This window comes from Hakea prostrata, chromosome 4 (assembly GCF_041222555.1).
Source record: "Hakea prostrata isolate BN-2017 chromosome 4, UWA_Hpros_2, whole genome shotgun sequence".
Lineage (NCBI taxonomy): Eukaryota > Viridiplantae > Streptophyta > Magnoliopsida > Proteales > Proteaceae > Hakea > Hakea prostrata.
In genome coordinates, this window is record NC_142603.1 from 48,501,336 (window position 1) to 48,644,262 (window position 142,927).

At 38.5% G+C, this 142,927-nt stretch overlaps 9 protein-coding genes and 3 non-coding genes across 18 annotated transcripts; 6 read left to right on the plus strand and 6 right to left on the minus strand.

Annotated features, from left to right (window-relative positions):
• Window positions 1-6,082: 6,082 nt before the first annotated feature.
• LOC149019271 (BTB/POZ domain-containing protein At1g03010-like) lies at window positions 6,083-9,606 on the plus strand. Its single transcript, XM_089153307.1, has 4 exons — window positions 6,083-6,497; window positions 7,408-7,474; window positions 7,686-8,882; window positions 8,980-9,606. The coding sequence occupies exons 1-4, from the start codon at window positions 6,406-6,408 to the stop codon at window positions 9,517-9,519; spliced, it is 1,896 nt and encodes a 631-aa protein (XP_089009433.1). The 5' UTR covers window positions 6,083-6,405; the 3' UTR covers window positions 9,520-9,606.
• Window positions 9,607-10,339: 733 nt separating this feature from the next.
• On the minus strand, window positions 10,340-18,576 carry LOC149019272 (zinc finger (Ran-binding) family protein). Its single transcript, XM_089153306.1, has 5 exons — window positions 17,839-18,576; window positions 17,303-17,420; window positions 13,305-13,657; window positions 12,628-12,726; window positions 10,340-12,245 (listed from the first exon to the last, which is right to left on the minus strand). Exons 1-5 carry the CDS (start codon window positions 18,474-18,476, stop codon window positions 10,988-10,990), a joined length of 2,466 nt encoding a protein of 821 aa, XP_089009432.1. The 5' UTR covers window positions 18,477-18,576; the 3' UTR covers window positions 10,340-10,987.
• A 99-nt stretch (window positions 18,577-18,675) lies between these two features.
• Window positions 18,676-18,747, minus strand: TRNAQ-CUG (transfer RNA glutamine (anticodon CUG)). The gene has a single exon. It is a non-coding gene; the product is annotated as a tRNA-Gln (tRNA).
• Window positions 18,748-18,840: 93 nt separating this feature from the next.
• Window positions 18,841-18,914, minus strand: TRNAN-GUU (transfer RNA asparagine (anticodon GUU)). The gene has a single exon. It is a non-coding gene; the product is annotated as a tRNA-Asn (tRNA).
• Window positions 18,915-22,564: 3,650 nt separating this feature from the next.
• On the plus strand, window positions 22,565-36,498 carry LOC149019275 (uncharacterized). Of its 6 annotated transcripts, none has more exons than XM_089153309.1 (7): window positions 22,565-22,628; window positions 22,802-23,034; window positions 23,285-23,333; window positions 27,928-28,342; window positions 33,878-34,449; window positions 34,556-34,619; window positions 34,964-36,498. In XM_089153309.1, the coding sequence occupies exons 4-7, from the start codon at window positions 27,976-27,978 to the stop codon at window positions 35,428-35,430; spliced, it is 1,470 nt and encodes a 489-aa protein (XP_089009435.1). In that variant the 5' UTR covers window positions 22,565-22,628; window positions 22,802-23,034; window positions 23,285-23,333; window positions 27,928-27,975; the 3' UTR covers window positions 35,431-36,498. The 6 variants fall into 6 exon arrangements, with proteins under 6 accessions (XP_089009435.1, XP_089009437.1, XP_089009438.1 ...); XM_089153311.1 differs by having other exon boundaries at window positions 22,802-23,026; XM_089153313.1 differs by having other exon boundaries at window positions 22,588-22,648.
• Window positions 36,499-39,660: 3,162 nt separating this feature from the next.
• Window positions 39,661-44,185, minus strand: LOC149019276 (putative serine/threonine-protein kinase PBL28). Its single transcript, XM_089153304.1, has 7 exons — window positions 42,361-44,185; window positions 42,032-42,267; window positions 41,306-41,432; window positions 41,158-41,229; window positions 40,874-41,060; window positions 40,655-40,784; window positions 39,661-40,415 (listed from the first exon to the last, which is right to left on the minus strand). Exons 1-7 carry the CDS (start codon window positions 42,509-42,511, stop codon window positions 40,170-40,172), a joined length of 1,149 nt encoding a protein of 382 aa, XP_089009430.1. The 5' UTR covers window positions 42,512-44,185; the 3' UTR covers window positions 39,661-40,169.
• A 4,402-nt stretch (window positions 44,186-48,587) lies between these two features.
• Window positions 48,588-81,246, minus strand: REV3 (recovery protein 3). Its single transcript, XM_089153305.1, has 24 exons — window positions 80,912-81,246; window positions 80,695-80,777; window positions 80,265-80,322; window positions 79,731-79,780; window positions 79,499-79,611; window positions 78,750-78,792; window positions 76,594-76,662; window positions 75,689-75,841; window positions 75,398-75,563; window positions 75,215-75,306; window positions 74,675-75,115; window positions 71,834-72,769; window positions 71,063-71,513; window positions 59,886-60,119; window positions 59,339-59,805; window positions 58,727-58,872; window positions 57,607-58,198; window positions 56,523-56,669; window positions 54,532-54,807; window positions 53,882-53,989; window positions 53,236-53,441; window positions 52,818-53,121; window positions 49,051-49,659; window positions 48,588-48,842 (listed from the first exon to the last, which is right to left on the minus strand). The coding sequence occupies exons 1-24, from the start codon at window positions 81,021-81,023 to the stop codon at window positions 48,669-48,671; spliced, it is 6,030 nt and encodes a 2,009-aa protein (XP_089009431.1). The 5' UTR covers window positions 81,024-81,246; the 3' UTR covers window positions 48,588-48,668.
• A 2,834-nt stretch (window positions 81,247-84,080) lies between these two features.
• LOC149019278 (putative serine/threonine-protein phosphatase 2A regulatory subunit B'' subunit TON2) lies at window positions 84,081-113,010 on the plus strand. Its single transcript, XM_089153315.1, has 12 exons — window positions 84,081-84,198; window positions 105,742-105,833; window positions 106,736-106,798; window positions 107,104-107,202; window positions 107,452-107,610; window positions 108,592-108,663; window positions 108,791-108,923; window positions 109,261-109,325; window positions 111,250-111,325; window positions 111,430-111,531; window positions 111,853-112,045; window positions 112,481-113,010. The coding sequence occupies exons 1-12, from the start codon at window positions 84,081-84,083 to the stop codon at window positions 112,770-112,772; spliced, it is 1,464 nt and encodes a 487-aa protein (XP_089009441.1). The 3' UTR covers window positions 112,773-113,010.
• LOC149019279 (U6 spliceosomal RNA) lies at window positions 84,801-84,898 on the plus strand. The gene has a single exon (XR_016173265.1). It is a non-coding gene; the product is annotated as a U6 spliceosomal RNA (small nuclear RNA).
• Window positions 113,011-113,030: 20 nt separating the features above from the next.
• Window positions 113,031-116,465, minus strand: LOC149019280 (RING/U-box superfamily protein). 2 transcript variants are annotated; one of them, XM_089153317.1, is made up of 6 exons: window positions 115,991-116,465; window positions 115,774-115,899; window positions 115,589-115,646; window positions 114,602-114,855; window positions 114,158-114,236; window positions 113,031-114,060 (listed from the first exon to the last, which is right to left on the minus strand). In XM_089153317.1, the coding sequence occupies exons 1-5, from the start codon at window positions 116,383-116,385 to the stop codon at window positions 114,167-114,169; spliced, it is 903 nt and encodes a 300-aa protein (XP_089009443.1). In that variant the 5' UTR covers window positions 116,386-116,465; the 3' UTR covers window positions 113,031-114,060; window positions 114,158-114,166. The 2 variants fall into 2 exon arrangements, with proteins under 2 accessions (XP_089009443.1, XP_089009442.1); XM_089153316.1 differs by lacking the exons at window positions 113,031-114,060; window positions 114,158-114,236 and having other exon boundaries at window positions 114,246-114,855.
• Window positions 116,466-121,026: 4,561 nt separating this feature from the next.
• On the plus strand, window positions 121,027-134,028 carry LOC149019281 (uncharacterized). The gene is made up of 4 exons (XM_089153318.1): window positions 121,027-121,161; window positions 128,345-130,023; window positions 130,127-130,245; window positions 130,341-134,028. The coding sequence occupies exons 2-4, from the start codon at window positions 129,183-129,185 to the stop codon at window positions 130,875-130,877; spliced, it is 1,497 nt and encodes a 498-aa protein (XP_089009444.1). The 5' UTR covers window positions 121,027-121,161; window positions 128,345-129,182; the 3' UTR covers window positions 130,878-134,028.
• Window positions 134,029-136,553: 2,525 nt separating this feature from the next.
• On the plus strand, window positions 136,554-137,801 carry LOC149019282 (uncharacterized). The gene has a single exon (XM_089154077.1). The coding sequence runs from the start codon at window positions 136,554-136,556 to the stop codon at window positions 137,799-137,801; it is 1,248 nt and encodes a 415-aa protein (XP_089010203.1).
• Window positions 137,802-142,927: the final 5,126 nt, after the last annotated feature.

Genomic DNA, 142,927 nt, shown 5'->3' on the forward strand with positions numbered 1-142,927 from the left:
TATCCCTCCTGCTGCACTAGCTACCACTAGGAATTCTGTGGACCCCACTTCATTTCCACTCTCTCTTACAAGTACAACCAAGTGTTGTGTGGGCCCCACTCCGTTCCAGCTCTCTCTCTCTCTCTCTCTGGCTTTTCTTTCTTCTAATTAATCTTAAAATATATATATATATATAGATCTTAGATAAATGAGTTATTTATACCAAAAAAAAAAAAAAACAGATAAATGAGTTATTTACCTTTGCTCCTACAGTGAATCTTGCATAAGAGTTGCTCCTACAGTGAATCTTGCATAAGAGTTGAGAAGTCCTGGATGATATTTTAGCAGTTTGGGCTTTGGCTATTGGATTTTTTATACATGCTTAGTTGTCTGGTGTATTATGGTGTGGATGCCGATTTTGGGTTAGAGTATCTCTTAGCTAGTCTATAGAAAAACTTGATGAGGTAGTTAGACCTTGTCTAATATAGGTACGTGAAAGGAAATGATTTAAATGTTCAAGAATTACATCAAAATCTTTCATATTTAGCTTCACAAGTTAGGCATCTAAATCCTTTCCTTTCACTTATATTGGGCTAAGTTCAACTACCTCGTCAAGTTTCACTGTTGTGGGCCAAATAAGAGTTACACCACTAACCATCAGCACACAAACTAGTAGACCCAAAATCGGCATCCAAATGCATGCACAAATTCAAAGAAATACACCAAACATCCAAGAACCAAAGCCCAAACTGCCAAAATATTAACTTCTCAACTCTTATGCAAGATTCATAACACAAGCATAGTAAATAACCCATTTGTCTTAGATTTACACTTTTATTTTATAAAGCAAATAGAATTAGTGTGAGTTAACCACTAAGAGTGGAAAGCTGCTTCCGAAGATCAAGTCGACAGATGAAAGTAACATCTTCCGGACAACTGATGAGGGAGGATCAAGCTCTAAATTAAAAAGTTAGAAAGCAAAGAAGATAAATTGACTAGAACTTTCTAAGTGAATAAACGACATCACCTTGTTCAGTCTTCAACGTTCGATTTTTCAAGTGTTGTCTCAATCAAGGCTCATAAGAGTCCCTTTTGGAGCTATTCTCTCCTAGTTTTCCTAATGGATCACAACTTTCTACCATTGCATCTCAGATTGGAGATCCCAAGCACGATTCGTTGGGCCTTTCCTATTTTGGGCTAGGCTCTCATGCACTGAGCCTAGTTTGGTATAACATGTTTACAATAACCTAATGGTTTCAATCATTAGAGGCCAGTCTAAGACCCATACCTCTTAGTGAAGAGGTTGTGGGGTGTGAAGAGGTTGTGGGTTCGACCCCTTGTGGATGGTATATTGATATCCCCATCCCCTACTTCGAGAGAAAAAAAATTATCAAACCACGCTAGCTATGAACAGTGTTTTAAACACGAAATTGTTTGGTTCATACACATTAAATGCACATGACCGTCAAGTCGAGATTTCTCGGTCGAAATTAAATCTTGACCGTTGAATTTCAATGGTCAAGATGGAAATTTTGACTGAAATTTCGATCTGACGGCCCATAGTGTGTGGCTTGATAGTTAATGCGCAGGACCCAAGCAAGACCCTTTTAAACGACTATATTGGTCAACTAACAAAATGTACTGGTTGACCAACAATTTGAAAATACGACCGTTCTTTTTCTATTTAGTTTAAAAATGATGATGATTTTGTTCAAAATTGCAATTGTCATTATTAGGAAGTCATTAAGAATTAGCTGAGAAGAGATCAAAACCATTAGATAAGGAGCTATAGAATCAGAATAGCACTATTTGTCCAAGGCCCATTCATAACTTCATTGGGCCTGGGCCCATACAAGTGTTTTGGATGGGCTTGGACCTAAACTAGGTTTGTTTGGAAAACAGGTTCGAGATCAACAAATTAAGGTTGGGCCTTAGGTCCTTCCATCCACAAGCCTTGATGCCTCATGATTACGGATTTTGCTTCGGTTTTGCGCATTAATGGCACTAAACCAAAGGTGATTTTAGGCAGTCAGATTGTGCATCTCGATTGAAATTTCGATCTTAATTGCTTGTTTCTCAACAGTCGAGATCGAAATTTCAACCAAAATCTCGACCCGATGACCCACAATATCTCGCTAAATGGTTCAGTGCATTAATGGCACTAAACCCAAGCAAAATCACATGATTACACAGTGGAGGAGCTGTTGCCATAAATCACTGTTCAAGTTGGCTTTTTGCCACCTGTCACATTCTTCTTCTAATACCAAAAGGAATAGTGGTCCAAAAGTGCTTACAAAGATTTAGGTTCTCAAGTTCAGCCAGGATTGATCAGACCAAGAAGACCAAGAACTGGTTGGTTATGATTGAACCAAGCCAATTCAACTCTTACCGGTTGAACCCACCAAAATAAACCAGAAAAAACCATACCTTACAGCGAATCCAATTGAATCAACCAAATAAACCGGAAAATAACAGCGAACCCAAACAGAAAAACCGTACCAAACCGGAGTGAGATGTGAAATTGAACCGGACGGAAGCAACCAATTTGAAATCCTAAATGATGAACCCCACAGAGGAAAAATGATTCTCTCTCGATCACTTTTACCCTTATGTTTAAAAATGGATTAAAAAGGCAAAGATGAGGTTCCAAGTGAGATTTACAAAAGTTGCCATCATTTATGTTTTGACAAAGTGTAAAGGAGAAAAGAGGTGAAATCAAACACATAAACAAATAAAGATCAGATTAACAACTATATGACCAATTGTCCCCTGCTCATTAGTCTCAAATGAGGTCTATAAAAGTAGTTTTAGTAATAATAATCCACTAGGTCTACTTGCTAGGCTATAAAACCATGATTCATCATGGCTCACAGCATCTTTATTATCAGGTATGTGATTAATTAGATAGATCTTTTCTGATCAGATTAGTTTAGTATTTTGTTAATTAAATTATATTATTGATTTTATTCCTCCATGATATGACTGATCCAAAGGTGGTTCATGTATTGTTTATTCCCAGCCATTGTAGTGCTTTGCACCAAATGATTGCAGTTCTACTACACTAACCTCGTGTACCGCTTAGCTAAACAAGCATCAGTGATAATGAAATGCTTCTTTTGCATCAACTCTTCCCTTGATTCTCTTTTTCTCTCTCTTTTCAAGAGTGTGTTTGTCAGACAATGCATTTTGGTTGTTAATCCTTTTCATAGCATATCTTTAGTGGCAACCTCTCCCTTTCAATTTTTCACCTAGGATCCATCTCCCTAGTGCCTTGAATATTAGTGAAAATTAGATTGTAAGTCGATAGGCCTCTTTGGTCATCATCACACCAGTCAAAAAGACTAAAGGTTCGTAGGCTCAGGGCTGGGAAGGGGGGGAGATGTGGAGCGACGGAGGTTCGAATCCAAGATCTGCTTAGGCTTGCTACTTCTACATAAGAGATTGTGACGACCGAGCGAGAAGCACATCCACTATAGGCCCCTCTAGTAAGCATTGTTTAAAATTTCAAACTTTTTGAAATGATTGATACTAGTAGATCCTTAAGGGCCTTAACTATTTAGAAGACATTTCTTTTGATAAGGGTATCTTGGTGATTTTCTATGCCCAAAATTTCCTTCTATTTTGTTATAAGTAGGTGTTTTCTCATTCTGAGAGAGCAGAAAACAAACTCAGGATGGACCAATTCATGTCCATTTCTGACATTTCCTTGTAGATATGTGACATGTGTACCAACATCACATCAAATGGTTGAAATCCATTTATAAGTCACATCAATCAATTGAAGATGTTACAAATAAATTTCAACCATTTGATGTGATGTTGGGACACATGTCACACATCTACAAGGAAATTGATAGTCCATTTCTGACAAGGAAATTGATAGTCCATTTCTGACAAGGAAATGGATGATCCAGATTGAATAAATTTCCATAAACTTACTCTATTTTTCATGGCTTTTCTGTATGTTTACACCCTTAAAAAGCTTAGATGACTTCAGATACCAACTATCAAGTGGACATCTTTATACCTTGGGTATTTGCTCCTCTATGAAGAAATCTCCTAATAAGTGTCCCATAAGTTATAGAATTCAGCCACATGTAATATTTTAATCCAAGAACATATATTAGATTCATCTTAGGAGTTCGACTTTAGTGTTGTGCAATTAATGCGCAACATTGTGCTACGAACGGTCGATATCTATATCTTGACAGTCCGTTTTTCAAAAGTGTGAAAACACACTTTTTAGAAATGGACTTTCGAGATCGAAATCTCGACCAAAATCTCGATCTTGACCGTCTGTTTTTCAAGAGTTTGAAAACACACTTTTTAGAAATAGACTTTCGAGATCAAAATCTCGACCAAAATCTCGATCTCGACCAAAATCTCGATCTCGACCGTCCGTTTTTCAAGAGTGTGAAAACACACTTTTTAGAAATGGAATTTCGAGATCGAAATCTCGACCAAAATCTCGATCTTGACCGGTTACTGCAGGTGTTGTGCATTATCCAAGCTTAATGTGCAAACACCGAAGCAATTTCCTTCATCTTAGTCCTTAAACTAGAATATTATACATGATCAAATCTTATTAACTCAAAAGTACAACCCTCCAAAGAGAAGTTCCCAACCTGGAGATCCCTCTCTTTTGGCAAATAAATAAATATATGTAGTTGAAAAAGTTCTGGACCACACCAAACAGGTTGGATCACTACCCAACATATTAGGGTACACCAGATATCACACATCATCATTGTCAACAGATTTGTGAGGAGAAGAGTGAGCTCACATGTTCTCTGTAGAGGCCATGATTAAAGGAATCTAACTTTACTCACCTGCTCTAATGATTAAAAACCCATTTGCTCCTCTTTGTGAGAAATCTCCCTTGTTCCTCCCTTTTCACTGTTCTTTTTCTGCTTGCTTTCCCTTCTTTTACTTCCATTACAGTTACCTTCCAACTAATCTTCCTTGAACCATTAGTTTCTTATCTCATCTTTGACTACCAAAGCTCCTTTCCACAAAACAGAAAATGTGGCATGCTTTAAAAGAATCAACTGAAAAGCTAAACTTGCCCCTTTAACTCTGGTGGGGGATTTGTACTTGTTAGTTAAAATCTTAAGTTCAAATTTCAAAACACTTTGTTGTCTATCTGGATCAGGACTTTCAAAAGGCCAAGGCAGGAAGGAGTTGAACCAATTTCAGACCAAATAATTTAAATGATACATGGTCTGCCAATGATACTGACAGGGCCCACAATTGAGACTGAACAAGCCGGGTTGGGCCAGGAAAATAGACCATTTCCCGGTTTAAAAGGTGTGTTGCATCCTTTAAACTATACAGATAAACTAACTCTAGGCTCTAGCTTTGATACCAGAGTCAAAATACCCAAAGCAGAGGGAAATAACAATCTCAACAGGAAAAGGGCAAGATGAGGAAAAACTCACCCTATCAGCTTGGGAAGATCGTTCCTACGTCAACAAGAGGATCGTGAAAGGTAATCAATGGAGAAGGATACGATAAAGACAGCCTCGACATCCAACCAATAACATGGTTTGCCTCTTGGAAGGCATGACGGAAATTAAACACACGATTGTAGATTGATTTATTCATCCATGAAGCAGGAACCTTTGCCCAATTAGGCACACCCTTCTTAACCCTAGATATTGAGAATGATTATTTCTACCCAAAAAAAAAAAAGGGAAAAAAGATTACCCACCCAAGAAACTTCAACTGAATGGACAAATTGGCTCAAGTTTTCATCACTTTGGCTTAGGAAGTGGTGAGGGTGTTTCGTGTTGTGTGTTGCTAATATGAGTTTCTTCACAAACTAATTAACAATTGTGTAGCACTTTGTTGAGCACTTAGTTATTTCTAACAAAATCATGCAATCTTTTTTCTTTCTTTTTTTCGTCCCAAAAAAAAAAAAAAAAAAGTCATGTAATCAAGCATCCATGGTATGGTATCCACTTTAGTGAGCTTTACACACAAAGTATCGTTTTAATCTAATCTGTACTAGTGCAGCTTTTACTTGCTCATAATTACAACTTCCAAAAGCAATGCAGGCCTTCAGGATTCCTGCATACATACCCCCAAAAGAATGAAACCGTCCAATTCCATCAACTTTCACCGAAAAGCCCATGGAAAGCTCATGTTCTTGACTTTGGATTGGACAAACAAACTCATTTAAAATACCAATGTTAATCCATCTTCTCCCTTAATCCTGCATGGGTTCATGTAACTTCCAACACACTCTCCAGCCTTCGTTCCCACACAAAGGACTGTCTCTGTGCTTGTGTGTGTGTGTGTGAGTGAGAGAGAGAGAGAGAGAGAGAGAGAGAGAGAGAGAGAGAGACTCCTTCCATGAAGGGTGGTTGTTCGTGAAGCTATCCTAGCAAAGAAATCAAAGCAGAATTCCAGTGTCTTTCGACGAAGATGGGTGTTGCGACTGTTGGTGACTTGAAATCAAGTATATATGGGAAGAGATCAATCAGACCCAGCTCAAGTACAAGGCATAATGCTGAATGGTATTGTTCTTTTCGATTCCAACTGCCTGACTTTGGTCTAGTTTCCATGTCTACTTCAGTTTCTGTGCAAATCTATCATTGCTTCTCCTGGTTATGACACTAATCAGTCTCAGTTAATCAATGCTTTCTATCTCTGGGTTTAAGTGTTTATCCATCTTCAAACAGTTTCTTTAACTTGATAAAGGAGGTAATGATAAAGTTTATAATTAGAAATGGTTTCTCTCTGAAACAAGAAGTCTGAATTATACCTCAACCCCCCCCCCCTTTTTTTCCTCTCTCCCGTCTTCTCTTCCTGGTAGAGGATGTACCTTTGGCTACAGCCTACATGGATCCAAAATAGAAATGACACAGAAGCAAAAGAGATTAGAAATAAAGCAAGTGAAAAATACAGGAAATAGTAAGATGTCCTTGTGCTCCAAACAACTCTATCTGCAGTCATAGCAGAATCGGCTCTAACCTTTCTTACTACTTCTCCAATGGTTATTCGATGTCTACAACTACCTAGTTTAGCTCTGATGAACTGAATCTAATCACTCTGCCTTACTAATGCCTCTATAAGTCTCCATTGTACATGACCATACCATATGAAGCAGCCCTCAACAAGCTTATCCTAAACTGATTCTAATACAGGCATTACCATAATTTTGGGTGCGTTTATCTTTCTAATAAAATCTAAGAACCCAAATGGCTCATTCATCCCACTTCTACAAAGTCCATGTGAATTAGCTCCATGACAAGTAAGCTCAAGCAACTCCAATATCTACAACAGTTCACCTTCCCATCAATTGGTGCCTAAACTTGTTTGCAAATAAAGATGATTAATAAAGATGTAGGATAAATAGCTCTTCTTGGGATTGGGGGTAGTTGTGTTTCTTTTCTCATGGCCCGCTAACAGTATTTCTTCTTGCAGGCCAATCTCTGATGTTTCCAGTGATCTCACAGTTGAAGTAGGAGAAACAAATTTCTCACTTCACAAGGTAAAGTAGAAAATCCGAGTCATTCCTGTGCAAACAGTTCGATTTGGTAGTTTCAGGACTGTTGTATGCCCAAATTACCAAATCTTGTTTTAAGCATCTGATATCTGCTTGACTTGGAAATCTAATCTCTCTCCTAGCAGTCAGGAAAAGACAATATGGGAAAAGTAGAAAAAAATAACAGATTATTCATATGGTAATGTTTCTTTTGCAGTTCCCTCTAGGATCTCGAAGTGGCAAAATCCGGAAGCTGTTGGTGGAAGCAAAGGACACAAAAGTTTCTCGGATAAGCTTAGTCTCAGTTCCAGGTGGATCAGAGGGATTTGAACTGGCTGCAAAGTTCTGTTATTGTATAAATGTTGAGATAACACTATCAAATGTTGCAATTCTACGGTGTGTCGCTCACTACCTAGAAATGACTGAGGAATTTGCAGAAAAGAATTTGGAAAGCAGAACTGAAATCTATATAAAAGAAATGGTGCTTCCAAGTATCTCGAACTCAATATCTGTTCTTCATCGTTGTGAAACCCTCCTACCTCTAGTAGAAGACATCAATCTGGTTAACAGGATTGTCAATGGAATTGCAACCAATGCCTGTAAAGAGCAGCTCACTTCTGGCTTGTCCAAACTTGAGCCAAGCTTCCCTGTCAAACCTATGCCAAATACAGAACCAGAAACTCCATCAGATTGGTGGGGAAAGGAACTCACAGTGCTTAACCTAGATTTCTTCCAGCGGGTTGTGTCAGCAGTTAAATCAAAAGGCCTGAAACAAGACACAATCAGCAAGATTTTGATAAGCTATGCACAAAACTCTCTCCAAGGTCTTATAGTCAGAGACAATCAAGTGGTGAAAAGTAGCTTCACAGATACAGAGTTGCAGAAAAAACAGAGACTGATTGGTGAAGCGATAGTAAGTTTACTTCCAACCCAGTCGCGAAAGAGTTCAGTACCAATTGCATTTCTTTCAAGTTTGTTGAAAACTGCGATAATGGGGTCAGCCTCTGCCACTTCCAAAGCTGACCTAGAGAGAAGAATCGGTTTGCAACTTGACCAAGCTATTCTAGAAGATATCCTGATTCCTGCAAACTCACACGGAAATAATCACCATCCCATGTACGATACGGATACAATATTCCGGATATTTTCCATCTTCCTAAATTTGGATGAGGATGATGATGAGGAGAACCAATTACGGGATGAAAGTGAAATGTGTTATGACTTTGACAGCCCTGGATCTCCTAAACAGAGCTCAATTCTTAAGGCATCAAAGCTACTGGACAATTACCTTGCAGAAATCGCACTGGATTCAAACCTGATGCCATCAAAATTCATTGCCCTAGCAGAATTACTACCTGACCATGCTCGTATTTTGACTGACAGCTTATACAGAGCTGTCGATATCTTCCTCAAGGTAAGACCCAATCTTCCAGCAATTTACATATTATTGGTTCTTTTCCCAATATATCTTTCAGAATGGTCCAAAAATCAATTAGTGTTCCTGTTTACAGGTTCACCCTAATATCAAAGACTCCGAACGCTACCGACTGTGCAAAACTATAGACTGTCAGAAATTATCTCAGGAAGCCTGCAGCCATGCGGCTCAAAATGAAAGGTTACCTGTGCAAATGGCGGTCCAAGTGCTCTACTTTGAGCAGATCAGGCTTCGGAATGCAATGAATGGAGGTCACAATCAGTTCTTTTTTGGTTCAATGAATAGCCAATTTCCTCAACGCTCAAGCAGTGGAGCAGGCAGCGGAGCCATCTCTCCAAGAGACAACTATGCTTCTGTTAGAAGAGAGAATAGGGAGCTGAAGCTTGAAGTTACCAGAATGAGAATGAGGTTGACTGACTTGGAGAAAGATCACATCTCTATGAAACAGGGACTTGTTCGGTCAAATCCTGCTAATAAGATACTTAAATCTTTTACCAGGAAGCTAAGCAGGCTTAACGTCTTCTTCCGGATAAAAGAGGTCAAGCCCCTTTATGCCAAAACTAATTCAGAAGCTCAGTTTCTATTTCAGAAACAAAGGCCCCATTCTCTTTCCTGACCATATCTATGTGAGTATAAGAGTGTATAGAAAATCTAGTTTTTGTTTCTGATCTCATTTAATTGTCTTGACGTTTTATCTATGTTCAGCACTAGTCTTTTGAGTTCTGTGAAGATTTGCAAGCAGATTTGAGTTCTGTGAAAATTTGCAAGCATAGTATGATTCTAAGTATTTTAAAATTTTAAATGTATCTCTGAGGCCTGTGAAATTTGCATGACTTCATCATCTCAATGAAAGAAAACAACCGTAGCAACAGTGCCTTCACATCCACTTATCTCAGTCAACCAGCATATCTACTTAAATCTGATTATTATTGAAACTGAAATTTCATAATGGAAGAAGGAAAGTCCAAGAATACACATCCCTGAAGATATTAATAATATTATTTTTATAAAAAATTATACTTCTACATGCCCCAAGCATGCCCCAGCATAACATCAGCAGATCTGCTGTTACAACCTACCAATTGGTCAACTTTTGGAAAAAAAGGCTATCTCGCATGACTTCTGTATATGTGCTGTACGAAACCAAACGCATCACAGATTAATAAAACTGATCTAATGACTGACTGTAGATCTCCTCAAAGAACAGAAATTTAAAAGGACAACTAACAAAGTCTGCAGAAAGTTGAATAACAAAAGCTCAGATACCATACTAAGGGTTCGTATGGCAATGTTCACATTTCTGGTTTCTTCTGCTTTTTGTATTCTTAGAACAGAAACAAACCACATGTGTAACCCAGTCTGTTGTGTTTTTTTCCCCTCTCCATTTGTTAAACGAACCCACATTTTGGCACACTTTATAGCCCACTTTGAGAAACACTATTTCTCAACCCCCCCCCCCCCAAAAAAAAAGGGGCCTCTTTTGAAAAGGCAAGGGGCATTCTTGTCTTTTAGACATCAAAACATAACCTCCTATTTTGAGACACTAACAACTCAAGGTTTCTTCCCTACTTCATTTTTTTTTTGTTACAGCAACGTTTTTTCCTGTATAACCATACATGATTTCAGCACCCAAAAACAATAAGAAACAGTGCAAATGCATAAAAACAAGAAAAAACTGTTTCTTACCTAAAAACAGGGAAACAGATCAGAAACATTACCGTACAACCCCTAAATATCTCGGACAATTGGTGAAGTGTGCTTAAAATTTGCAACTCCAAGAACGTATTGTTGATAGAATTGATCATGGTCATGTAGAAAGAATGACATCAACCAATAGGCATTTTGACTTCCTTCAGATTACCATGAATTTAGTTCATTAACACATTAGCCAACTCATATTATTAAAAACCACCATAATACATGTAGAAGTCAAAGACTTATCACTGTTCCATCTTTCAGTAATGTACCCATGGACTATCATCACTAATACCGCCCGCTGGACGTGATTGACAATCAAATCATTTGGTTGTTCCTGTTGCCACCAGTACCAAAATTGCTATATTTGCCTACCAAAATTCCTCAAACTACCACCTGTCTCTCACTCTTTGACCCCCATAATCAACAGCTTGAGATCTTCGGTCCCTTCCAAAAGAACCTCGGGAAGAACTGCCAAGATTGAAATTGCCTCTTCTATTAGTATTGGATCTGAACCGTGTATCACCTGCTGAATCAAAACGGCCATATCCCCTGCTCAAATTACCACCTCTGTCTTTTACTCCTTGACCTCCATAGTCACCACCTTGAGACCTTCGGTTGTTCCCAAACGAATCTCGAAAAGAAGTGTCAAGATTGGCATTTCCTCTTCTATTAGTATTGGATCTGGACCTTGTATCACCTGCTGAATCAAAACGGTCATATCCCCTGGATCCTCTTCTATAAGGACCACCTCTATTTCCTGATGTCTTATTTTCAAAAGAACGTAGATCATCATCAGATCCTGGACCAAAGTCACCTTCAGAACTGTAACTTCCTGTACTCCTAGGATCCCATTTGTTCTTTTTACTACTATTAGCCCTGAAACTGCGATCTGCATTATCATCAGAATCAGAATCAATGTTTAGTTCATCATCTGAGCCAAAAGTGTTTCCCCTGGATGGACCATTTCTTCCTCTACCTTTATTTATATGTCTAGAATCCATAACATGACTAGATTTCCAGTTAGGATAACCAGAAGGTTCTTCGTCTGAGTCTTGCTCAAGATCCTCAATGTTGGAGAATGCGGCTCTTCCTCGCACTGGCCTTGCTGGCTTACGGTACTGACTGGGACCTTCAAAACCTTCAGACTCTGAGTATCCTTCAACCTCTGAAAAATGCTTTGAGGAACTTTCTGATATTGAATTGTTATCAGGTGTGTCTAGCTCATAAGAATCCACATCATCATCCTCTTCCTCATCAAAGTCATCAAATCCCCTCCCTGCCCTCGTCTGAGGAGGTTCAGAGTATCTGCTTCTCTCACGAGTATTTAGGACTCTGCTGGTTTCAACGGAATCATCCTCAAACTCACTCAAATTTCCTCCTTGAGCCCGACCATGTGAAGAACCTTCACTAATTCTGGGGGGATCTGCAAACTCAAAAGCAGCAACATCGGCACCATCTGATTCATTGTCATCAAAATCAAAGTTCCAGTCATTAGAAGTCCCAGGCATGCGACCAACCCTCTCCAATCCTTTTCTCTGACTAGCAGGCCTTGCCTGCATTTGGTTGTCGGTAAATTCATCAGGTGGGCGCTTGTGCTCACAATGAAAGCACGCCATATTTCGCCTGTAATTCAGAAAGTTACACCTGCAGGACATAGAAGCAACAATCATAAATACGTAGGAACTTGAAGACAAGTAGCCGAAAGTACCTGGGAAGGGGGTGACAAAGCATCTAAAATCAGAAAATCAGATCTCATGCAAGGTATTTATACGTTTTTACCACCAGATTCACTATCTTTTATTTGGTCATTATTACCCGAAGTTCCCCCACCCCCACTCCCTCCCACAGCTTCCAACAAAAAGTAATAATAATATTTCTGGACAATGATCCAGATAAACAAGCCTGCCCAAATGCTTTTGACCGTCCAACATTGTTTCAGCCACTAAGCCCTACCACACAAAAAATGAGAAAGCAAGCAGGTACACATACACAGACAATCACACAGAGAAAGAGAGAAGGAGATTACTCGGGACATTCCCATTCTCCAGGAAGCAGCTGCCTCTTTGGGCGCTTGGCATCACATTGCAAGCAATCAATGTTCTTTGCAAAATTCATGAAATCACACCTGCAATTGATATCATCAAAAGACAATTTAGAAAGAGACCCTCAAGTTACAAACATCACATATTGCATTTTGGCTGCAAACAAATTGACATTCACAGAAATCTAGTACAGGCCAAAGATATTCATGGACCAATTTTGTAAGAAAGAGAAAAAATTTAAAGAGCTCTAGGGATGGTTCACAAAACCATTATACTGGGATCACGCAGGCACAAAATGACCCACAATTCAGTACATCCTCCCAGCAAGTGATAGATTTACCACTTGGGATAAACATAACCATCAAAACTCTGAAGTCTTCTCTTTTGGATGGAAAAAAACACCAGTGTATGGTCAAGGAAAGGCACAAACCTACATATAGAAGATAACTAAGACCATCCTGCCTAGTGACTAGATCTACCTAACTAGGTTGGGGTGGATCATCTGCATCAAATACTGGGGTCTATTAGCAGCATCTTTTTTACATGTGACTTGCTCTAATTTTACAAGTCCACAGCTATACCTGATAATCATCTTCTCTTTCTCAGAATTAAAAGGAAACAGCAGGAGAAATGATAGAAATAGAAACAAAGCTAAACTTACTTGGGACAGAGCCAGTCCCCTTTTTTCATCTCAATATCATCACGACCTACTCGTCTCTTTGGAGGGGGAGGCGGTTGCTTCACTTTTGGAGGAGGTTTCTTTATTACAGGTGGTGGAAGATTCGGATCTATTGGGACTGAACTCAACTTGACAATCTCATGAAGCAGCTTACGGACAACTGTTTTCACAGATTTCAATTTTAGCAGAGATTTATTCTCAACTGTGCCCTTCACGGGTTCAAAGCCAAATGTCAATAAGATACGTATCACATCAAGAGTTCGTGCCTCATCTTCTTTGCGTGCTAGCAGATATGCTTTGTTGCAGGAGCTTCTTAGGTTACAGGAGCTACAGACCTAGAAATGTATAAACAATCATTCAAAAGAAATGAAAATTATCTGTATGGACAAATCTAAAGCAGAGCAGGAAAAAGCATAGGTAGGTCAACCAAAGCAGGAGAGCAGAGAACTATCCAGGACACACACTTGAGACATTGTCTTGGCCTTTCAAGAGCGTTGGTACAGAAGATTATAGTGGAATTGAAGGCATGACCAATTATGCAGCTGCTTTGATGTTGTTCCGATATGTATCATAAATTGCTATTATTGTTGTTCTATGTATCCCCCAAATCTCAGCAAGTTTTGCACTCTACTGATGCCTTCTTATATCAATCATGTATGGGTATCAAGACCATCTAATGGTAGAGGCCAGCATGCTGCATATGTGTTTGACAGAGAAAGAGATCCATGTCTCAAATTTGCTTAAGATATACATGATCTTGTGATGCAGTTAAATCACCTCAATCATGGGCTTATTTTAATGAAAATCAGCCTCGGGTTGGTTATGTATGTGTCAAGCCCTTGATCCCATGTGTTCACAATGTAATGTCTCACTCTTATGTGCCCAGGATATGGGATTAGTTAAGTGTCCTTATCTTTTAGTTCAATTTTTATGCAGTGTTATAGTTAGGCTGGAATAGGATTATATCATTCCAGACCTGTTTTGAGTCAGTTTAAGTTACCTAATTAGTTTAAGGATTGGATTAGGCCTTCCCTTTTTAGTACTAGAGTTTTTCTTACATCTTTCTATACAACTTTGGAAGGGGTTGAGCTTTTTACATAATTTTGATTAATGAAGCTTCATGTTTGTTGCCTATTGTTGAATGCTCCTTCCTTATGATTGACCAAGGCTTGTTGGTGCTCAATCCATCCTGACACCTCGCAATAGGGAACCTTGGTGCACTCTTCTTTCTGTTAAGGCATTACCCTTGTTCATATTTCCTTCTTGTTCACCAATGACCAAGAAAAATCTTGTCTTTTGCAAATATCATATCATATTCTGTCTGAAGATTCTATATAGAAGTGTTTTGTTACATTGATATTGACCAATAAACAGATCTGACTAGCAGATATCCTCATCTTTTGAGTTTCGCATCATACGAGAATACCTTTGATCCAGACCTGCTGCTGATCAGGATATAAATACTAGAGCAAATTGCATTGGCATCCCAAAATGGAAGCCTTAAAACACTAGCACTCCATTTTATCTTTAATAAGTGAAGACACCCCAAAGTTACATTTTCATTGGACAGATTAGTCCAATCCAACATCAACTACTGCTAACCCACTGTCTATTTTCTTTTAATTCCAAAATTACCCATCCTAATGATATGAGATTACCTAAATACCCTTATCAAATTTTGAGGGGGAAAAAAAAGACATCAACACCTTGTCTTCATGCCAATAACTTTGACCAGTGAGACGAAAATCTACTGAGATACACAAACTCATCTGGGCCTTAACCATGTATGCTCTCTCCTAAGTTACCCTGATAGATGTTTCTGTTCTCGCTTTTTCCTTCATCAACTCTCTGGTCTCCTTATCGGATGCTATTCGCATAAACAATAAATTGGCTTCGCTGTCCATGTAGAAATTGCATCCATCGCATCATCATTTTTTCTCTATTATGCTGCGCAAGGTAACTTTTTCAGGGGTAGCTATTGACTGCCTGGATCCCAAAGTTCATCTGGAAATGAGGAAAAGAGAAGGGCAGGTGGAATTTGAAGAAAGTTCACAAGGGAGGGGAGGAGAACAAAAAATCATAACTGTGAGCAAAAATCATGATGTTTAGATAATTTGTTTCTATGAAATATCAAGTTCTGTAATTATAAGTATTTCAGCTATAGCTGTGTTTATATATGTCATGGTCAATTGCTTGAGCAGGGTTGGTAATTCCAGAGGACCAGCATACACCCGCCTTGAAATGGGTCAAAGTGAGCAACTCCTCCATCATCCACATCTAAACTAGTCTCAATGAATCCTTAAGTTCATCGTGGTTTTGGTTGTCGGAGCATAGTTTTTTTGGGGGGTAAAGGTTCTAAAAGCATACTTGATTATTGCTGGGAAATATGGAATTCATGCTGATTATACAATCTATAAGCCTCTTGCTGGAGAATTGCAGAAGCTGAATGATTACTACTTTTGTGCAGAATTGGATGCTTCAAGCTTTAATAATGCAGTTTTTATGTTTCAAGACGAGATAGGGCTTGGATGAGAAAGAACTGATGAAAAGTTGTTGGGAAAATAAGTCATGGAGAAGGGTATATGCAGTCTTTTCACTCCATTATGCACAAGGGTATAATGATCTTTAATCTTTATGAATGTGCCACTAACAATTCTAACAGAAATGGCCTTGTGTGCATTTCAAATATACAGTAGGGTGCTAGTGTTTTAAGGCCTCCATTTTGGGGTGCCGGTGCAATATGTTCTAAATACTATCTTCAGATTCTGCCCTATGTTTCCAGAATTGATTTCCTTTCAATTGAAATTGCTGAAATAGAGTTCCCTACTCAGCCGTTTGTTATTGCTCATACATATTTTATCAGGGTTTGACTAATAATATAATTCAGTTTCGTCATCATTAATTGTGGTTTAACCGTTTAACTATTATATCCATCCTAGCATTACAAGGATTGATTCATAGTTTCAGATCCAACCATTAGATCAATCAGAAACTTTCAGCAAGGGATCCTTACCTCAAGAATAGAACTTGACCTGAAAATTAAATCTAATTTGACCATCTGATGTCTTTTCTCCCTAATCTGAAATTTTATTTTTTAAGATTCAATCCTGTTTCAGTAAAGTTTTAGTCCTTAAAAATAGGATTACATTATTTTATTTTTATAGATCGGTAACCGTTCTGTGGAAGAGGGAGCAAAGTTAAGAAACCCAAGACCTCCTGGTAGGGTGGTTTTTAACATCGCACATTGCTACCAACTGTGCTAAACAATTGTTCTCAGTAGTGTAATTTGTTCTATCATTCTCCTTAGTTTTAGTTTCTTTTGACTTCTTCCTAGCATTCAAGGAGTCTTGATTGTGGGGAAAAAAAGAAAAAAACAAAAGAGAAATTAGAGACTAGGGCATAGAAAACATAGATACAAAGATTTGGATCACCAAACCAATCTGCCAACATTTTATCAAGACAGAGTCAACTGAACACAAACTGCACCACATTCACTCCATTGAATCAGTTGGCGTCTGTGGAAGGCCTAACCAGAAAGGATTGGAACACCATTATACCACAGCCTTCAATCCCTCCTGACCCTGAAAAAGGTCAGAAAGCAGAACAGATCTGTGATGTCGGCATGTCGCATGATGAGCTATCAACAAAAAGCAGCTCTAAATCCATTGAAAGTAATTAGTACCTAGAACATATTTTTTGCAATATCCACTCCAAGCAAAATAATACTAATCTGCATCAAGCAGTCAAGGTTGCAGGGTAACACTAATAGCATGCACTGTCACTGCTCAAGGTAACACCACACAGCTAAATACTTTTCCAATATCTACTCCAAGAAAATTAAGATTTAAGTTTTGCATCAAGCAGTCAAGGTTTGCTAGGTATCAATTAAAGCATGCGCCATCACTGCTAAAAGTCACAACACACAGCTAGATAAACACTATTAAGGTATCCAATGGTAGTGATGCCAAAGAAATACATACATCTCCTTCATCAAGGTTGACATGCTTCCTCAACACCTTTCCAGAAAAAACAACTTTGGTGTCTGTACTAGGGCATCCATGACCAACAAGAATTTGGATGTCATTCCTTGATAGAGACCTGAAACCTTTGCCAGATTAGCAATGGAAAGATCAAGATGCTGAATAGGCAACAAAGACAGATATTTGTAGTAGGCTTTTTCTTTTCATCCCCTCATTCCTCATTTTGAGGCTGTATGTGGGCATGTATGCTTTTCCTTTGAGAGGAGAGGAAAAGGGAGAGGGTGATTGCAGTTTCATTATCGTAATCATATTTAACTGATTGAAACCTTTGTGCCATAATTCAGCCGGCTTAACAGCAATTAGGATTTACTAATCACCAAAAAAAATAGCACTAAGGAATGAATGCTTTTTGCAACAAGGTTTTGCATTGATTAATGTATGGACTCCTATTTCTCAAAAAAAGAGAAGAAAGGAAGCTTCTTCGAGTTCCTAATAGATATTTAAGGCAGTAAAGAAGCGGGGGAAGAAATACAGACCTCAAGATATCAAAACGGTCGCGACCAAAGTTAAGGCAAGCAGTACGGACGGTGATCCAATCCCTGGTGAAATCAAAACCTTCTTCTGCAAACTCAGATGGGTCAATGTTAAGACTCTCAAGAAGTCCATCCTCATCCTTTCTCCGATGATCAAAGTAGTTCTGCTTGACCAATCGCTCCATCAGTTCGATCCATTCTGGCCAAGGATGAACCAGCTGAACTTCTTTTTTGAACAAATTATCTTCCTTCTTCACTATAGGTTCCGACTCCGAATTCAAATTCGAATCCGCAGCTGATGAAACCTCGGGCCGCTGCGAAGTCCCCTCCTCTTCGTTCTTCTTTTTCTTGGTTTCTCTCCAAGCACGAATCCTCTGCAATGCTTCGTCTTTTCCACTTCTCTCTTTCTCAATGGCATCGATTTGATCAAATACGAAGCTCATGCGAGCCGAGAGGCTCGTTTTGGGGTCAGGACCATTTGGTGGCTCTGTCTCGGATTGTAGGAGAGAGGATTGAGACGTTGAGAAGGATTCGATGCTGCGGGCATGACTCAAATAGGAAGTTCGAGTCCACAAATGGATAATAGGGCTCCTCAGGGACCATTTCCGACGAATAAGAAGAGAGGAAAGCGTTGCAGCCATGAATGTTACTGGGAGGGTTACGCTTCTCTGAAACCCTCCGCCATTCGACTTGGCGAAAGGTAGACGAACGTGGAAGAAGAGCTTCTTAAACCCTTCAAATGATTCGGTAAAAGGCTTAAACCCTTCAAACTGACTAGACAGAAACCGATCCGGGTAGCGAAACAATTCTACGAAAAATTAAATAAAAAAAAAAAAAAGAAGGTCCCACCGAGACTTGAACTCGGGTTACTGGATTCAGAGTCCAATGTCCTAACCGCTAGACCATGGGACCAGATGTCTATCAATCTACAATATTATTTATGTAACCTAATTTAGTTTCAGATATTAAACGCAAAAAGTGATTTTTATATAGAAGATGAAAAACCGCTAGAGGAAGGGGTTGAACCTTCGACCTTGTGGTTAACAGCCACACGCTCTAACCAACTGAGCTACTCTAGCAGTTATTATTCTAAAAAGCATAGTAATTGTTTTATCATTCTTGCTTTCCACTTTATTTGAAAGCCATTTCCAAAAAAAGGTAAAATTCATAATGATTTTTTAATCTTAAAATTTTTTGTTGGAATTAAAGATACAATGGTTCAAAATTTGCTCTATTTTAAAAGAAGAAACTTTAGTTCAAAAATAAGAGGTTTGGTCCTAGACAATCATATATGTGAGATGGCTCAAATGAAGATCATTAAAGGCATGGAGAAAATAAAAAAAGATATGTGAAGCTAAATTAGGTTAGACCATGGGTATCGGTGCTTGGGAAGAGTCTCTGGTAAGCTAGATCCAAGTGAATCTCTTCCATAACCCAAACTAACCCAACAAGGAAGTCCATACATCGGTTAGTTTCTCTCACTTGATATTGAAACAATCAATCTGAAGCCAGCTAGTAAATACACAATATCTTCAATATACTTGAGGCATACCATGCACGTTGGCCAAAGAAGCCCTTCAATCATCTAAATTACATTTTGTGAATCACCTCTAACCTACATCTATTAGAGGCCCATCCTTCGAGCCTCTTGTAAGCCACTATGAATCCCCATCACCTTGCAAAGTACGACGTTATCCTTTCAAATACATGTCGCAATAGCAAATAGGACCTCACTAGAACTGGAAAATATATGGTTATGTTTCCAACTTCACAAATTGTAGTGTCGTCTTGCTTTGCTCTCCCCTTGTCGCCTAGACACCATGAGACATGCTTCATCTCTTCCAACTAGACTTTCGTCATATAACTAGCCAGTTTATGTTCTCTGCAATTCCAATGTCTCGCTTCACTTTATCATCATAATTGAGTATTGTTTTCATCATCATAATATGTGTGCTCCCCACATATTCCCCTGATCAACACAACAAACACTAGTTTTTAGAGGATGGCTCCCCCCTCCGACCCCTTGCCATCCTCACTCTGCTCCTTGTTTCTACATTGTTGCTTTGTTTGCTTTGTGTTTTTCCTTCTAATTTGCAGGCTAGAACCCCTCGGGGAGCATGTAGCTAAGGTGAGTCGAACACATCTCTTGATGGAGTGTTGGTAGGTGAGTACTCTGTATGCAATTATGGTGGTAAGTGTGGCCATCTCATCCACCATAACTTCTTCTTCTTTTTTTTTGTTGAAAGAAACAGATGAAATCTTACATGACAGAACTACAAATACAATTTTGTGGTGAAAGTATTTTTGTTCCTAGATCTATGCAATTGGTGCCTTGCCTTGCAAGATTCTCCGCCCATAATTGGATGTTGTGATCCTAGTAAGGTATAATTCATTCACTTTTAAGCAGGTCCAAGATGGTAATAATTGGCACAATATATTGTGAATATCGCTTCACTTCGATTGGGCAAGGGAGTATTTGGTCCATCTGTTTGACATTGCTCCAAATTGTGTGGATCTATCTTTTTCCTTATTCATTCGCCTCAATTCCCAGACCATTCCCTCTAGAGTTGCTTTAATTGTATCAACACCATCCACAGTACCCTATTCTAGAAAGGTAATCGTGCCTTTCTCGAGCCAGCCCCATATCCAACCAGGTGTTGTCTTCGAAGTAAGTCGTGCCCCTGCAGAGACTAAAATTGTGTCGTTATTGTATTGATAGTCAAGAAGAAGACTTACAAATACACAATTGTACAAACAAAATGAATATCAGATGAAAAAAATAGAGTAAACTCTTATCAACCGTGCCATTCTCAAAGGCAAAAATGATGTTATGGAATCCACACTACACTGCATTGGTAGACATAGGAACTAGTGATCAAATTAGCCGAAGACAATTTCAAATCAAATCAATTGAATTTTGGGTCAAATAAGTCACAAGTATGATCAAATTTGCTTGCAAATTAAATCAAATACTTGAATCAACCTTTAGAGTTAGAATCGATTTTTTTTGAAATTATTAATCCAATCTTACATTTTGCTTGAAATTACTGATGCCTTCTGCTATTTTGCCTGCTTATTGATATAGCATTTTTGTATTTTTCAAAAACTTCAAACTGACGTTTAGGTTTGTTATTATTTAGTTATTTAATTAGGTGCTGACTCTTTGAAAACCAAAATGACAATAACATAAAGGCAAAAAATTAATATTTCATATGATTTTATCTCCTCTAAATGAGAATAATATTATGAAAGCAAAAGAATTACATCCGAGTTCAAATTTTGCTGGAAGCCTGGAACCTTTTTTGCCAATGCAAGGTTACTTAATGAACAAGTCGTGGGTTTGGTCATTGCTGATGGGATATGTAGTATCTCATCCTCTATGTATAAAAGGCGTTTTTATTTTTTATTTTTTAAAAGAATTATGTAAGGACGTTTGTTTTATATGAAAAAGGATCTACTTTTGTCTATCGGAAAGAAAAAAAAAAAGATATGCCTTTTAACAGCAAGATGGTCTGAAAGTTGCTTCGTATGAAAGCAAAAGAATTACATCCGAGTTCAAATTTTGCTGGAAGCATGGAACTCTTTTTGCCAATGCAAGGTTACTTAATTAACAACTCGTGGGTTTGGTCATTGCTGATGGGATATGTAGTATCTCACCCTCTATGTTTAAAAGGCGTTTTTTATTTTTTATTTTTTAAAAGAATTATATAAGGACGTTTGTTTTATGTGAAAAATGATCAACTTTTGTCTATCGAAAAAAAAGAAGGGATATATGCCTTTTAACAGCAAGATGGTCTGAAAGTTGCTTCGTATGAAAGCAAAAGAATTACATCCGAGTTCAAATTTTGCTGGAAGCCTGGAACCTCTTTTTTCCAATGCAAGGTCACTTAATGAACAAGTCGTGGGTTTGGTCATTGCTGATGGAATATGTAGTATCTCATGTATAAAAGGTGTTTTTAAAAGAATTATGTAAGGGTGTATTGTGTATCGAAACCGTGTAATCGTACCGAACCTCATCATCTAAAACCACACCATTCAAAATTGGTTCGGTATGGTACTAACAAAACCAATTTTTTCGGTCAAATTCCGATTTTAGGTACTCATACCATCGGTATGTACTGAAACTGTACCGAATTGGTACCTTACCAAATTAAGGGATATAAATATAATTTAACAATTAAAACTTTACCTTTACCCTATCCTTAATTTCATGTTTCAATTTTTTTGTTACGTCCTTTAATCATTTTCTTAGATTACTTGTTTTGCCTTTATTAATTAGATTTACTTGTTTTGCTTAGTTAATATCAAATTTTATCTCAATTTCATTAGGGTCTTAATGAACTAATAACAAAAGTGGCTTGTGTTTGTTTGTACAAAAATTGTACTGCATTAGATGCCTTGTTTAAATATTTTTCCTCACTATTTTAATACTGAAATCGTTTTTACAAATACCAAAATATTACCGTATCTTATAAATTCGATACAGTACGATTTTAATTTTCAGTATTCACACTTGGCACTCTACCGATACTTCAACAAATTACGGAAACGGATTGACACCATTAGATTATGGAAATTCCTGATGATAAAATATGTAAAATTTGGCTCGATGATTTAGAACGTTTTTTTGTTCTCTATTTTTTATTTTTTAACGGCATACCCTTTACCAAAGGAAAAAATTTTAACGGCATACCAGTAATATTTAAACTCTCTCTCTCTCTCTCTCTTTCACACTCTCGCTGTTCGAGCTTCTTCCGTCCGAAAACAAGGAGAGCCAAGAGGAAAAAACGCAGGTGAGAGTCAAGACTACGAGGTTAACCGTTCACCTTCGTCAACAGCAGTCTCCGTTCGCCGGCGGCGAAATTACAGAATCATTTTTGTCTGCAGCATTCTGCAATTCGTTCAATCCGTAATTTTCATTTTCGCCTTATCTTTTTTTCTGTTGGATCTTCATTTTTTTTTTCAGAGGGACTCTCAACTTCGATTCTCTATCTGGATTTTATCAACCACATCACTGTATCAGAGATAGTTCTCTAAGGCCGCGATCGATTCGATATTCATGGTTCGTAGTTCAACTTGCCGAAGCTGTTAACTTCTCTGACGGATAGTTATCTTCCCCTTCTTTATCTTGCAATTCCAGTGTTTCGGTTTATCAATTGCAGTCGCCGAGATTCATGCTTGACTTTAACTGGTGCGCCGGTGAGCCAAATGCAGATAAAAAGTTTTTTTTTCATTCCTTATTTATTATCAGAAAAGTTTTCTGTTTTGCATGTTAAGGATTTGTTTTTCAAACAAGGTAACATGATGGATTTGGTCCTGCATTTTCTAACCTTGGACCAACCCTGAGTTCAGGTGTTTATTGTAATGAACTTATTTTACATGCATGGATCATGATATATTAGTGGTGGTGACTCATCATTTTGATTCTACATATTTTCATCATTTTTAGGGTCATTGGCTATCTGAGCGTTTGTAACTCTCTTCAACCATTCCTTAAGGTATTTTGTTTCACAAGAAAATAATTATGTCTATGCGAAGCTAGGCACCTTTTGTTTAATTGTTTATGAACAGATAACTCAACCGAATTTACCTTCCGAACTTGCTTGGTTCCATTGTCTATGACTTTGCGAGTGATGTATTATTAGCACTCTGAATGTATGTATGCGTGCGTGTTGGAAGGTATGTTTTTTGCATGTAAATACTTGCTACACGGTATCCCCTCTATTCGTTGTTTGGGGCATCTATCCTATGCATCAGTTGGTCGGTGAATACGGTTCTCTGAGTCTGATCTGAAAGCCTAGAAATAGATTTTCTGAATTTGTGTGGTTCCATTTATGAAACTGAAACCAAGAAAGTGGAGATTAAGAGAGTCGCTTTCTTGTTTTTCTTTTGTGTGTCTATGTGTGTGGCTAGCATATTGCGTATTCAATTTGGGATGTTATAGAATGTTCTTGTTCTTCTTAAAGTATAATAGTTGCTGCCTGCATTGTCGCCTTCCTATTTAGGAAGAGGTATATTGATCAAGGGAGGAACCTCAACCAGCCCCACTAACCAGCATGAGTAATTTTCTCAATTTACTTACAAGCACTAAAACTATTTGAATCCTTAGTCGTATTTTCAGTTATACATGCTGGCCCAGTGTATTCTTCAGGGGTTCTCTGATTTCCATCCAAGCATAAGGATAAACAAATGTGGGAAATGATGCAACATTTGTTTCCATAATACGATGGGTTCCAAGGGTTTAATTTATCAAATTTTCCATTACAACATTGCCCAATCCCACCCAAACTGCCATGTTGTACTTTTCCAATTTGAAAAAACAGTGCAGTAGTCTAGATTTTGTAAGATGCTGCTTCATGGTCTCAAGTGAAGGATCATAAGAAGCTGAATGTAATGACATTGAATTAGTAGTAGCTAAGCGACTGGAGAAGAAGTCTATGATGGGTTCTCCATTTCTCCATGCTACCCCCCTCCAAACGTGCTTATACATGTAACGTCTTTTGATATGCTTTTTATTAATGTTTCAGTTTGAGCACCGTGTCCCACCTGAATGAAATTCTCTCTTTTTTATTATTTTTTATTTTATAGTTGCACAGGTTTTTCTCACGACATTCTTTAAATCCTGCCAGAGTGCTAGGCTTCAGCTTGTTGTTAGGATTCGTGCCTTTAGTAGAGTCTCTCTTTTGGCTTAGCTTTGTGTGGGTTTTGGCCTGTGCTCCTTGTAATCTCCTCCTACACCACCTTTTTTCTCTCCTTTGGTAATGAATTTATTTGTTCATCCCAAAAGAAACCCTGCCAGACAAATGAAAAAATGAATAAAACCTGAATGTATTTTAAAGCGTTCTCCCTTCCTTGAGGCACTAACAATTGCCAGGTTAAGCTAAAAATCAGTCTCTCTCTCTCTTCATTTCAAAAAACAAGCTGTTTTCAGTAGCTTTGAACCACCTTTGGTACTTAAGTTGTAATTAGAGCCAGAATTTTGCTAGCACAACACCTATGTATAGGGAATGGTGTTGTTGAAGATAATTTTATTGCAAGGTGATTTTACATTTTAGAAAACAAACTTACTGTCTGGACGAAGGGAATTTATTCACTGATTTGAAATCATTGAAGCTTGATGCTTTTATTTCGAATGACATGGTTCATGTCTCACCAAGAGAATATAGTCGTATTACAGCTTTGTAGACTAGAGAGAAATAAGTGGGGAATAGAATTGTGGGAGGGAGAAGATGAACCAAAGAAAGGCTAGGAGGCCTCACTCATCGTGTAAGCCTCCCACAATCGAGTTCTTTATGTATAGAACAACCCGTCAACAAGTATAGGAAACCAATTGAAAAAGGAAAAAGAGGAAACCTAGATTCTCGAATTAGAGTAATTCAAGATCCTCCAACCTACTTGTCCTATTCTACCAATAATATCCTTTGAACACTCCCTCTTAAATAGGAGCATAAAAATTAAACATGCCCAACTTGTTACAAATATAGTCAACCTTGACACCCCCCAAGGACTTTATGAGTAAATCCACCAACTGTTCTCTTGTACGAACATGTTTGAAATCAATCCTTATTGTAGCTTTTCAAGAATGAAGTGATAGTCAACTTCAATATGTTTCGTATGTTCGTGAAGCACTAGATTAGTAGCACTATGATGGTAGCTTGATTATCACACCATCTTGTCATAAAGGAATCAACACCAATGCCTAGCTCTCTTAACATGTGTTTGGTCCATATCAACTCACATGTGACTTGTGTCATAGCTCTATACTTAGACTCTGTGCTTGACCTGGCCACAACAGTCTTTTTCTTACTCCTTCAAGATACAAGATTACCACCAATTGGAGTGCAGTAGCTTGTGGTTGACTTCCTATCAACTGGTGATCCAGCCCAATTTGCATCAGAAAACCCTTCAGTTCTTTTGTTGACCATTATCTCTATATAGAAGTCCATGACCAGGAGCCTTTTAAGGTACGTCAATATTTTGAGAGCCGCATCCGAATGAGATATCCTAGGGTCAGCCATAAATTGACTGGAAAAAAAAATATTAGATAGAGTCATAGTAAGATAATTTAACTTTCCAACCAGCCTTCACTATCTTTGTGGGTTATCAAGAACATCTCCATTTGGTTATCGAGAACATCTCCATCTTTTGAGATTAGGATCCATAGGAGTATCTAAAGGCTAAGAGCCAAGCAACCCAATGTTTGTCAATAAATCAACAAACTTTCGTTGTGGTAAGAAAATCCCTTTCTGGGATTGAGCAATTCTATAACCAAAAAATATTGCAATCTTCCAAAGTCTTTAGTCTGCAATTGTTGTTGTAAATCTAACTTTAATTTATTAGTCCTTATAGAATCATCTCTAGTGGTAATAATGTTGTAAACATAAATGATGAGAAACAAACCTCATGTGCTAAAGTAAAGGTGAAATACGGGATGGTCACTGTCACAATGAGTTTGTCCAATGTCTAACACCACCGAAGTGAAACGACCAAACCATGCCTGAGGGGGTTGCTTCAAGTACCCATACAAAAACTTCTTAAGACGACACGCCATACCACTCTCCCCTTGAGCAACAAACTCTAGAGGTTGCTTCATACAAACTTCCTTGTGGAGATCACCATTAAGGAAAGCATTCTTAACATCAAGTTGAAATAGAGGCCATTGGCACATTATAGCCAGAGGGATTAAAATCCGAACCAAGGTTATCTTAGCAACAGGAGAAAAGGTCTCCAAGTAATCCACACCATACACTTGGGCATATCCCTTTGTGATGAGTCTAACCTTCAAACGAGCAAGACTCCTATCAAGGTTAACTTTCACAGTAAACACCCAACGGCGTCCGATGGCTTTCTTCCTAGGAGGTAAAGGCATCAAATCCCAAGTATAATTGACATGTAGGGTGGACAATTCTTAAATTATAGTAGCTGTTCGTCTTGGACTAGACAAGGCCTCTGTAACAGACTTAGGGAGAGGATAGTTTTTAATGGTAGATAAAAGAGCGCTGACTGTGGAGGATATGTTAGTATAAAACATAAAATTAGAGATCGGATACTGAGCACAACTTCGAGGGCCTTTACGAAGGGGAATAAGAACATCAAGGTTAGATAAAGGAGGGGGAGGACTTACTGCCGGATCTGGACTTCTTTAGTTAAATGGATTATATCTCTTGCTAAAAGGAAAATGGATACTATGGTTTAATCCCCCAAAATGACAGAAAGTAAACATTTATGATATGGCTTTGTTGATATGTTGGGCCTTCTCATTGATCTGCAGTCAAACCTGGGGAAGTTTACCTTCATTCAGTTTACTCTTGTGCAAAACCCAGCTTGTCAATTTTCGAGTATTAATATACAATTAATAAGAAAGTGGTTGCATTATCTGCATCTGATTCACCCATCAATTTTATGAGAAGGCATGGGAATGCGTGTAATTATGCTTATCCACTACATGTATTTCCAATAATAGCTCTGTATAAGATCATTTGATTCGATATGTTTGCGCTATCTGGCTCATTTGAGGGGATATAATTGCTGCCCCAATAAATGATAGGTTAACTTGGGTTGCAAGTAAATTCAGCTTAATTGATAATAGTTATTACAAGTTTACAACAACACCAATAACATATGCCTTATCCCAACTTAAAGCTTAATTGGTAAGAGTTGCATTGTATGAATGTTTCTGAAGTTAAGTCTTATTAAAAAGCATTTTTTGCATTAATTATTATAAATGTTTTTAGTTTGTGTGTATTACGTAAGTTTATAAAAAAAATGTCTGGCACAAGCTGGGTCTGACATGGACCTGAAGGATGTTCTGACCAAAATTCAGTTTTGGAGTCAATTTCAGAGATATAGCCAGACACTTTTTGTCAGACAAAGATCCAGACTTCCAGAATTTTATGCCACTTTTAATTAAACGGCATGTGAAATTATGAATTTTGTTCCTTGTATTTTGGATTTGTGCTAGTGACAGCAGTGGTAGCTCTGGTGCTAGAATCCGCTTGTGTCTCTATTTACATTCCATTTAAAGCAGCAGTGAGTGAATGATTAGCACTTATAATCTCTGTAACTTATCTTTTGTTTAATTGCTTTGATCAGGTACAATTCACTGGGTTCAGATTCAGTTGACCCAAAGAAATAGAAAAGATGGGTTCCTCTGTTCATGATGAAAGTATGGATTCTGAGTCTGAGGTTAAGGGAAATGGTCTACATCTCAGGCCAGTTGGCCCAGGGGAATCAGGTGAAGGCCTTCCTTATGCTCCAGTAGATTGGCCTAACCCTGGTGATAACTGGACTTGGAAGGTAGGGAAAAGGAAATCAGTTCGTGGCTTCTGGGGTGATAGGTACTTGTATCTTCCAATCAGTCTTCAGAAGACCTCGCGTAAGAAACGAAGTTTTGCGAGCAAGCTCTCAGTTGAACAGTATATCCAGATGGAATTCCCTGATAGGGATGTCAATGAATTCTTTTCCTCTTTTAGTTGGAAGATCCCTGCAGAAAAGTGTCAAGAAAAAGGTCTGAATGTAGTTATTTTATTTTTTTCTCCATTTTATCTATTTTTATGCTAGTATTTCCTGGAGAGTTAGCTTTTCGACCAGTAGATTTACTATTGGTTCAATAATTGCAATTTGCAAAGATTTATAATGTATCCTTCTAAACGTCTTAACTAGTAAGAATATAATTCGTTTTTGCATCTAGAACTGTAGCTTGTTGACAGGTGTCGTCTCTTGGAGGATGAACGAATTTTAGGTTTTAGGTTGTCTTTTTCATCATTATCGCTAGCATCCGTAGTAATAATGAAGTGATTTTCAATACTACTTAGGTTGTCGAGTTCTGATTTTGCTGAATGAATGCTGTAATCCTTTTTCACACAGGATTCAATGTTACTTATTTTTGGAGGCTGTTCAAGAAATATGATTGGCTGATAAGTTAAGTCTATAATAATTTATTGACACCACATCACCCCCTCCCGCCTGAAAGAAAAAAAAATCTATGATAGACAACTCACCCAGGCAGAATCTGATTCTTGCTATTTTGGGAGGCTATTCAAGAAATGCGATCTGCTGATCTGCTAATTCTATAATTAACAACAACAACTCAGCCAGTCAGCCTTATTGCAACTAAATGAGATTGGCTATATCCTTTCCCTAGGTCCATAACCAATAGCGTAAATTGATTTACTGTTGGGGAAGTTGAATTTGAAATGTAATCCTTCAGAAGAACTTTTTGTTTAGTTGACTTAAGCTTTTCTAGTCTCACTCGGGTTTGTATCGATAATCAGATCCAGCCCTTGGATCTGGGTGATATTTTGAGCAACAATTCTTAGAATACAGTGATGCACTTGACCAGGAGAATCTGTTGTTTTGATTCTGAGCTTTCTTACACTTGAGTTGATCCTGTTTGTTGGCACGATCTATATATATCAGAACCACAATAAATTTTCTCTATTCTTCCTGGCATTGTTTTTGTGATGCGCTTGACAAGAATACTAAATAGCGCCAGCCCTTGATATAGATCGATTCCCTGGGCTTCACTGAAGCTTCAGTGTATATGGGTTGGTCTAACACCCCAAATAGTAAACCAACCCAAGAGGCTGTTGGGTCAAACAGCTAAGCCAGGTCCAGCCTCTGTTGCCTGGAAGTTTCTAGTTCTTCCAGAAGTAGATTGTCGGGGATATCTAACCTAGACAGCAAGTGAATCTGCAAGGTGTATATCTGTTCTATTTTTGTTTCATTTTCTTACTAGTCTAGGCCAAGCAAAGTTGGATTTCCTGTAATAAAGACTTAATTGTTCTAGGAAATTCTAATTTTACTCTCTATTTTGGTTCCACTCTTGAGCCTATATATTGTAGACCCAAGGGGTGTGTCCATGATTTATAAATAAAGAATTGTGTTGCATTATGCATGTTTTAGTCTTAGAGGCTGTGAGAATGAGACACCCAGGCTGAGATAGCCAACTTATCCCCATTCCCTTTCCACTCGATCTTCTTTCCTATACTCTCTTTTTGTTTTCCTGCTCCCAATCTAGACGGACTGAGACCTATATCTAGGATAATCTTTCTTTGAGATCTAATAAATTCTTGTCTGAACTGATAACATTGCTGTTGGAGACCCAAACTAGACCAAGGTTGTAGCTTTCACCTTTGCCAGGTCACAAAACCAAGGTTTGCCAAGACCTTGGCAACCTGGTATATTTTTTCTTGTCTTGACTCGATGACGGGTTTTGGTTGCCATATAGCCAAGATAGGTCCTGAAACTTGACAGTCACCCTATTTTAGGCCTTCAAAATACAATGGTAAATTAGTTTCTATGAATTTGGTAGTCTACGACGTAGGTGAGCTCTACCCTAGGCCATTCAACATAATATTTGAAGTAGAGGTGTAAAACCAATTTATTTTAGTACTTTGAATTAATAAACATCATACCATAAACTGTTAAGGCGCTAGGCATCATATGCATAATCATACGCATAATCATATGTAGTGACGGTTTGACGAGGTGTTAAATGTTAATATTAGCTAGAAACTTGGAGTGAGACAGATTAATTGATGTGTCCAAAAGCACCAAACTGTCACTTGGAGGTGTTTTTCCTTCACAGCAGAGCAATCTTGGCAATTCTGAGATCTGGACCACGATCTTGCATAAGTATCTTTTGCCCACCATCTTGTCTTGTGACTTCACAAAACTGAAAATTTTACAAAACCTTGCTCCTGTCCTATGAACCAGAACCTGTAGCTGGATGCTTCATTATCACTGCTGCCATTTTGAGTGTATGGATCTCTACATCTTGACCTTTGTTGCTAATATTTTGGATTGAATAGCCCCCAAGGAGGAACTTCTAGTGTAAGAGTCGACCGTGAACCAGAGAAATCTGGGGGAGATCAATTACAGCCATGATCAATACTTCATCGAAGACCCAATTAAATAACTAGAAATGTTTGCACTCTTCTGTTTTTTTCCTCTTCTTCTGTCTGCGTATGAAAGAACAACAGATAGAGGATATGGAAGATAGATAGAAGAAGAAGAAGAAGAAGAAGGGGAGTTTGGGGGATGGGCGGTCTCCCCTGAGACTCTCATCCACTGCAATCTCTGCTTTTGAGCATGGTTTACTCCGTAAGTGATGGCAATGGCCTGCAAATTCGATTTCTCCGTCTCATCTCTTATTGCAATGGAAAAAGCCTATTAATGGCTTGGCCGCAGCATTACAAAATATGAAGTCTCAAAAATAGAAACTAAGCAATTAAAGTAGAAATTTCTTGTAAACATCAAAACAGAAACTCCTGAAATAATATGCTCTCTAAGGCTAAACCATTGTGGCTTTTTATGTAATTCTATACCAATATTCTGCACCTAATCTTCACTTCTGCTGTCCCATGTTTGATTTCCAGCAGTTAATCTTCACATCTGCTGTCTGTGTGATGTAAGCAAGAATCCTCCCCCTGGCCAAAACCCTAAATTGGGCCCCAAGGCCCAAGTGGCGCACCTAGTGGGTTGGCCAAACCCTTCTAGGGGCATAATGGTCATTTCTTCATTTATTTTGTTAATTATTTATTTCAGTAATTTTTGTTTTAATTTTTTGGTCCAAATCTAATTTTACTTCTCTATTTGAGTGAGTTGAACGAGTCCTAGTTAGAGTTGGAATGCCATTTTGAATGTATTTTAAAAATTAAGATTCCTTCTGGATAATTAGCTATTTTTATGCAAATTAGTTTCTTCTATTTGTGGTTGTAATTTAATTGAGTTGTAAAGGGGATCCTAGTTTATAAAAGATTCCTAGTTAGGCAAGTTTTATTTCCTAGTTAAGATTCTAAGTCTTTCCCTCCAATTTTAAGGCTATATATTGTCCTCCCATTCTCATTGTAAGGACATGTTGAATTGAACACAAGAATCTGAATTTAAGGGAATTGAGTTGTGGTCTTCTTGGAAGGGCCAAGATGGGTTTTTGAGAGCATCTTCTTCAAGTTCCAGCAAGTTTTTCCAATCTCCAGCATCAGTTCAACAAACCAGCAGCATCTTCAAGTAAGTACAGCAGCCCAACCCCCTTCTCCTCCTCTCCCATTTACAACCTTCCCCCACCCTTCCCCTTTCTTGTGCAAGCTCCCTCATCCCTGTGGCCAGCCCCAACAGCCCCTCCCCCCCCCCTGCAACAGCCCAAGACCTCTCCCCCACCCTTGCAGCAACCCTAGGAAGCACCCCTGCCCTCCCCCATACCGTATGGCACCCTCTCCCTCCCCTTTCTCCCATTAGCCCCCTTCGTTTCCCTTTCTTTTTCTTGTGGCAGATATGAATACCAGAAAGAAAATAAGAGAAGAGAGAAAGAGATCAAGAGAGTGCCCAAGAACTTACCAAGAACCCAATAAACCTTTCCAAGATTCATCCTAACAACCCAAAACCATCCCAAATCTATCTGCCACTCTTCCTTTCAATCCTAGGTGATTTTGGGTATCTCAAAACCATCCCATAAGGATTTGTTAAAACCCTAATTATCCCAAAACCAGCCTTTATCAAATTTTCCCATCCTTAACTTGTTCCTAAGTTCCTCCATAAATTCTAATCTCATTACCACTTCAATCCCTGCAACCCATTTAGGTCTTTTGTTCAATCCCAATCTTTACCTGAAACCCTAATTTTCCCACTCTTAGCCACCCACCAAGTTTTTTTAAAATCTTCCCTTCCCAAGTTTGATAATTACTTTTGCTGGTTCAAAAAAGAAAAAGATTTTGGGCTAACCCTAATTCTAGGGAAGCAGTCACAAAACCCTAGCCCTAGAATTGTGGGTTACATCACCATGTTTGCCTCAAATCACTGATCATATGAACAGCAACCCGGGCATTGTTAATTTGAGCAGTAACCTCCCTGGCTCTCTCTTTCTCTTTCTAAAGAAAGGGGGGGGGGAGAAGCTTCTTCACTCTGGATTGCATAAGAGATGCTCCATTGCACCAACAAAAACTCGACATGTCATCAGATCAGGTTGCCTCTCATGGCATTTACATCTCATGACCTTGATGAACTGGTTTGGGGCCTTCTTCATATTGTTACATATGAGCTTGTGAGTTACGTCATACTCGATCAGGACTTGATTGATCTCATCACTGATCTAAAAGTTACTGCTGTTCCCAGTTCCCATCACTTCTATCAATCATTTAACCCATTCTGCATGTTATATTGCTGCAACTTCTGACCTTCAGAATTTGACATCCAACCATTTGATTCATATCATTTTTGGAGCACAAATTCCTGTTAGCATCTTCTCCACCTGATCCAAACTAGAGTTGATTTGCTGTTAGTTTGGTATTTACTCCCTAAACTTCTAATTCTAGGTTTAATTTTTATTTTGGTGACCTATTAGTTTGGTCTAATAATTTTAGGGTATTAGACTTCACTTTGGTTAAAAGGCTACATCCATCATGCTCTATCTGAGGTTGCTTATTTTCTGGTTTTAGTGTTTAATTTTGACCTGCACCACTCTTTAACATTTCTGTTATTGGGACCTATGTGTTGACAAGTTTTATTGTTTTGTGGGTATTGTTTGGGATTGAATTTTCTATACCCACATCAGCTCTTTCTTTATTTTGTTTCTTATCAGAAACAATTAAAACTATAAATATTAGGAAAGCCGACTAAAAAAATTTGGGTGCTTTACCCCCAAAGCATGGAATCCCGGCCAGAAGAGAAATTTATCATATCTGGCCCAATAAATTTTTTATATGGCATTGCACTATCACTAAATAACCAAAAGCAGTCATTATCTCCGTTGCAGATTTTTTTTCTTTAACTGGAAAACATGGAGGTGAAATTAGGGAAGAATAAAAAAAACCTAAGTTTCTTTTATACCCTATTACGTGATTGCCAGATCCTTCTGTCATGATTGTTAGTTTCATATAGGCATTTAAAGTTTTTCTTTCTTTTCCTTGTGAGGACTTGAAAATAGAGAATCTAGGATGATTTGTTTTTTGTCTACCTCTTTTCTTTTCCTAATCAAAGTATTGATCGTGAGAAATTAATTAATTTTGACATGTTTAGATAATCCTATTTTGAACTGTAAATACAGTGGGGCATATAGACCAGGTTTCTTTGGAAGTCTTACTTCCTGTTGAAGACTTTGCTGTACATTCTGAGACTGAGTCACAGCCTGGGAGTATGGATTGTAAGGCTAGAAACAAGAGGTGCAATCCCCAAATGCTAGCAGAGAGCTGTTCTCTAGAAGCCATGGATTGTAATATATGTTGCAGTGAACCTGATTTTTGTCGTGACTGTTGTTGTATACTTTGCTGTAAGACCATTGATTGGATGTATGGAGGTTATAGTTTTATCAGATGCGAAAAAAAGGTGGATGATAACCATATTTGTGGGCACATTGCACACATTGTATGTGCTCTTCGTTCATATATGGCTGGGACTGTTGGAGGAAGTATTGGATTAGATGTTGAATATTATTGCAGACGTTGTGATAGGAGAACAGATCTCATTCCACATGTTACAAGGCTTCTACAGACATGTGAATCTCTTGATGCTCGGGAGACGATTGAGAAGATTTTGAACCTAGGTTTGTGCATATTACGAGACTCAAAAAAAGCAAGTGCAAAGGAGTTGCTGAACCGTATACAGTTGGCTAGGAGAAAGGTAACAGTTTACATTGTAGGACAATGCCTGCAGTCCTCTCTTCCAAAGTTATTTTTTGATTTTGGTTTTCACAATCAGTCTCATAACACACTGATATTTTAATCAGCTAAAACATGGTGCTGCTCTTAAAGAAATCTGGAAAGAGGATGACACATCTGCTGTTTCCACAGGTTAGTTTGCCTATGAACTCCTTACTGGAAGAAATTGATGTTTTAATGTCATAGGCTTGCTATGTTAAACTTACTGGTTATTTCTTTAGTGTTCTCCAGTTCCCTTGTCATGTCTTGTTATTACTTTCACCTCGCGAAAAAATTCTATAAAGAAACAGAGAAGTATTTGAGGCATCAGACCAACTACTAAATCTCTTCAAAGCTTTGCTATCTACTTTATTTGATCGACCCATAATTTTTGAACACTTCAAATCCTCTAAAACTCCTTAGCAATCCTTTTACATGTGTCAGACTACTAACATTTAGCATGATGTCTCATTTTGGAAGCTACATGATCTTGCTAGGGACTGTGGAGGTTGCAGCAGATGCAGATGCAGTGGATTTCACAGCAAACTCAGAGTTCTTGCATGATCTCAATGTCCTACAGAATAATTCTCAGCAACCCATGTACATAACTTCAAACCATCGGATTGCAACTTCGGATCTTGAAGCTGAGATTGACCAGGTCCTCCAATCGTTGAAGGAATCTCAGGAAATAGAGTATCAAATTGCTAAGGAGAGACTTCATGCTAAAAAAAATTTCATTCTTAGCCTACATAAACAGCTTGAGGTGGAGAGGTCTCAACTGGCTAAACAATCGTCTGCTACTGAAGGTAACTCTGATGCTCTACTTGCATGTGTCTTAAACAGATTGAAACAAATAAACAGAGAGTCTGCAAGACTCAAAGAGATGAAGGAAGTAGCCAAAGGATTCGTAAGAGTTCCTAAAGCTATCCTAAATGAGCACTTTGGTTTAACAATTGAAGATTGAAAAAAACTATGATACCATTTCCAACTTCTTCATCCATGTCATGAGTTGTCTCATCTCTCCGAGTTGGTGGAATCTCACAGAGTGATGTCAGAAGAGAGTGGATCTGCATGTATGGCTATGAAAGATCAATCGAGTTGAACCAAGGAAAATGAAAATTCATGGAAGGATTAGATTGTTTGTACATTCTCTTCAACTTTTATTGGTTACCATATTAGATAATTCTTGAAGCTATATAAATGATTCAGTAGTTCATCGGATTTTTCATTAGACATACAAGTGCATATTGTGGTTGACTGGATGGAGAGCCGAGAGAGAGAGAGAGAGAGTATCAGGGTTCAGCTAAGATATTTACCATCGGTTTTGATCTGTTTTTAGAATGGCATTCAAGAAATTTGGTTACATCGATGTGGATTGCCTCGCGAAATAGCAATAGAGCTTTTCCAGACATTTGTAATTCGTGGTGTAATTAGACAACATCTTGCTTCCAACATAGGGGGCCTTGGCACAATGGTTGGTGGACCGCAGTTGTAGTCATGAGGTCAAGGCATTGAAACAACTTTCACAGCAAAAATTGCTAGGTAAGATTGTGTAGGAAAACTGCCCCTTTGGATTCTGTATGTGCGGAAGCTTTCGGCACTAGGTTCCGTCTTTATTTAAAAAATTTAGGATGTTAAAAGAGATGCTCATTTTGTTATGCCTCTAAATTCTTTACTGTTCAGATCAAGCTCATCTACTTCCTAAACAGTTGATTAAACCATCATCTTTGTTTAACTATCTATCTAGTTTGGGTAATACCTTTACAGAAACTAAGGTTTGGGCTTACTGGGATCTTCAACTGAGTTGTCCAACTTGATTTTGACCAATCTACCTAATGATAGCTAGATCCAGCATTCCTTGATTCTTCGCATAATGATTTGTAAATGACATATACACACTTGTGATTTCTCAGGGGAAAAAAAAATCAATTCAAACTCTAAAGCATGATTAAACCAAGAAACGACCCAGTTATTGGTGAATAAGAATCTCTACACCCGATACATTGTTTGTTTGCTAGGAAAAGAGGAAAAGAAATGAATTCAGGGAGAGACAAAAAAAAAAATACATGGGATTTTTTTTTTTTTGGGTTTTATTATGTTTATTTATTTATTATTTTATTGTTATTTTAAAATTCCAAAATAAACCCTAGTCTTTAGGGTACAGAAACAAATAATCAAAATTTTAAAAAAATATTGAAACTTCATCAAAGGAAAGTAATAGTCTCAAAGACCACACATTCTCTATAGGAAAGAGTTTCTTTCAGTTCGATTTTCTTCTTTAATGCATTTTACGTTACAAGTAGTTTCCAAATAATTTGTATAATAATTTCTCTTCATGAATTACAATATTATTTGCAAATGGCAAAAGAAGCCACCGACGAATCTAAGACAGCTACAATTTACGAATGGCAAAAGAAGCCACCGACAAATCTAAGACAGCTACAATTATTTATGGAAGATTTAAAAGGTCTCTTTCCATTAATGAAAGCCACTTTTTTGGTTTTTTTTGGGTAAAACTATGAAAACCACTTTAGGACATTGACTCACTAGCATGACCAAAAGTAAGGTAGATTTCTACTTTTCCTTTTAGTAATTCTAAATCTTTGTGGGTCCTTCTCCTCCCATTATTATGGATCTCAGTCCATGAGGGAGGGGGCAGGGACAAGAGCAAATGCAAGAATTTTTTTGTTTTTGGGTAAGGAGTACTTCATTCAGTAAAGAAATAAAAGTACAGGCACATAGCTGCATGAAAACACAAGGTTCACACTGAAACGAGGAGCGGAAAGCGATCAAACTGTCATATATGCAATAGACAGGGTCATCCTGAGTAAGGGATGGGTCAAGCCCAATATACCCTTAGAAATAACGTTGCAACAAACACAACACCAAATAAGCACCAGCACCCACATAGGGGAACAAAATACACGCCTCAAAGGCGGACAGACAACACGCCTCAAGGGCGGACACAAAAATCGTTCGGTTGTCGCAGTGGTAACATCAAAATTTCGGAGGAGGGTCAGACCTGCCATCCGGCTATGCCGTAAAGGCATTCAAGCTTGCCGCAGAAAGACTTGTATCCAGATTTGGAGTTTCTTGGCGGTGTTCACCAACGATCGCTGCTACCAAAGAAATTTTTTGTTATTTAAAACTGAAGAAAGGGAAAAGAAGTACTACAACTCAGGGAGAGAGAATGGCCGGAAAAACAAAAACTATAGATCTGATTGTCCGAGCAAAAAGCAAGAGGCGGAAGAGGAGACGGAGAGCAGAGGTGGGAGGCGAAGACGGAGACGAGTGGTGGAAGAGACCGGAGAGGCAGGAGGCGGAGACCGAGAGGCGGGAGGCAGAAGACGAGACCGGAGACGGAGAGGTGGAAGAGGAGACGGATGAGTGAAACAGGGCAAGAACAAGGTAAGGAATGCAATGTCCTTATCCCAAATATTAGATCTCAATTTTTGTTCATTGAATGGTTAATCATGCTTATTATGTGTCACTTGGATTTTATACCTAACTATAATGTCATAATGATTTGAGTTGCATCGATATATTTTATGGACCATCAGAATGACCTGTTTTTTGAGATTTGTGGTGGAACCGTGGAAGTGTAGGATTACATTGACCTAATAGACTGACCTGTTTATCCAATTAAAACTCTCTAAATATGTACCTTAATTCTATTATGAAGTGATTATGATATATGGGGGTTTTTTTGCCTAAGGTTTTGCCTTATAGTTCTAAAACGCCATTTTTGTGATTGGCTGAGAAATATCTATTGTAATATTCTTTCTACATGGTGAAAGTTTTTATTCACCCGTCGATGTAGCACATCATGTTGGTATGTGAACAACGTTCGATCTTTTTGTTGCTTCAATCTATTTTGTTTTATTCGTGATTTCCTGATTTTCATTTTAACCATGAAGCACCCACTTAGATTTTGAGTGGTAAGTTGTTAGTCTCAAAGCAAAGTCTTAAGATTATACAAAACCTTGGACATTAAACAATGATTTTCTTACTTTTGTTGAAGTAACTATTGGAAGTATAATTAAGCAATGATATGTTTGCTTTTGGTTTCTTTTCTGTTTATTTACCCCCAAAAAAAATTCTATTTTTTATTTTTTTCTCTTTATGTTTTTCTAAAACAGAAGTTCGGAAAAAAAGAAAAACAGAAACGGGAAGCTAGGAAAAAAGAACACGCATGAAACGATGACCAATGCCACCAGAATGTTTCTCTTGTTTCTGCTTTTCTGTAACAGCAGAAACATTCTTCCCAGGTTTACCATACATATCACTTCACAGAATACAAAGAACTGTTTCCTACCCAGAACTATAGACTTTTGAAATAGAAACATAGGCATATGAAGCAAGAGATGGAGAGTGTAACCAAGGTACTGAAGCAAAAGGGTTTTGGGTATTAATACAACACAAGCTTTAATCTGAGAAATTGTATATTTCTGATGAAAAAGAATCAGTGTTCATTTTCTTTGCATGGTCCCATGAAAATTGAAAGCCAAGTTCTTTTTTATTCTGAATGATTTAATCTGGCTTATGAACAAGAATGGAGCAAATTCCTAATCAAACCAAATGCCATAAAGAAACAGATCTTTTTAACTGACATAAACTGGTCCCCAACCCCACCCCCACTACTTTCCACTCCCCCCCCCCCCAAAACAAACAGAATCCCCACAAAAAACCCAAGATCAGAAAAACAAAAATGTACTGATACCCAGATCTTCATATGAAAACTTTTACTTTGGCTGGTTTAAGGTGCTGAGCCCTCTGCAGGGTCCACAAGCAATTGTGAGCCCCTGTCAAATCTCATATCCTTGTTCCCATTAAGTGTTTTTTACTCAAGATTTCTGTTTCTTATCAGTTTGTCAATTTGCTAAAGGATGTCCCAGAATCTGGAGAACAAAATCTTGTTGAACTTGTCCATTGTTTTATGTTGGTAGGATACTTCTTTTTCTTTCTCCCTTTTTTTTTTTTTTTTTTTTTTGGGGGGGGTGTAAAGATGTTGGTGGAGATACTTCAGAGCTCAGAGCAACCAAAAGCTGTTGGAAAGTGTAGTTCAGGTTTATTACAGTTTTTATAAAGCAATTAGCATAAAAAAATTCCAACTTCCTGATTGAAAGACCAGTTGAAGTGAAAGAAGAAGAAATAGGGTGGAGAACTCTGAGAGTTATGATCTATATGGCTCAAAATAAGAAAAATCTAACCAATGGTCAAACCAGTCCACTTGGCAAAAGAAGCTGCTTTAGTTTGTAAATCATCAAATGATTCAGTGGACTAGATTTTACTATATTCAGGACTGACAAATTTTGTTGAGGAAAAGTATGATTTCATAGATACAAGATGAGATATTGCCAAGAGCAAAAGAAGGATCAAATAGTTCAAAATTGAATGACAAAAGACTTTCAATGAAAATCACACACCTCTCAACTTGGCTTGAACTGTAAAAATTAATTTTCATGGAAAACAGAACTGTGGTTTTACAATCTTTTTTTTCTTTTTTCTCCTCCCTTTATGGGTCGATTTGGGGAAAAAAGAGAAGGAATTCTAATCCACATAAATACAGGTCAAACAGAGCTGTTCTTAGACACCCAAAAGCAAAATGGAACCACAAGTACATCCTCTAGTTTGGCTGTCACAAGCTTGGCTCAAGGAGGATCAGAAACACAGGAAGCCATTTGCTTTACAGATCTTCACCTTTCAAGTAAATAAGTGGCTCCCTAAAGTTACTGTGGCAGTAGACTCACCCATTACTGTGGTCATCGTTCTCTCCTTTTCTAGAATCCGATCAAGCTCTGTCACAACCATTTCCATATTCGGTCGTCCTTTTCCTGTTAAGCTCACGCATTGAGATGCCAAATTGATCAAATCCCTCATGCCCTCTAAAGTGAAGTTTCCGGCCAGCCGGTGGTCAACAATAGTGTTTGAATTCACAAGTGATTCAACCTTCATATGGAGTTCAAAATCATAATGAAAATATCAAATTAGATTTCCCCCATACAAGTCAGTAGTGATATGAAAAGCAGAGAGTGCAGTTGCTTTCTTATATTAAAACATTGATCAAATTGCATTTTTTTGGGTACTGTTAGCTTTCCTACTTCAGTTTCTAAAACCCAGTTTAGATAAGAAGTGCAAAACAGGGGATATATTTTGCAAAGAGAAACTTAAAAAGCATGCTTATTTACCCACTGGTTCAAGCTTTCACTGGATCCCTGGTTAGTTCGTAAAGCTTCCTGTCCAGTTATGAGCTCCAAAAGAAATATCCCAAAACTATAGACATCACTCATTTCAGAGAATGATCTTGACTCTTCTTTCCTAAACAAGAACAGCAATGATTGATCAGAAAAAGATAAACAAATATTCAATCTAATATTTGATGCCATAAGTTAAGGAAATGAAGATACTCCGGATCTTGGAAAGTATTGCCACCCATTGACCGAAATGAAGGACCTGCATCTTCAATTTTTTCTAGTAGCTCAGAAACCCCAGCATCAGCAACTTTTGCAATGAAGCTTTCATCAACTAAGACATTAGCTGTTTTGAAGTTCTTGTGTACTAGAGGAGGTCTCAGACTATGTAAATGACATAGACCTGCAAATTAACATTTTGTGGGAACTCATCATATCTTCAGTTAATCTCTTTCTTGGCAAGGCTGAAAGAACCCTCACTGATTTAGTTCAATGTTTACCTTTAGCTGCACTCAATGCTATGGAAAGCCTTTGTTTGAACTCCAGTTGTATATTTGATCCTTGTCCAATCTCTGTTAAAAAGGAGTAAGTACATAGATATCCTTGAATGGAAACACTGAGAATCTTTTTCACTAAATTGAGACTTACCATATAGATGATCACATACACTGCCATTGGGCAAATATTCATACACTAACATTTGAAAGCCATCTTCCTGGCAGTAACCAAGAAGACTAACAAGGTTTCGTTGCTGAATCTTCGACAGATAGCGTGCCTGTTTTACCACACAACAGTATTATATCTCATACAGATCTTTTGAGTTCTATTGCTCTTTCCTGATTTCTCTTTAGATGTGAGAAATATGGTTCATGTTTATTTAAGATACTGACATGCTATATTTAATTAACAAAGCAACATTAAGATCATTTAAGATGAAATACATCCAAAAGATCCTTTGTTTAACTAGGCAATTAAATAATAGCAATGCTAAAGCCTTTCAAGATCAATCTTCTTCAAATAATCCTTTCTTAAGACATTCAGTGTCAACCATGGTTTTGAGGAAGTGGACAGGAATCTGCAGAACCCACCAATTCAAATTGGCTTATTCTAACTGGATTCTAGGGTTCAGGCCAATTCTGTCCCAGCCAATTCTGGCTGAACTGGGATCAGCAGAGGCAAATGCAGTTGCAGATTCTGATTACTTGAATGATGTTATTGATCTTTTCCTTCAATAAAGCGATCATAAAAGCCACAAGAACCCCTTCAGAAAGAAATACTTGAAATGGATCAGCAGAAATAAGAAAGACTTCTGACTTCCAACTGATAAAGCAAAAATATAACAAAGTCATCAATTTGGGAGGAAAATAGTGATACCTCTTCTATAAATTCTTGCCTGGATGAACCCGGACGCCTTTTAACTGCTACAACAGTTCCATCACGTAGCAAACCTTTGTAAACTAAACCAAAACTACCATGTCCAATTACATTGCTTTCACTGAATTGCTTTGTAGCAAGTTCCAACTCATCCAGCATGAACTGCTTGCCTTCATGTGGTCCTGATATAGGGGGACCTCCCACTGAACTCGATCCAGCCTGCCTGTTCCACTCCACTGTGTGCTCAACAGGAGAGAGAGAGAGAGGGTTATTACCAAATATGCATAGCTCTGAGGAATGCTACATTGCTTGTTCAAATGAGGTCCTACCTAGTGTAGATGGGTCTGAAGATTCTGTCTCAGAATTCTTGTTTGAATTCTTACACTGTGCCATGTAAAACCACACTAGCACAATGACAATCACCACCAATGCAAACCCACCGGCAGTACCTAACACTATGGGTGCATATGAACTTGACATCTGGTAGGAGCTCGGTGCCTCCTTCCACAAACTTAAACATGGAATCTATTTTCCAGCCACTGTAGGCAGCCATTAACAGAGCTTAAGAAATTCAAGATCAGATTCATAAAGAGGGGGGTTGTGGGAGTTGAAGGAGAGAGAGAGAGAATAGATTTCCTATTAACCCAGAATGAATTGTCACACTCAATTGAAGTCCCACTTGTGTACAATGGCATAAAAAGTACTCCTACCAGCTCAAGTGGGCTTTACAACTACTCAGAAAACGGAACTGGCAGATCAACAACATCCACTGAAGACCAGATGTTTTTGTTGTACGGTTCATATATCACTAGAGTCTAAACAAAAGTATCAGAAGACAACAATACTTTGCTGTCCTTCAGAAAAACTGAAACCCCTAAAACTCAAAAATATCAGAGAAAAGAATACAGACCATCATCTCCCTTGCGCAACCAAGACTTGACAACTCACTTATGGGGTTCTTGACAACAGCTAGGAACCTTTCTTTTCTTGCCTTGTGGATGCACATCATCATGCGCTGTGAATCAGCCATAAAGACTAGAAAACCTGTATACTTGCAAAACCTACTGGCCATGCCAGAAAGAACAGCATATCAACCACTTTTTTTGGGCAATGATCAGCTGGTCAACCACAATAACAAAAGATTGGGAACTTGATTTTAAAACAGAATTACAACATCCAAGTTTTAAAATAGCCATTGACAGGCAAATTATATTATTTCATTATCTAGATCCAAGTACACAGTAACTCGACTTAGGTAGTTGTTACCAACCGTAAATTGGACAAAGATTTTACTGGAAAGTTTTCGACAGGGAAGAAACTGATCATTGTATTGCTACTGTAAGGAATCATTATTGGAGGTGATAGTAAAGACCCAACAAGACCCAAAAGAAAATAAAAAAGTGGTTGTAATCAATCTTAGCTTCCAAATCTTTTTAGTCTTATTCTTCTATTCACATGATCTTCCCTTTCTGCCTTTTTTCTTGGTTTTATGATGTGGAAAGACTGAATTCCTACTTCACTTTTCCATAATGGTGTCATGACAGCCAACAAGACATCAGCTGAGCTAACTCCAAAGAACCCAGCTACCATTTCCAGAATCATTTGTTTTTTCTTGCAAAAAGAAGGAAGACATTCTCTTTTCTTCAGCAGATTCGATTCGTGGATGCAGTGCAGAAAATTGGACGGGATGTGATGATGAAGGAGGTAGGGGAAGCGAGAAAGAGAGACTGAATGGGTGAGCTGTACTATTTTGTTATCTTCTTCAAAGAAATCTGTAAGAGGGGAAGGGGAATGGTGGAATGGAGGTAGCAAAGATGCGCTGGAAGGAAAAGGCCACGTCGAAGGTGGGCTACGACCTAACTAATAAAACAAGCTTAGATTCCTTGTTGCAGCGGCAGCAGAAATTTGTATGTTTGTGTTGTCCGAAGATCTGTGAAGCTGTAGCAAAGAGGAATTTTCCTTCTTTCACTTTCTCCCAATTATCAGATCAAATTCTATTCAGAAATACAGGAAAAATTAAAAACCCAGCTCGGAAATCATGGCAATAACATCTGCAATTCAACTGAAACCCAAACAATTAGTAAAAACTTTAAGATGCTGTCCCCTCCACCCTCTGTGCCTCTCCATGATCGTCACACAAAATACACAGGTGAAATGAATGGATGTTTTTGTTGCCCTTCTTTAAGGAGAAAGCAAATATATATACATATATTAAAACAGCTAATTTGATACAGGTGCAAATCCACCTGGGTTAGAAGTTGCAAAAAATAACATAAAAATAATAATAAAATAAAATTAAATTTGGGTCAATTGGTATCCAAAATTTCTTAGAAAATAAGAAATAGTTGGACCCACTAGGAATCCCAAATTTCTAGCAAGCGTATATGACCCAAAATCATAAAATTTTTCCTTTTATTTATTTTTTTCAAACATTCATTTACCGGTTTTTGTTAGAAGTCAAGTCTGCTAGAATTTAGCTTAGACTTGGATTCATCCAAAATCAGATCGAGGATAGGTGATCAAAAGTCTGAATTTCAGACTTGAAATTTAGCCCTAGATTGGGGCGGTCACTTAGAACGGTCAATCAACCAACCAACCAGTTAGTTCCAAAGGTTGTGTTGATGTTGTCTTTATCTAGTTTGAATCACAAACTCTAATGTAATTCCATGATCTTAATCTAGGGGTTTTCTGGGATTTGTTGAGGCATTTGCTTGGGCAATCTATCATGTTTTTCAATACTTTTTCCACTGAGACGTGTAAGAATATAACTATGCATATAGTTGAATAATTTTATGATGAATTGTTTACTGTTCTAAACATGTCATTAACCTTATATCTTGTTGTAATCATTGTTATGCATGCTTACTTGTAAATAACGTGTCATGAATGATGATTGATGCATTTGGAGAAGGATAGCTTATCCAGCAATGATGTGTTGCTAGGCTATGATTGAGAAATGCCTAGCTTGGATCACATGTAATATGTTACCATTAGGACCTTGCATTGGGTTTAGGAACACTCTCATCTGATGTCCCTACCACTCAAACCAATGGTTGTGGTGAGAGAGTATGGACCTATACCCCAACCATGGTAGATGATGATGATTGTACCCTTACCTAGAATCCCAACAGAGGTTGGCGGGTGCCCTTGATGCGTGATGTGACTTAGAGTCACGAGACCTACTTAGAAAAGGGCTAGTGTTATATCTTAAAGTATGTCTGCTTGGATAGAGACTCACATAGTTAGTTCATTAGATGCATCCATAAGTCAACATTTCACTATTTCATCTTTGCTTATGATATGATTGTCATATATATATGGAATTGTTACATTATTGAGTTCATTAGAACTCATCATTGTGGATTATCTTTGTTTTCTTCAGATACCTTTGCAAAAAATGGAGAAGTTCCCTATATGTAGGAGAATACTTCTGAAGAGTATTGGAAATGCCAATGGGACTTGATTTTGATCAACACGAAGCTTCCTACGGGTGCATGGAGTGCTCTTATGGTACCTATTGATTGGAAGAGGGTCTAGGTAGTCCGCCACCTAGATAAAACGATGAAGGAGGCTCTCGACTCTCATGACTCCTTTCATTGAGAGATGAGATAGAATACCTTAAATTGATGAAAGACAATAACAACACATAATAAGACATAATTTTTTATAGTTTTTGCTTCCGTTGATACATTTCCCTTGGATTCATTCAGTATTATTCCCTTGGATTTTGTAACCATTTATTCCTCAATTAATTATTGAATTATTTTTTGCTCTTAATTAGGGCATTGTGTGTATTTATTATTATTGATACTGTAACTAGGAATCTTGTAGTTGTGAATCATACCCACAGGTTGTTGGACAGGTCCGATACCGTGAGGTGGGTGTGACATCCTAGAGTGAAAATCAACAAGAAAGGTATCTCTACCCACACTGTTAACTTCAACAACTTCTAGGGGAGACCATGCATCAGAGAGTTTTTTTTGCAGGTGATGGTGATATGCTCTTTGGGATATCCAATGGCATAGCCATACTGGGGATACCCTGACGTCTTGGGTATCTATGTGGAGCTCCCACTTCTTGAGTCAGGACCACTTCCCACTGAAAATGAATCTGCTAATGAAGGTTAGATTCGGTCAAGAGGAAGAAATTTATAATATCATAGTTGCTCATGGTTATTGTTATTTTGGCCGATTGATCTTCCAATATGCTAGTTTCAACAATTTCTGGGTGTTTACATTTCTTTCTGGCTGTTTGGCCTGTAGTTGGCATCTGGTTTACTGCTTTTGGGTATTAGCACCATGGGTTTCAACCTTAAATGGTTTCAATTTCAACCAATCCGTATTTAAAAGGATGAATTGCCTTCCAAGTGTCAAAACGAGAAGAGTTTTTCTCAACATGATTGGGTTTTTAAGGCTGCCGAAGGAGTAATCGAATGGTAGTATGAGCGGCTAAGTGATTACTAGAACCACTCCGTTAGTCTCTGTTAGATGAAAACGATTAAGACTAGAAGACAGAGAGAGGCCTGGGAAGAAGAGGGAGAAATTAAAATTAACAGCTGAGAATTCTTTTGATTGGCTTTTATTTCTCTGCGTAGTACCCATTCGGCGTCTTGAAAATTCAACCACAGAAACAGAGGGAGAAGAACCCTTGAGATTCAACCCCAGAAACAGAGAGCAGAAGTGCCTCTGTGGAAAAAATTACTGGAAATTTTCACAGAAATTGAGCCGTTGGGCTAGTTTGTTTAAATAGAATAGAATTAAAAGGGAAGGAACGTCAAATTTTCTGGCTTTCTTTGCATCACAAAGAACGGCTCAGCCTCAGTTATTGACTACTGTTCTTCTTCTCAAGATCCAAGATGAAGACCTTGTTCGCTTAATCCTCATCTGCCCATATCTGTGACAACCACCACCACCAGGTCATGTCAAATTTTGTACAGCTTGATCGGTCTACCGTCTACCTACCACCAGCTCCATGCTCTGTCAAAAATTGTCCAGTTCGATTCTGGACAGCTAGTTCCTACCATCCCACCTCCTTTTCGTTGTTTCAAGTTTGAACTTTAGACTCATTTAGAGTTTTTAGCTCCAGAAATTCAAATTTTAATCGAAGGATGGCAAGGTTTCTCAGTTAATAAGATAATAATTTTTACGTTCTCAGTTTGACTCTAATGGAGATGGTTTTTTCAGGGTTAAAAAAAAAATTAGAGAGGGTTTAGTATTTGTAATCAATTGGTTTGGAATGTGCATAAACAACGAAAACTTAATAGGTGAGAGTTTAATAATAAAATAAGTAACGGTCATATATAGGTAAAAGGATAAAAATCCTCTGTTTTACCTGTGTTGTTCTTACCAAAAAAAAATGAAAATTTCCAAATTAATTGTTGAGATTAAAACCCTATTATAAGCATAAGTTAAATAAGGATGAACTTCAAAACCCCCAAAAACAAAAAAAAAAATCTAATTTTCTATAACAATTCAATTCCAATGCTCCCTCTATCACTTTTTTGTTGTCTTCTTCATTTATTTTTTTGGGCAAGTCTCTATCACCTCGAAAACTGAAGCAGAGAAGAGGAAGAGGAAGAGGAAGACGAAGACACAGTGTATGAAAATCATTTGATGTACACATCTTATTACTGTGCGTAATTACCACTAGGCAATACATGGAAAATTCCATGTTAATGCCTAAGACTGAAACCCTATTCTAAGCATAAGCCAAAGAACCCAATTCAACTCCAATTCTCCCACTATCACCTCTTTCCTTGGCTTTTTAACTTAGTTCCCTTGTTAATATCCATTGTCAATTGCTTTCCACCTGCTATTTATATCTTAGACTTAACTTCCCCTTGTATGATGTGTACATGCTCTATAACTTTAGACAGACACAATGCCTTTAATGCCAACCATGACAGCAACCGAAGGCATAGACACTTCCTCCTTTAGAGGGACAGGGCTATAGTGGGGGAGACAAAAAGCATTGATAATGGCTTGGCCAACGGTGATCTAACCAAGTTTAGCTGCCCTATCTGAAGGAGAAGGGCAGTTCCATACCCAACACGGTGGGTACAGATCCTACCTTGAGATGGTTAAGTCTCAGGTCTCAAAGGTGGAAACCCCATACCTATCCTTCTTCTCTCTCCCATTGTACTAACCAGTTACTTTCTGTATTCCTTTTATCTCTATCTCATTTGATCAATCAATTACACTTCCCTAATCCACATTCATTTTTTATTTCAACCAATTCAATAGTTTTGTATCGATCTGCCAATCTGATACTGATAAATATAAAAAATGAAATGAGTCGAAAATATTATGATCTAATAAGAGCCATGGAAGCAATGATGCTGGCCTCAAGTGAAGGAAAAGGGAGCTGGAACCCAGGAATAAATTTTGTTTCCCAAACCATCACTACAACACCAGACCACAAGAAACCCCCCCCCTCTCTCTCTCTCTCTCTCTCTCTCTCTCTCTCTCTCTCTCTCTCTCTCTCTCTCTCTCTCTCTCTATGTCACATACAGTTATTTACTTATCTAAATTTTTTTTTTTCTCTGTGTGTGTGTGTGTGTGTGTGTGTGTGACTATACATATGCAGGACATACAACATTAATTGGGATTAGAACAGTTCCATGGAGGATAGCAGTACTTCAAAACCATTCCACCATGCACTTGGGGTAGAATCCAGCTTCTGTAGCAACAGAAGAAACAGCTTGCAGTTCTTTCTGAACTTTCCGTCTCTCATAGAACACTGAACATGAAAGTGACATGCACTTCACCCCACTTTCAACAACCCAGTCGCCTCCTCCACAGTGCTGACATATCTGTTGCACAGAAACACCTATCACCACTGTTAGACCAGGAAACAACATTTGGCTTCTTAAAACTGAGAGAATACATCATTACCCTACTGAATATAAATTATTATCTGATGGAAGCACAACAGAGTAAGACTTCTACCAAGTTCAACTACAAATGCTCACTAATACCTCAAAATGCCGAGCAAAAATTCAGAGTAACCACAAGACTTACAGCAGCAAGGTGTTGAATGTTTCGCTCCAATTTCGATGTTCTACCAATTGCAGCAGTTGCGACCACCAATGGCTTCTTGGAGCAATTATCACACAGATGGCTTGATGCTTGGACAAACTCCCCGCACACAATACAGGATTTTGAGAGGTAATAATAATCTATTCTTGTCCGCTGCTGATTTGCTGTTTGACGTTTAGATAAATCTGGCCTAATCAGCCGGGGCATCTCCAAAAACAATTGGTTCAGGTCAGCACCAACAAGTCCAAATACCCGCTGCAGTGCTGGGATTATTTGCTTTCGGATGTAATACTGATCATTAAGCCTATAAGGAGAATCGACTCTCAAAAGATCCAGCGGATCTATAACCATATCAACAAGGCGGGCCCCAGGTTCACCATGAACAACAACATATGGTATCCTCTCCGCATAGCGGGGTTCAGCCCTAGGATCGAGCCTCATTGCTTTAGTGGCCACAATAGCAGCTGGTGGAAGTGAGGTGGCCCTAGAACTGTAAGTACCCAACCGTACCTCCTTCGCAAATACAAAATCTTGGAGGGACACCCTGCCACGTAAAATTTTTGTCCACTGGCGCTGCAAATATAATTTAACCTGGCATATAATAAAACAGGAAAAGAAGCAGAACAGTGAAAATTCTTCTTGGACAGTTTCAAATGTCATGTGAGACATATACTTAATTCTGCAAAAAAACAAACCATAAAAGCAGCATAATGTAATTGCATAATCTGAATAAAGAGAGACACTGAACATGTTCATTAAAGAAGGGCAGAAAGAGGGGAGAATAATGGGGGACAGAATAAAGAAGGATAATAAAGATTGGAGGAAGAAGGGGAAATCTGAGAAAAATCAGTTTTGAAGAAGGGGAAGAGGGAGAAGAATACTCACAAAAAGAGGAAGAGAAGAGGGGGGGGGGGGGGAGATAGAGAGACTGAACATGTTCAATCAAGAAAGGCAGAAAAAGGGGAGAATACTGGGGGACAAAATAAAGGATGATACTAAAGATATAAGGAAGAAGGGGAAATATGAGAAGAATCAATTTTGAAGAAGGGGAGTAGGGAGAATAACGCTTATAAAAAGAAGAGAAGAGGGGCGAGAGAGAGAGAGAGAGAAGGGGGGTACAAAGGTACAAACCTAAAGCTTCACTTCATCTTTTTTTCTATATTTTTTTCAATAGGCTAATAATGTTTAAATAATAAAAGAATATACTCCTGTAAGAAAACAACTACACTAGTACTCTTAGCAATTTAAAACTAACTAAAACTAATCCTAGATATCCTACCCAAATTAAAAGCTGCTTCCATAATTATCCAAATCCCTTATAAAGGAGAAAAAAGCATAAAGAAGATAGGGGGAAGAAGGGGAAATCCAAGAAGAATCAATCTTGAAGAAGGGGAAGATGGAGAAGAACACTCATAAAAAGAAGAAGAGAAGAGGAGAGAGAAAGGGAGGGGCTGCAAGCTAAAGCTTCACTTCATCTTCTTCTATATTTTTATCAATAGGCTGATTACAAGCATTTAAATGATAAGTGAACATACTCCAATAAAAAATAAAAAATAAAAAAACTATACTAGGACTCTTAGCAATTTACAACTAGTCCTAAGCATCCTATCCGAATTAACAAAACTGCTCACAATTATCCCATAAAAATAACCAAGAAATATCCCTTAAAACACTGTAACATGAACAGTAACTGAGTCTTTTTTTAAGAAACAACTTCAGTCTTGATCACAAATGGCTGGCTGTGGACCCACATGATCAGCAAACAATTAGCAGATAATTCTTGGAAATGTTTTTCCCTCAAATCAGTTTTCTTGACAATTGAATTCCTCAAAAACAGACCAAGAATTTTATCCTGATTGGAACTCCATCTCAAATTGTGCTGCATCAAAGATTTTCACCACTGCTTTTTAATGCTAGGGTTCATGTCATGTTTTGCAAATCTTTGACAGAAACCCAATCATTGGCATACTTGAATCAACATTAATACAGGCTCCAGATTCTTCACACATGATTTTAGCAAGGATAACATGCAAGAAGCAGATGAATAAAAACTGTCTCTACGTAGCATTTATTCTTTTATTTTTTTCCTGTCAATGTAGCATTTATTGATTGACAGAGAAATCAGCTCACTCAACCTAGTTACATGGCCCACGGTCTCCCGTATTTTAAAGTTTTAATTGTTCACCAGAACCACCAAATTGATGTCCTATTAAGCTGATCTCTGGACCGTCAAAATAATGAATTTTGCAACTTTGCCTCATAAAGTCAATGTCAGTTACTCTAGCCCTATGTACCATGGGGTACCTGACACATAAGTAGCCCCCCTTCCACAATACATATGGGGGTCATATACACATTAGATAGCTTGGGCTTTACTCTTCCCAACAGTAGGCTAGACGCTTTCCCTGTTTTGTTCCTTATTTCTTCCCATATAGGTAGATATGATGTAGGAAGTTAATATTTCATTTCCTTATGCGTGAAGAAGAGATTGCTTGTGCTCTTCTTGCAGTTTTTCCAATTCTCTTCTTCACTTCTTCTCTTTATTGTCTCTGATTTATTTATTTCTCTTTGTTGCATGGCATCAAAGTTCTTCACAGCAAGAAAGGGATCGATCTATTTGAAGGGAAATATTTTCTTCAATCCAAGATAGGACTTTTGCTGCCAAATCTGTTGATACTCATACGGATCTGCATCAAATGTCTGGAGTTACTAATAGTCTGATAGTGAACACTTTGAAGATCATTCATTTAAGTGACTCAGACAGTGGGAAAATCATGTCTTTAACTATTACTAGACTGGACATTTCCTTTGCACTTGGAAAAGTTAGTCAATTTATGCATTGTCCCAAGAAGATCCACGGGGAAGCTGCTTGTCATACCTAGAGATATTTGAAGGGAGTTCCAAGCAAGGGGCATAGTTGGTTATTCTGATGCATATTGGGCAAGTGCTACTGGTGATTAGTGATACATCTACTATTACTAAGTACTGTATTTTGTGGGAGATAATATTGTAACTTGGCGGAACCAAGAAGCAGGCTACTATTGCTAGGTCAAGTGCAAAGTATCAGGCCAAGGCACAAACTGCAGCTGAATTAGTGTGGTTAAATCATTTCTTTATGGGTTGGGATTTTCTATCTCCTTCATGCAAATTTCTCCTCATAATCAGGCAGCCATCTACACTGCAACCAATCTAGTCTTCTGGCAGTTAATGAAGCATGTTGAAGTTGACTTTCACTTAATAAAAGACGTTGTTAAGAAACTGTCACTCCATTCTTTCAGGAGACACATTTATAAAGCCCTAATCTGGCCCTACTTTCAAGTGGGTGTGTCAACTTGGCCATGGTGATCTATATGCTCAAGCTTGAGTAGTCTATCTCTAACCATATGTATGGTGGGGTACATATAAATATTAGATAGCTTAGGCTTCCCTCATCCCTACCATAAGGTAGATCCTTTCACTGTTTTGTTTCTTATTTCTTCCCATATGGCTAAGTATCATGTTAGGAAGTTCCAATTTTATTTCCTTGTAATCACTTTTGTTATCTATATATATATATATATATATAGAGAGAGAGAGAGAGAGAGAGGGAGGGGGACTGCATATGCTGTGTCTTCTGCCAGTCTCCAAGCTTCTTCTTCTTCACTTTATCTGGGATTTATTTATTGCTCTTGTCACAGTAAAATATTCAAAATGCCGGTTTCTGAAATGAATCCAATATTCCTTCAAAATAAAAAACCAAGCTTCCTGACCTTAGAGATGTCTTGATGTGTGAAAAAAGTTCTTAATGATTGCTCCAATGTCTTTGCAACAGCCCCACAAGTATCTCTGCGGATTGTCTCAATACCTTTAGCATCAAAAGATGGCTCAGCCTGCTCGGGGCTCTCAAAACTGAAACCAACATAGCGTTTCTTCGTAAGGAGGAAGCATGGGTGATACACCTTCTCCATTTTCAACGTGACTGGATGTGGATTCATTGCAGTTATTGCAGCCGCAATATCCTGCCCAATTTTAAAGGATTCTTTGACAGTACGTCCCTTGAGGAGGACAAACATGCTGCAGAAGAAATTTTCAATTTATAAACCACAGCCACAATTTATGAACACACGGGGAGAAAGAAGTGAGACTTTCAGCCACTAACTCTCCAACAAGAAAGGATGGTTCACATACCTGTCAGTATCCCCATAAACAACTCTTGCATTCCACTTGTCATGCATGTTTACAAACGAGATGGCAGTCTCCAGGGTTCTGCGGCCACACTGGACGATACTGTCTGCAAGTTCTGCACATGGCATGCGGCCACTGAAACCCGCCGCTGTATAACCGTAAGTGACATTTGCTATCAGCTTCAAAGCCAGCTGTCTAGCATTGAATATCTGGGAAAAGTAAAATGGAAAATAATATTTGAAACCTTAGTAAATTGAAAGATACTAAAATCCAAACCACCATAACCATAGTTGTTTACCACCAGAGACTATAAACCTGCTTAGTTAATGCAACAAGACTTTATCCAAATAAAAAATCATGACGGTTATGTTAATTGAGGAGGGTAGTCCAGAAAGTAGAAGAAGATTGTTCTGTAACATTCAGGAACCCATACTCAAAATTTTGTGCAATCATTGAAATGAGACCAAAAGAATTTATTTTTACTGCATAAAATTCAAAACTATCGATCTATTCATATCAGATAAAATTAAAATAAAAGAATAAAATCATCAAAAACTTTTCAAAACCTAAATTCTAGTGGTTGCCAAACTAGGAAAGCTTTGTCATGAATCTCAACTGCTAATAGATTAACTTAAATATTTTGATTTACCCTAGATAGAACTCTTTGTGAAGGCGTTAACTTCTTCATTGCCTGTTTCACCATGATCCGAGTCAACAGAATTTCCTCCAATAAACGGGGTAGTATGCCTTTCCGGACCTGTTCTACGATGTGAGACATGTAAGATGGTATTGATTGTACCATATTAGAAACAACAAACAATAATGAAAGCATCTTCAATAAAAAGAAAGGTCAACCATATGAACCACAAATTTCATGAGACAAAAGTGTATGAACCATAAATTTCATCAGATAAGAACTAAAAACCCTCCTCCACCCACACCACCTCACCCCACAAAACCCCCAAAAGAAAAATAAAAAATTATTCTCACGTCAAATACTATCAGGAACAAAGAATATCCACCCAGATCACTATTGAAATGAATTTCATATGCCTACAAGCAATAAATAAGGTCCTAATTCACAAAGCACCCAGCATGCTAAACTTGTTGGCATAATTGGATGATGAATTGCAATGCTTCTTGTTCTCCCACCAAAAGGGAAAACTATAGGATACAGAAAATATGGATCAAAGTAAAACTGCATGTCCAAAGTATTACTCACCCTTTAGGATCCCCTTAATGTGGTAAAGAGTGCACACACACACACACACACATATTTATAGAGAGAGAGGGAGATACCTGTGTTGGGACATACATAACACCATTTGGAGTTAACAATATTTGGTGCTTTAGAGTCGCAAGAAGTTGATGATCTGGTGAGAATGAGCTCACGCCAAGCGTATTCACTTTTGAAGGTACAACTTTCCCAAGGCAAGTACAATAGCAGAGATTGTAAGCAATTATCATTGATGGATAAAGAGACTGAAAATCCAAGACAACAACTGGGTCTGCATAAAACCCAGATTCTGGCTCCATTACAAGAGGTAGGCACTCCATTGCAGGTTGGGAAGCAACCTGTAAAGACAATGATTCAACATTCTGTTACTCTCAAGAGTAGCTACAGTAGGTGAAAATTTATGATAGAAGGAAAAAACTGAGGTGATAACAAGAGAATGCATCTACATACGTCAACAGAACATTAGAATGTACAATATTTGACATATGCTTAAAGTACAAGTAGATAACAAACAGAGACTATGTAGAAGATCAAGAAGCTGTAGACAGGTTCTTTGAAAAAACCTTATTGTTGGATGAATATGGAAACTTGAACTCAGCTCTATGTATAGATTAACCGTATGAGCTCTTACGACCATTGATGGAAAGGTGTACTGAGCATCTTTGCTATTAGACAAAAATTTACATTTACAAAGTTAGGTTCACCCTTATCAAGCCCAACTTACATGATCCACCAGTCTATAACCATTCTGGATAAATCTCAAACTTGTTACTCTTGGACAAAATACAAATACATTCTCATCTTCAAAAAGGATCAATATCTCTAATGACACATTCAGTCACATAAGGTAATTATGACAGATAACAGAAGTTAACAGAGGCTACTGTCCAGCGTGTGTCAAGATGGCTCCTAACCTATTATGTGTATTTAGGAAGTATAACACTTCATCAAGTCCATTTTCTCTGAACTACCACTTTATTATCTTTTCAATATTTAAGGAACCATAGGGTCCTTAGGGGCTTCAGAATTTCATGGGGCTTGCAAAAGGAACTAGGGGACCCCCTCAAGAGAAACTTATGAACTGGAAAGAAAAAAAAGAAGTAGATGAAACGATATTATAGAATTGGCTAATTTGATGCCTCAAAGAAGAAAGTGTGTCCCTTTGGCTCTTGACTATGAGAGCAATGAATAAAAAGCCTATTTGCAAACCCAAACTTTGCAATCACTCATGTTGTCCTGCATGCATATGAGCAGCACTTGGCACCCCTTCCTTATTTTTCACATTCTTATTTTTTCACATTTCATTAGGTACAAGGCAGATAAGGGCACTATAGGGATGATAGCCAGGAGAGGTGAAGCTTTCCCCTATCATGGCCATATACGAGGCTACCATGTAGACAACTAAATAACACCTTCTTCCCATTTACACCATTGAATAACTGAATAAGAAATGTATTGGCAAGATCTCAGTGTATTGTCAACTACTGAGAGGGATCACTGAATAAAGATACAACCCAAAACCTGAACTACTGAGAGGGGTCACTGAATAAAGATACAACCCAAAACCTGAATATCATCCATTGAAATCATGTTTGAATTGCAAGACACCATTTAAATCAAGAAAACCTTCATTTGGTAAATATAGCCTTACCAATTTGAAAGGATTTTGAACTCAAATGATGTTGACACGACAATTTGCAGTCTAAGTAAGTAACTTGGTGGTAACAAATAAAGGACCAGAACCTAGTGGAAGTCTAGATTCCACAAGGTTTCAAAAGGGTGGACTGGAGTTGGGCTTAACCCCCCTGGTGATTATAGACTACGATCCTCATTACTACCATTTTGCTCAAAATATAGAGTAGAACCCAAATGAATATGACACAGAAGGTCCACACAAAGATTCGGAAGCCACTTAAGACTAGCTAGAAGGCCATGAAAGCAATTCAGCACAACCAAAATACAAAACATGAATTATCGTTGTCCACAAGTAGTCACCACCAAACTGATTTCATGCAGCAATAGGGAAAGCAGAAAAATTTTAAAGGCAGAAGACCTGTTGATTGCCAGGAGAAATGGCAAGATAGTTTTGTGTATGCGCCAATCTCAGAAGCATAGATTCAACACGATATTGTGAACCTCGAGAAAGAACTGAAAAAAAGTCAATGCCAAAGACCCGGGCAAGCTCTGATGTGCGATTTATCTGCAAACAAACCCCATGGGGGCCATAAATAAATAAGTCAAATATTCAGTTTTAAGGGTATACACACAGATGGGCCCTTTTACTACTAGACAATAAATCAAATAACCATTGATAACAAAGTAACTTTTGGTTCTTATGACGGAGAAAGGGAGAGGGAATCAAAAAAGGAGCACAACAAGAAAAAATTTCCTAAAACAAATAACAAACAACACTGATCTTCAAAAAGAAAATCAGAGCATTAATATGAAAATAACTGAAAACATTATGAATCTATCAGGAAGGTCCTTTACAAGTTTAGCATTTTCCCCAACAGACGCAGGATTTACAGTTTGACCAGTAACTACTCTTATAGTGTTTGGTCACTGTGGACAAGCACCTACTGCACCTGATAGCATGAGTGTAAAAACTCATTGTTAGCAGGAGGCCTTGGGCATGAACCCCCCCCACCACACCTTCCCTCCCCCTCCCCACCTCTCTTCTAATGGTGGGGGCCCAAGGGGGCGCCGGCCCGTAGCGGGCCGCCCTGCCTTTTTGTGCTGCGGTGTGGGGGACCGAAGGTGAAGGCATTTTTTTTTTTTTTTTTTTTTTTTTGGGGGGGCCCCGTCAAAGAGATGACAGACCATTGTACAACACCCATAAAATCATCCCCTAAATAAGGAAGTCAATAGGACGATTCACTTAATAAGCAGGCCTTGGGACACCTTTGAAAGGGGCAGAAGAACGGTATAGTTTGGCCATTTCAGCTGCATCAGCACCATGATATCTTCGAAGGAAATTCTCTGGGAATTTATATTTATTGTTTCCATCTTTCCAGTTCTAGATCACCCTAGCTTTACCTTTTCGTGAATTTAATACATCACCTAGAAATGGAAGAAATCTAAAGGAAGCTTGCTGGATAAACATCACTAACAACGAAGAAAGATCCTCACAAACATACCATATCAAGTTGATTCATAATTGCTAGGTTCAGCTTTGACCTTTCTATGACATATTCTATGCATCGAAATCGCGCTCGACCAGGACCACTTGAAAACCATTGTGTCAATGTTCTGAAAGGGATTGATGGGATTTTCCGTTGAAGAACTGCTTCAACCACAGACTCAAGAGTGTACATATTAAGTTTAATTTCACCACGCATTAATCGCCATATATTAAGGACAATTCTTCCACCAACATGGACGCCACTAGCATGAGTGCGTCCCCATTCATCCTCGATTATAGTATTCTCTGAAATAGGATCGCCAAACATGGTTTCAGGAAACAGATTATCTGATGCAGTTTTTTCACCATTTGACGAACCTTCAGTTGCAATTTTGGTTTCTGGAAGTGGAGTCCGAGATATTTTATTCAGCAAACGCACACCAAGATGTGCAGCCCGTTCAGATAAAAAGCCAAGTGAACCACCTTGTATTTCCCAACCCATCAAAATATCTGGATCTAACGAGACAATAATATGCACAAAATGGTAAAATAACTGCTTCTCCTCAGAGCTAACTATCACCTTGCAACCAGTAATTCCATCAGGATTTCTGCAGATGATACAATGAAACATTTAATGAAAGCAAGAATACAAGAAAATAAGAAAACTGCCTCTTCTCTAATAGACAGATCTTCTGTTGTCTATGTTTAAAAACAAACACCCCATCTTTCAGTTGTGCAAGATAATAGACAGGTGGGCACAGTATACCATTCTTATTGATGGTACAAGTGCTACCACCTGTGACACCTACACAACACCCTTTGATGTGCTTTAGTTGAATTCATGTTGCAAAGCCTATGAACAGGATTAATCTGTGAACATGAAATAGAATGTGTAGGTGATACTTTAAAAAATATATATATTGGATCACATTGCACCCTTGAAAAGACGAATGCATTGCCATCAGATTACTTAAACAAAAATAATTAGATGGAACGATAGACACTTCCCTAAGGTTAGTAATAAAGAAATAAGTCAATATTATCAAACAAAAAAAAAGAGTTGGTCAATATGAACTACTTGCAAATAACGTAAAAGACAAAGACTCATCAAGGTTCAACATGATTAAAACTGTCACCTTTGACATGACTCCCCATCATTACTATACAAAAGCAGAAGAACATTAATGTCTGCACTATTATCCTCCTGAACTGCAAGAACTATAACATTGACGGCATCTATTCGGGGATCAGGTCTAAGATTTCCTCTAGATTCTGCATGAACCTGTTCAAAACAAGGCTGCATTTGAATTAGAGCAATGGGATAAATGAAAAGATGAGTCATGGAGAGAACTGAAATTTCTTCTCTTCCAGGCATATACACTACTGAAGCATACCGCTTCTGCAGAAGAAAAGAAAAGTGAGGGGGGGGGGTAAAGATAGATGGAAATTCAAGTAATAGTAATTGTCACTAACTGAAGGTAACACCTACGAATATATGTTGCTATCGGAAACAATTGAAAGGCTGTGGATGTTTATACACAGCAAAGTGTGTACTTCACCTGTTGAAAATGAAGGTCAACTAGGAAAACATAGTGTAGATGAAGGATTATCCAGGAAAATAAGCTTAAAACATAAAAGAAAGAGTGTTAATTACCATCCCTCAAAAAGAACATTTTCCGAAGTGGACTACATATAGAAACAGAGGAGTTCATGGCAAAACCATCAGAATTTATCATACTAGAGCATACCTCTATACTCAACAACGTTAGTTGTTGGCCAGCACCAATACTTGCAGGATCACGAAATCCAGTTTGGCTGAGAGGGGTAAGCTTTTGTTTTTTATCTGGACCGGAAATCTGAGAGATTTCATCCCAGTTTTGGCTGCATGCTTTTCCTTTCAAATTTGTCCCTCCTAGCTGCGGTTCAGTGGAATCCACAATCTGACAAAGATCAAATTCCGAGTTCAGGATTCCATTGCTATCTTGACTGAATTGATCCAAGTTATGCTTCATGTCAGATACAAGTGAAGTCTCATAAGAAACACCCATCGAAGAACTTTGTGAGACCAACTGATTATTAGGCGAAGCTGCCGGAAGGTCATGGAGCTCAGATGATATTTCCCTAATACCAGAAGAATTAGCTTTCACATTTCCAAGACCTAGATGACTATCGAGTCTTTGAAAAGGCTGCTTGTGGGATTTCTCTCCCAAGATACCTAGCATTCCATAGCCAAAAAATCAGATTAAAATGTCATTGACTAATGGTGGAATTCGCTTAGATATTCACACTTGATACCTGTCACATTATTTGATAGCCACTTATGAACAGAATCGACAGATGGTGGTGAAACTATAGGTGTCAACAAGAATAGAAAAGAACCATCATTTTGATAGTGAGTAGGGACACCCAGAATAGTCTCATGATGAAGGTTGAGTTCAGTATTTCTGTAAGACTGGTGATGTGCTTCTTTTGCTTCTTGGTAGTTGTCCACAAAAAATGGAAGGAGTTCATCTTCATCTATCCCTTTAACTTCAAAAGTTAGATAAACATAAGTCAAAGTTATAAACTAACAAAGAGAGTATACATAAAGAATGAAAGATCATATATACAGAAGAAGAAAAAAACCACCGACAGAAATTGGCATGGAATGAAGCGAATCCTCAACTCAACTTATTTAGCTAGAACTCCAAGTAAAAAAAGGAAGTCCCTTCTCAACTCAATATAGCTTATTTTTAGCTAACTGTATGTAAGGAAATAAATGAGTTTAAAAGAACAAAGATTAAACCCAGTAGCCCATATCAAGGCAACAGACTATACAAACTGCAGTTAAAAATGTAAAAGCATGGATGATTGGGACTTCTTAATGCTTAGAATAACCCCATCCAGCCATTATGGGGGGAAATTACAAACCAAAAAAGCTTTCACAGGCAAAGTAAAGTCAGACTCTGTCAGAGAATCGAAGAGATGAGTGAGGACTACTAAAACTATAAGAATCATAAAAAAACAATCAGCAGCTGGATGATCCAATGCAGCACATCTTCAGAAAACCTGAAAGTCAACCTTGAGGGGGGTTGAATAGGTTGACACCGTGGATATGCCTTGTAATCACAATTAATTAACAATTAAAATTTTAAAGCAAATAAATAAAGAGAAAACAATTTTTATATTGGTTCAATTCAACTGAATTTATCTAAACCTCAGAGAGATTTCCACTAGTATGCCCCATTCGATACAATGGGTGAGGATACAACACCTTTACAGAATCCTGTTCTAGGCAAGAGTGCTACAACAATCTTTGATTCTGGCAAGAGTACCCAATTAAAAAAGAAAAATTAAATAAACCAACTATAAATACCTTTAGGGTATGGCACAAACCCTTTGTATGAATATGAAATGAATGCATTTGATTTGTCTCCAACCTCGAAACAATCTACCTTGAGCTCTACACTTAAACCCTCTTGATCAAAGGGATTGAACTCCAAATGGATTTTAGATTTAGGGAGACTAAAAGGCTATAACCAAAGCACAATAATGAAGGCAATTAAAGCTTTGATAAGCATGCTTATGAGAGTCAATAAAGCCCCTACTTATAGCCAAAAGACTGGGTTTGAATTGGATCCTAACAGATAGAAAACGTTCATATTTTTTAAATCATGGTCAACCTGCATCGTCTCACAGTCGACCGTCTCAATTTAACCATTTGAAAATAGCCATTGGAAGCCAACCTGGCCTGACAGTCAATCAAAAGTCTACCATGGCATCAACCATGACCTTGGCATTGACCAGAAGCTTCCACGAACACTGTGTGGCTTCTGGAATGCTGTTGAAAAAAAATCAGGCCAAATTGGCTCACATTGACCGGCACATAGTCCGTGACCTTTTTTAGGGCCTCCAAAAAATAATTTTGGAATTTTTATTTCGAAACCTTAAGACTGACCCCATACACGTTTTTGCCCATGTATTTTATTTAGTTTAACGCAAACTTGAGATTTCATACTTTTAGAATGTTCCACTTTCTTATTCTAAATGCAGGGTCTTTAAGCTTGACTTTTCATCATTCTTGAGCTTTGAGGTGTACTTGCACATGGGTTAGTCCGATCTTGGTCCTTCATATCATGAGTGCCTTGATTTGGGTCTTTATATATCTTTCAAACTGCTTCAGTGCAATGTACACTCAGCTTTAGTGTATTCTCTAGAATTGTCGATGCTTTGTCTTTTAACACGAGTAGATGTTAGATCTTGCATACGTGTTTGTGATCATTAAAACATTCTGAGGGTAGTAAAGTCATTTCCCTAACACAACCATCAGAAGATTGCTGCACCATGTGAATAAGAAAAAGCATGCTGGTTGGGGCATTAGCTACAAATCTTTGTTGAACTTCAGTATTTGAATCTGAATGACAAGACTTAACCTCAACAGCAACATGAACTGAGAAAAACAAACCAATGAACAGAGGTCCAATCACAGTATGAGTGGTTCCAGACAACTATGTTCCAAAAGATAACCCTTTTCTATGCTGTAATGAAAAAGCAAGCCAAATGAGGAAGGACAAACACATATAGAAAAAACTTGCCGGGTGCTCCAAACTTTGCCCTCTCAAAAGCACCCACAACAATTCTCTGGAACATTTGCAACATAGATGTCAAGGCAGCAAGACAGTGGAGGGGCACCTAAGCATGCTTAGATGACCAACGTGCCCACCTGTCAGCCCTTATTTTTTCCTTTTTTTTTTCTTTTTTGGATAAATAAATAATTAAATTACCAAAAGCCAAGGAAATACGAAAGAAACAATGAAAAGGGGGCAAGAGAGAAGCTGAGAGACTCCAAGAACTAACAAATAGCCTATTTCTTGGAGAATCTACAATAGGGGGAGGGGAGAGAATGCAAATACAAAAAAACATCAAGTGAGGGGCAAGAAAGAAGCTGATAGACTCCAAGAACTAACAATTAGCCTATTTCTTGGAGAATCAACGTGGGGGGGGGGAGAGAACGCAATCTCGAAAAAACATCAAAGTAGATGGCATTCCAAATCATATCAATTGAACGGGATTTGGAGGACCATCTGCGCATGTTACGCTCCCACCAAAGATGGTGAATAGTGGCGGCAAAGACAAGCTTACCCACAAGGTCACAAGCGAAGTACCGCAAAGATTCTCAAGATCCAGGTCCATTCATGTGCAAACCAAAAGAACGACGGGATTAAGCCAAATGGATGAAGGGCGAGTCCAAACGGAGCGGGAAGAGGACAACAGAAAAATAGGTGGTTAATATCCTCTAAACTATTCCAGCAGATGGCACAGTTTGGGTTGGCAAGAATGTGACGGCTAATGAGAAAAGCTTGGGTAGGGAGGGCAAGGCTAAGGGTTCTCCAAAGAGTAAGGGCATGGCGAGGGATGTGGCCTTTGAACAAAAAGAGGGGACCAAGGGGTAGAGGGAGAAGGGGTTCTCGGGAGGTTCCAAGCCGATGTAGTAGAAAGGGGGTAGAGTGGGGGTGCAGCCAAACAATGCGGTATCGGGGAGGGGGGATAGGGGGGAGGGAGCTCCAAACCTATGTGAGCCGGGGTGGGGGAGGGAGACCAGAACCAAAAGAGATGAATGAGGAGAGGGGGCGGTTTTGGGATACGGGTGTTATAAACGGTTCTGGGGCCAAGAATAGAGAACAAGATACCCATCGGATGCCAGGGGTCTAGCCAAAAAGAAGTGGAATGACCAGAGGAAACACTAACAGAGATGGCAGGGAGGGCCCGATCACGGAGAGTCAGGAGATACATCCAAATTCAAGAGGGGTTGGAGGGGATCGCAACAGTCCAAATCGAGTCATTCTTGAGGAGATAGGCATATACCGAAGAAACCCAAATGGAATCATGTCCGGAGGCAATCTTCCATATGAGTTTCATGAGGCAGCCTATTCATATCACGGATACGGCGGAATCCGAGACCACCATCAGATTTGGGACGACAAATGGCTTTCCAGCTAATAGGATGAAGGAAGCGGGAGGATTCCGACCTTTCAAAGGAAAGCACGAAGGGACTCAGAGAATGGATGATAGATTTAGGAAGGGAAAAATACCACACCAGTAGAGATAGGAGGATTAAGGACGGGGTGATGCACCATTCTCCCCGAAAGGAGAAAGCTTACTCTTCCGGAGTTGAGCTTCTTTCGAATATGATCGCTGGGGGAGCAATGGTGGGAGTGAGCCTACCAGGGATGAGGGAGACCAAGATAGGTCACGGAAGGGCTAGGGGAGAAACCAGAGAGAGCCGGGAGGGCGGCCGAGGAATCGAGATACGAGAGAAAGATGTGGATTTCTCAAGTTGACTTTAGGCCGAAGGGCTTCAAATGGGAGAGAGTTTCAAGGATGAGGAAATGGAGGAGTGGTCAGCCTGAGAAGATCATAAGGTCATCAACAAGGCAAGGTGGGTGAGCTTAAGAGAACGACATTTGGGAATGGGGAAATGAGCATCCGATCGCTTTTGGATTGGATAGCCGGGATAGCACTTCAATGCTAAAGTGAAGAGATAAGGGAAAGAGGGCATCCTTGACGAATACCAATACGGAGGAGAAGAAGCCGCGGGGGATCCATTGGTGATGGCGAGAAATGAGGAGTGGAGATGCAAGTCTCGACCCAATGGACAAGGTGGGGGAAAGCCCATCGCCCGGAGACTTCACCGATAAAATCCCAACGATGAGTCGAAGGCTTTATGAAGATCAACCTTCATGAGAGCAGCCGGGATTAGCTCTATCAAAACCACGGACAATTTCAGCCAAGGAGAATATTATCGAGATGCTCCGACCGGCGATGAATGCCGACCGATTGGGGCTGACAAGAGAGGGGATAACCAATTTAAGACGATTGGCCGGATTTTGGAGATGAATTTGTAGATGAGATTGCGAGCGAAATGGGACGAAAATCGAGAGAGAAGAGGCACCGGGCTTCTTGGGGATAAGGCAGAGAAAGGTGTTGTTGATGGTGGCAAGTTGAGACGGGTTAAGGAAGAAGCTACGAATTGCATGAATAAGGTCGGTCTCGATAAAATCCCAAGTAGCTAGGAAGAATCCCATCTAAGCCATCGGGACCGGGGCCTTGTTGGCTTTGTGGGAACGAATGGCGTAACGGATCTCATCGGGGAAGGGATAGCCACGGAGTGGAAGAAGGGAGTGGTCTAAGAATTTATTAAGGATGGAGGGAGGAGGCGCAGAGGGGAAGAGGGGGGAGAGGAGGTTAGAGAGTGGAGACGACCTCCTCCTTAATCCGGGAGGTCGAGATCCGCACCACTCCGCGATAGGAGGCGGCGAATTGAAATTGTGGGCTTTGAGAGAGTGATGGAAGAAAGCGGTGTTGGCATCTCCGAGCTCAAGCCACTTGATCCGGGATTTTTACGAAGAAAACTTTCTTCCGGGAGACTAGGGAAGAGGGTGAAGGGATGGGCTTTTCCTCATCCGCCGGGAGTGGCAAAAGGATCGGATTAAGGAGGACTGACCCTGAGAGGCTCACCCGACACTCGGAGACACTAGTAGAAATATTACCAAATGTGAGGAGTTCCAAGAACGAAGGGCAATTTTGGTGTTTCGGAGTTTTCGAGCAAAAGCCACAAGAGGAAGAGAGCGACGTGGACAGGTTACCGGCATCCATGACGGTGGGGAGAAAAGAGAGTTAAGTCCACATGTCGAAGAATTTGAGGGTTTGGGACCAAATGAAGGATGATCGAGCTTGATATGGCACGGGAGTGATCGAGGAGGGGGAATCATAAGAGCTCTACGAGGGACCGGTGTTACGAATCTATCAATTTTGAGGCATCGCTGATCCAGTCTCGATTATCCCAAGTAAACCGACCGACCAACGAAGATCAAAGACTTCGCATCATTAATCCAGAAGAGAGTTGTCACCCCTCGGGGTTACCTCCATCGTTCATTGCGAATCGAACAATATTAGTCGCCCCCAATACCCCAGGCTGGCCGCGGAGGGGTGTGGGGTCATCCCAAAGAGGAGTCCTATCCACCCTTGAAACCATAGACAATTAAGAGATGGGAGGGGAAACGTAGATAGTGGAAATGTAGTTGGGGGGGCGTTGCTGGATTTTCTGGATCCCAAAGAACCCCTTCCCATTGGGAATGGTGGTTGGAAATGAAGACCAGGGGGCATGGGATGGCATCCACGCATTGTCCGAACATGGTTTCAATAAAGCCACAAAGAGGCCTTACTCCGTTGCCTTTAATTTCAGCTTGTTGCATTGGTTCGCCTCTAACATTCCAAATGATAACATCACTCATTTAAACAATAGTGGGGGGAGCGAAACTAAGCTATCAAAAGAAGGTGAGGTAACAAGGGGCCGTCCACTACTGCATGCATAACCGACTATCCAAACTACGTCTGGCAAATCTCACACAAGGATGAGCTAATGGGGGGGGGTTCCTGTCGGTAATGGTGGAGCCGAGCGGTGAGGCCGGGTGATGCCTCGAGGGCAGTGTAAGGCTCGGTGGTCGTTTAACTTCATATTGCTTGATCGCTTGGTGTGTTTCTGGCGTTTCTTGTGGCGGTTAGTGATTTCTTTAATGGATTTAGAATTGGGTAGTTCGAGGTGGGTGGGTCGGTTCTGGCTTTGTATGAGCCCAGCCCGGTGGTGTAGAAAGGGATAGAGGCGTGTGTCTGTAGGTTCTGGTTTGGAGATAGTGTGTCTGGGGTTCTTCGGGTTGCTTTCGGGGTAATCGAGGCTCAGACCCGGCGCCTAGGTTTTCCGGATGGGCTTACCCGAGAGGAAGATGCCGGCGTACCAAAGAGCTCAAGCCCGTGAAGGGGCTTGAGAATGCCGCCCAACGAAGCAACCTCGTCATGGTTGGGCAGAAACAACGATGCGAAGATCGCGCCGCGAACGATCGGGCAAGCGATCGCCGCCCCTCCGGCTAGTTGTCGCGATTCGTTTTTCTTCCGCCTTCGTATGTCTTGCCCGGGAGGAGAAACTCGAACAAACACGGCGGCAATCGAGGAGGAACCGGCGATGGATCACGGCGGCATCGACGGCGGAACCGTGGACGCGGCGCTCGTGAACGGCGATGAGTGGGCGCGCTCGTGGATTCGATGGACCGGCCAGGGCTGCGCGACATGAGTTCCAATCGATCAATCGACTTCGGAATATCCGATGAAGGAGGAATCATCAGCTCAACCCAGGGTGATGGGCACACATAGGAGAAGCGCGGCACAGGAAACCAATCGATGGCGAGGCGGCCTCGGGAGAGCATCTTTGCGCCGGGGCTCTGGGGCAGCAAACCGCAAGCACTTGGAACTCGTGTCCAACGACGGCAACCGGCACCCGGGGATCCGGTCATGCGATAATCGCAGTGAATACCGAGTCATCGCTATTGGATGCGGGGCGGAGGCTTGGGCGGAACCTCAACCAAATCGGCATAGGACAATCGTTCAAGTCGGGTCTTCAAATCGAACGAAGAGGGCGCCCCGCGCGACCGTGCGGCGGACACTCTCGCTCCAAAATTCCGAGGGAGACCAGGCGTTGATCCACAGGAAGGAGTTGAAGTCGACCACGGAGAGGCTGGAAGGTTCCCAAGGCTGATGAAGATAAGAGACTTTCCAACATCCAGGAGAACCATTGATGGCCTTCATGGCAGCGGCGAGGCAAACTTGAATACGATCCCTTCATCAATGATAAAAGTATCTAAAGAACCCAGGAATTCCATTGCTAGCCAAAGAGGTCTGATAACACCAATGGGAGGGCGGGCCAGCCGCCCGACACGGCTTCTTCCAACGAAGGATATCGGCCGGCGAAGAGGGCCGCACCGGGATGGGGGCCGGGGGGATGAGGAGGGCCGAGGGGGGGAAAAGTTGTTCGGCTTTCCGGGGTGGGATGTCCGGGGCCGGGGGTGCCGGGCGGGGGGCTCGGTGGGGGGGCCGGGCCGGGGGGGGGGGCCGTTTCCCCTTCCACCTCCCCTTTTGTTTCCCTTCTTTTCTAACATTACTAAAGATTTTGTAATATCTAACTCATATAATAAAAAATCAACATTAAGCCACATCTAGTAATCAATAACCAACACTGAGTCATATCAAGTCATCAAAAATCATCATAGGAAGAAGATATCAGAAATAAAGAAGCAAGCTATTAGAAGTTCAAACAATCAAAAGATACAATTGGTTTATACTGTTCTTCAATTTGGTTACTGTCATGGTATACCTAGTCTGACATTTGGTTTGTAATGTTTCCAGAAAATATGATCTTACCCATAACTCTATAAGTAATCAAACAACTCAAATTAGAGAAATATCCTTGCTCTCCAGTCAATTCCCCCCCCCCCCCATGAAACATTTGTATTAGGTAAGAGTACAAATCCAACTTGCCAACAAATTCAAGATTGCTCTCATTCATACTGGAGGAGTTAAAGAAAAGTTCTAGTAAAGCCTTAAATTACTATCCAACAAATCCAAGATTGCTTAAATTTCATTCATACTAGAGGAGTTATAGAAAAGTTCTAGCAAAACCTTAAATTACTATCAAAATCACTTAGAACAAAAATATTTTTTAGATATAAAAACAAATGAATATTTTACCATATTTTAGCTCTTAGTAGTGTTTTACTGTATTAATATTTGTAAACTTTTATATTTGAGGGGGGGGGGAACCCCAGTATTAAAAAAGTGAAAATTTCACTTCATACCCTCCAAAGTCTGTTCTCAAAATGGGAGTCAACTTTTTAACCTCCTGGATTTTTATTCTTTAACTATTTTTATTGGAATGAGATACAGGGCATTTACCATATTTTTTTATCTACAAATAATATCTTAAGTAAATGTTTCATTACTTAAATGTATTTGGCATAAACAACAGACAAAGCATTTGATAAAACTACAACAAAAACCGTCTAGACTACGAAATATCTACTAGACATCTACACAGCACCTTGACAACTACAATTTGCAGATCCAAAGACCTTGTACAGTCTTAAAAAGGGTATATCCAATGCAAGAGGCATCCATTGATGCAGTCTAATCATCCAAAAACTCAAAAGAAGAGTCATCGATAACACCAAAGCATAAAAGCCTATATTTTGGAAGACCAAAGATGGAACAAATGAACAATGAACATGCATTGACAAAAAAAAATATCAAGACTTTATGAGTTGCAATGCACCCCAGGTCCAAACAATTTGTCCCTTTTTTTTGGAACATGACCTTAGAAAGGTTCTTGTATCCTCGGCGACCTACAAAGATTTCTAACCTTATCAACTTGCTCAGGGCCCCTCCAGTGCATCAAGGCAACTAGATTCCATGATACCTATTCTTTTGACGAACAAAAGAATATAACCAAGGATACTCTACTTCACACTAGAAGAAAATACATTTTAAAGCTTACTAGTTATTAAATTAAAAAATGAAAAGATGATTGCCTGTAATGTTCGTATAATCTCAAATGGGATCATAATCAGCTCAATCAAGCTACTTGATGTAGCCCTAGGTTGAATAGGTTCAACTAGGAGCCAACTTTGCAGAATCTAAACTCAAAAAGGGTTTAGGGTTTAAAGATTTTGGATAGTTGATGGGGATACATAAGAAGCTAGGTTATGGTGGTTGGATAGCTTTGGAGACATTCGGAGAGTAATGGAGTGTATGGATGGAAGGGGGCAGGTTATTGAAATATGGGATGAAAAGTTATTGGAATGGGATGAAACTTAGAGAAAACTTATGTAATGATCTATGCGAATGATCCCCAAAGTTTAGGATAGTTTTAACAGCTAAAGTGGTGTGGCTCTAAGTTTGAAATTGGGGGTTTTTCAGGAAGTACGAAAAATTCAAGAAAGGGGTTTAAAACCTTGGTTTTTGGATGATATTTTGGCATACACTCTTGATTGGAAGAAGGGGGTGATATGTATATGCTACATCACTACGGATGGATTTCTAATGGTTGGTCTGAGCTGGAGAAAGGTCTTAATGGCTAGGTTTTAAGGAAAATCAAAATAGAAATAAACAGGGTAATTCAGGTCAGAATTTAGAAGGCTAGAAGAAAAAGAACTAACTTTTATTGAAGAACAGTTCATGGATGCTTGAAATAATCCTTGAACTTGCAGAATTTTCAACAATCTTGAAGCTTCTTTAATGGATCAAACAGGACAGCTTAGGGAACGATACGAGAGACAGAAGGAATTAGTAACACTAACTCACAAAGCAACAATGCTCAAAACAAACTTTTATTAATCAAAGTATTGACTCAATTGAGCACTTGCATCAATCCATAGAGCCATATTGGCTGATATAAGACTGAGGCTCTTTTTGGTATCAATTCTCATTCCCTATTATACCTATTTAAAAGAAATAAGTACAAGAATTCATTATTGGTCAAGAAAGAAAAATGATTTGGTGAATTTTGTCGAAAATAAATTATGGAATGAAAAATAAGTTTGGTGTTAAAATAAAAAATGGTTAGAAAATAATAGTGAGCCAGTGACAAAAAAAAAAAGGAAAAAGTATCGTTTTTATAAAAGAATGTATATTGACTATTTTACGGGCGGTGGGCAAAAAGAATCATATGATAAACTCGGAGAATGGGATGCTAGATGGATGAGTGACAAAACTAGGATGGATAAGATAACGATCATTTGGTGGGCGGGGTTGCCCTTGTGATGCTGGGTCGTGGGTGGCGCCCGTCACGGCCTAATGCTCCGCGGGGTGTTTCCTTGGGCTGGCTGGGGTGCCGTCCTGGGTGGTGGGTTGTTGCTTGGCCTTGTTCGCTGGCCTCGGTGGGGGCGTCCTGTGCCGCCCCTTTGTTGGGCGGCTTTTGTTGTTGTTGTTGTTGTTACCCTCATTTTAGCTATAAAATTTTAAATGAAGAGAATGAAATTCTCACCATAATCCATAATAGACATTTTGTCTATTATGGATTTTGAAGGTTTTTCTATTATTTTAAATAAAAATAAAACTGATAATAGATGCCAAACAATTTAAAATAATGAAAAATTCTCATAATTGAGAATGATAATTGATACCAAAAAGAGCCTTAGACTAGAACTAAGACTAAAATATAAACTAGAGTTACTATTCACGGTCACTGTTCATGTGAACAGTAATTTCAGCTTTCCTATTGGAATTACAACTTCAAATAATACTTACAGATAACATTTTATTGGCTAATTAAAATTTTAAGTAACCTAAACCTGAACCCCCATTTTAGCTGCTGGTGTAGGAAATCCCCCTACACCTGACCTACACCTAATGGGGCTGGTCCGGGGAGGAATCCCTGCACCTGAGGCTGTTTTTAGACAACCAACTGTAGGCCCTGACCTTAGTATACCACAACTAACAAATCCTCTATTGATTCAATCTCATACAATATTATAGGCAATATAACATTATAAGAGAAAGTACAACAGTACCAAAAAAAAGAAAGAAAAAAATTCATATATATATATATATGAAAGAAACAGAAATTAGAACAGATTACATTACAGAAATGCAATACCAATGCCACATACCATGGGGTAAATTGGAATTGCAGTCCAATATTCCCTCATAATTTTCCATGACCCCAGGAAGATCAGGATGATTCAAAGTAGCAGCCAGTGGAGGATCCTTGGATAGTCCATCTGTCCATTCTACAGCTGGGGGTTTGTTTTTGAAGGCCATCTCAATATATTCTGTATCATCTCTTCTTTCACTGTCGATAACTGTCAGCAATGACTTGTCAGGGAAAGGTAAATAAGCTGAAGCATCTTCTTCTCCAGGATTAGCATTCTCACTCTGTTGGATAATAGCATCATCTGAAGCATTTGTATTCAAAAGATTCTCAGAACACATATAAGGTGCAAATTCCATGGTAGCACCATCCAGGTTGTTTCTGACCATTTGATTGCTTGCCTGTTCCACAGACAAACTTGCCAAACAGACTGAACTGACATCCTCTGTTTGATCTAGCCCCTTGTGGACCTGTATGTTACGTCCACATCAAAGTTCAATGATTAATCAGTATTGAATTAATTAATAAGTTTCACAACTGCAAGCATTACAAATTTCAGGGGGGGGGGAATTAATGTATAAATTCAGTAACATCTCCAAAGTGCAAAAGATCATCTAAGGTCTTGGTTCAGAGTTCAAACATTTCAATAAGCCAAAACCCCTAATTCTATGTTAGAATCTGGATGTTGCCTCATAATATCAGTCTTCTCTGCTCATTTTCATAAGGAACCATCCAATCCACAATGAAAACTGAAAAAAGACAAGGGTAACTTAGAGAATTCAGAATTTACCTCTGCTGTATTAGTTTTCATAGAAGAGCTCCTTATACAAACTTCTTGTTGGTCAGTTAAAAAAGGATTTATATCATGAGTTTCAGTTGGCATCATAACCTGCTTATCTCCCCCTATTGCATGGAACTCCAGCTGCTTTGGATAGAAAGATGTCTCTTCTTTCTTCTTTTCCTCTTTCTGTTCCTCCAAATGGGGCTTCTTAAATGTACAACTCCTGTTTTCGGATGGCCCAATCCTGTAGCATCGCTTTTTTCTCATTAATTCCCTCACAGAACATTTGGTTAGCATATTAGCTTCCATGAAACTAAAAGAATCTTTGTCCATATTCGACACCCAAGAATCAGAACATACTGCAGCATTTCTGGCCATAGAACTGTTAGGTTGGCCATCTTTCATCTTATTGTTACATATATCAGTCAAATTATTACTAGAAGACCGCATATCGGTGTTCATCTTTTGTGGTGTAGTAAAGGCCAAACAGCCTTGTAATGGGTTTTTTATCCTTCCATCATCAGGACAAATGGAAGTGTCTAGCACAACCTGGTCGGAAGAAGACCTCTCCAATTTGCAGTCGGGCTCTTCAGAGGTATCACTAGCAGGAGATGTGGATTGATCATCATACAAGCCATCCACCTGAGGAATTATGTCTGTTGATGATGTTTGAGATAAACAGTTATGGTGTGCAGAATGGCCAGCACCACTGGTTAGATCTTCAAGGTCAGCTAGATCCTCAACTGAATCAAGAATGTCCTGACACTCTTGTTGAGATTCATTCTCATAAACAAAATTAGCATTTTCGAGAAACTTATCAATGGATTTTTTAGGCAACAAGGGACTCAGAGTGGACTCATGAACAAGTTCATCATCAGTGTTCAACTCTTCTGCAGCCTGGGAAGAGGCAAACCACCTTAGAAGCCCCAGTGCCTCCGGGTCAACCTAAAACCATGAGATAAATGTAAGGAATTCAAATTATAAAGCAGTTCAACAAATAGATCTCTAGAAAATATTGCTAAGTACAAATAACCCAGACACAGCCAGAATTATACACTTCACGAAATGCAAGGTAATAGAGCAAAACTTGCAATTTCCAAATAAATCTAAGACAAATCAGAAATTATTTATGAAATCACAAGGAAATCAAGGAAGGAAAACCTAAAATTGACGATGTCTAGATATGTACCACAACATCGGGAATTTCCCTATTGTGGTTTCATTCATTGCTTTACGTCATTAACTTTTTAGTAGGAGTTGAATATGTCTTTATCATTCTCAACTTTTGTAATTGTTGATGGTACTAAGACTCCAGACAAGAATTAGAGTAAGGTACAAGGACTCTCACATCCTTAAGAGATTGGATATTCTTGTCCGGGAATCAAGATTTTGTAAAAGTTCTCATCTTTAATAAGATCGTAAGAGGTGTTGTTCCCCCACCTGTTCTACTGAAAGGGAATCACTAGTGGATTTCTCTCTACGGTTAGAGAGGAGTGGACATAGACTCAATTGAGTCAAACCACTATAAATCTTGTGTTGCTTCATCTCATGCTTAATTCTTTTGGTTGAACTCAATCTGGCTGAATGTTCTTTAAAAGAAGCAATTTCCACTAGTTCAACCTATTCACCCCCCCCCTCTCTCTCTCTTTAGGTTGATAAATATGATTCTAAACTTTTTTAACTAGGAAATTCTAAAGAAAATTATATACCTACGAACTAAAGAAAATCTCACCAATTCTACCTAGGATGGTAAAATCCACTACATCAATGAGCCTATGAATGAAAATAAGCTGATACTAAGCCTAATCCAGTATGCCTTCCTTGTACCCACATTTTAGGCCCATCAAAGTGACCCATTACAATAAAACACATGGAATCAAGGCCCCCGGCCCCCCCCCGCCAAAAAGGGGGGGCCCCCCCCCCGGGGGGGGGGGGGGGGGATTTGGGGGGGCCCCCCGGCCCCCCCCCCGGGGGGGGTGGGGGGGGGGGGGGGGGGGGGGTTGGGGGTTTTTTTTTTTGGGCCTTTCCCCCGGGGGGGGGCGGGGGTTTGCAAAAACACCTCTGTGTGGGTTTTTTGGCCCCCCCCGGGGGGGGCGGGGAGGGGGGGGGGTGGGGGGGCGGTTTTACCAGTGGTATGGCCCCCCAAAACATAAAAGGAGCGTTCAAGCCCCAAATGTATCATAATCCACCTGAGGCTTATTTTCAACAAAACAACCCAATTATGTGATTTATCTACATCATAATATTGTTTATGGGTAAAAGTGCAGCAGCAAAAAAAGAGAATCCAGATAAAAGAAAAAAACGAAGCCATGGGAGAAAAAGTAGCAGTCTTAACCATTAAGAACATCCCTCCATAGAGGATTGATTGCTCTACATGGTCCTTGTCCTCCAAAAAACTCTATGGGTGGTCATACAAGGTTTGAACGCAATCACATGCATACCCTAACCACTTCTCCGATGGTTGTTTTAGGCCTGCCCTACCTTGTCTAGCTCTGTCAAACTAAATCTTGTCACCCTTTCATACAGATGCCTCTATGGGGCTTTCCTTGAACATGACCATAACATCTCAAGGGGCTCTCGCCGAGCTTGTCTATGATTGCTGCAACTCCCAAACCACTTTGGGAAAAAAAACTAGTAACCAAAGAAAATGATCCACAAAGAAGCTGAAACACTCAGGCACCACTAAGCTGGAGCTTTATAAGATTTATCTGTCTCACACTAAAGGTGATCTAAATAACAAAGAGAAATCAAACAATGATGAGAATATGCTCAAAGAAATAAATAGTTGACAAACAGGAAGTCAAAACCAACGAATTTGGGGGGGGGGGGGGGGGGGAGCAAAAACATTACCCTCGTATCTGACATTTCAGCCATTTCAGATGCCATTGCTTTCTGACTGAATGGAAATAAGCTAGGTCCAGCATCCCCCACTGGCATGCCAGTATCATCATCTTTGTTGCTAGATATTTGTGATAACTGAGGTAAACCTACATTTGTATTTCCATCCTTGACACATTTTGAAGATTCTTCCTGAGAATCATTGTGAGGTATCTGCTCCATAGATTCAACATCATTTCTCACCTCTGTCAAGGATTTAACTGACTGCACAAACCTTTCACTCTCCTCCACCAGAAAATCTTGGCATACATTTCCTGCTCTCTCACAAAGATGTAGGAGAGAGCTTTCCAGTTCAAGCCCATGCAAAAAAGTTCTCAAAACATTTTCAGGAAGCGGTTTACTTGGATCAGGAGACATTGAGATTTGAGACATCCCTGTTCTTTCAAACTCCTCCTGGATCAATCAATATTAGATATTAGAAGAGAAGACAAAAAGAATAACAATCCCAATAAGAACATCAATAGCAGAGCATCAAATAAGGTGGTACTAAACCTCCCAGATAGGTATAAGTGACTGAACCATCTTCACTTCTGAATGATTCTGAGAGAGAGACGAATATACTTTAAGTTGCTGGTTTAGAATCTCTGCAAGATCAATAAAAATTCCTCCTGTGAACTTGACCCAGATAACAAATGAAACAGAGAAGCACTACAGATTTTACAATGCAAAACACACCATCGACAATGGCATCTCCCTCAAGCTCACAGGAACTTTGACGCTTAATGTGGTTCATGTCCTCACAAGCATCAACATCAACTGAATATGGCCATGTCCAACCACTTGGAATGGTGGAAGCTATCCAAATGGATGAACTGAGAACTGCACCACCACTTGAATCTGCCTACACAGCATCAAATCAAAATCTCATCCCATTACAGGCATAAAAAGGCACTTTTCATAGCTAAGTGCACTATCTTTTGCCACAGGAAGTATTTATTAAAAAAAAATCAAAAAAAATAAAATAACCTGAAGATGCATAGAAGAACAGAGCTTTTCTGATTCATGTTGATGTTGAACACTGAAATAAGCCGCCTTTGGAATGAACTGACCAGGCAATGGATGGCGAAACTTCACCATTGATAAATGTAATAGACCCATGCCATATAGGTTATAGTCAACCTGCTTTCCAGAATATACAGTTACATTCAGGCTAGAGGGATGACACATGAGGATACACCACGAACAAAACCAAATAAGTAACAAAATATAAGCAACAATGAACATCTTAATCAGGTATTATAATACCAAAGATAAGGCGATTACCGGACATGTTAAACATAACACGACGCTTATTATGAACTTCATAGTTGATTCGGGGGGCAAGATTCATAATTTTGCCCATTACAATTGTTTTTTCTCTTGATGATTTGCTCTAGGGAACTAATGCAGACACCAATCTAGGAGTCACACTTAGTGAAGGCCCAATGTCCAAAAAAGGACGAAATAGTATTAAAAGCAAAGCAAATAGGTTAGATAATACAAAAGCAGATGGTGGAAGGTGAAAAGGTGTGGTTTTTCACTAAAAAAAAAAGACTCATATAGTGCTTGACAATTGCCCACTGCTAGTACTCTAAGCATGTATTCCGGGATCCACAGTCAGCTGAGCCAAAAAGAGTCCACACAAAAATGTCAGCAAATCAATTCAAGTTTTCAAGAAACAGACTGCAAACTGCCAGAGTGGCTGGTTCTAGGCTTCTAGCAATACCATGTCAAAAAACCAAAAAACCAAAAAAAAAAAAAAAAATAAAAAAAAAAACACACACACACACACACCTGACTGAGAGGAACATTGAAGAGTTCTCTTGGCATGTTCAAAAGCATAAATTTATTGCTCACATATAAAACCTCAACTACATGATAATATCACGTACCAAAAACTGAAGAAGGTAAGGAATATGTGATTCATGAGGTTGGAAAATTTTGTCTAAAACAGCACCTCCCTGCAAAACAAGTATTACATCAGAAATCCAAAAATTACAGAACTAATATCACTATAAATAAACATCAAGAATAACACTGGATATATTGTTAACATTGATATAGACTGCTCTCAAAAACTTAACCTAACCTAATCCTACAAATCCAACATTCCCATTCACAACCAATAACCAGAATAGTCCAAATGTAAGTGTAAGAGTGTCTACCACTTCAGGTAAAAAGTGCACGAAACATACTCACCATGGGGTTAAGTACGTGTCATGTATCCAGGACTTTTCTTTTACCTTTAGCTTGTTGATCAGTATTCTCTTTATTTTCTGTTTGTTTAATTTCTTTATTTGTTGTTTCTAGTTTTTAGGAAAGTACAGACTACAGTAGATTGTAATTCTCCTTCTATTTAGTAATATCATAATGGAGAGAGGACTGCTACCAAGTTGTGTTTCTCTTGCAACCTCTCCTATCCTTTTCTCTTCTTCTTATTATTATTCTCCATGTTATATCTAGCCAGTTAGTGTCCATTTATTCCCATGGTACCCAAGCACTGAACACCAGATATTGATCCAACCTTTTATGCTGTTTTGAGAGTCCTCCCTAAAAGAAAAGCCTGTATTGCTTGCACCAATTCCGTGCAGCCTATCAACTCTCAGGACTTTGATTAATAGTGATTATCATGAGCTAGACCTTTTTATCAAGCTTTGAAGGATTAAACAATTTATAGTCTATTTTATGGAGATCATGCTTGTAGTTGCAGTTTCTGGGAATTTTTTCGTGAATTTTCTATGTTGCTGTTGCATCAGTTGCATACTACCTACCCAGCTGATGCAACTGAGATATGAGGGTCTTACCTAGAGGGAGACTTGATCCCAGTTTGAATGAATTTTGGTGGCTTGGCTACCACACCCTACTGGCCACTTCCTGTCTTGTGAGTACCCTGTTTGCTGAAGATTATCCAGTAAGCTGTGTGGTGCATTCACTTCTACCTGTTCGATAGCTTGGGCCTATACTCTGGTTTTTTTTATGTATTATATGAAAGGATTGTTCAATGGTAATATCAATCTGATGCCGCTGTTCCTGCATGGTATTCTGGGACTCCATTAGCCGCTGGCAATACTCTTTTCTGAAAACATAAGAACTGTTCATATCTGCTTACCAACTGCCTCTTTTTCTCATTTTTATGCGGCTATATTGTCCCCACCACATAGGTATTTCAGCCTCAGCCTTGGGTCTGACCCCTGGTTTGTCTTCCGGTATACAATATCCATCATTGGTTTATATCATCCACCGCAAGCCTAAAGTCATGAAGTTTTTCAATCACTTGTTACAGTCAACCGTTTCCTCTGAGGACTGATGTTTTTCAGTAAATGTTATACTTTACAGCAGTATTCTGGTCCTTGATCTGAGGCCTTGAATCTTACTACTTACTACTACTGCCATCATTTGGGCAGTGCCTTAGATACTTTTGTTGCTGAGATGCTTGTGTATGTGATTTTTGTTCCCTACCAGCTATCTTTGTCATTGTTGGATGGCTTATTCTACATCAAGATTATTTACTGTAGCTGCTGATGTTTATTGCCTGGGTGGACTTCTCTCAGTACTTACTGGCATCGTATCTAGCAGCCTCTCCTATCTACTCCTTTTATTATTCTTTTTCTTATTCTCCATGTTATTTCTGGTTTATTGAGGACTATTGTGCCACACAAAGTACCAGTTGAGAGTCCAACAAATTAATAAAGTACACCAGAAAGGGCAAGTAACCCTCATTTTTAAAGCGAAAGAGCATCCTACAAACTTATTTTTTTATTTTTATCTACTATTACCTCTCTTAGTTTCAACAAAAATTAACCATTTTGTTCCAAAGGCCAAAATCGGTTATCCCTAGAACCTAGTGCCAAGGTACTCCAGTACAGGAACCCACTAGAACACCATGACAAGAATTCAAGAGAAGTTATGTTGCACACAAATCAGTAGAACAGCAATTCTCCTATGGTCCTACCTACAGTAGCAGCACTTAAGTTGATATTTCGGTACCAATGTAAATGACAAAAGACAACATCTTAATAGCATTCAGTAAATAGGCTCAAATCTGTACCAGGAGGAGATTAGCAACACGGCCAACTTCATGTGGATAATATCTGTGCTTTCTGTGAAGGCTATCCATGATAATTTTCTTGATGAACAAAATAACAGGCATCAAAATATAGCCTCCGTAGCTACCAGAAAAAAGTGATGATATGATAGCAACCAATGAAGAGAAAAAGAAAGGCAATCTTCAGAAACAACCTATCTAAGGAAAACTAACAAGGATGAGAAAAGAAATTTTTGGAATGTAATCTTTTGGTAAAGAAGCAAATATTTCAAATATTAAAGAAAGAAGTATTTTCTAAGCACCCTCCCTCCCCAGCAACAACAACAACAACCAGTATCGGACAGCAGAATATAGCTGAAGTTCAAACTCCCTGTAAATGTCCCATTGTCTATCAGCTAATTCAAAATCTACATGGACCAGAGAAGTAGACAGATTAAAAGCTTAAAGCAAGAAAGGAGAAGGAAACAAATCATCAACCTATCCATAAATAAGCAAATTTGGATGAACAATGATGTTACATTAATGAAAATTTTCAACAGGTGTAACCTACAACAGAAAGTATGCATCCTGAAGACTAATGAAAACACACATATTGTTCTATATCCAGCCTAAGTAACTTCTTCACTGCATCCAGCATGGCACAGAATAAACAACCATCCAAAGGAAAGCCTCCTCCCCCCCCCCCCACAACACCCCCAAACCCCCAAAAAAAAATTGAAAAAAGAATCAACTCATCAAAAGAATTTGGATACAGGTATATCTTCACAAACAGTTCCTCCTGTGAATGGTAGCCATAAAATCTTCTTGCTCTCACAAGACTGCAACCATGCACATGCTGTCTTTTTGATCCAGAACTACCTTTAAGCTGTAAGATTCCAAAGAAATTTTGTCCCATCATATCAGTAATGGTCTTCATGTATGGGACAAAGGAAAGGAATCACAAACAATACCATGTAACACATAATATGATTGAGAGCAGCACACCTTTAGGGCCTTCTCAATAGCAAGAGCCATGGTATGTACATATGCATTACCTGAAAAAGTAGGCCCAGAATTTGTAAAATAGGAATCAGATTGTTCACTGCTTACAAACACAATAACCAACTTATATCAACTACGGGCATTGTTTGTGACATCTAGAAAACAAGTCACTCGTCCGACACAAGCGGGTAGGAAAACTCTGCATACACAACTAACTACACTGAGTAAAGCAGACAAGCAGTAATGATACTGAAGACTTGTCATGGCCATAAATGTATTTTCCAATCATACCCATGAACCCTTCATAAGCAATATATCATAACATCTGGATGCAACAAGTATGACTTTGATAGCTACTGTGGCAGAAAAAGATAGATCTGAGATAACCTAGGTAGGCATTCAACCATTTCAACAACCTAGTACTTATATCTTGTGCTAAAGAAGTCCAAATTAAGGAGTAAGGGTTGTACTAATATGGTCTAAAACTAACCACATAGCATTAGCAAGGCATAAAAATTATCTAGGCAAGTACTTTACCTTCTTCCAGTGTTCGAAGGGATGCATCTGAACATGGCACATAGAAATATGGTAAAGCCTACAGGACAGACAAAATATGGAATAAGTTAGACAACAGGTTACATGCATAATATGCCTGCCCATCTATCATTTCATCTGAAACAGCTCCACATTTTCTCCACTGAATATGAAAAACCATTTCCACCAAAACCAGCAGTTGCACTGTTCATTTCCACTGCCATATTAACTAAGTCAAACAGAATCTCAAAATCCTAAACAGGGGCGGTAATGCAACAAAACCTTAAATTAAATGTTGAAAACATAGAACAATTATTATAGTTTCCAAGAGAGGAACAATATTTTTTTAAAATAATAAGAAAATATAAAATATAAAAAGGACTTTACTCAATTAAGACATCTACAAATTCAATGAAAAAAATTAGTTACAGACCCGGTGAACATGTAAGCAAGCCTTCTGGCCAGCCGGAGTTGATCCGTAAATCCTTATTACAGGCACCTCATTCACCTTCCCACCTTCAACAATTCACAATAAAAGACGAACAGATAACCATAAACTGAGAATTACGAACTAATAACAGCTCGTTAAAATTGCTTCAATAACATAGAATTGCAGCTATCTCTTCAAATATCTATTTGCAGAGTTTTACCTTGGAAACTACTGTAACAAATGTCGAGGTCAGGGATGGGAGGCGCCATGTAATAATCGATCGACACGATTCGAAGGCTGAAGACGTTCTCTCCCGATTGTGATTTCTCCATTTTCAAACACCAATATTTAAAATTAAAAGAAGAAGAACAACAATTACGAATAAAATTAGGCGGGAATGATGGTTGCAGAAAATCTCAGTCCGCGAATGAAACAGAACTAACGTTCGGTTAGAATTTGGCTGTATTTTGTGTTTTGCCGCTTCTATGGAGACTGGAGAGTGCTCGTATTTATATGGACTCAAGAGCGAGGGCGTAGGCGATTTGAACCGCGAAGCTTCTCTTGTACTCTCCTACGCTCTTCTTTATTATTTATTCTCAACTATATTGTAAGATTCTCACATTAAAATTTTAAAACTTATATTATACTATAATTATAATTACAATTATATTACGTACGATTAAAAAAAAAAGGAAAAGGAATTTTTATTTCGACCCTTAAGGTTTTGACCCAAGACATTTTATCTCATAAAAGTGTCTGACAAGTGTAAAATAATAGCTAACTCGGTCTAATCACGGTCAGATCGATGACCAGTCAGGACCGGTTCGAGAGTTGAACCTAGAGGTATCGTAAGCATGAAAAAATCCAACAGCAATTGAAAGAGGCGTGTTCCCGTCAAATTTGGGATAGACGATCATGTCATACATAGAAACTGTAACTGACTCATGGGAAAAGGGGGGAAACCCTATGATCAGACAGCTACGAAGAAAGACCGTAAATGAGTCAAATGATCAAGAATAATAGGTGAATCTTATATATACTAATGTATCACAAAATTAGAGGGATTTTAATCGTTTCCCTCCATTATTGTTTTTAATTAAGTTCTACAACTAGTTAGAGTTCTTTAGTGATTCACTTATTAACTAAACCTTCGGAGGTGGCTTTTCGACAATTGAGTCGGCCCAAATCTCACATTGGTTTGCAGGAATCCGATGATTGATTAATTTTTGGACCGATAAGTGACATTTGAATTTGTGACCCTGTGGCACACACTTCTTTTCCTTTTTTTCAAACCGAAAATCATATTAAAGCCTCCAAAGAAACAATGGAGTAAAGAAAATAAGTATCCACTGCAAAAGGTACATTACATACCCTATGAAGCGAAAACCTATTTGCTCCTCGACCAAAAAAAAAAAATCTTCAAATACATTTGTGTATCTATGCATAAAGTGAAAATCTAAGGAAATAAGACTCTATCATTGTAAACCCTACAAATTCATTTGTATCTTTTTTTTTTTTTTTTTTTTTTTTTTTAGCTAAAGTTCATTCAGGCCAGTTTGCGCACACCTTGATTACATCCTCAAGGGGGAGACACTATTTGCAATGATCGAACCCATGACCTCTCTCACTGAGAAGTATGAATCTCTACCACTCTACCAATCCTGTGTTAGCAATTCATTTGTATATAGTGATAGGTGAAAAAGCCTCTAACAAAGGTTAGCATAATTACAATGAAATAAAGCATGATATATAGACTCATTAAGAGATGCCCAATAAGACATAAAAGGAGATGGCAGACTTCTTAAAAATAAAGTAGCTTTGACTGGCAAAGCTTCATGTGAAGCCCTTCTGGTACATTGTTGATGATCAAATAGTTTCTATCAGTTTAAATCATTGTAAATAATTACTGTTGCTGCTATATTATAGTATAATTGCTAACTTGCTCCCTCTATTTTTTTAAATTATTGATGCAACTTTAGAATTTGCTCGTAATTACTGATGCCCCTTATTCTTCCGTTAGTTAATTGATGACAACTTTGAACTAAAAAAAAAAAAAAAAACTAATTACATGACATATTTGATTTATTCAAAAATTTATAGATAACCTTGAAACTTTATTTATTTAATTACTCTTTATATTCAATTATATTACGATTGTTAGTACAAACTGATCCCTAAATATAAAGTGCCAAACAATTTTATTTTTCTTATCAAAATAAAATAAAGAGAGAGAAAAAAAATCATATTCATCTTGTAAGTTATTTTTGATAAAAGTAGGACAATGATATTGAACTATGTATTACTACTTTATGCTCATGGTCGGGGCCAACATCAAGTTAAATATCTAACCTACATTGACCGGTCCTATAGAATCAAGGTCAAGGTATTTACAGCTAAGGTTAATTTAGCAATGCCAATCATATGGATACACATATGTATGACAAGTAAGAATATGGATCAACGACCCTAATATGCTCTCTGAACATTCGTTTGTCAACTTGAATGCGGGGGTGCCTTAGGGTGGGTCCCACCCCCTGAATTTTTTTAATTTTCATTTGTGGGTTCTACTTGGTTTGTGGTTTAAAAGTGTAAGGAAGCACACCGACAAGGGGAGATGATCCGGACTCAGACAAGCAAGGGATTGTATGGTTGTTTAAACCTCATTATATAGGTAAAGTAAGCCAATAGAAGTTTTCCAATAATAACGTACAGAGACGACAAAAATACGCATATAATACGCGAATTTAATCACAACGTTTCAATCCGACCCGTTGCCATCGAATTTGAACCAGGGACCGGTAGATCGGTTATGGTCCGTAAAACCGTGATTCGGACTTGCGTATCATACAATCAATGGCAAGCTTCCGTCGATCACTTCTGCGTTTGCTTCCCTGAATGAACTGTGAAGGAACCATCGAACTGCAATTGAATTGACGAGCTAACGGAAAAGGGGAAAAAAAAAAAGATTGCGAAGTAAGCAAGCTCAGTAAACTGGATCACGAAAATAACGAACCCTAATTCTGAATCGAAAATGTGTACGTGTGATCTCATTGACTTTATCTACAAACTGGTAACTAACGTGATTTGGTCAAGCACACTATAGTAACTGACTGGGGAGAAAAATAATGCGATTCTGTATAAATGGAAAGTGCCATAGCCTTTTTTTGTCTCCAGCAACGATTCAATTCAGACTCCTACAAAACCAGGTAAGAGGGAGTTAACTTTTTATCGTTTTCTGTTCTTATCAATCAATAGCATCGGAGCAGTTCGATTCAAATGAAAAAAATTAAAGAATTTATTCACAGTTGAACTTTTCTTCCCCTTTGTAATCGACCGCCATTGTAGATCGAGGAGCGTGGAAGTGCTATTTGCGAAGAAAACAATAAAGCATGTCTACCGGCTCCAGCGATAGGAAGAAGATCCTGCCGTTGCCCTCCGAGTTGTGGATTCGAAACCTTCGTAGTTTCGTTGGATCTGGTACTGGTCTCGGCACCGAAGCTCTGATGGGTATGGCTTCTCACGTTACTGATAAGCAAATTTATTATTTTATACAATAAATTAGTTTTATTTGGGTTGAGAACAGTAGGTGTAGCGGTTGGTGCGTATCAATACATTGGCAGACGTCTGAAACTTAAACCACTGATTTTATTAGATCTGTTGGTTTGAAGGGAAATAAGTTTCAAATAAACATTATTTGGTTGGTTATGATTAGATGAAGGATCAAGGGATTCAAGGTTGGTGTTCTTCCATTCCCCCCAATTTTCCTTTTCCATTTTGACTTTTATTACTGTTATGTTGTCCGTTTTATAATTTGAGCACTATCTTGAAGAACTAATTAAGGGACTATTAGTAGGCGAAGTGCTTGCTTACCATAGGAAGCTATTATAGTTGTTGTATATTAAAGGCCAATTCGCATTGAATGTGATGTCACTATTAAGGGTGTGTATAGTCATAAGGAAGTTTCACCAAAAAAAGTATGGTCTTAAGGAAGTGTTCATTGGCACACCTCAGCCTAATTATCTTGCTATTTTTTTATACACTTCCTTGATATAGTACAAGTAAGTCTTACTCGTTTATTTCTTTTATTCACAACAATCTTTAAGACCACCCTAATATTAATGTAGATAAAATTGGAATGTTATAGAGAAGATTAGCATGGCCCATGCGCAAGGATGACCTGCACAAGTGAGAAATGGTCCAAATTTTTTAATCGTTGTGAATAAAAGACAGAAAATGAGCAAAACTTACTTGTGACAATTGCATTAAAGAAGTGTATGAGAAAGTAGCAATATAATTAGGCTAAAGTATGTAATGGAAGCTTCCTTTAAGACTATAGACGGCTCTAGTAATGCTCTCGTGTTTAATATAAATTGGTCTCCAAGATTCAACAGTGTAATAGTTTCCTACAATAAATTAGCACATCGCCTACTAATAACTTTTTAAAGCTCTTCAAGATAGTACTCAAATTGTGAAATAAACAACATAACGATAGTAATTTAAGTTAAAATGAAAAAGAGAAAGAGAGAGGGAGAGGATAAAATAATGGAAGAACTCCAACCTTGATCCTCTATTTGTAGAAGAAAGAAACTTCCTGGTGGTAGGGTACACCTCTTAGTGGAAGAGACTTGCGTGTATTCCCCAAAGGACATCTTTTGGTTTGAAGAGACCAAATGTGCTTATTAGTCTTAAAGAGACACCTCTTAGCTAAGGACAACAAAGTTGCCCATTGGTCTTGAAGAGACACCTAGCTTGGGTTAGAACCCAATAGAACTAGATCTAAGATAGATAAACCCATTCATATCCATAGCTAGTAGATCAACCCATTTACCATATCTGTGGAAAATCTTAGAATCATATCATAATATTTTATTAGTATCTTTAATCTAAGTAGATCAGATTGTAATATTCTATTACAGGTATTTTTCTTATTATTGCAATCTTCTATTATAGGTAGATTACTCATTGATTGTAATCTTCTATTCTAGGTAGATTTCTCATTGATTGTAATCTTCTATTCTAGGTAGATTTCTCATTGATTGTAATCTTCTATTCTAGGTAGATTTCTCATTGATTGTAATCTTCTATTCTAGGTAGATTTCTCATTTATTGTAATCTTCTATTCTAGGTAGATTTCTTATTTATTCTAATCTTCTAGATAGGATATTCTTTCTTATTTCATAGATAGCAGTTGTGTATATATTGATTGTAAAGTTCTGAATAAGATACGAAAGAATCAAACATTTCAATTCCTATTTCGTCTGCATCAGCCAACCAATCTTGGGATTGCTGTCCAGCTTCAGGCCTTCATTGCCTTTAATCTCGGTGTTTCCGCCCCGAGATTATTCTTCATTTGGCCTTTATCGCCATTCTATATTCAGCTCTGTTCTGTTTATTTTTCCTTACTTGAAAAACAGATTTTTTATTTCTCCGCCTTATCTGTCATTCTATTGCATCTTTGGTTATTGTTTCACATACTATTTTTAAGCACTTACAAAGATTATGTCAGAACCAAGAGAGGTTACTTTCGGGACTGCATTTGATCAGAAAATAAAAAATCTGCAAAATGGAGAATTGCAAAAAAGAGACAATCTATGGTGTACCTACTGCAAGAAAGCTCGTCACACACGGGAAAGATGCTGGAAACTTCATGGTAAACCTCCTAGCCGAGAGTGGCGGCACAAAGGAGAGCAATCTGGAAATAATGGTCGCGCATGTTACATCCGCACAGAACCTAAGTCACTAATAAAGAGGTTGCTAGCCTTAATCAGGAGGACACATAACGTGTAAAAACTCTTTTGAGCAACCTTAACAAAAAACCAGGTACATGTTCTTTGGCATATTTAAGTGAGTTTCCACTTTCTATTGGATTAAATGTCTCTAGTAATTCTCTTCTAAGCCCCTGGATCATAGATTCAGGTGCAACTGACCACATAACACACTCACCAAATCTTTTCACCACATATTCTCCCTGTCCAAGTAGTAGGAAGATAGCTACTGCTGATGGCTCGTTAACTACTGTGGCTGGAACTGGAAATATTGAGCTCAACTCATCCCTCACCTTGAAAAATGTCCTACATGTTCCTAGACTATCTATAAATCTCGTTTCTGTGAATAAACTCACGCAAGATTTACATTGTAATGTAGTCTTTCACCATAGTCATTGTATATTTCAGGACAAGGATTCGGGGAGGACGATTAGACATGCTAGAGAAAGGGATGGACTCTACTACCTTGAGGCACCAAGCCAATCACATGCTACTAATAGTAGTCCTTCTCAAACCAATAAAGAAAAAATCTGGCTTTACCATCACAGACTTGGACATCCTTCCTTTAGGGTAATCAGTCTTTTGTTTCCTTCTTTGTTTCAAGGCATATATGTCGATGAGTTTCATTGTGATGTGTGTGAGCTTGCAAAACACAAGCGTGTACCACTTCCTTTAAGCAAGAAAAGAAGTTCCATCCCCTTTTATCTTATTCATAGTGATATTTGGGGTCCTTCTAGAATTCCTAATGTGTCTGGGGCTAGGTGGTTCGTGTCATTCATTGATGATTGCACTCGTGTCTCATGGATTTTTCTACTAAAAAACAAATCCGATGTTAGTTGTGTTCTTCCCAACTTCCATTCCATGGTTAAAAACCAATTTGGAGTAAGTATAAAAAGATTTAGATCTGATAATGCCAGAGACTATTTCAATCAAATTCTAACTCCATTCTTTCAAAGGGAGGGAATTATACATGAGTCATCGTGCGTTGATACCCCACAACAAAACGGAGTAGCTGAACGGAAAAATGGCCACCTTCTTGATGTAACTAAAGCCTCCCTATTCCAATACAATGTGCCTAAGTCATTTTGGGGGGAAGCAGTCCTCACAACAACTCATCTCATAAATCGGCTGCTTTCAATAGTCTTAGGATTCAAGAGTCCAATGGATGTCCTTTCCCAGTTCTACCCAAACCTAAAAACGACAAATAACCTTGTTCCTCGAATTTTTGGGTGTGTCTCTTTTGTTCATATTCATGGACCACATCGGGGTAAATTAGATCCTAGAGCACTCAAATGTTTATTTATAGGATATTCCTCCACTCAAAAGGGCTATAAGTGCTATCACCCTCCTTAAAAAAGGTTCTATGTTTCCATTGATGTCACTTTTCATGAACATAAGTCTTATTTTTCCACACCTCATCTTCGGGGGAGCATTCAATAATGGAAGATAAGAATGGGAATTCCTTACTTGACTTAGAGTTCACTCCCAAATACTTCACTATGTCACCTGAGTCAAACTGTGAACAACCTAAACTTGTGTCAGACTCACTTGTGTCAAACTGTGAACAACATGAACATATGTCAAACTTTGAAATGAATGAGCCTATTTCTGATATTGAGCATGTGAGATTTGGCAAAGGAAAGGTGTTCTCAAGGAAGAAGAATCTTGTTCCGAATCCATGCAGTTCAAGACTCCAATCCAAATTCTGGAAATGAGGTACAAATGTCTAATCCTTCACTACTAACCGAATTCGATGTGCCCACAGATAGTAATGAACTAGACCTTCCTATTGCTATTAGGAAAGGCATTAGAGAATGCACAACGAAACCCATGTACCCTCTTGCCCAATTCTTGTCCTTTAAACATTTTCCCCCATCTCATAGAGCCTTTCTGGTAAGTTTAAACACCATTGCCATTCCTAACACCTTATCTGAGGCTTTATCCAATAAGGAGTGGAAGCAAGCTATGAATGTGGAGATGGAAGCATTAGAAAGCAATGGAACATGGGAACTTGTAAGATTACCAGAAGGGAAGAAACCTGTGGGGTGCAAATTGGTATATACATTGAAGTATCGAGCAGATGGATCTTTAGAAAGGTACAAAGCAAGGTTGGAAGCCAAGGGCTACACCCAGACTTACGGGATTGACTACCTTGAAACATTTGCTCCAGTTGCAAAAATGAATACTGTCAGAATCTTACTATCCTTGGCGGCAAATTATGGTTGGGACTTGCAACAGTTTGATGTTAAAAATGCATTATTGCATGGTGAACTAAAGGAAGAAATTTACATGGAGGTTCCACCGGGTTATAAGAAGGATTTAGCTGCTAATATTGTATGCAAGTTAAAAAAGGCCTTATATGGACTCAAATAGTCACCGCGGGCATGGTTTGGCAGATTTACTAAAGTCATGATTAGTATGGGTTACAAGCAAAGTCAAGGAGACCATACATTGTTCATTAAGCACTCATCATCTGGGGGAGTCACGGCACTACTTGTGTATGTTGATGACATAATAGTGACAGGAAATGAAGAAAAAGAGAAACAAAATTTGAGTCAATGCTTGGCTAAGGAATTTGAGATCAAGGCTTTAGGAAGATTAAAATACTTCCTTGGCATTGAAGTTGCTCACTCTCAACAAGGCGTTTTCATCTCTCAACAAAAGTATATCACTGATCTCCTTAAAGAAACAGGAATGGCTGCGTGTAAACCAGCAAGCACTCCAATAGATCCCAACAGTAAACTTGGGACTGCAGAAGAAGATGTTGTTATGGACCGAGAGATGTATCAAAGACTAGTAGGAAGACTAATCTACTTGTCTCACACAAGGCCAGACATAGCATTTGCAGTTAGTGTAATCAGCCAATTCATGCACAGTCCAAAGGAAATTCACTTGCATGCAGCTCACCGTGTGCTACAATATTTAAAAGGGACGCCAAGGAGAGGCCTTTTATTTAGAAGGAATAAAGGAATGATACTAGAAGCATACACTGATGCTGATTATGCAGGGTCAGCAGTAGATAGAAGGTCGACCACAGGATATTGTACATTTCTTGGTGGCAATCTTGTGACATGGAGGAGCAAGAAGCGAGAATGTTGTGGCTCGGTCAAGTGCAGAAGCCGAATTTCGTGCAATGGCTCAAGGAATATGTGAATTACTTTGGTTGAAGATTATCTTAGAAGACCTAAAGGTTGAATGGGGTGGACCAATGAGACTCTACTGTGACAACAAATTAGCAATGAGTATAGCACATAACCCTGCTCAACATGACCAAACCAAGCACATTGAGATTGACAGACACTTCATCAAAGAGAAGCTGGATAGCGGACTGATTTGTACGCCGTATGTGTCTACACATAGTCAACTTGCTGATGTACTTACTAAAGGATTGAGCAGCTCAGCCTTTCAAAAATGCATATCCAAGCTGGGAATGGAGAATGCCTATTCACCAGCTTGAGGGGGAGTGTGGAAAATCTTAGAATCATATCATAATATTTTATTAGTATCTTTAATCTAAGTAGATCAGATTGTAATATTCTATTACAAGTTTTTCTTATTATTGCAATCTTCTATTCTAGGTAGATTACTCATTGATTGTAATCTTCTATTCTAGGTAGATTTCTCATTGATTGTAATCTTCTATTCTAGGTAGATTTCTCATTGATTGTAATCTTTTATTCTAGGTAGATTTCTCATTTATTGTAATCTTCTATTCTAGGTAGATTTCTTATTTATTCTAATCTTCTAGGTAGGATATTCTTTCCTATTTCATAGATAGCAGTTGTGTATATATTGATTGTAAAGTTCTGAATAAGATATGAAAGAATCAAACATTTCAATTTCTATTTCGTCAATATCCACATCCTTAATAAATGGATTTGCAAAGAACCAAATCAAACCATGCTACATCATAATTGACTGAGTAATGATGTTTTTTCAAACTTATTTTCCTTCTAGAACAAATTATTCCCCCACAAGTTTAAAAAACATAACGGTAGACTAATAGACAACAAAAACATTAAAACACGATTGAGGAAAAATAAAGCCAATAAACAAACAACTTGAACACTTTAGACTAAAAGAACACATCGTCATAAGTGTCTTCTAGACTTGAACCTACCCTAAGTTTTGTAAGTCACGCTACACAATACAGGTGAAGTCAAACTAGGCCGACTGCCTTACTAACTATATTCTCTTATTTGACCTTTCCGGTTAAACCCTTTAATTTTTGGACATTTATCTAGGCCCTGTCCCCATCTTGGTCTCGTGAATGTGTCAGAAAATTTTTCCTTTAAATTTTCCTTGTTAGTAGCCTTGCCTCTCTACGTTCACTTTGGTTAGCCATCTAGTTTGTAACGCAAATAACATACCCTCATATTTAATGAGCTTCTTAACCTAATTAAGAGTTTTACACCTCACTCTCCTTTTATTGTGGTAAGTATTATTCTTTTAATGCAACTAGAAGAGGCAACACTAATAATACTAATTCTTGGGATTTCATATCATATGGGTTGGGTGTCCATCACTTACACTCATGAATCATGGGCCTTAAGCCAATTTCTTAGATGTAGGTTGAATAGCCTTAGTAGTTCGTGGCTTTGTAAGCATATTAGCTGATGAGCTTTTTTTTTTTGGTAAGAGAGCTGATGAGCGTTTATGTGCGAAATTTTAGGGCATAAAGTATGCATTTTTGTACATTTTAGAATTAGACAAGATACCTTGAAGGTATTTTTTTGTTTTTGTATTTATAAGGTATTTCTAATGGAAAGACAAACGTGGAGCTAAAAGGCATGAAAATTGTTATTTTAGAGGAGATCTAAAGGCCAAGAGCAATTTTGTCTTTTGGGTTAAGCCATTCAGGAGCTTGAATGTGAAGATATGAAAAAAAGAAAAAAGAAAAGAAGAAAGATAGAAAGAAAGAAAGAAAGAAAGAAACCATTTTGGTCATAAGAAGAATAAGGATATCATTTTGTAGAGTTTTTTACACTACACTCACTATTTTTGGGGTGAAACTAGTGACCACCCACTATTATTTCTAAAATTACATGGCATCCACATGAATAATTACAAGTTACCCACAATTAAATTTTGCTGTTAAATGGGGGGGGGGGGTAAAATTACCTAAATGCCCTTACCCTTATTTAAGTAATTTAAAGTTTTTAATTTTAAAATTACCCAAATGTCCTCTGGGCAGGAAATGACAATAATGCCCCTAATTTAATACCCTCCCATACTCAACTCTTAGGTGCTCTTCCTTCACCCATCTTCTACCTACACCCGCACCCCCTCCCCCTGCTAGTGACCAACTGCCTCCACCTTCCCTTTTCGGTGACCACCTTCACCACCGGAAATCTGGCAAAAATGGTAAAAAGCTCGTCTCAAATGTAGTAAGACCAACCGAAGTCCATGAATTCTCACTAGTTCCTTGTTGATCGTGCAGATGATGCAAGAGTCTATCTGTTATTTCCTCATGGCACCATACCCAGTATTCTAGCTTCAATAACCATTTCCAGTAGCATAAAAGACTAATAGTAATACAAATCAATCTGCTTCTATAAATCTCCAAACTTTTAATGCTCTCAATTCCTGTATGCAAGTGCTAAGAGATTAAGGTTAACGTGATTAACATATTCTCAATCAAGTGAATTCTTCAAATTCTAAAGAAACAAAAATTCAAAAACATATCAGATAATCCAAAGAGAACCCATCCTTTTCTTTTTTGGGAGCAGCCAAACCAGATTTAATACCTAATTGAATTGATTTTCTGCTTTCCAGGTTCCAAGAACTGAAGCTTAAGTAACAATAAATGTATAACATATTCAATTCTTGGTCGGATTGGTCTGACTTAATACGCATCTGAAAATTTTCTCCAACGTTTGGTGACCTTGAAGCTTCTTCCTCACCCCTACTTTCTGCCATTTAAAAGTTAGGAGAAGAAACTTGGAACTTAATAAATGTATTTAAGTGTTCAGTTTCTCCGTCATATTTGATCCATGGTGTTTATAGCAAGAATGTCGCAATAGAGCTTGACTCGTTTGTGACGGTAGGTTAGAGAGATGGATTTTGAACCAAGTCAGTTTCAAAAGAAAGAGAAGGTTGATCGGCTATGGTTTTGATTAGAGAGAGAGCCAGGTTGATTTCGAAAGAAGGAGAAGGTTGATCGGCTATGGTTTCCATGAGAGAGAGAGAGAAGAGATGTAGGTAGAAGATGGGGGAAGGGATTCTTATTATGTGATTTTATCCCCCAATTTAACATCAAAATTCAATTGTTGGTAACTTGTAATTATCCATATGGGTGCAATGTAATTTTAGAGATAATAGTGGGTGGTCACTAGTTTCATCCCAAAAATAGTGGGTGTCATGTAAAAACTCTTTATTTATTATTATTTTTTTTATGTTCTTTGCTCACGTCCCCTCTTTTGCTTAGAATTATTCCCTCCTTCTGTCAATGCCACATGGAAAATGTGGAGTTATTCCATCCTAAATTTCACCCTACCTAGCCCAATTCCCTCTAGACAAACTAAAAAAGTTGCTCAAAGTTCTTCTCTAATAGGGATCTCCTCAGTTGGCTCTCTAAGGGAGCCATGTAACTTTTGATATTTATAGTTTGTTCCCTTCAAGTAAGCATCTTATTTTCCCTTTTATTGCATCTTTAGTTTAGGGTTTTATTATCAATAAAGTACATAGATTTTCCCCCCCTTCTTTTCCATAAAGTGTAATTTTACTTTTCTTCAAATAAAGTTGTTCTTTTCAATTTTAGTCTTCTTTTCTCCTTTGCAATTTTTTTTTGCTTTAACTGCTTCAATTGTAGTGACAAAGGTTGGAGTAGTTTGAGCGGGCTAATTATAGCAATTCCCTTTTATTTTTTTTATTAAGTTACTCCAAGACAAGAATATCGTATGTTGCATCGATTGAAAGAATAAGATGAAAGGCTTTTCTCCCTATGATCGACCTGTTTGCTGTGTGATCACGCGCTTGGTTTGTGAATTTTAAAATAACTGCAAGCGCACGGTAGCACACAACAAATGGGTCAATCATAATGAGGAAAACCTTCAATCTTGTTCTTCAATTGATGCGAGATGCAATATTCTTGTCTTGGAGTAATTTGAATTAAAAAAACAAAAGAGAATTGCTACGTTTAACCTGATCTAACTATTCCAATCCTTGTTACTAAAATTGGAATATTTAGATAAAAAAGTTTTATGAAGGAGAAAAGAAAATTATAATTGAAAAGAACAACTTTATTTGAAAGAAAGTAAAATTACAATTCATGAAAAAAATTTCTGTCTATTTTATTAAAAATAAAACCTTAAACTAACATAAAATTAAAAGGGAAAAAAATAAGATGCTTACTCGAAGAAACAAATATACTAAAAGTCAGCTAGCTATGTGTATAGAGGTTTTATCTGGGGGAATATCTCCACCTTTTCATGTGAGATTAAATAGAAAGAGAGTATATTTTCATAAGCAAAAAAGGTTATGTAAGGAAGGAACAAAAAAAAAATCATAATAATAATCTCCTTATTCTTCCTCTAGCCAAAATGTTTTTTTCTTCCCCCCCCCCCCCCCCCAATATCTTCCCATCCAAGCTTCGGAATGGCTCGCCCATAAGAGAAAATTGCTCTTGGCCTTCAAATATTCTCCAAAATATCAGTTTTCATACTTTTTAGTTTTACACTCGTCTTTTATTAAAATACCTTACAAATACAAAAACAAGAAAATACCTGAAGGTAGCTGGTTTAAAATGTGTAAAAATGTATGCTTTATGCTCTAAGGTTTTGCACATATGCGCTCATCATCAGCCACATTCTCCTCTGACATAGTGAAGAGCAATGGTACCATCGTTTATATATTGTCTTACTAGGTTATACCTTAGATGTATTTGTCTCTTTTTATTATTATATACCTTATTTTTAAACCTTTGTTATTGCCATTTGATTGTCATAGTGCAAATAAATAGAATACAATGGTGTAGGTCATAAAGGTATTACCAAATACAAGATTCTGCTTCTGATCTAGTTTTTTCCATAGTGGAACCTATCCCACAGGATTGTTTTACTGATTTCCAAGAAACCACTCCCCCACTTTAAGTGAAAGTATATCCACTTGTAGCCAATGTTTCATTTGAATCCAATATCTAGTTGTATTATTCTACTTAACTTCTTTCTTTCCAAAAGAGACTAAACAGGTAATATGCATTATTGTAATAAACCTCGACATTTTGGATCTTCCCACATTCTTAAAATGTGTTGATAAATGAGAAATGCCTCTTGTGGCCTTGGGAATTTACATGGAGATCTTCCACATTTCCTCAGTTCCTCTCATACAATAATGTTTAAATACTAAAAAGTCAATAAAATTCATGCTCTCATGTATATTACATGTATCGAGTCACATGCAAAAGTAGCAGCAAATTAACACATACTAGTTACTAAGTTGTAGGACATTTGTGAACATGTCCATTATATATGGAGCTTGTCACTGTGGTCTACTAGAAGATACACTTCAATTCAAAACTTCATGTGGTTCTATTAAACCAGTTATTCTGAATCACATCTAGATTACTCAAAGCCAATCAATTTCAGATGAAACTCAAGTCTGACAAATATGGGTTCAATATAATCTGACACCAATAAAATGTAACAAGGAAAATAATATGGCAATGGCCATTCTCATTATTCAGTTTAAACATAAAAACGCAAATAAGACGTGCATAACCATTGCATCTCAAATCTCAAGAAAAGTAACATATAAAACTTAGCAATTTAGAAGAGAAATTTCAGCCATGCATAAGCTACACAAACAGCACATGCAACAAATATCAAAATTCTCTAAATTGTCTAATATATAGGAAATGATACCTAAAAGAAAGATGAAAATTTCCCATCTTAATCCTCTTGGGACACAAATACAAAGACTAAATCAATGAAGCCAGACCGATGAATCATTGCAAAAGCAAGAGAAGTTGAACGTCGATTTATCAGAAAGCAGTCCAAGCAGTGCCTTCTCAAAGCTAAAATAATGAATTGGTGTCACCAACAGTGACCAGTCAACAAGAACTACCTACTGCCTCGTCCGCTTTTGGGTCTTTGATTGGAGAAATGTCACAGCTCACAATACAAGTATAAATTCCAATAGATAGTTATGATTGTGTAAAGACACATTGGATTGTCCAATCCACATTGTCCTTGGCATCATTTCATTGATAGCTACTTGCTCACTTCAAATTCTATGATCTTAAGATTGTTGTGAATAAGAGAGAGAAATGAGCAAGACTTATTTGTAGCAATTATATTAACGAATAAGAAAGTAGCTAGATAATTAGGCTGAGGTTTGCCAATGGGCACTTCCTTGAGACCATAGACACCCCTAGTAGTACTTTCGGTTGAATGCGAATTGGCCTCCAAGATACATTTGTTATAGCTTCCTATGGAAAATGAGCAGATCGCCTACTAATGGCCCCTTAGAGTTCTTCAAGGTAGTACTCAAATTGTAAAATGGACGGCATAATGGTGGTAATAAGACTGAAAAAAGCTCCAACCTTGAACCCTTGGAGTGATCCTCTATTTCTAGAGGAACGGAACCTCTTGGTGGAAGGGTACACACTCTTGGTGGAAGAGACATGTGCCCCAAAAAGGCACCTCTTAGTTTGAGGAGAACCAAATGTGCCTATTAGTCTCATAGAGACACCTCTTAGCTAAGAACACCAAAGGTGCCTATTGGTCTCAAAGAGACAATACATATAATGTGTATGGGAGCATGAATTTTGGTTGAATTTTTGCATGTGAATATTATTGTACGAGAGGAATTGTGGGGGATCTGCATTAAAATTCTCATGACCACGAGAGGCATGCTTTCATTTATCAACACATTTAAGAATGTGAGTAGATTCAAAATGTGTGATCTCTTCGAAAGAGTTAAAAGCTAAGTAGAATGATGCAAATTGGATATCGGGTTCAAATGAAACATTGGTTACAAGTGGATATTTTTTCACTTTAGGTGGTGGAGCGGTTTCTTGGAAATCAATAAAACAATCTTGTGGAACTAGATCCACCCGGAATCCAATTTGTTGCTTTAGAAAAAGTTGGTTCAGAAGCCGAATGGCTTAGGAATCTTGTAGCAAATATATTTTTATGCCCTAGACTAGACTATTGCCTTTTACTTATTGTCATCGTGATAGTCAAACAACAATAGAAAAGGCTAAAAGTAAGGTTTATAATGGGATAAAGAGACATATATGTCTAAGGCATTACCTAGTACGATAACATATAAATGATGGTAACAATTCTCTTGACTATGTTAAGTTAGACGAGAATGTGGCTGATATGCTTCCAAAGCCATGAAGAACTAAGGTTTGTTCAATCTACATCTAAAGGAATAGGCTTAAGGTCCGTGATTCATGAGTCTAGGTAATGGATATTGAACCTATGTGATAGGAAGTCCCTAGAATTAGGTTCAATGGGTAAAAATGAATTATTGGTTGACTTGTTAGTATTGTTAACATTGTCTATTCTACTTAGATAAAAGAATAATACATACCGCAATGTAAGGAAGGTGAGTTGTAAAACTCTTAGCTAATCTAAGTGAATATAGAGAGGTGAGGCCGCCTAGAAAGAAAATTTGAAGGGTGATATTTTCTGAAACATTCATAAAACCATGATTGGGACATGGCCTAAGCAAATGTCCAAGTCAAAATTGAAGGGTTTTATTTGAAAGGTCGAATAGTATAATACAGTTAGTAAGCCAATTTGCCATATGAGGAAAGATTCAAGAAGTTTAACTTCACACCCGCTCTCTATTGCGTGACTTACTAAACCTAGGGTAGGTTCAAGTCCAGAAGACACCTACAACAATGTAGTCATTAATCTAAAGTGCTCAAGTTGTTTCCTTTTACTAGTCTTGTTTTTCCTCGGTTGTGTTTTATTGTTTTTGTTTTCTATTGATCTATCGTTATGTTTTTAAAAGGAAAATAAGTTTCAGGAAACATTATTGGTAGGTTGGTTATGATGTGGTGTGGCTTGATTTGGTTTTATAATTCGCAACATCCATTTATTGTTAAATTGGTTGATCCATTTAGGAGCTTATATATCCATTTATTGAACCATTGGATATCGTAAATGGGTTGATCCGTTTAGTTGTTGGATATGGTGAATGGATTGATCCGTTTAGGATCCATATCCACTGGGTTCCAACCCAAGTCAGGTGTCTCTTTGAGACTCATACATATTTTGTGTCTCTTTAAGCCAAGAGGTGTCTATTGGGGAAGACATCTCTTCCACCTAGAGGTGTACCCTTCCACCAAGAGGTTTCATTCCTCTATAAATAGAGGATCACTCCAAGGGTTTAGTGTTGGAGTTTTTTCCATTCTTTCCTCTCTCTCTCTCTCTCTCTCTCTCTCTCTCTCTCTCCTATTTCTCTTTCTCATTTTTACTTAAATTACTAAAAGCTTATGCTGTCCGTTTTACAATTTGAGCATTACCTTGAAGAACTATAAGGGGCTATTGGTAGGCAAGTGCTTGTTTATTAGAGGAAGCTATTGTGGCTGTTCTATCTTGCAAACCAATTCGCATTCAACCTCGAAGCACTACTAGGGGTGTCCATGATCTTAAGGTAGTGTCCGTTGGCATACCTTTTCCTAATTATCTTAATACTTTCTTATATACTTCCTTAATACAATTGCTACAAGTAAGTCTTATCATTTCTCTCTTCTTTTCACAATAAAATCTAATCTTAAACGTTGAATTTTCTCGCACTTAATTCATGGAAAATGGGCTGTACAAGTCATCTTTGGATATACTTTTTCCTGACATATTAATACAATGTCAGATGTTTTTCTCGTAGCTTATCATTTATTGGAGCTACACCTAGACCAACTATAATATGATCATCCCTTACCTTATCCTTCCTAGTTTTGCCACTCATCCATCTTAGCATCCTAATTTATGCTACATTAGATTTATCTATATGATGCTTCTTAACAGGCCAACACTTTGCACCATAAATCATAGCTAGTGCTATGATGGTCCCATAAAATTTTCCTTTGAGCTTTAAAGCAATACGTCGATCATTTGGGAAACATCATCCTATATATCACCCTTTTTCATTTATGATTCCAAGGTACCTAAAACAATCGCTTTGTGGATGATATATTATTAGCTAGTAATGATCTAGAGTTTTTCACGTGAGATGAAACAATTCCTGACTTGTAATTGCAATAAAAGGACATGGGTGAAGCCTTTTATGTCTTAGAGAAATTCAATGAGACTAGGCTAATATGTTCTAAAGGATTATATCAATGGTTACTAGAATGTTTTGGGATGAAAACTCTTCATCAAGTCCATGACCTATTGGTAAGAGTCACAGACTCAATCAAGAATCGTGTTCAATGACAGCCTTAGTGTTAGTGAAGTAGGAAATGGATAATATTGCATGTTTCTACAGTAGGAAGTCTGAAATATGCACAATACCGGATATTGTCTTCCTAGTGGAAGTTTGGGAAGACTAGAAAAATTCTGGTACGCCACAATGGAAGGTGGTGTGAAAGTAGTGAGATACTTTCAAGGCACCAAAGATCACATGCTTGCTTAGCTTTGGTGATATGGAGTTGAATGGGTATTCTTTTAGTCAGGGTTATGCTTCCATTTCATAGTACATTTTTATGCTCATAAGAGGAGCACTTTCCTAGGGGAAAAAATGAAGTAAACGGAGACTGCATCCTCTACTATGGAAGTAGTGGTGACATGTTATGAGGTAGTCTTGGATTCATCATGGTTACTCTATTGTTTCATGGACCTTGGATCAATTTGCTTGTAGATAATAGAAAGGTCAATAAAGATCTTCTTTGACAATAGTACAACTTTAAGGTTCTCTCTATTGGGTTTGATTGAAAATAAGGAATGAAGAAAGTGTTTTTATCCCACATCGGAAAGGTGAGAAAAGAAGGCAATGAAGAAACCTATATATAAGAAGGTCTAAGCCTTTGCTTTTATCAATCCAAATCAATACATGTTAAGCACTGTATTTGACTTTAGTTAAATTCCTTTCTTTCTTGTATTGTTAAGGAGATGTAAGGTGTGAGTCATTGTGAGCATGGGTCTATTGGGATTGTGAGTTGTGAGAGAGTTGTCTATGTGTTTGCAACAATTTTTCACTTAGTAATATTTTATCTAGTTGTCTTTTGACAATGGCCGTGGCTTTTCTTCGGTTTGGTCTTCATGTAAATTCTTGTGTTTGGTTATTTTTCTTCTTCGTGGTTGTGCATCCGTCCCCAACATGTGGTATCAGAAAAAGGTTTGGTGGATTGTGGCTGGAGGTGTGAGAAGATCTAGGAAGGAGAGGACGAAGTGCGAGGAGAACGAAGAAGGCTTTGAGGTATAAACCGAAGGTAAGATTATTTGGTATTAAAGATCATTGAATTGTTTATTTATTTATTCAATTGTTCAATTGTTTGGATCATAGAAGATCAAAGTGGAAAAAGGGGAGAGTTTCGATGATCGGTTGTTAGATCGTGTGAAAGGATGATCTTAGTTAAATGGAGACCGTGAAACAAATGATCTTGGTTTTAGATAATGGGAAAGGAAAAAAAAAAGGTCGATTTGAAAAAAAATTATCAAAAAATTGGAGTAGGTTCGGCAAGTAGCTCCAAGTTAGATGCTGAACCTATCAATGTGCCTGTAGGTGACAATAATTTCTTACAAAAAAAACATGTACGTGCTTATGGCATGCCGCTAGTCTCTGAAGCTACCATGAGAAAGGATGTCATATTAGTAGTGAATCCACATATTTTCACACTTGCATTAGTTTGGCATTTATGCAAGGTGTGTGGTGGAAACTGTATGTCGATGGTTGATGAACTTCCGGGAAAGCCAAACAGTGAAGTTGCACTATAATCTTTCAGTAAGGTTATTCAACATGTGCCAAAGGAAAATTCTTAGAATTGGTTTATTCTAAGTGGAGAAACTCCTTATGATGGAGTATGATAGTTTTCTATGAGGGAAAATATGATAGTTGGTGAAGACGGTGATAGTTGATGTTGTGTTTATTTTTAATCACAATGGAGATTGTTGGGTTTGATTAAAAATAAGGAATGAAGAAAGTTTTTAATGGGGAATAGAATAGAGAAGAAAGAAGGATAAAGAAGAAAAAGGGAAGAAGGAGAAGAACACTTATAAGAAGAAGAAGCAAAGAGGGAGGAGAGAGAGAGACAGAGAGAGGGGGGGCTGCAATCGCACAAAGCTCAAGCTTCAATTCATTTTTTCTATTCCCTCCTCAATAAGCTAATTACAAGTGTTTAAATAACAAAACAAACATACTTGATACGAAAACAACTATAATAGGACTCTTGGTAATTTAAAACTAACAAAAGACTGATCCTACTAGGACTCTTAGGAATTTAAAACTAACTAAAACTTATCCTAGATATCCTACCCAAATAAAAACTTTGATTACATGATTATCCCAATAATAAATAACAAAATTCTAAATTATCTCTAGAACTCCCACAAAAACAGTTCCTATTTTATCTCCTTGCAAGCTAGGAGTTTGGGCCCACCAAATTTGAATCTATTTCCATGCAAGCTGGACTTGGGACCCACCAAATATGAAATTATCATCTAGGTTACTGTTCATACTACTGTAGCGTGAACAATAACTTCTAGTTGTGCTACATCAATTTCTCCCTCTCTTAAAAAAAACTCGTCCTTGAGTTTCATAGAAAAAAACCTATCTCACGATTGGCACCACAAAAAAAGGATTTGATAGATTGTTGTAGCATTGTTCACAATTACTGAGAAAAGAAATTAGGGGCAATAAAGAAAGGATAAAAAGTAGAAAGATCTCAAGGAGGAGAAGAAAACAAGGAAGAGAGAAAAGAAGGTTGAACAAATGATGAGATAAAGAAGAGATCTATCTAGGTTTGGGCTCTGATACCAATTAATGGGGGACAAAATAGAGAAAAAGAAGGATAAAGAAGAAAGAGGGAAGAAGGAGAAGAACACTTATAAGAAGAAGAAGCAAAGAGGAGAGAGAGAGACAGAGAGAGGGGGGGCTGCCAATGCACAAAGCTCAAGCTTCAATTCATTTTTTCTATTCCCTCCTCAATAAGCTGATTACAAGTGTTTAAATAACAAAACAAAACATACTTGATACGAAAACAACTATAATAGGACTCTTGGTAATTTAAAACTAACAAAAGACTAATCCTACTAGGACTCTTAGGAATTTAAAACTAACTAAAACTTATCCTAGATATCCTATCCAAATAAAAACTTTGATTACATGATTATCCCAATAATAAATAACAAAATTCTAAATTATCTCTAGAACTCCCACAAAAACAGTTCCTATTTTATCTCTTTGCAAGCTAGAGTTTGGGCCCACCAAATTTGAATCTATTTCCATGCAAGCTGGACTTGGGACCTACAACAACAACAACAACAACAATAAGCCTTGTCCCAACTAAATGGGGTCGGCTACATGGATTCTTGCCCTCCAATCAGTTCTGTTCAAGGCCATGCTAGATATAAAGCCTAAGCTATACATATCCTTTCTCACCGTCTACCCCTAGCTCTTCTAGTTCCTTCAATATGGATTATATCACTTCTCTATACAGGGGGCATTTATAGGTCTCCGTTGAACGTGGCCGTGCCACCTCAAACGACTTTCTCGAAGCTTATCACTTATGGGAGCAACTCCCAGACCAACTCTAATATGATAATTTCTTATCTTATCCATCCTAGTTTTGCCACTCATCCATCTTAGCATCCTCATTTCTGCTACACTAAGTTTATCTATATGATTCTTTTTAACAGCCCAACACTCCGCACCGTACATCATAGCTGGTCGAATAACGGTCCTATAAAATTTTCCTTTAAGCTTTAATGGAATACGCCGATCACATAAGACCCCGGACTTGGGACCTACCAAATATGAAATTATAATCTTGGTTACTGTTCATACTACTGTAGCGTGAACAGTAACTTCTGGTTGTGCTGCATCAGTTTTTCTATTCCACATCGGAAAGGTAAAGAAAGAAGGCAAGGAAGAAACCTACATAAGAAGGTCCAAGCCTTAGGTTTTATCAATCCAAATCAGTACGCATTAAGCATTGCATTTGACTCTAGTTAAATTCCTTTCTTTGTTCATTGTTTAGGAGATGTAAGGTGTGAGTTATTGTGAGCATGGGTGTTACAGGTGTATTGGGGTTGTGGGTTGTGAGAGAGTTCTCTATGTGATTTTAACAATTTTTCACATAATGAGATTTTCTCTAGTTGTCTTTAAAAAGCAATTATTGTTCTTCTTCATGGTTGTGCATTGGTACCCAACAAGTGGAAGAAAGGAATTTAACTAATGCTTTATGTGTATTGCTTTATATTGATAAAACCAAAGGCTTGGACCTTCTTGTATATAGGTTTCTTCCCTTGACTTCTTTCCTTACCTTTTTGATGTGGGACAAAAAACTTATTTCATTCCTAATTTTTAATCAACCCCAACAATCTCCACCTTGATTAAAAATAAACAGCGTTAGCTATCACTGTGTTCACCAACAGTCATTGTTTCCCTCATAGAAAAACATCATACTCCACCATAAAGAGTATCTCCACTTAGAATAAACTAATTCTAAGAATTTCTCTTCAGCAGATGTTGAATAACTTTGTTGAAAGATTATGGTGCAACTTCCCTATTTGACTTTCCTAGAAGTTCATTAGTTGTCGACATATAATTTCCACCACACACCATGCATCAATGCCAAACCAAGGCCCCGTGAAAAATTATGTTGGATCCACTACTAATATCACATCCTTTCTCATGGCAACTTTGGAGACTAGCGGCATGCCATAAGGATGTACATATCTTTCTTACCAGAAATCATCATCTCCTAGAGACGCATAAGTAGCTTCAGATTCTGACTTGGAGCTAATTGTCGAACCTACTTCACCTTTTTGACAATTTTTCTTACTTTGATATCACATGCTCTGCAAATTAGTGTAGACTCATAGAGATTAATTGCTTTGTTGGAAAAAGAGGCTGTTTGGGATCAACTTGTGGCTACGTACTAGTGCTGTGGAAATGATCAGTGACTCTTTCACTAAAGGGCTTCCACCCATTGTATTTGTGGACATGTGGGTTGCATGGGTTTATGTAAATCATTATGTACCTAAATTTTTACTAATGATAGATTAATTTCTGAAATTATGTTTCTGTCATATACTATGTTTGAACAAATTAAGTTTTGAAATGCTACGTATTGGACTCTCAAATTAACCATGGAGTTGATTTTTTGGACTAGTTACGAGGATGATTTAGAATAAACATATAGTTTTGGAGATAAACCAGTGGAATCAAAAGGCTTTAAGATTAGTAGAATGAAGATAGAATGTATGGCATGTTTAACTTTGGTTACATTGGGACGGAGAACGAGTAGTGAAAATTGATGAGAGGAAATTCTGCAAAGAGATCATTTTAGTATCAAGGCTCAATCATAAATCAAGAAGGTGAAACATAACCTTGTTAAGTTCGGTTTATTATTATTATTTTTCCTTTCCTGCTTGAAATCAATAAATGATTGTGGTTAATATAGATTGCCTGCTTAGGAAAGCTGTGAAGACCCAAAACTTGGTCAAATATTTTTTTTTTTTTTGGATGAATAAATAACCAATTGAAAGACTAAAACCAAACTAGAAAGGAGGATCAAAGAATGGAGTTGGGAGTTGAGCCCCCAGGAAACAACGATGAGTCTGTTCCTTGGGGTGTCAACAACTGGGGGGGGGGGACTGGCAGAAATCTTAGAGGAAACATCAAAGTAAATGGCATTCCAAATAGTATCAATAGAGTGGGATTTAGAAGTCTTGCACCAGAGATTACGCTCCCACCACAGATGGTGGATTGTGGCACCAAAGACAAGCTTGCCAATTCAGTCACATATAGAGGTATCTGAAAAGTTACTCAATAACCAAGACAAGCCTGCCAAAACTTGGTTAACTTGTTATTGGAGTTTCCTTGTTTTGGGAAAGGGCATCTACAATGAATAGGCAGTTACATAGATGTTGCAGGTATTATGTTAGAATGAGTAGGACAAAATTGCTGGAATGAAATCTCTAAAAAAGACACTGAAAATTGACACAGCTATATTCCCCAAAAATACCAGCAGCTGTGGTTATCTTATTAACGTTATTGATTATTGATAAAGATTTAGTTGGGTTTTTTTTGGATGGTAGGGGGTTGAGGCATTCTTGGGGTTGATCTATCCTCTTTCTTTTCACCACTTCAACCAGGAGTTTTAAGCTCTGCATCATCCTCAAGATAAAAAAAACAGCATCCATCACACAAGGCTCCTGTCATGGGGAGCCTTACCTTGCATCAGCAAGATGCTGTTTCCCTATGTCATCTTAAAGATAGATGGGAGAACGTTGCATGTATCATTGATTACTCATCAAATGTTCTCACCAGTGGGCATGGAGTACCTTGGTCATCTGGCCCTATAAAATTGTAATGGCTATTTGGTGACTCGTCATTTGCCATGCTTAGGCATTGGATTTTAATCATCATTTTCTATTGCATAGTATAAGGATTACATATATCCCGTAAATGATATTTAAGTCATAGCAGCACAACCAGTTAGTATTCACGCTACATAAGTGATATCTTCTTCCTATATGGTGGGCCCCAAGTCTAACATCTGAGGAGATAAAATAGGAGATGCTGTTCTTCATGGGAATTTTAAAAATAATGTAGGATTTTGTTATTTATTTATTGGATAACTATGTAACCAAAATTTTAATTTGAGTAGGATATTTAGGATCAGTTTTAGTTAGCTTCAAAATGCTAAGAGTCCTAGTAAGATCAGTTTTAATTAGTTTTAAATTGCCAAGAGTTCTACTGAAGTTGGTTTCTTATGGAAGTATGTCTCTTTTATTATTTAAACACTTGTAATCAGCTTATTAAGGACGGAATAGAAGAGATGAATTCATGCTTGAGCTTTGTACTTTTGCAGCCCGTGTTCTCTTCTTTTTCTTATGAGTGTTCTCTCCCTCTTCCCCTGCTACAACTCTGAGTCTTCTCAAGTTTCTTTCTTATTTCCCCTTAACTTGTTTGAATAAATATCACTAACATTTTGATGGATTTGTGCAAATGCCAATACTTTTTTCTTTGGTGAAAGAATCATAACTTTTTGATGGATTCATGCAAAATGCCAATTTCTGGAAGAATAATTCATTGTTCAGTTATTTATTTATGGCAAATCTGAGGAAATATTTTCTTCTCTTACATTTACCAATTCGATTGACAGAGCTTGAAACAAAGAGAATCTTGCTTGATATTTTTAAAGAGAAGCAACAGAAGAATGATGAAGCAGGCACAATTCCAAGCTTCTACAGAAAGGCATGCATCACAATTGCTTGCCATGGTGGTTGGCTATATTATCTTATAGTATATCAGCTATAACTAAATACAGGTTAATGAGTTGCCATAGTTATGGTTAATGGACAAAAAATGGTAACTATTAGTTCTGAATTTTCCTGTTGTTCCTGATGTAATTATTCATTGGTAAAAATGTACTTCTATGGGATGCTGCTGGCTAACACTCGTTGGGTAGCAATTCTTTTTCTTCTTTTTTTTCCCTCCCTTTTTTCTCCCCACTCTTTTGCTGGTTTACCCATCGCTGGAGGGGCATAGAGCCATATGGCAATAAGAAGGCCTGAGTTTATTCTAGCTCAATCAGGAAGGTAATATGTCATTCTTGTTTCAATTCAAGAGCAAGACTGCTCTAATTTGATTAAACATAATGAGCTAGAGCACTTGGTTATAAATAGAGTCGATCTTTTTAGGGTGGTCAGTCAGTTGTGAAAAAAACCTTCTTTATTTTTTCTGGATGAATAAATAACTAATATAAAAGAGCCACAAGGGGATAGACTGAAGCCTAGTAGAAACATCGAAGTAGATACTAGATAGCATTCCAAATCAACTCCAAAGATCTAGATTTGGAAGTTCATCTCCTTAGATTATGCTCCCACTACAAGTAGTGGAGGGTGGCACCGAAGACTATCTTACCAACGTGGTCGCAAATAGAATTACCTGAGAAGGACTCTAGCAAAAGGGGGGAAAAACCTTTTTATTGTTCTATTGGACTTTTTAATCTTGTACTGGGTATAGCAACAGTGGGATTCAGGTTATCATCTTTTTTTGGACTACCTGTATGAAATTTTAATAACATAAACATGGTATCTGTCCTTATTTTTCTGTCTTTTTAATTATTTTAATTTTGATATTCTTCTGGGTGGCAGAAACCTGAAGAAGGATCTGTCAGTAACAGAGTTCAAAGGCTGGCAAAGTATCGTTTTCTAAAGGTTTGTAGTTGCCATTGACATTTGCTGCCTATTGCTTGATTCAATTGATTGTTTTTCTTTTCCATTGGATGATTGCACTTAATTGTTTTGTGCAGTCTCAAAGTGTTCCTACTCTCTGTGACGTCATATTTCAACCTTAGCTTCATATTTCTTTTTCTCACACTTTATAAGGTTTTAGTTTGTGTACCTACTGGTGCAGACGTTTGGTTGACTATGTCAATGTGGTCATCATTCAGTTTCTTTTTGTAGACATCTTTGATTGTTTTTTAAGATACTTATTGATGTTTCCCTCCACATTTTTGCAGAAGCAATCAGATCTTTTACTTAATGCTGATGATCTAGACACCATGTGGTTTTGCTTGAGAGAAAATTGTGTCATCGATGATGCCAATGGTGCTGAGAAGGTTTCTATGCTAGTTCACTTGGAAATACTTCTATTTTTGGTCTATGCTGCATTTAAACTTCTCTTGCCATACTACTTTTTTCTTGATGAGTCGGTGTGCATTTTCATTCGGCAGGTGTTGGCAACCAAAATTTTGGAAATACTTTATTGTTTTTGTCCCCATCTTTGAGGCTTCTGCTTCTATTACACCTTAACTTCTTCTCAAGTCCAAACATTCAACTAATGCAATTCTACGACTGCCTTGTTGCAGATGAACTATGAAGATTTTTGTCGTATTGCATCTGCGTGTGCAGAGCAGATTGGCCCAAAATGTCAACGGTTTTTCAGCCCTTCAAATTTTATGAAGTTTGAGAAAGATGAGTCTAGGAGAATTGCAATTCTCCCATTTTTCCTTTATGTGATGCGAACTGTGAGTCTTTTTTTGTTCATCTTTAAATAATTCCATTGTATGACACATAAATATGCTATTAGGACAAAAAATATATATATTGCCAATCATTTTTGTCATACATTGCCTCGGGCTGTTACTCTGTTGCTAATTAATTAATGTCAGCTATCCTTTTCAAGCCTAGTTGATTTATTTCATTTTGTTGTTTGTCGTGCATACTCCAATTCATTAACCATTTTTTGGCCATGAGAGGATTTTGACTGGGTTTATTACACCTCCCCTATAAACCACATTTAAGTTTTGGAAATTCTATGTGTTCTTTGTGTATTTCTTAACTAATTCTTGTTTTCTGCACAACCATGGAATGAAAGTGTCATTTACTTCCTTGTACCACTGAAATACCGGCATTATTGGTTTATGCTTAACGTTCCGATAAAAAAAGGGGATTTAAGCATTATGTCATTAATGAATTGGAGTATGCATTAGGTCTTACGTTATATTCTCTTTCACTTTTGAGTAAATCTTTTTTGTTACCTATCGAGTATCAAGAGATGAGATGCATCTCATGTTTTGATTTTGAATTGAGATTTCTTCTGCCCCCTTGTGTTTTGACGTCCAAGACCCTAGCGTAATGATGGCAAGTTCAGTTGAAAAACAGGATCTGGAAATGTTAATGATGGTTATGAGGGAAGCCATTTGCTTCAAGACATGCTCCACTATTTTCATGGCTTATTCTTGGACTTATTGACCCTTTTTTATGGTCTACCCAGTAGGACCTGCCAGTAGTGTCTGTCTTTTAAAATGTAAGCTGGCTTTATTTTCAATGTTTGCTGCTGCTTATGCTGTTCAGATGCTTAATCTTCACTTGCACTGGACCGCTGCATATTTATATATTTCCATTGTGTGCTCTTCACTTGCACTGGACCACTGCATATTTACATATTTCCATTGTATGTTTCTGTATGCCATGTACTGCTACTTATCATTCATTTTTCTTATTAGGTTTCACTTACTCAGGCAAGAATTGATTTGACTGAGCTTGATGAGGATTCTGATGGTTTCCTCCTACCTCATGTATGCTCCATGCAGTGGTTTAGTTGCCTAGGAAATTTGAATTGTTCTAAAGTAGCTCATTGGTATCTGGCTGTTCATGTTCACTGAAATTTTCACTTTGTAACACACTCATTTGACTTATTTTCAGGAATTGGAAGCCTACATAGGAGGCCTTATCCCTAATCTGGCACAGTTATGTGATATACCTACAGGCTTTGTTCAGATGTACTGCCGCATAGCTGCCCAGAAATTTTTCTTTTTCTGTGATCCTCAAAGACGAGGTTTATTCTTTGTCTCTTTCTGATTGTGATGGCTTTTTGAAATTTCCCTCTAATTCACAATAACCAGTATCAAGTTCTGTAACCTGAAGTGTTAAATAGTGGTATTCTATTTGTTGGGAGATTTGGTTCGTGTACTCGGTGCTTCTGAAATTAAAATTTTATATTTCAAAATTTTAGTCCCTAAGCATACTTATGAAGATGTTTAAAATGAATTTTATTATTTTAAGATAAAGCATCAGGTTGCTGGCCCTTTTTTGGAGCATGTCAACTCAAAAAAATATTAGTTACTTCTTTGCTTTCTGGTTGTGTGTATATATATTTGGTGTCTTCCTTACAGGTAAAGCATGCATAAAGATGCTGTTGCTTAGTAACTGCCTCCAGGAACTCATGGAATTACATCAGGTAGTTTGTGATTAATCAACTAGTTGCATCTGTATTTTTGACATTTAGCACCATATATTTTGTAGGATATTGTCTATTATCAGCTTATCATCATTTGCCAGGACATTTCACTGTATTTATACATTGGGTTTCTGTTTTCAATTTCGTATTCCCGAGTCTTGTGATTTTGAAAGGATATTAACTCACTGATATTCTAGTAATTTATTAACTTCAGCTAAGTTGACTGCGATCACAGTACCTACTACCTTTTTCTATTTGGAAGTTTGCATGAGTTGGTATGCAACTCTAAATTTGGAGAACCCACATGATCATGATTGTGGCTTGTTTTCTATAACAAGTTATAAAATTTGTCTACTTGATGAATAAGAAGAAAAGGGGAGAAGACCTCCAGCCTAAACCACGGGCATTCCTAAGCTCTCCTTTTTCGCCTTTTGGTAGCAGAAACAGCAACTTTAGGTTCACAGTTTCTGCTTGTTTCTATTTTGTGACTGGTTCTGGAACCTTTTGTGCTTTTAGAAGAATTTTCATTCTCAGTTTCCTTATCTCTTCAGGACAGTAGGAATTAGAAAGCTTATGTTTTCTGTGTGGTTTGGTTGGAATTAGAAGTAAATTTAATTTGTTTGAGCTTAGCATTCCTGCTACTGGTAATGGAAGCTTAGGCTGTTTATGGGGTTCAGCCCTTGCTTGTACATAAACAATTTTGAATCATGAAAGGTTATTGCTGTTCTCTTTGTGTTACTCATATTGACTGATTAATGATGGATTCTTCTAATGTTTGTGGTGGACTCTGTTTAGTGGGTGGATTCACTGGGTTTTTGTTGTTCAATTTTGCAACTTTTAATCCCATTTCTGTCATCATGATTTATCTTGCAAACAGGTCAGTTTTTTTGCCTTTTTAGTTACTGGAGGATGCTCAGTTCTGAGCTCCTGATTCAATCACATTGTTCAGCTGATATCTTTTAAGATAACATTCTCTATGCTGTCTTCTGTATCTCTAACCTTCCATTGTTAACTCCTGTTTGCTGCAGCCTTTGAACACTGTTTTGAATCCAGTTTGTTATCACCCTGCTGCAACCCTCCCCTGTTCTGTCAGCAGCTAAAGCATGAGTGATCAGCCATGTTTCAGCCACCTTTAGAACAGAATATGAGGTTTACCAATCCAATTGATGGCCATTTTGAATTTCTGGTCAGTGGCTTCTGAGATATCAGAATCTCCATTGCTACCTTAACACCTGCTTTGATTCCATCCAAACTAATTGGTTCTCGCTTAGTTTTTCATCAATATTCTGTGTTCTACATATCAGTTTCTGTTCATAATGTTCCTAAGTTATTAAGCCAATCCTGTCCGGTTTAACCTTATTTTCAATCGCATGTATGATCTGTGGTTTCTCTTAGTTACTTTTTGTTGGAACCTAACTCAGGTCCACTCACCTCAACGAAACCTAGCACAACTAAATTGGGTTGGCCATGGGAGTTCTCCCTACAGTTCTATAGCCTGGGATTTTCTGCTGATTATAGACATTGCTAATAAGTTGGGACCCTACTGGAAGGTCAAGCCCTCAAGGGCATGGAGTATGAGCTTCTTACTGACACAAATAGGATTAGCATTTGTCTAATCTTAATTTTTCTTAACCGTGCAAGTAAAACGTCACTGATGATCTTCAAAGATAAGATAGATACCTAATGATTTTATTATGTCCTGTTAGGATGGATGGATTGCACAAGTTTTTATTTGATAGTCTAGCATTATTGTCAATCTCATTAACAGAAAGAAAAAAGGAAAAAGGAAAGGAATATTTGGATTAAACTAATGAATGAAGTAGTTGACGTCTATTTTAATTGGAGATGATGCGTGCTGTCAATTTTTAACTGCCATCTTGGCTTGGAGCTGATCCTATATTTGTATCTTACATGTATCTTTTAGGAAAGTGAGGAAGAAGTCATTGATCATGAGCAAGCTGAGAATTGGTTTTCTTTGACTTCGGCACAACGTATTTGTGGTACGTATTTGGTTTTCTATTATTGTATGGAGTTTATTTGATATTGCCATGTAGACAGGAAGACAAAACTCTGTCTTTCAACCTTTTTCTTGGTCTTTCTGCAGATATGTTTCTCGATTTGGATAAAGATATGAACGGGACTTTGAGCAAGCAGGAGCTTCGAGAATATGCGGGTGGGACACTGACAGATATTTTCATTGAGCAGGGTATGAAGCAAGAAAGTTTTTCTACTTTGAACCAAAAAAAAAAAAAGGAGAGTTTTTTCTACTTGCAGGATGTAATTTCCTTCAACAGATATTCACAGTCTCATCCAGAGTTCCTTCTTTACTAACTTGGTCGTATCTTTTTTTAATTGAGTTCACCTTCTTTTTTTCCCTCTTTTTTCCTGTCGGGTTTATTTCTTATGATTCAAGTTATGGGTTCCACCAGCATCCTGTGCTGGTTGGATGTGTGTTTGGACCTGTTCACAATGCTTTCATGTTAGTTATAATTTCATTGTGCTGATTGTGTTTTATATCCTCTTTCAGCATTTGATGAACATGTCCGACGGGGGAAAAATGAAGGGGGGAACTCCAGAGAAATGGATTTCGGAAGTTTTCTTAACTTCGTTCTGGCCTTGGAAAACAAAGATACACCTGAAGGGTTGGCATACTTGTTTCGGTGTCTTGATCTCCATGGAAGAGGATATCTTACAACAGTTGACATCCACATGCTTTTTAGGTAAGGCCATTCAATGAATGACTGGATACTTTAAGAATCAACTCAATATAAGTCCCACACTATTTATTTTTCTCATAATTGCTTTCTATTGGCTCTAACTGTTGAAATGCTTAGGAAGGTCATTCATTTCGCTTCATGGTGTTGCTAAAACAGAAGAAATGAATGGGAGTGTCCAAAAGCAGAATTTTTTTTTTCGAATACTGTATTCCTAAGTTAAATCCTTGTAATTTCCTATCCATAGTTCCAGAGCAAGATCTACAGGTCTCAATTTAGTGGATATATCAAATGCAAAATTAGGATACTGAGGATTTCATTGCAACATTTAGCATCACAAGTTTTTTTTTCCCTCCCTCAGCCATCCTTTCTGCTTGCTTTTTTCTTCAGGAAAACTGATTTAGCTGACTGTAACATTGTACTTTTTTTGCTTTGTAATAGAGACGTACACCGAAAATGGACCGAGGGAGGAAACTACGAGCTATTCATCGAGGATGTAAGGGATGAGATCTGGGATATGGTGAAACCAGCTGACCCACTTAGGATTACACTGGCTGATCTCCTTGCTTGCAAACAAGGGGGGACTGTTGCCAGCATGCTTATAGATGTTCGTGGCTTCTGGACTCATGATAACAGAGAAAATCTTATCCAGGAAGAAGAGCAGCCTTACCAGATGTTTGAACCTGTTAGCAACAGTGTAGATCTTCTTCAAGAAGTTGAGCAGCCTCAATAAAATGATGAACCTATTAGCAATGTGCAAGTGTTTCACTATACCTTACCAACAAAAAAGAGTATCTCACTATTACCTGCGCTTCATTTTGTTTGCTATTTCCTGGAGAATGTGTTATGTACAACATGCATAGTTGTAAATGCTGGTATTCAGCCCCTCTCCTTGGAGAAAATCTCCTTGAAAATAAGAATTAAACATTCACTTCTTTAATTACTGAAAATCCAGGAGGATAATTTAGTACAAACAGGGGCGCATGATTGTGTATAACTTGAAATAACATTTATTTGGATAAGTATAACCTGAAATAATATTTGGGTAGAAAGTAAATTCATTCAAGAACCAAGAAAGAGTTACATAAGGCATCTGAGAACAAAGATCCGAGAGCCAAGGAGAGGCACAGGGCCAAACCTGAAATAATATCAAGTGTATCTGAAGGAGTTTCTTTACTTTTTGAAGACTTGGATTTGGATTGGGACATTGACGATGTGAAATATTCCTTATGGCACCAAGAACTTAACAGAGAATATCCAGACCCTTTACAATATATCATATCTTGGAATGGTTTCAAAGAACCTGAAAAAGATTTAATTTCTCACAAAAAAATAGAGGGAAAAATACATTAACATAAAATATCCAAACCATTAATTCTCTATCAAAAGAAATAAACAAGAACAGTATCATATCTTGTATATGGTTTCCAGCTAACTGGATAAGATATAATCCCCTCCCTACCATCCCCCCAAAAAAGGAAGGGGGGGGGGGGGCAAAAATAATCCTGCATAATTCTGTTCTTCTCTGCCGCCATTGTTAAAATCATTTGGCTGCCACTGCTTGAACATATGCTTGATGTTTCCTTCTGTTACAACTGGTGCTTATAGCAATTAACTCTCTGAGGACATGCCCGGTCAAGTGCACAAAATGATGCAATAAGATGCCGGATGTGCATCCAGAACCCAGTTGTAATTCCAAGAACAGTCGAAGTTTTGGGCTGCGAAAGCCAAAGGCAGTAAATGGAGTTATCCAGCCTGTGAAAACCTGGAGGTTAGAAGTGGGTATGCTAGTCAAGTTAAGATGCAACCAAACTCCAACTTGAGCTCATTTCTTTCCATCCTCTCCATCCGTCTCACATCCTCCTCTATATCAGAAATTATCATTTCCAGCTGCAGGCTTCTTCATATCTGAAGTGGACCAACTAAATGTTGGACCAGTTAGCAAGCATAATCTCGGTATTTCACTCATACCAAGGTTGTTTTCCATGTAACCACCACATCTTTTACATGCACCATTTCCCCTACAGATCAAGCGGTTCAATGGAGCGATGTTGTCAACCAAAAAGACAGTGGTACACACCAAAGAAAAAAGTTCAAAATTTTTGGATGAAGTCATACCTTCTGCCCTTAATTTAATCTTCTATATTCAACCACAGAGTCATATGTCTCCATGGTGTATGTACTCTCAGCAAAGCATCTGAAAACAAACATAACTTTCTCACACAAATGCTGGTACCGAAAATAAAAAATGTAGTACATCTCCTCGAGGAAAAATCTGGTTAACCAAAATGGGGGCCACTTCAAATCCTAAATTAAAGAACTAAGAGTTTGATTTACAAAAAAAATGAGTGATTCAGGTGACAAACTTGAATTCCAAACAAAAAAAATTGGAGACTACACAAGCAGCACTTAGAGAAATTAGGGCAAACTGCTGGAGTGCAGGATGACAGCTATTATTTAAAAATTGTATGCTTAAGGTGACCAGGTAAAGCAAAATAAGGGATATAAACAGAGCTAACTTCATGAAATATTTCATAGAATGGGTTAGAAAGTATACAATACCTGAGTTCATGCCAAAACATATCAGTTAGGTCACAAAGAAAAGGCCTAAGTGCATCGACAAATTTATCACAAAAGGCAACGTCTTCTGATGAGACCTTAAGTTTTTCCTCAAGGCTTGAGATAAAAAGCGACGAAGCCAGAGGAACTATAACAGATGGATATGGGTTCCCCAGGATAGCCTGCAGCTCCCTCTGAATCCATGGTTCTACACGGCGTGTCAATCCTTCTTTAGCACTCTTGTTTCCCAATATATTCTGGAAAATTGGATAAAAAAGGCAGGGGGAAATGCATTTGTTATTATGGATGAAAGTAATAAAAAATGAAGTATCATTAACAGAGGAGTAACTCCATGATGTCGCTTTTTACAAGAAGAAATAATGAAACCATGTCTTACGTTATCTGGAAATAGTTAAGCGATAAGAACATAACCCTCTAATTAGATCTTGATATGATCTCTCAAATTCATAATAGCCAGTTGGCTTAATAAAATAATATCACCATAAATTTCCCAAGTTGTTTCAAGAAAGAATAGTAACAACACTGAGGTTCCATTTAGTAAGTAATTTAATGACAATACCAGGGAGTATACTCTCTACACAATTAGTCCGCTACAATACATGGCATCACTTTCCAGTGAGGAGATCGGTAAATTCAGGTGAAACATTTTTAGATTCAGTTTACAAGTTCACAAAGGTCTTTCTACAAAAATGTGCTGAATTTTGAGAATTTAGGAGAATAATATGCATTTCAAAAGAGAAAAACATTGCAGCTCAATTAAAAAGAACCAACTGTCCAATGTTTTCACCAAATGATGAAACATCAGGTATAGATTAATGACTAAGAATAGTTGATGGGATATAATTTTTTGGTGAATGTAACAAGCTTTTTCCGGTTTTACTGTATATAAAGGTCAATGGTAGCCGTAGAAACCACGAATTCACAAGAGTCTTGTAGATTTCATTATCATCAAGGTTCATTTCGACATACCTGAACTAGGTAATTCTTTGTAGGAAAAGGTACAGCTTCTAATCTTCGACTGTATATGCTGCAATAGAATCAATATCAAAATGAACAACTCAATCATAGACAGTTGGAAAACCCAATCTTCAGAATAAATAAATATCTTAAGACTCTAATGTAATAAGGGATATTAAAGACAAGTAACACAATACCTGGCACGCCACTGAACAACTCTTTCTGCAACAATATCAGACGGAACAGAATTAAACTTTCCAAACGACCGACGCCAGGGAACCGTTCTGGATCTCCTGCTTGCACTATCAAGTTCACTCCTTGACCTTCAGCGAAGAGGAATTCAAAATCAGAACTATAAAATAAAGAAAGGATCACCATTAAAAGTCGATCGTAAATACATTAAAAATAACCCACCTTCGAATTACTGAACGAAATCTTTCCCTTCTGTAAAGTCCAACACCAGGTCCTCTTCGTTCGTCAATTTTCTTTCCATCGCTGCAATTTGACAATCGTTCTACTTCAAAGCTTCCAGCAGAAAACCTAACCTTGTAAAACCATGAATCGAAGTATTTGTTGCACAACGGGCAATTCTGCTTGAACTCACTCCATTTCCGAATGCAATTGATGCAATAAGCGTGCATACATACTTCAAGAACTGCTGCTTGTCGATCCCTAATGCTACTGAGACAAATTGGACATGATTTCTCTTGAATCGCCGATACAAGACACTTCAAAATTGTTCTTTTTGAGCTTACACTTGACCGAACCCTAAACCTAGAAGATAATTCTCTAACATTCCGAGACACCATCACGTAGCTACCACCTTCTTCTCCACAAGCGCAAAGAGAGACAGAAATCAGCCAGAGACGACGAGGCTTGTTGTGAATTGTAGAAGTCGGCGCAATCGTTCTATCTGGAAGATGGTGCCCGATACCGATCCACTCGGATCCAACGGCCGAACCGATACGGAATCGTGATCTCGTCCGGCTTTTTTGTACGCTTTCTATGTTGGGACTGCGCCAATTGTATTTGACGAATATAAACCATTCATCTTGTACACGTGCTCAATGAATTTCTTTTAAAAAAAAAAAAATTTGGGTAATTAATGAATTTCTTTAGCCATCCTTTGTTAGTTTGCCACATAATAAAAAGGGGTGGATAAAATACACGTGGGACCCAGACCCATTGACACTAGGGTGGAAAAGTAGATAAGGAAATAAAAGGGTATTGTAATAAGTTGAAAATATGGGTCCCGCCTTTTATTATTTTCATGTCTTTTCTCCGAAGTGTTACTTTTAACCATGCATAGTACGATATGTCAGCAATATCGCCGACATGAGAATTGCCGGATGTCGACATATTTATTGGAATGTGGCGGAGTCTTCAGCAAATTTTCACCCATTTTTTTTATCATTTTATCTCTCTTCTCCAAAGCTTCTCTTTCCTAATTCTTATATTTGAATCTTATTTTGCTCTAATCTTTATTAGTTGTGTACTTGTGTTCTCTTTGCATGTTTATGTAGGATTAAAGTGATAAATCACATGCAATCGAATAGAAACAACAAGGAAAGAGACATGCATTTTATCCTGGTTCACCTCAATGCGAGACTACGTCTAGCATTAGGTTTTTCACTATATTATTCTCCAACAACTTATTACAAACGCTATGTTATAACAGACATGTCCGTCGGCAATAGAATGTGAAGTATAAGCCATACTCAGCAATTAACATTAGTTTATATGAGTTTTTCAGACTTTCAGTTTCACTCGCATGTGCTAATCAGAAACATTAGTTTAGGTGATGTTTTAGGCCAAAATAATGTTCACAATGTGTTCATTGGCCTTAAATAGGCTACACAACCAAAAATTTAGGTTAAAATAATCGTAAATACCCCTCGAAATCGGGAGACAATTTTTCACCAACACCATTCCAAATATCAGCGAAATGTCACTAACATTTCTTGGTGTTGACATCTGGAACCTTGCTTTAACCTTGTGTGGAGATTTTCTCCATCCAACCTGCTTGTACCCCAATCATCTCACACCTTACAAAGGCCTGACATAGGGTAGGTCCTGGCTTATACGGGCCCAGTGCGAGGCCTTATGTGAGTGTAGCAGGATGAGACACAAGCAGGTTGGGTGGAGAGAGTCTTGATCTTTTATCCTTTTTTACCCTAGGTCTCACTAAAACTATAGGATTTTTAAAAGAGATGGGATAAAAAAAAAAAAAGTGGGATGGCACATAAAAGAAGCTTTCGTTTGCTCAATTTTTCATTCCCATTGAACTAAATAATCCAGATTTTAAAGTTTTGTCAAAAAAGAGTTTGTTACGTGTAGTTCCTCTTAGTAAAACATAAACTAATGTTGGGTCTCCTTAGTGCAATAAATTACGTCTATATCTGAAATCAACTAATATCGTTTCTTGTCGATGCGGAACTATAGTCCCATTCAATATTCAATAGAAAATTCCTAAAATTTGTTTTGTGTAGTATAGGATTTTTTTTGTATTATTTTACTGGCTTTAGATTAGAGACTGAAGATCTAGTAAAGTTTGAGTCTAACGAGCTGTGTTCTAATAATTCACAAAGCAGTTATCATATTATCACAATAGAATTTAATTAGATACAAAATAGAGAAATTCCTTCTTCTAGTTGTACAAAAGAAAATGTTATTTTTTCTTCGAGTTATCGTGAGATTTTTTTTCTTATTTCCTTTGAGATATTATGTGCAATTAATGAGCCTACTCTTGAATCTAATGAGTTAAAGTAAAGGATGTTATGGAGACTGGTAGTTCAAAAATGGATTCGATGCGATTGAAAAAGAAAAAAATGATGATGACGCAGTTAACTTATTTCAAATTTTAATCTTGAAAAATCCAAAATACCTTTCAAGTTGTTTAATCCACATGATATAATTAAAATACCATCAAGGTTTAAAGTATCTCACCATACCATACGATACTAGCCGATACATATCCATACTTGATTCAACTGATACGATACATCTTGATACGTCTCTCCATTGAATTACACTAAAATACGTTAGTCAGAATGATACAATACTCGATACAAGATGATACGTCCCTTAAAATCACCTTACCAATACAATACTCAGATACCAATACTTTAAATCTTGCCCTTTATTCTCTTACTATGTTTTCTTAAAACCAAATCCAATTAACACTTAATCTAAATCTTTTTTAAATCATGAGATTAACATTTCCTCCAATGACAAAGAGCAACTCGGGAAGATTACAAAATGCTTTTGTCGGAAAGAAAGACCTCAGAGAGAGAATCATAGGCTGATGGCCTGATTCTACCGCCGCTTATGAATAGCAGATGGCAGTGAATGGAGATAAGGCATGTGGGTCAAGGTCCAAAAATAGAGACGTATTTGCTAGTCTCTCTCGAATCTCAGTGTGGACTTTGATTTATAATTTACTTTAAACTGCGTTTGAGATAAGAAAGAGTGAACCGGAGGAATACAAGGGGTCAATAGGCAACTATTCAGTCAGTTGGAAATAGGAATTAGCTTCTTTCCTTGTCTATTTTCATTTTGGGTTGTCATAACTATTTGCTTTTAGTCTTTGCTGCAAAATCTGTACACTAAAATTAGTTCTGGTCATAGAAATGCGTTTGAATCTAATTCATAAAGCGGTCTAACAATTAGTTCCTTCAAACGTAGGTGTTACTGAAGATGCTTGGTTACACAAATCTATGTGTGTTATGGACAAAATTTGTATTGAACTCGGTCTACCTTCGGTTCAAACTTCGACTCCGGTTGAATATGACTCAACCACGATCGGGGTCATAGATCCTAGTTAGCACCGACCCCATGGTCAGGACTGGTCATTGGTTTAAACCATCAGTTGTGTGAGGATGACTGACTCTACAGTTATAGATATAGATGTAATCCCGAAGAGTTCGGGATACGTGATTGAGTTATAAATGGTTACTACTATTCTGAGGAGTGGATAATTGTGTTAAACGTGGAAACTGCTTCCACCCCAGATAAAAGGGGAAAAACCCTACAATCGGACGACCACTAAGAAGAATCATGAACGAATCCAACGATCGAAAACAAGAGGTAAACCCTATATAAACTAAAGTTCGCACAAAGCAAGGGGATCTAAATCATTTTCCTTACTATCGTATTCAATTTCTACTTTGCAACTCGCGCGGCAGGGTTGTGACGCACGATCCAACTCCGACTTAGCCTTCGAGGTGGCCCCTCTTGACCCTAAGGTCAGGCCACGTCTAACACTGTTTTGCAGGTGATTCATCAAGTATCTTAAGGCTTAGCACTTGTCCTCAAACCTTGGTTACATTACCAAACAAACAAATAATTCAAATAATACACCAACACCTAGCCCTTTCAAGTGTCAGATTGAAACACCTAGCCCTTCCGAATCGAATTAGTGATAGAGTAAAAAATCAATCAAAAGAGGTTCAAGAAATTCTTGCAACTTGTCCATGTGGCACGAATGTGTTGTTTCAAATCTACGTCGCTATAGTTGGTTTCTCTTTGGCTGAGTGTGGATCATCTCTCCTGACGGGTGTGCTCTCTTGATCGTGTAAATAATAAAATATTTTCAAAAATAAACTCCGTCACCTTAATCTTTTGGGCCCTCCTGTAATTTGTGGTCAACAACAAGGAGACGATCCTGACTCTTCTTTGGCAACCTTGATTGTTGTTATTGAAGGAGGTGCCGATGACGATCGGCTTCCATGCAACCTTCTTGGATCTTAGTCCTCATTCATATTCGGTAGAGCGAAGGTGGGACAGTGATGATTTTTTATTTTTTAAACTTTGTTTTTTCTATATTTTTAAAAGTAAATTCCACTAGCACCCCAAAATTGAGGCTTTAAAACACTAACACCACACTTTATGTTTAAAAAGCACCATCCCAAAATTAGATTTTTATTGAATATATTTGTCAAATTAATTTATCACGGAAAAGAGTTAAATAATTCTTTATTTTCAAAAGTATCCTTATAATAAACAATGTTTGAAAGGTTTTCAATAACAAATTAAACAAATATATCCAATGAAAATTCAATTTTGGGGTTTCTGTGCTTTTTAAACATAAAGTGGAGTGTTAGTACTTTAGGGCTCGATATTGGGATGCCAGTGCAATTTGCTCTATTTTTAATGATAGGTGATTTTGAACAGGGTGGTTGGCCCAGTGTAGGTTGTGGGTCTCCCTTAGATCATTTCAAGATGAGCTTAACCAACGATGATTTTTTCCACCAAAATTGTCCAATCGTTAGTTTGTGTTATGCTAAGAGGACCCACAAACGTAAAAAAACATTTAAAAAAATATGTAATTTTTCCCACCACATTTCAAATTCAGGAAAAAAAGAAAAGACAAATAAATAAATTAAACTGATTTTATTTTTTCGTTTAAAGCCAAAAACAAACTACTTAAATTTAAAATCGACCTCCTTTCCTAGCTCTTCGTTCCGTTTCCGCTTCCCGTCTCACTGCTTCCCCTGGCTCACTTTCTCTAAAAGCGAAGGTGAATCTGCATTACGGCTTTGACAAGCTACGAGTATCTGCCATGTCGTCGACATCTTCCAATTCAGGTTCGTTCGTCTTTTCCTCCAGTGGATATAGCTCTACTTCGTCTGCAGGAGTTCGCATTATCTTCCGAAATCTTCTTTTTATAAACCTCGTGTAGGGATTTCTCCTTCCTTCTCCCCTTGTTCCTGCTATAGTATTGTTCTTTTCGCTATACTCCCCGTTTCTATGATTCTGAGATTAGGTTTTACTGTTTTAGATCAGTGATTAGAGTATCACCAACTTCTTATAGATGCAACTCAACTGGCTGTCATTCCCAAACATCGAACACTGAAAAACTAAAATGTAACCAAAAGTCACATTATGTGAACAAAATTTTGCCTTTATGATTAAACTTATTATACAGAAGATATTTTCTTTTCATGGAACAGCACCACTAATTTGGGCCTCTGGGCAGTCGGAAGGTTAATCTCTTCAATGCAACTAATGGATAACTAGGTCATTTCTTGAGACATCCCACTTGACAAATCTTGGTGATGGCAGTTAATGAAACCAATCATGTTTTAACTATTTCTCTTGTACTTTTTTTTTTATTTTTTTTATTTTAATGAAAGCACTTTTATTCTCAGAACCCTGAAGGGAGGAGAGAATAATATATGAAGGAGAAAGTGTGGCTGAGGGGACAACCTTTAACTAATAGATTGAAGTAGTATGAAAGCTAAACTCAAGGTCACAATGGGTGGAGCTAGGATTGAACATTTGGAGGACCGAATGATGAGTCTGTATCACTTCTCCTTCGGACGAGCACTAATGTCTTTTTACCATATATATTATGTGGGCCAATGCTGGACCCATTATGGGTCCCACATCTAAACTATTTTATTATATTCAGATGTGAGATTCACATTAAAAATTTAGGTAAATTAGTAGGAGGACTAAATAAAGATAACACAAATATAAGTAAATTATAAAAAAAATGTGTTTAAATAAAACATAGGGGCTAAAATTGTGGGAGAAAAACTTTAAAAAATCATAAAAGAAAAATGTGGGAAAGAAATTGTGGGAGGAAAAAAAGAAGAAGATTTGAAGTCTATTAACTAAATATGGGGAAAACAATCAATTTCCATAAATTAAGTAAAAAAAATAAATCAATGATTATGATTAGATCTAATAATATTAATGGCTGAAATTCTAAACATCCAACTAGTAAAACTTAAAATTTAAATTGCTATTAGATCGAAAGTTTAGGGATTCAAAAATAAAATTAAATGATTACGATTAGATTTAAATTGCTAGTAGGCCCCGAGGGGTGGCTCAGCTGGCAAAAGACCAACGCTTCCACATAGGAGGTAAGAGTTCGAATCCCCTCGGGGCCAGGGGCGAAGCCCTGCCTATATTAATTATATAAAAGCTCCCTTGAGGATGTAGTCCTTGGGCGCGCCAGTTGGCCCGATGAACCTTGGATCCAAAAAAATTAAAAAATAAAATTTGATGGCTGAAATTTTAAACAAGATTTAAATTTCTATTAATAGGAATTGAAATTTTAGGAGAAAGTTTAGGGATTAAAAAAATTTAATGATTATGATTAGATTTGATAAAATCAATGCGCATGATTTCTATATTAAACTTTTATTTTTATTATTTGTATTTGAGAAAAAAGAAAGAACAACGAAATAAAAGAAAAATTCAATTATGCTTTCTTAAAAGAATACTATATAAATCCTGAGTGATAGAGAGATGAATGATTTGAGAAAACGAGAGTAAATACCTGATAATTATGGAGAAGATTTAGGAACACTACAATGTCTACTAACTACTTTAATGTTTTGTGAGACGTGTGAGATAAAAAAGAGAGAAAAAATAGGAAATAAAAGAGGAGATTCAAGAGAAAATAAATAGGAATGAAAATATGAGAGAATAAATAGGGAGAAATTCATGGATCGTGAGTTAGTTTTTAATTAGGATTTAACTTTTATTCCTTACAACTAGGGGTTTAATGGTAACCATCCGATAATGATTAAGAATGGCATATATACCCACCATTATTATATTAAACTTTTTTTTTTTTTTTTTTGGGGGGGGGGCAAATAATGGTATTTCATATGTGAAGTGAGAGAAACAAGGAAAAAATATAGGACTAATCCAAATTTAAAAAAAAATTTGGGGTGGCATGGCCCCTCCGGCCTCAATGTGGTTCAACCGATTGGTCACAATTATGGGTGTCACATTCACCTAGTCGATATCCATCCACCCAAATACCTGAGGGAGTGATCAGGTCTTAGACAATCACCAACCATTCCACACAATAGACCAATCATGAGCAAAAATAAATCAATGTCAAAAATATTAATGAAGAAATATATCAAGCAATACGGATCTCAAAAGGCTTTCAAAACCAAATTAGAGTGCAGAAGTGATGACAAAACTAAAGTATTCAAACTGAAAAAAATAAGCTAAGTCAAAATTTCTAAATCTATGACCGTAGGATGCTCTACTACTGTGTTTTGCGGTTAGGATTGTGTGAAATCTTGGGCTTTGATACCACTCTATCACATCCACCCAGCTGGTATCCATCACTTGATTACTAAATGGAGTGATCCACAGCTCACTTGATCGGTTTGCAGACAATCACCAACTATTCCACACAATAGACCAATCATGAGCAAGAATAAATCAATGTTATTAATAAAAAAATATATCAATTAACAAGGATCTTAAAACCAAATTAGAGTGTGGAAGTGATGACAAAACTAAAATATTAAATATGAAAAGAATAAGCTAAGTCAAAATTCCTACATCTTCAAATGTTTTTGCCTTCTTCTCCAAACGTTTGTACATTTGCAACTTAGGATGTCTAGCTCATATTCCCACCAGCAAACAGGGCGTTTTCTATCGTTATTGATCTGGACCATAATAGTACTCCACACTGGCATTTGGATCATACCACGTGTCACAGCCAGTTCCCATTGTTTCCTCAATTGTATAATTATAGGAAAAAGTCTCCAAACTCGTGCCCTGAGATTTCTTATTTACCTGCATAGTCATCTAAAAACAATAAATTTCTCGAAGGGTGAGCTTAAAAGAACTCAATGAGGAGTTCACAAACATACAACCATAATCACCGTTTAAATCTAAACATCATATAGTGTAACATGATATGAAGTGGAATGCAACAATGCAACTATACTCTAACTGATTCTAGTCTTTACATGGCAAGCAAATATTAAGATAGAACACCAGCCTCCTGTGGGTAGTTCTCGTCACTTTGATCTCTCACCGAGTAAGGAGTCAAGGCATCTCTCCTGGACTATCACCATGGCTGGGTTTAGAACTCCACTCTCTCACCACATTGTTGGTATGAGTACTGATGCGTGTCAGGGTTATACCTAGCTGAATGAAAGCCAATTACTCATTCATATTAACATAGGTTCAGATACCTCCCCTCATGTATTTCACACTCTCGGTTCAGTATCCTCCCCTATTAGAGTCAACGTATCCTATGGTTGCAACCAACTCGGACTACGCCTCCTCTTAACCCTATTGATCATCCACATATAATGGGCGGAAAGTTTTCATATTCTCGAACAGGTTGGTTACCGGTCTTGAGCGCCCATGAGCCCAAACCTATTATATGCAGCCCTACCAATGAATAACCACCACAATGTGGTTGTGTCCTCCTCTCACGAGTTGGTTATCGGTATTGAGCACCCACCACCCCAAACACTTGCCATGGGTCACTCGGCATCAATACTCATGCCGATAGGGTGTGATATGACCGGGTACCTAACCAAACTCCTCTAGAGTCCCTAATCATGGCAACCAATAATCGTGAATAGTGCTTGGGGCATTAAAGGATAGCGTTTTATACCACCTCCGCTGATGTCTCAAGCCAGAAACACCCAAATAGATATTCCCCGGTCCACAATCACAACATACATTCACTTTCTACAAAGTAGTAAAAGGTTCAATCACATTCCCAATTTATAATCAATTTAAGTCCATAATGTCACATGTTGATCCATACATCAATATCAATAACAAACTACATATATTATGTAATTTTAGAATCATTAACATCATTCTTAAATCCTAAAGCAACAACATGTATAATAGTATATAAGTTTCATCTCAACTAAGAAAGTAACAATGGTTATGTGCAAGTGAATGTCTTCACCTTGCTATTGATTTGCGACTTTGAAAAGTACGTCAAAGAATATGTTCATGCTTCCCAAAAAGTCTTATTAACACGTTGGTTCAAACTTCAAAGTTAGAAATAACCCTAAATGTCCTATATTGATAAGGGAAACAAAAGACCAACTTGCATAGAGTGGTTGGTCGGGGTGGTTGCTTGAGGCATACGAGTACATACAAAATTGACTCGGATTGACATAAGGCTTCCTGATTGGGTTCTAAACTACTCCAAAATTACCAATTTTTTTTTGAAATAATACTAGAACATGATCTATCATAGTTTAGACATCAAACAAAGCAAAATGAATGAAAACCTAACAAATCCTATATTAGGTCTTCTCCGAAATCGGTCTGGAAGATTCATGGATAAGCTAAAGTGAATGGAGATTCACTTTAGAGTAAAAAGGGCAGAAGGATTAGGTTGATACAATAACTAGAAGCCTTCAACTAGGTCTAGATAGTAGGAGAAATTAATCATAGAAATTAATTACAAAGATGAAGATGAATACTAACCTTCAAAAAAACTAAATCGTTGATCAAAAACTGTTTTGGATGACTTCCACACTGTCCTCCACCTTCTCAATTAGTTCTCTGACAATCTCGACATTCTTTGACGACTTTGGATCATAATGACACATTTTAGAATGAAAACACATTAAATAGGGATTTAAAAACTAAAATTTCAATTTTGCCATTTTTTCATTGAACCAGGCCAATCGACCAGCCCCTGGAACTTTTGTTTAAGAAGTCGAATCAAGGCCTTGAAAGCCCTTGCTCTACCTTAGTTCCTATTCTGTACTACAAAAAGGTCTTGCCTGATTTTCAGGACCTTACACACATGACATCACAGAAAACATGATCCATCTACCAAATTTGTTGACGTCCGAGTTAGATCTCCTTCCAAACTTTGATAGAACTCCCAACTCAGCATCATCTCCATCTACTTTCATTGGTTCGGATTCCAATCCTATGGTCTTTATCTAGATGACCCATAGTTGCCTTCTTCCTACACTCCGAGTTTTTGGACCTACAACATGGATTTTCCAAAAAAGTGTCGTGGGGGATTTCACAATGGGTCTGTTTCTTGGTGTGTCCAAAGCAAGGGGATGGGGAAGCAACTGCAGCTTAAAAGAGACATCAAGTAGATGGCTTTTCAAATCAAGTACAAAGATTTGAAATTGGAGGTCCATTTCCTAAGGTTTCTATCTCATCGTATGTGAGGACAACCACTCCGAAAACCATTTTACCAGTGAATTCACAAATGGAGGAGTGAGGGAAGGATCTCAAAATCCATTGCCAATCTTAAGCATACTTGTAAGAGAGCTTCGAGGGGGGTCAAATGGAAGACAAGGCTTTTTGCCAAAGGGAGCGAGAGAAGGGACATGAGAAGGTGAGGCGGTCTACATCTGTAGTACCATTCCAGCAGAGTGCAGTTAGGCTTGGCATGAATATGGTTGTGGATAAGGAAATCCTGGATGGGGCGTTAAAGGTTGAGAAATCTCTTGAGAGTTGAGTGATGGTGGCTGTGAACTTTGAACCACACCAAGTGGGACCAAGGAATAATTTGACAGAGGTATAGGCTGGTTTTCTGGTGGCGCATGAGGTGGATGGGAGCCATACGGTTGTATCTTGGGGAAGGGTTGAAGGAAGGGGGGGGGGGGAAGAGAGAGAGAGAGAGAGAGGTGTAAACCAGTATGAGACTTGGAGGGGAGGGGGGGGGGGGAGATCAAGTTCTTTTAGAGATGGATGTGGAAAGGGTGGTGGACTTGGGGATGCAGGAGTCATGGACAATGCAAGGACCAAAGTAATTGTAAAGGATTCAGTGGATGCTGCCAACCTGTGTTATGTTAATGCCTACATTAGAATTGATTAGTGAAGTTTAGTTCATCTATGTTGATATTCTGCTTTAAATTAATGACTTATTCTGTTTGAAGATAATATCTTGTATTCACTCCCTTTTTTTTTTGTTGTAAAATTATGATGGTTTTTGGATGACTGTCCCTTGTGCACTTGGGCCCCTTCAGAAACCTATTCAACGGTGATCCAGTGTGCTGGTGCTCTTTTAGCTCCACCTCCCTCTGATTCTGATCCTCCACATCTTGTGCCTTTTGTTGTTGTTGGGCTGATGCAACTTCTGCAGTATTTGCCAGCTCTGGTTTATTCGATGAAATTATAGTCTCCCAAATTAGCCACCAGTATAAGAGGGCCATACTGTATCCAGTTCTTGCTAGTGATAACATTCTTTATTAGCAATTAAAGATCACCTAGGGAAGTTCCTCAACAGGATTCAGTTGGTCATCATTAGTTTCCTGTATTTCAAAGTTTGTTGGCTCTTCATCCTGCCATAGCATGCAACAGTCAGGAGAATTGAATAAACAGGTGTACAAGTCATATTTATCCTTCATAGGAAATAGATTAAGACAGGTACTACTCTGTGCGTTTAGAATATAATAAATAGCTGTATATATAGCCAAGCATGTGTTTTAAAAAGGTTCACTGTTCTTTCAGTCAAGAAAAATCATAATTTTTTGAAATCAAATGTTGATAATCATATTATTCCCCTGTGCTTTTGGACCATAATAAATACCTTCTGCTGCTGCTGCTGCTATTTCTGTTTCCAATGTTTCCAGTACTTCCACTATTGTTGCTGCTTGTTACAGCACTATCAATGTGTCACCTGCAACTGAATACCTTTTCTTCCCCCACTCCTTATCTACACCCTCTCTCTTGTGTCTCCAAGGATGGAGACTTAATTGAGATATTAGAACCTGTATGCATTGAAAAATTCTTTTTCATCATCCCTAAAGGAAGTGGGAAGAACATCTTAAGCAGGATAGGTTCATTTTCCATACTTTCAAATTTGTTATATTCACAACCAAGGATGCATTTCAATTCATAACTATGGATGTTCTGCAGTATAATTTAACAGTTAGGTTTGTATATTGAATTTTTTTTTTTGGTTTTGGGCAAGAATATTGAATTGAGTGCATGGTTTCTTAGTATATTGGACCTTGGAATGGAATCATGTCTTAATCTAACTAGTCGTGATGATTATAGGCAAATGCACAAAAACCACTTCAGCAATTGTAGAGGAGATGAGAGCAGCACTACAGAAAAATAAGAGGACGAGAACTATAAGTTTAGATGACTCAGCTGATGGTGAAAATGTGGATAAAGAAGAAGAGCTTGAAGAGGGTACAACTACACCTTTGGAGTCTGATCTCGCGGGGCCTCAGGTTCACCTGAATTTCCAAGCTCAGGGACAGCTTCAAAAAAAAAAAAAAAACTTGTCATTTCGAAAAAATTAAGTCAAGCAAGGGGTCCTATGGATGTTTATGCAAGGCTGAGTCCAGAGGATGTAGTTGCACAGAGGCACTTAAAAGGGCCTTATCAAACAACCATGGAGAACCGCATGAGATCCGAGGATGAAAAAAATAAAGTCCGAGCTCTAATTGCTACCTGGGCTTATGAAGGCGGTATTCCCTTCAATGCATTCAAGGCGCGAAGTTTCGAGGTGTTGGTTGAGTCAATTGGGCAATATGGGCCAGGTTTCAAGCCCCCTTCATATCATGATTTTAGAGTTCCCCTATTGAAGTCCGAGAAGGAAAAAATTGATGATTTGAAGAAGCAATATCAGACTTATTGGAGGATGTATGGCTGCACTCTAATGTCTGATGGATGGACAGATACGGAAGGAAGGCATTTGATAAGTTTTCTTGTCAACTGTTCAGAAGGGAGTTTTTTCTTAGGGTTTGTTGATGCATCCAGTGAAAGACATGATGCTAATTTCTTATTTCAGCTACTTGATAGTAAGGTGGAAGAAATTGGGGAGTAGAATGTCATCCAAGTGGTAACAGATAATGCTGCCAACTATGCTGCTGCTTGTAGATTGTTGATGGAGAAGAGAAAGAAATTGTTCTGGACTCCATGTGCAGCTCATTGCATAAATCTTATGATGGAGGAGATGGGGAATATAAAGTCATACAAGTCCATCATTGTAAAGGCAAGAAAAATTACAAGCTTCATTTATAGGCATGCTCGTGTACTTGATGCTATGAGGGTAAAGACAGGAGGAGCAGATTTAGTTAGGCCCTGTGCCACCAGATTTGCATCTTCGTTTTTGACGCTGCAGAGCCTATTGAAGCATAAGGACGCTTTGAGGAAACTATTCCTTTGTGAAGAGTGGGATTCTTCTAAGTTCTCACAGACAGAAGCAGGGAAGCAAGTTGTCGAAATCATCATTGCTGTACAATTTTGGAATGGCCTGCAAGATTGCTTAAGGGCATCATTACCTCTTCTTCAAGTGTTAAGGATAGTACAAGGTAATGAGAGGCCTGCAATGCCTGAGTTATATTCAGCAATGGAACATGCAAAGAAGAGCATCATAACAAATTTTAAGGGGGTAGAAAGAAAATGGAAGAAGATCATCAAGATCATTGAGAGGCATTGGACAGATCAAATGGAGAGGCCTATATACTTAGCCTCATTTTTCCTAAATCCAGACAAGTTCTTTAAGGTTTGTCAATTGGATGAAGAATCTAGTTCAAGTACAGGTCTCAATCTCTATCCCCCTTTGAAGGATAGAGCATATGATGCCTACAGAGATGTTATTGTCAAGTTGGTGCCTGATGTAGCCTTGCAAGATAAGATCATTGATCAGACACTTGCCTATATTAAACTTAAATTGAATTTTGGGCATGAGATGGCTATTAGACAAAGGGAAAAAATGTCTCCTAGTAAGTACTTATGTTTTTTTAATTTCTCACATTTTAATTTATATGTTTAGTTGTTGATTTTTATATATAACCTTTGTAAATTTGTTCCTTAAATATATTATAGTGGATTGGTGGCAATTACATGGAACCTCTACTCCTGAACTTAAAAGCATTGCAATGCGTTTACTTGGACTTTGTTGCTCATCTTCTGGTTATGAGCGCAATTGGAGTACATTTGACTTTGTAAGTACTTCAAAACTAATATTTTTTTATTTTATAATTTTATAAAAGAAATAGACTTAAAATATTTATATTATCATTTGTTTATTATTTTTCAGATTCACACCAAGAAGAGGAACCGCTTAGAGCATCAGCGTTTAAATGATCTTGCTTACATTCAATTTAACCTGCGTCTCCAAAGAAGGTACCAAGAAAAGAGGGAACAAAGTAGAAATTATAATCCATTGATTCTTGACGAGTTAGATTGGACCAGTGAGTGGATGACTGGTCAATCTGATGATGAATTAGTTCACTCTGAGGATGACCTCACTTGGAGAACAGTATCAATGGCAAGTGGAGCAGGTTCTTCATTCCAAGGGCATACCAGACTAAGGAGACAAGAAGGGTCAACTAGTGGAGTGGCTGCAAATGCACAACCTGCACCTAACCTTAAAATCTATCAACGGCGTAGTACTAATAGGAATATGGTTAGGGATGAGCAGTCTTCAGATGACGAAGAACAAGATCAACAAGTGATGCCAGATGTGCATGATGATCTTGATGTTGAGGATGACTATGGCATGCAACCAAAGAATCCTGCAAGACTGCAAGTGGCGGAAGAAGATGATGATTTGGCTTTGTGGGATTGGAATTGAAGTTTCTTATTGAAGTTGTGATTTGTGAACTGAACAATTAGCATTTTCTTTTGGAACATGGAAGTTAGCATGGACTTGTGTTTTTGACTTTTCTTTCTTTATTAAGTATTTGGTTGTTAAAGACTTTTAAGTATTAAGTCTAAAGGTTACTAGTTACTAACTTTTGGCATTTTTAGTTTAGTTTATTTTGCTTACTTATTACTTTTGGATTATATTAACTTTAGTGTTGAGTATAGACTGACAGGGTCAAATGAGGAGTGAGGTCATTTGTTGAATGCTCGTAGGATCTATGCAAAAGACACTTATTTGGCATCACACTGTCATAGAGGTAAGTAAGAATGTAAAATTACTACTTTCATTTTCACACTAATTACTGATATAGTACAAGTCATTGTTATGATGCTTGATGAGATGAAATTATGTTTGTGTTCTTTTTTTGGATTTTTCATAATTGTGATTCTTGAATGCTATTTTTGTTTTTGTATGAATGTGATTGTTGAATGTTTGTTCTTATAGTAAAAAGGAGTTGTATTAAAAATTTTGATCCAATCGCTTTGATCGCCTTATTGCGGCCTAGGAGCCACTTTGTCGCCTAATCGCCTAGGTGGAGCCCCAAATGCTTTGCCGCCTTGGCAACCATGATAATGCCTCCTGGAAATTTATTTGATTTCTTTTGCTGAATTAAAGGTCTCTTTGAATATGAGGCGATTCTTATTCAGACACCTAATCCAGTCCACTTGTCTACTGGAAGGCATAATAAAACTCTGAATACAAAGAAGACAAAAAAAAGAACAAGTGGATTGTCATCAGCCATCAAGGCCTTTGTATGTTTGTGTTAGGCAAGAAAAGAGAGTTATGCGACTCAGTTTACTGCAGCAAGATGAGGTCCAGACTATAGTATAGCAAGGGCCATGAAGGTGCTTAAAGAGTATCTAGTAGATCCTGAGACACTCAAGAAGGCACTGAGAAGGATACTATCTGACCCACAATGGAGAGAAGCCATGATTGTTGCTTCAGCACACATGAGGGAGATTGTTCTTTCCACACTTGATCCACCCTCTGATTAATCTTGACATTAGGACAAGAACTTATGTTTAATGAGTTTATACTGTTAATCACCTTTTATGTGATTTGTTATGAATGTAATTTTTTTCCTTTGGTTTTATAAAAGATGTTTCTACTTCATGTGAACTATACAATTTTTCACTTTCTTTTTGTTACAGAAACGCCTTTTTCCCTTGTGTGATTGCCATGATTCAAGAGACCTAGAGACAGGAAAAATGCACAGAAATAGGAAAACGGTGCCCTAGCTAAAAACAGGAAAAAAGAACAGAAAGGTTGAACAAAAATGTTACCATACAACCCCCCTAAGTAAATCAAGTGGGGGTTCAGGATCAGCCAGAGCTGAGTAGTAGAAAATTTTCACAAGAGGCACACAACAGCCAACATCAAATCCCAAAAACATAGGGAGAGAAATTCTTGAACCCAAAGTGCAGTAGAACCAGCAAGAAGAGGCATGCAAGAGCTGCACTAATGAAGGAAAGAAAACTCCAACAGAGATTCATAGTCAGAGATAGAATGTTATCACCTGGAGATCAAGCTGCAATAGCAAAAATAACCAGTAAAACAGGGCATCACCACTAACATACTACTGTACTTGTTGGAGATGGTCAAACCTAGAGAATCCAACAATTTTTGGATCGGGTCTGTCTTCTAGGAAAGGAATTTGTCCTCAAAAGACCAGCGTCATTGGATGGGTGGAACCAAGACAATTTGTAATCAGGTTTTGGGGGAACAAAGAATCCTCCATAGAAACAGTAACTGTAGGTAGTTAGAGCAATGAATCAGACTTTGAATGTTAAACCTTCATGTAGAACTTAGTCTGATCTCATTCGAGTAATTAAGTAGCAGCAACAGCAGCAGGTTGCTGCAGCAAGTAAAGTAGCAGGGAGTTGTAGAAGACTTTCAAGTCTCAAACTAGCAGCCAGTGAAATCTTGATTCTGGGTTGAGAAGGATCTCTTCAATGCTCTGATGCCATGCGATTAAAAGTCATTTGAAAACAATAACAGAAGAGAAGACAGAAAAAGTGGTGGAGAATAAGAGATGGAGGAGGGAATGGGGAGTTTCATAAGATGCAACTCTTATGCAACTCTCCCCCTCAAGCAATGTATTATATTATATAAAATTTTCCAGATTAGAAAGATCTTCAAATCTGGTTACAAGTACTAAAAATAGAAACAAATCGTGCTTGACACCCAAGCAACAAGAAGAAAAAGGAAATAAACTGAAATAGATATAAACTAGGAAAGGAGGGATCAATGAGCATGTGCATGACCCACGTGTACCCCCATGGTACACAAGGGTCATGCCCCTTCACATTACCATTCCTTAGCACCTCTGAACCTCTCTAGCTCTACCAATTGAAAGGTAGTTTATCATTAGTATCATCTATCATGAGAAGAAGTTCTCTTGGTATAAGTCATGATCAAACTTTCAAGCTAAAACACTTGTGATTTTGATGGTTTTACCATCATTTCCTCACTGCAAAATTCAAAAGCATTTATTATTATTATTTTTTATTTACTTGTATCTTTTTCACCATAGATGTTGCTAGAATTCATCCAAATTTCAAATAGTCAACTAGTGTTATGTTCATTTTATACATCCAAAATTTTCATTTTAAAAACTGCATGTACACCTGATAGTATTTGAAACATTGGAGGTGCAATCTCAATGGGATCATTCCAATACCTTCTTAGAGCTTGTAACTAGATTCTTAGAAGTTGACTGAGCTAGATTTGGGTTTGGCTTAGTCGGATGTGGGTTTCACTGTCTTGAATTTTCCTCCACTTGTAAAAGGTAGTCACCCTTTTGATATAATAAATATATATAAATTACTACAAATTCTGATAAATTTGGAAAAAAACCTGAAAAAAATAAAGGAATACTTAAATATCAATGCATTTGAGGTTATACTATTGAACAAGAGAATGGAGTAAAAGAGTTGAGGGATTCCTATTGTTTTATAATAAGGTTTTTTTCCCAACATAGTCTAAGTGAACCAGCAAAATGATTCTTGAGAAAATGAGTAAACTTGTTAAGTTTATCAGTACAAGAGATAAAATACTGAGTCTTATTTTACTTGGATGATATCTGGATAGAGCCCGTCACTTTTTACCCTAACCTGGACCAAAAGCCCTTTGACTAGGTTTTTCAAAATTTGACTCAAGTCAAGTGATTTTCTCGATCATTATGCAATTTTCTAATATAATATTAAGATCTAATCATCTCTATATTTAATAAAGAGAGGGAAAATAAAAGTTGATTGTAATTGTTTGATAATCATGTGCACAACCATATTTACTGATTGATATGGAAGTTTTATACCCAACCGGGTATAACCCAAACAGGTCATCAAGTCCAGCCGGGCCATCTCGTTAACACATTTTTTCTATGTCATCGGGTTACACCCGGGTGGGGCTCCACACCCAATCGGGACATAACCGATTGAGTCGATCAAGGTACGCATCACGCTCAACAAATAAGGCAGTCATTCCCTATTGAGAAAGTCAACTCCGTCAACGATTGTGCTGGAACCAATAGCGGGAAGGCGTGATCTCAGGAGAAATAACGGCCCTTGTTGGGCAAACTTACCAAATACATAAAAGGTAACACTTACAATATAAAAGCACAGACATACCCCTTCGGTAAGCATCCAATACACTCTGAGTATAATCTTGTGTAGCTTTTGCACGAGACCTCACTCTATTCGTTGTCTGACTTTGCTATCGGAGGCGGCTGCCCAGCACACAAGTTGGCCCGCATCTAACCTTTCTTGCAGGACTCATCGTCCCGGATACTAGAGGAGGCTCAGTCGGATCCAAAAGTATAATTGATCCGCATCAGTTTGGCGCCGTCTGTGGGAACGACAAAACTCTGAAGTCATGGTAAGACGAGCTATTGGACGTTCCTGACAAGAAAACACCGGGGATGATCGAACAATCCTTGAGGAGGGGGTTGACCCTTCAACCGGAGTAGAGCAAGAAATACTCCAGGACAACCTAGTTCTTGAAGATCCAAATGGTGAAGGAACTTCAAAGGGTCCCCAGGGCAATGCTACTATAGCAGATGTAGATGAAATCAGAAAGGGGATGCTCGAGATGCAAGGTGTGTTGCGTAATTTGGTCCATCAAATTGGAGTCAAACAAGGACCAAGACGCAACACTCAGGCGGGAAGGTTGATGAAAGCCTTCCAGACAGTGAGAAGCTCCCGACAAGCAAGGCGTATCCTGAGAGTTAGACAAACTCGGGAACAAAAAGAAACTCGTCCTGAACGAAACACTCGCCAGACGACTCCTAACGGAACAAGAATAAGTGCCTTGGATGGTATTTCGGTACCATCCAAGACGGGATCTCTGCCCCAAAGGAGTCGTCGGGAGGAGGTCGAGCACCAAGGGGAAAGCCAACCTCAGCCTTCACGTTCGAGAACATCAATGTCCCGGGTACATTCCCGAAGAGAAGAAGCGACTACTCACCATCGGAGGGAGGAACCTGTTGAATCTGACGAAGATAAAGCAAGGCAAAATTGACTCCGAAGACGAGTAGCGGAGGTCGAGCGAAAACTGGAAGATCGAGACCACGATGAGGATCTAGACATGGTTGACCGAGAACCTTTCTCGGATGAGATTATGAACATGCCTCTTCCACGAAATTTCATCATGCCCACATTCACCCCGTTCGAGGGAAAGACGAACCCGAAAGAGCATATAAGTTACTTTAAATCAGTAATGACCGTGCTTGGTCGGGAGGACGAATTGCTCTGCAGAACGTTCCCGGCTTCACTTAAAGGGCCAGCTATTAAATGGTTCAGTAGCTTGCAACCCGGATCCATTAACAACTTCCGGGAGCTTGCTCGAAAGTTCATAGCTCGGTTCCGAAGCGCAATTGGGAATAAGAAGACGTCTGATGGCCTATTTGCCATACGACAAGGAAGAAGCGAATCCATTCGGGATTATCTGAAACGATTCGACGAGGTTGCCATTGAGATCGAGGATCTTGATGATCAAGTTGCGTACAGTGCACTTTGGAGTGGCATCACTCATCAAAGACTTCTGGAAGTTTTGCTAACAGATAAACCCAAAACATACGGGACACTGTTACGCAAATGCCAGAAGCAAGCCAGCGTTTATGAAGTTATAAACGCTCGGGTAAAAGCCGATCGGGACAGGAGATCAGATCGAGATGTGGATAAAAGTTCACCCAACGGTAGGAGTTAGGGATCGAAAGGAAAATGGAAGCGTGATCCGGTTCGAGTGAATCACACCCCCCTCAACGCAAAGCCATCAGAGATCCTGATGAACATCCGGGACAAGAAATCTTTGAGGTGGCCCGGGAAGTTACGTTCACTACCGAAAGATCGGGATATGACAAAATATTGTCGTTTCCACAAGGATTACGGCCATCATACGGATGGTTGTCGGATTCTGAAATAAGAAATTAAGAAACTGATCCAACAAGGCAAACTTGGTCAGTATGTAAGGGACTCGGGAAAGTCCCGCACTTACTCACCAGATTCAAAAAAGAGAGCCCGATCACCAAGTCCGAAGGAAGCCGCTAAAACGGCGGACAAGGGAAAGGAGAAAGAGGATCGGGAAGAATCACCCGTGTACGTAATCATGGGAGGCCCTATCGTGGAATCAGTCCGAAAGGCAAAGCTAAAAGCCCGGTTTGTGGGAGCTGTTCACCTGCCCAAAAAGAGGCAAAATCCAGCATGCCCGGAACCCATAACCTTTACAGACAAGGATTTGAAAGGGGTTGTAGCACCGCATGATGATGCGATCATCATCAAAGTCAAAATAGCTAATCGGGAGGTTCACCGAGTACTGGTTGACATGGGCTCATCCGTTGACCTGGTTTCATACGAGGCTTTCAAAAGGCTGAAATTGGTTGATGATTTACTAACCCCTTCATCAACTCCATTATATGGTTTTGCAGGATCCTCCACAGTGGCTGAAGGAACGATCCATTTGGATCTCAAGATCGGGAAGTCACCCCGAGACACGCTGGTTCGAGTCAACTTTATGGTTGTAAAGGATTTGTCAGCGTACAATGTGATCCTAGGACGCCCAACACTCAATGCACTTGAGGCAGTCGTATCCCCTAGGCACATGAAATTAAAGTTCCCGACTGAGGCCGGAGTAGGAGAATGTTGTTTGGATCAATCAACGTCCCGACAATGCTACACCAATTACTTGAAGGAAAAACGTAGGCTAGAAAGTTCGGGAACCGCTCTGAATGTTGAAGTCCGAGACGACCGGGACGAAGATAACATGCAGCGAGCTGAGCTAGTAAAAAAACTGGAAAGAATACAACTAAGTCAATCTCTTCCCGACAGAGGAACGTTTATCGGTTCGGAGCAACCAGAAAACTTAAAAAAAGAATTTATTCAGTTCTTATGTGATAATGCAGATATCTTTGCATGGTCGGCAAGTGACATGCCCGGGATAGACAGGAGGGTAGCAGAGCATAAACTCTGGATACAAAAGGATGCTACCCCGGTTATCCAAAGGCGAAGAAACTTCGTAATAGAAAAGCATGAAGCAATCAGGGTCGAGGTAGAAAAGTTGGAGAAATCGGGTTTCATAAAATCGATTGAATGTCCAACCTGGCTGGCCAACGTAGTCATGGTCAAAAAGGTGAATGGAAAATGGAGAATGTATACCGACTACACAGACTTAAACAAGGCATGCCCAAAAGACTGTTATCCTCTCTCAAGGATTGACCTTCTGATTGATGCAACTGCTGAGCATGAAGTCCTCAGCTTTATGGACGCATATTCTGGATACAACCAGATCTTGATGAGTCGGGATGATGAGAGGCATAACTCATTCATGACGGATCGGGAGAGCTACTACTACCAGTGATGCCTTTTGGTCTAAAAAATGCAGGGGCCACTTATCAGAGAACAGTAAACAAAATTTTTCAACGACAGATCAGGAAGAACATGGAAGTTTACATCGATGATATGCTCGTGAAGAGTCTGGTTCAGGCAAAGCATTTGGCAGACATGGAAGAAACATTCGATGTACTGAGAACATACCAAATGCGCTTGAACCCTGAAAAATGTGTGTTTGGGGTTTCATCAGGGAAGTTCCTCGGGTTCATGGTTTCCTAAAGGGGAATATAAGCCAACCCGGAGAAGATTCAGGCGTTGATCGAGATGGCACCACCTGTCACGATAAAGGAAATCCAATGCTTGACAGGAAGGGTAGCCGCATTGAACCGGTTTATTTCCCGAGCCGGAGAAAAGTGCAATTCTTTTTTCAAAGCTTTGAAAACTACATCCAACTCGGGAGCAATCACTTGGACGGAGGAATGCCAACAGGCATTTGAACAATTGAAAACATCACTCGGGACAACACCGCTTTAGCCCGACCAAGAACTGGGAAACACTCACAATTTACCTAGCTATATCACTAACTGTAGTTAGTGTTGTACTTGTAAAAGGGGAAACGAACCAGAACCCGGTCTATTATGTGAGTCATGTACTCATCGATGCTGAAACAAGGTACCCGGATGTTGACAAGCAGGCTTTAACACTTCTCATGGCATCACGGAAGCTGAGGCCTTATTTACAAGCACATCCGATAATAGTCCCAACCAACTTCCCGCTAAAAAGGATACTTCAAAGAATGGATGTAGCCGGGAGAATGGTCGGGTGGGCAGTGGAGCTCAGTGAATACCAGATCGAGTTCAAACCGAGAACGGCCATAAAAGCTCAAGTACTGGCTGATTTCATTGTAGAAAGCACCCTACCACAAAGGGAGAATCAAACAGCCTCTACTGAAACATCAAACTTGTGGATCCTGCACGCTGATGGCTCAATTAGTGTTTCAGGATCGGGAGCAGTTTGACCCTCCAAGAGCCCCGAGGACTTCACAATTAGCTATGCTATAAAATTCAATTTCCAGGCTTCAAATAATGAAGCCGAGTGCGAAGCTGTCATAGCAGGCTTACGTGTAGCCCGAGCATTCAGGGTTCGGGAATTAGAAGTGAGAAGTGATTCCCAACTAGTTGTCAACCAAATCAAGGGAGAATACAGTGCAAAGGACGAGGGAATGGCTAAGTATTTAGTCAATGTTGAGCAGTTCCAGGTCTACTTCGATCGGGTAACTCACCGACAGATACCCAGGAAGGAGAATGAAAAGGCAGATGAACTCTCCCGGCTATCCTTGGCAAATTACAAAAATTTGGACTTGACAGTTTATATTGAAGAATTAAGCAGCCCGAGTATCTAGGAGATAGAAACTTTTGAAATCAGTAACAAGCCCGACTGGACAACACCTTTGGTTCAATACATTCGGGATGATGTCCTCCCGAATGACCCAAAAGAAGCCAAAATAATCAGAAACCAGGTGGCTCGGTTCACCATCATTGGAGACCAACTATATAGAAGGTCATTCACTGAACCTCTCTTGAGATGTGTTGGACCTTCCCGAGCATGCTATGCTTTAGCAGAAATTCACGAGGGCATTTGCGGCTCGCATATGGGTGGAAAGGCGTTAGCACAAAAGGTATTGCGCTCGGGCATATTCTGGCCTACCGTGCAAAAAGACGCTATCGAGTATGTTCGCAAATGTGAACAATGTCAAAAGCATGCCAACGTTCCGAAAGTACCAGCAGTTCCCATGATGCCTGTCTCAAGCCTGACACCATTCGCAATGTGGGGAATGGACTTAGTTGGAAAATTATCGAAAGCTCTGAAAAGTCGGGAGTACTTGGTGGTTGCCATAGACTACTTCACAAAATGGGTCGAGGCTGAACTTTTATCTTCCATTATAGAAAAACAGATGGAAAAGTTTTTCGAAGAAAAAGTTATATACCTCTGATCCTGGTAACAGACAATGGAAAACAGTTTGAAGGAGCAGGATTTAAATCCTTCTGTAAGCGGTACCACATAGAACATCGGTTCGCCTCAGTTGCCTACCCTAAGAGTAATGGGCAAGTAGAAGTCACCAACAGAATACTCCTAGACGGGATCAAGAAGAGACTGGAGGATAATCGGGCACAGTGGGTTGAGGAGCTCCTGAGTGTTCTGTGGTCGTACAGGACCACTTACGAACCCCGACTGGAGAAACCTCCATTCTGCCTGGCTTATGGAACTGAAGCCTTAGCCCCCGTAGAAGTGTTGGCTGGGTCGTTACGATACGACATTTTTAATGGAAGTCAGAACGACCAGGGCCTAAGGGAGAACTTAGACCTTTTGCAAGAAGTCCGAACAAGGGCACAACAAAGGAATCAGTTGTACCAAAAAAGAGTGGCTTAGCACTACAACTCTCGGGTCAAAAGTCGAAGGTACCGATCGGGAGATCTGGTGCTAAGAAGAACGGGAGCTTCAGATCCAAGGAATCAAGGGAAATTGACTCCAACGTGGGAGGGACCTTACCTGGTAGACAAGGAAACAAGACCAGGAGCATACCGGTTGAAAGACTCAGCTTCGGGAAAACCGATTGATCGGTCATGGAACTCCACCAATCAGAGAAAATTCTATCAATAACTATCTTTTTTAAGATCCACACGGGTTCATCCCGGTCTTTTTTGCACCTTTTTTAAGGACTAGCACTTTTTATAAAGTTAAAACCGGGTGGGGACGAACCCTCCTCTGCTGCTCCCCCTCCCTCCCACTTCCTTCAATGAAGGCTAAAATTTTTATTTTGAAACAAATCAACTTTTGACTTGAAAAATGACGAACCCTCCTCCGCTGCTCCCCCTCCCTCCCACTACCGTCGCCGTCCACTCCTCCACCGCCACCTCCACCGTTGCCATCGCCACCACCATAGCCTCCACCTCTGCCTCCACCACCTTCGCTTCCACCAATATCACTAAATCCTCCACCCCTCCCATCCTCCCTTCTCCGTCTCCGAAATTAACCTCCATCGCCTGTTCCAAACCCCTCGCTTCTTCTTTCCATTCATCCTCCCCCCTGCTATCTCCGCCACCATCAACACCACCCCCCCCGCCAGTCTCGTCTTCACCTGTGAACCCCTCCTCTGTCAACCCTACCCCTCTCCCTCATGCCTGGAGCACCCTTTTCCATAAACCGGCTCCTTCTAGCAAAAACCTCTCCTACTTCCCTCCCTCCCCTTCTGACTCTCCCCATCCCCCGGTTCATTGCCCCGCCTCGCAATCGCGCTCGAGATTCACCGCCGGGAAGAATGCTTGTCTTGGGATTCGCTTGGTCCCCGCCCTCCCCTCGGCATTATCAAAGCTTCTCTCTCTAAACAATGGAAGTCGCTTGGCTCCATGGATACATTCGTTATCGAGGATGGCATCTTGCTGTTCAATTTCTCTTCCCCTTCCTGCCAATCCAAGGCCATTGATGGCTCCCCCTGGTATGTTGGAAAAGCGCCAATTTCATTAAGCCATGGACTCCTTCTATGCCCCTTCGTCGAGTCGATCTCAACTCCCTCCCCCTTTGAATCAACTCTGCTGGCCCTCCCGTTGGAATTCTCGGAGTAAGGAATGCTTGAGTCGCATTGGCTCGGCCACTGGTCGTCCTCTTCGTTTCACGACTCAAGACCTTCAGGCTCGAAAGGCTCTCCTTCGCTAGACTTTGTATTGAAGTTCCAGCATCCAAGCCCCTGCCTCCCTGTATTTCCATTGCTGATGATTCGGGTACTCACTTAAACCAAGTCATCGTCTACGACTGGGTCCCCGCATGGTGCTCTCTGTGTCTTGCTTTTGGCCATGATACTCATAAATGCACTGCCTGCATCGTTCCTCGTTGCTTCACGGCGCCCGTTTCGGAGTTCCTGTGCCTCCTTCTGAAGCTCCTTCGTCTGCACCTTCTTCTGTGGTTCTTGATCGAGCTTCTTCTCCTTCGCCTCTGCCGGCTCGTCCGCTGCTGCCTTCTCCTCCTCTTGTTAAGGTTATGTTGCCGCTGGTGTCGAGCATCCCTGAAAGACTGATCGATCGACTGGAAATCATCTCCATCCCAGTTGCTGATGATGGTCCTCCGCCGGCGGCCATTGTTTCTGGCAAAACTTACAGGCGTAGGAGGAAGAAGAATAGTCTCCGTCACGATCGCTCCTCCCTCGATGTCCTGCCGCTGCTGTCGCGTTGGTCGCCGTCTGCTACTTCTCTGGCTACTGCTGATCCCGGCTGTCTCTCTCTGTCCTCTGCACCTGCTGTACCAGATCCTCCCACCATTGGTGAGCCCTTTGTTGGTGATGGCATCCTCAAGCTCTCTCTCCCTGGGTCGCCGAGATCCCTGATTCGTCAGGCTTGTTGCTCCCAGGTATCTTTCCCCTCTCGTACTAGCCTTGAGATTGTCGCGATCCCTGAGCCTCTGCAGACCTCCTCTTCTAGCAACCTCCCCTCTCATCCCTTCACCCAAACTCTCCCCTTATCCCAGTCCACCGAAAGACCTTTGGATAATATCTTAAATCCCTCCTCGACCCACGCAAAACCGCCTTTCACTCCTTTGCTCTCTAACCATCACCTGTCTCGTGGGCCTTTTTCTATTAGCCCACGGCCCATCTCCTCTCAATATGGGTATCCTCTGAACCATCATAACTTAAACCCTCTTTTAAAGCCCAACCCTCTTTGTTTTTTCAACCGATCCATACCCAGGCCTGAACCACACGAGACTTCTCCAATACTCCTAACCCCCAGCCCAACCAACATACTTCCGCTTTCTTCACTTTCGCCCTCCTCTATCACCTCGCCTAAGCCTATCATTGAACACCAAAATCCCACCACCGTGCCTTCCTTCACCCCCTCACCTTCCCCTGGCTCTAGCTCTACCATAGACCCTGATATGTTTGAATCCCCATCCCCCATTGGTTCATCCCCGTGTGAGACTCCCCGGTACCTCGCCTTGGAGCTTCAACCTTGCATGCATAATAAACGAATGGTTCCCCCCCCCCTGTAGCTTGTATGAGCCCCCCTCCCCTTGCTGCTTGAATGATGCCATTACCCATGGTTGTTTGAAATACTGATTTCATTATTTGGAATATTAGGGGCCTCAACTCCCTTGCAAAACAAGCTG

Bases quoted from the DNA above. Each gene is read 5' to 3' on its own strand.
- LOC149019271 (XM_089153307.1), top strand. From the start codon at position 6,406: ATGGGTGTTGCGACTGTTGGTGACTTGAAATCAAGTATATATGGGAAG. The intron at 6,498-7,407 runs GTATTGTTCTTT...TTCTTCTTGCAG, and splicing joins ACAAGGCATAATGCTGAATG to GCCAATCTCTGATGTTTCCA. The intron at 8,883-8,979 runs GTAAGACCCAAT...TCCTGTTTACAG, and splicing joins CTGTCGATATCTTCCTCAAG to GTTCACCCTAATATCAAAGA.
- LOC149019272 (XM_089153306.1), bottom strand. From the start codon at position 18,476: ATGGCTGCAACGCTTTCCTCTCTTCTTATTCGTCGGAAATGGTCCCTG. The intron at 13,658-17,302 runs GTATGTATTTCT...ATACATTTCTAG, and splicing joins TCAACCTTGATGAAGGAGAT to GTCTGTAGCTCCTGTAACCT. The intron at 12,727-13,304 runs GTAAGTTTAGCT...TATCAATTGCAG, and splicing joins GGGGACTGGCTCTGTCCCAA to GTGTGATTTCATGAATTTTG.
- LOC149019275 (XM_089153309.1), top strand. From the start codon at position 27,976: ATGGGTTCCTCTGTTCATGATGAAAGTATGGATTCTGAGTCTGAGGTT. The intron at 34,450-34,555 runs GTAACAGTTTAC...TATTTTAATCAG, and splicing joins TACAGTTGGCTAGGAGAAAG to CTAAAACATGGTGCTGCTCT. The intron at 34,620-34,963 runs GTTAGTTTGCCT...TGATCTTGCTAG, and splicing joins CACATCTGCTGTTTCCACAG to GGACTGTGGAGGTTGCAGCA.
- LOC149019276 (XM_089153304.1), bottom strand. From the start codon at position 42,511: ATGTCAAGTTCATATGCACCCATAGTGTTAGGTACTGCCGGTGGGTTT. The intron at 41,433-42,031 runs GTATCACTATTT...GTGGTAAAACAG, and splicing joins GGCAAGAATTTATAGAAGAG to GCACGCTATCTGTCGAAGAT. The intron at 40,785-40,873 runs GTATCTTCATTT...GTTCTTGTTTAG, and splicing joins AATACTTTCCAAGATCCGGA to GAAAGAAGAGTCAAGATCAT.
- REV3 (XM_089153305.1), bottom strand. From the start codon at position 81,023: ATGGAGAAATCACAATCGGGAGAGAACGTCTTCAGCCTTCGAATCGTG. The intron at 79,612-79,730 runs GTGTGCTGCTCT...GGAATCTTACAG, and splicing joins CTATTGAGAAGGCCCTAAAG to CTTAAAGGTAGTTCTGGATC. The intron at 53,122-53,235 runs GTATGTGAACCA...TTTCTTCTGCAG, and splicing joins GTTTATGGGGATACTGACAG to CATGTTTGTCCTCCTCAAGG.
- LOC149019278 (XM_089153315.1), top strand. From the start codon at position 84,081: ATGTCTACCGGCTCCAGCGATAGGAAGAAGATCCTGCCGTTGCCCTCC. The intron at 108,924-109,260 runs GTTTATTCTTTG...TCTTCCTTACAG, and splicing joins CTGTGATCCTCAAAGACGAG to GTAAAGCATGCATAAAGATG. The intron at 109,326-111,249 runs GTAGTTTGTGAT...TGTATCTTTTAG, and splicing joins AACTCATGGAATTACATCAG to GAAAGTGAGGAAGAAGTCAT.
- LOC149019280 (XM_089153316.1), bottom strand. From the start codon at position 116,385: ATGGTGTCTCGGAATGTTAGAGAATTATCTTCTAGGTTTAGGGTTCGG. The intron at 115,900-115,990 runs GTGGGTTATTTT...TCTTCGCTGAAG, and splicing joins TTTCGTTCAGTAATTCGAAG to GTCAAGGAGTGAACTTGATA. The intron at 114,856-115,588 runs GTATGTCGAAAT...CCAATTTTCCAG, and splicing joins CAAAGAATTACCTAGTTCAG to AATATATTGGGAAACAAGAG.
- LOC149019281 (XM_089153318.1), top strand. From the start codon at position 129,183: ATGGAGAAGAGAAAGAAATTGTTCTGGACTCCATGTGCAGCTCATTGC. The intron at 130,024-130,126 runs GTAAGTACTTAT...AATATATTATAG, and splicing joins AAGGGAAAAAATGTCTCCTA to TGGATTGGTGGCAATTACAT. The intron at 130,246-130,340 runs GTAAGTACTTCA...ATTATTTTTCAG, and splicing joins ATTGGAGTACATTTGACTTT to ATTCACACCAAGAAGAGGAA.
- LOC149019282 (XM_089154077.1), top strand. From the start codon at position 136,554: ATGGGAGGCCCTATCGTGGAATCAGTCCGAAAGGCAAAGCTAAAAGCC.